The sequence below is a fragment of the Populus trichocarpa genome, chromosome 13 (assembly GCF_000002775.5).
Source record: "Populus trichocarpa isolate Nisqually-1 chromosome 13, P.trichocarpa_v4.1, whole genome shotgun sequence".
Lineage (NCBI taxonomy): Eukaryota > Viridiplantae > Streptophyta > Magnoliopsida > Malpighiales > Salicaceae > Populus > Populus trichocarpa.
Genome location: NC_037297.2, coordinates 15,235,192 through 15,351,987, shown reverse-complemented (window position 1 = coordinate 15,351,987; position 116,796 = coordinate 15,235,192). Strand labels below are relative to the sequence as shown.

The 116,796-nt window shown below is 34.8% G+C and overlaps 12 protein-coding genes, 1 long non-coding RNA gene and 1 pseudogene across 36 annotated transcripts; 9 read left to right on the top strand and 5 right to left on the bottom strand.

The window, feature by feature from the left end:
* The first annotated feature begins 5,307 nt into the window (after positions 1-5,307).
* Positions 5,308-8,284, top strand: LOC7464743 (root phototropism protein 2). The gene is made up of 5 exons (XM_002319944.4): positions 5,308-5,912; positions 6,006-6,075; positions 6,207-6,584; positions 6,692-7,417; positions 7,531-8,284. Exons 1-5 carry the CDS (start codon positions 5,851-5,853, stop codon positions 8,029-8,031), a joined length of 1,737 nt encoding a protein of 578 aa, XP_002319980.2. The 5' UTR covers positions 5,308-5,850; the 3' UTR covers positions 8,032-8,284.
* Positions 8,285-13,284: 5,000 nt separating this feature from the next.
* LOC18104695 (uncharacterized) lies at positions 13,285-14,456 on the bottom strand. The gene is made up of 2 exons (XR_002977205.2): positions 14,139-14,456; positions 13,285-14,023 (listed from the first exon to the last, which is right to left on the bottom strand). It is a non-coding gene; the product is annotated as an uncharacterized LOC18104695 (long non-coding RNA).
* A 3,877-nt stretch (positions 14,457-18,333) lies between these two features.
* On the top strand, positions 18,334-23,402 carry LOC7464742 (probable inactive receptor kinase At5g58300). Of its 6 annotated transcripts, none has more exons than XM_052446569.1 (4): positions 18,334-18,705; positions 19,224-19,387; positions 20,662-22,000; positions 22,482-23,402. In XM_052446569.1, exons 3-4 carry the CDS (start codon positions 20,722-20,724, stop codon positions 23,108-23,110), a joined length of 1,908 nt encoding a protein of 635 aa, XP_052302529.1. In that variant the 5' UTR covers positions 18,334-18,705; positions 19,224-19,387; positions 20,662-20,721; the 3' UTR covers positions 23,111-23,402. The 6 variants fall into 6 exon arrangements, with proteins under 6 accessions (XP_052302529.1, XP_024439649.1, XP_024439648.1 ...); XM_024583881.2 differs by lacking the exon at positions 18,334-18,705 and adding an exon at positions 18,761-18,778; XM_024583880.2 differs by lacking the exon at positions 18,334-18,705 and adding an exon at positions 18,800-19,142.
* A 1,637-nt stretch (positions 23,403-25,039) lies between these two features.
* Positions 25,040-29,505, top strand: LOC18104693 (ubiquitin-conjugating enzyme E2-17 kDa-like; annotated as a pseudogene).
* A 2,175-nt stretch (positions 29,506-31,680) lies between these two features.
* Positions 31,681-33,487, top strand: LOC7464740 (pathogenesis-related genes transcriptional activator PTI6). Its single transcript, XM_002319942.4, has one exon. It carries the CDS (start codon positions 32,166-32,168, stop codon positions 33,159-33,161), a length of 996 nt encoding a protein of 331 aa, XP_002319978.2. The 5' UTR covers positions 31,681-32,165; the 3' UTR covers positions 33,162-33,487.
* Positions 33,488-44,662: 11,175 nt separating this feature from the next.
* Positions 44,663-48,771, top strand: LOC7465185 (eukaryotic translation initiation factor 2 subunit beta). 2 transcript variants are annotated; one of them, XM_002319941.4, is made up of 10 exons: positions 44,663-44,827; positions 44,961-45,007; positions 45,409-45,517; positions 45,646-45,701; positions 45,790-45,847; positions 45,942-46,036; positions 46,344-46,489; positions 46,618-46,760; positions 46,880-46,965; positions 48,498-48,771. In XM_002319941.4, the coding sequence occupies exons 2-10, from the start codon at positions 44,966-44,968 to the stop codon at positions 48,573-48,575; spliced, it is 813 nt and encodes a 270-aa protein (XP_002319977.1). In that variant the 5' UTR covers positions 44,663-44,827; positions 44,961-44,965; the 3' UTR covers positions 48,576-48,771. The 2 variants fall into 2 exon arrangements, with proteins under 2 accessions (XP_002319977.1, XP_024439794.1); XM_024584026.2 differs by having other exon boundaries at positions 44,697-44,883.
* A 3,622-nt stretch (positions 48,772-52,393) lies between these two features.
* On the bottom strand, positions 52,394-53,993 carry LOC18104692 (methylesterase 17). Of its 3 annotated transcripts, none has more exons than XM_024584025.2 (4): positions 53,562-53,993; positions 53,324-53,458; positions 52,835-53,020; positions 52,394-52,739 (listed from the first exon to the last, which is right to left on the bottom strand). In XM_024584025.2, exons 1-4 carry the CDS (start codon positions 53,799-53,801, stop codon positions 52,668-52,670), a joined length of 633 nt encoding a protein of 210 aa, XP_024439793.2. In that variant the 5' UTR covers positions 53,802-53,993; the 3' UTR covers positions 52,394-52,667. The 3 variants fall into 3 exon arrangements, with proteins under 3 accessions (XP_024439793.2, XP_006376559.3, XP_006376560.3); XM_006376497.3 differs by having other exon boundaries at positions 52,394-52,735; positions 53,562-53,986; XM_006376498.3 differs by having other exon boundaries at positions 52,394-52,735; positions 52,835-52,969; positions 53,562-53,981.
* Positions 53,994-56,958: 2,965 nt separating this feature from the next.
* On the top strand, positions 56,959-61,659 carry LOC7465183 (protein NETWORKED 4B). The gene is made up of 4 exons (XM_024583281.2): positions 56,959-57,187; positions 58,349-58,435; positions 58,775-58,883; positions 59,479-61,659. Exons 2-4 carry the CDS (start codon positions 58,421-58,423, stop codon positions 61,224-61,226), a joined length of 1,872 nt encoding a protein of 623 aa, XP_024439049.2. The 5' UTR covers positions 56,959-57,187; positions 58,349-58,420; the 3' UTR covers positions 61,227-61,659.
* A 199-nt stretch (positions 61,660-61,858) lies between these two features.
* Positions 61,859-68,224, bottom strand: LOC7464738 (DEAD-box ATP-dependent RNA helicase 20). The gene is made up of 14 exons (XM_002319394.4): positions 67,889-68,224; positions 67,626-67,718; positions 67,369-67,533; positions 67,169-67,264; positions 66,777-66,851; positions 66,286-66,447; positions 65,724-65,804; positions 64,669-64,767; positions 64,094-64,189; positions 63,852-63,983; positions 63,310-63,384; positions 62,853-62,942; positions 62,690-62,764; positions 61,859-62,463 (listed from the first exon to the last, which is right to left on the bottom strand). The coding sequence occupies exons 1-14, from the start codon at positions 68,153-68,155 to the stop codon at positions 62,290-62,292; spliced, it is 1,680 nt and encodes a 559-aa protein (XP_002319430.1). The 5' UTR covers positions 68,156-68,224; the 3' UTR covers positions 61,859-62,289.
* Positions 68,225-75,915: 7,691 nt separating this feature from the next.
* LOC7464737 (trans-cinnamate 4-monooxygenase) lies at positions 75,916-80,288 on the top strand. Its single transcript, XM_002319938.4, has 3 exons — positions 75,916-76,881; positions 77,884-78,017; positions 79,478-80,288. The coding sequence occupies exons 1-3, from the start codon at positions 76,097-76,099 to the stop codon at positions 80,074-80,076; spliced, it is 1,518 nt and encodes a 505-aa protein (XP_002319974.1). The 5' UTR covers positions 75,916-76,096; the 3' UTR covers positions 80,077-80,288.
* A 2,272-nt stretch (positions 80,289-82,560) lies between these two features.
* LOC18104691 (uncharacterized) lies at positions 82,561-91,091 on the top strand. 8 transcript variants are annotated; one of them, XM_024583028.2, is made up of 19 exons: positions 82,561-82,890; positions 83,065-83,087; positions 83,229-83,413; positions 83,504-83,620; positions 83,712-83,778; positions 84,010-84,104; positions 84,294-84,389; positions 85,173-85,227; positions 85,775-85,874; positions 87,126-87,315; positions 88,001-88,166; positions 88,260-88,297; positions 88,987-89,056; positions 89,135-89,239; positions 89,331-89,356; positions 89,439-90,351; positions 90,447-90,496; positions 90,690-90,846; positions 90,951-91,091. In XM_024583028.2, the coding sequence occupies exons 1-18, from the start codon at positions 82,849-82,851 to the stop codon at positions 90,839-90,841; spliced, it is 2,490 nt and encodes an 829-aa protein (XP_024438796.2). In that variant the 5' UTR covers positions 82,561-82,848; the 3' UTR covers positions 90,842-90,846; positions 90,951-91,091. The 8 variants fall into 8 exon arrangements, with proteins under 8 accessions (XP_024438796.2, XP_024438798.2, XP_024438800.2 ...); XM_024583030.2 differs by having other exon boundaries at positions 87,126-87,312; positions 90,690-91,091; XM_024583032.2 differs by having other exon boundaries at positions 89,445-90,351; positions 90,690-91,091.
* Positions 91,092-91,152: 61 nt separating this feature from the next.
* LOC7464736 (uncharacterized) lies at positions 91,153-95,269 on the bottom strand. 9 transcript variants are annotated; one of them, XM_024583043.2, is made up of 11 exons: positions 95,157-95,269; positions 94,839-94,894; positions 94,265-94,731; positions 93,907-94,195; positions 93,507-93,569; positions 93,049-93,413; positions 92,759-92,906; positions 92,238-92,520; positions 91,699-91,776; positions 91,559-91,630; positions 91,153-91,445 (listed from the first exon to the last, which is right to left on the bottom strand). In XM_024583043.2, exons 2-6 carry the CDS (start codon positions 94,876-94,878, stop codon positions 93,196-93,198), a joined length of 1,077 nt encoding a protein of 358 aa, XP_024438811.2. In that variant the 5' UTR covers positions 94,879-94,894; positions 95,157-95,269; the 3' UTR covers positions 91,153-91,445; positions 91,559-91,630; positions 91,699-91,776; positions 92,238-92,520; positions 92,759-92,906; positions 93,049-93,195. The 9 variants fall into 9 exon arrangements, with proteins under 9 accessions (XP_024438811.2, XP_024438803.2, XP_024438808.2 ...); XM_024583035.2 differs by having other exon boundaries at positions 93,907-94,731; XM_024583040.2 differs by having other exon boundaries at positions 91,724-91,776; positions 93,907-94,731.
* Positions 91,287-92,900, bottom strand: LOC7465181 (two-component response regulator ARR17-like). Its single transcript, XM_052446251.1, has 4 exons — positions 92,754-92,900; positions 92,492-92,584; positions 91,699-91,776; positions 91,287-91,445 (listed from the first exon to the last, which is right to left on the bottom strand). Exons 1-4 carry the CDS (start codon positions 92,898-92,900, stop codon positions 91,287-91,289), a joined length of 477 nt encoding a protein of 158 aa, XP_052302211.1.
* A 3,435-nt stretch (positions 95,270-98,704) lies between the features above and the next one.
* Positions 98,705-106,175, top strand: LOC7465177 (B3 domain-containing transcription repressor VAL1). The gene is made up of 14 exons (XM_024583378.2): positions 98,705-99,140; positions 99,373-99,487; positions 100,499-100,580; positions 100,745-100,846; positions 101,364-102,028; positions 102,143-102,239; positions 102,343-102,517; positions 103,066-103,145; positions 103,259-103,316; positions 103,424-103,683; positions 103,829-103,878; positions 104,392-104,505; positions 104,606-104,673; positions 105,204-106,175. Exons 2-14 carry the CDS (start codon positions 99,375-99,377, stop codon positions 105,905-105,907), a joined length of 2,568 nt encoding a protein of 855 aa, XP_024439146.2. The 5' UTR covers positions 98,705-99,140; positions 99,373-99,374; the 3' UTR covers positions 105,908-106,175.
* Positions 106,176-116,796: the final 10,621 nt, after the last annotated feature.

The following is a 116,796-nucleotide window of genomic DNA, read 5'->3' as shown; positions in this document are numbered from 1 at the left end:
CAAATCCAAAAAGAAAATAGAAAAAATAACATGCCGAGTAAGTACCATACTCCAACTCTTCATATGAGCTAGCACTCCCCGACAAATCTAAGCCACAAACATGGTTATTCCCATCAATCTTCTTCCTAGACATGGTCTTCTCATTCGCATGCTCCTCATCTTAAAAGCCTAGGCACGACGTGCTCGAGATTACATCAACCCTAGCTCCTACATGTTATTCCCACAAAATAGAAGAGTCTCCACTTTGTCATACATTTGTCTAATCAAGGATTATGTCGTTGCTAAAGCCAACATAGATAATTATGATGACCTTATAGATCTTAGGGAGCACGTAAAAAATTTTAGAAGCATCATGTAGCTAGTGACACTATGTGCAAGAATTTTCCTATAACTTTTCATGGATATGCTAGGGTGTGGTATTGTAGCCTTAGACTTGGTTCCATCTTAGGTCTCCAAGATCTCTGCATGAAACTCATCTCTTGTTTCAACACCATCATTCCTACCCAAAAAAAGCACTACAGAGCCTTTTGCTATCACGCAATGAGATAATGAAAACACGAGAGCATATCTCCAGAGATTCAACGAGAAAACGCTAAATGTGGAGGATCTACTTAAACCTATCACCACTAAAGCACTGATCAATTAAGTCTACAACTATTCCTTATAGGAAAAGTTATACACACTCCCTGATAAAAATTTCTTTAGCATCAAACATGTGATGGAAAATCACATCAGGGTGAAAAAAGGCTAGCATGACCAGACAAAGTCACACACAAGAAAAGTCTCCACCATGCCATAAATCTTCAACAAGAGCATCCAAAAGAAGCACAAAGGGGAACATCCATGATTGTTTCACATTCCCTAAGCTCGTGAGTACCACGCCTCTTACAATGAAACGTGTTGATGTGTTGGCTACTGTCATAACCTAATTTTGGATCCTCGAAATTGTTTTATAAAAAATATATTTTTTATTCAAAAATCCAAAAGCATTATAAATTAAAAATCTAAAAATATTTTCAAAACAGAAAGAGATAAGCCTTTGAGCTGCAACGAGTCAAAAGGTTAAAAAAATAGTAAAAATTAGGATATTTTGGCATGACAAGTTGAAGAAAAACTTAACGAAAAGAAAGTTAAGGTTGAAATTCAAACTTGATAAAAATTAGAAGAATTAATTAATTTTAAGGACTTAATTAAACTTCTAATAGGTTTAATTGACTTATTTAAGAATTTAATTGAAGAAAAATTGAGTTTTGAAAGTCAATTGGGCAAAAATTAGAAGAATTATTAGGTTTAAGGACTTAATTAAACTTCTAATAGGTTTTGTAGATTCAATCAAGGACTCAATTGAAGAAAAATCAAGTTTGGAGGCCTAATTCAGATCAATTCGCAAAGATTGGAAGATTAGGGACACAATTGAAACTTTAAAAAGCTAATTTGGTGCAATAAGGGACTTAATTGAAAGAAATTTGAAGTATGAAGTTTAATTAAGGACCATATTGAAGAAATTTGAAATTAATGACCACTTTGTAAAAAACGCTAAAATTTGAGGGTCCAACTGAAAAAGCCCAAGGGTGAAATTGCAAGGAATATGAAAGATTAGGGCTGATTGGGGGTTCCATTGCAAAGTTTCAAAGGTTCAGGGATCAAATTGAAAAAAAACTATAATTTTACTATTCATTATCTTCTTCCCAAAAATAAAAGAAAAAGATGCACAAATACCCACTTTTCAGCCCTAATTACTCCCTAACTCTTCACCGAAGTGCACAAATCTCATGTCAACTAGTACTTGTATTTCACAATTTCAGCTCTTATTAAACTAAAAATACATGTAGATTCTCTTTCAAAAACATTATCCAAAACTGCTTTACTTGCAAAAATAGCCTTGTGTCCTTCCTTTGTTAGTTGAGAGCCGGACAAAACTTTTTGTCCTTAGCATTATGAATGGTTGAGATTTATTCCTCAACATCATGGGTAAAGATTTCATTAACCCATGAGCCCTAAAACCTTCTCATTTCTCCTGTAAAAATCCAACAAAACCCTGACTCAAGTCGCCTAGAGAGGGAGATGAACGCTGCCATATATATTGCCTCCCAACCAAGACTGCAACAGTCTTTTTCCTTGTTTTTTTCCAGCCTGAAACAAAACAGCGCCTGTAAGCAATTGTTCTCCGTAGCAGTTTGAAGAACCACCAGCAGCAGCAAACCTCTCTGCACCAGCACCATGAGCAGCAGCCTTCAAGATCAGTAGCCTGACAGCATTGGACAGCTACACTTCCTCTCCTCTACAGCTTCCCAGTCCAGCAATATCTAGCTTTGGCAGCATCTTCTTTCTGCTCACCAACGAGCACAAACAACAACACCGTTACCAGTGACTGATCTCAAAGCTGCAGCATCCTCTTTCTCTGCTCAACAACAAGACCACTTCTTGCTCCTCACCAGCTGACTGTCCTCCTCCAGCAACGAACAACAACTGTTATTCATCTCCTTAATTTGTATTAGTCGTGAACTCCAGTAGCCAAGAACCACAGAACCAGCAGCATGATCTTCAACAAAGCAGCAGCTTCATCTTCCTTGTTATAACCGAGAGCCACACCAACAGAGGTCTTCAAACCATGAGCAGCAATTGTGCAGTCTCGCCACAACAAAACCACAACCGGTGTAGCAGAGTTCCGAAGACTAGTAGTCTCGACTTGTATTTTTACCTTTGAAGGATTTTGTTAGTGGATTCGGCCTTCAAGGCCTTATGGTCTCTAAAGAGGCTTGGGTTGCTTGTGCTACGCCTATTCCATTTCTTTTGTTCACAAAAAGGGCCCATTTATTTTTCTTAGGATTAGTGTTAGTTTCTGGGCCATGTTAAAAAACCCAGCTTGTGTAGCTGGGCTAAGCCTATAATGGGCCTTAAGACCATGTTTGGCTTGACAAAAATTATGTCAAAGAAAAAATGCATTTTTTGGGTTTTTAAGTTTGTTTGCCAAACAAGTGTTGTTGTTCTTCTTCTTATTATTTTTATTATTATTATGACTTTGAAAAGCTGAAGTCGTTACAATTTGTTGAAGAGCAGCAATAATATTATTCATCTCATATTAGATTTTTTTTAAAAAAAAAAATACCAATCATTTAATGATTAATGTCAATAAAAAACTCATCTACCGGTAATTGAGAAATTGATTAGGTTAAGAGGATTTTTTATTTATTTATTTATATATATACTTTTGGTATATAGATCAATACGAACAGTATCCATTCATGGTACGGTCCCAGTCGTTGGGCATGAACAACGAGGATCTGATGCAATATCATCACTATCATAATCTCATAAAATAATATTTAAAAAAAACTCTAAGCTTTGTAGGGGAAATCATCATGTTGTTCACACTGGATTCATTGTTTAAAGCTTTTTTTTATTTTTTTGATATTCACATTTTTCTTTTTTGGACCATTGCATATTTTAAGATCAAATTAAAGAAAAATTGATTCAATTTTGTTGATCAAAAATAAAATTGAAAGAAAAAATATCAACATGGGGAAAACATAAAAAATGAGTGGTAAGTTCATATTTATCGTAAATAATTCAATTTAATCCTATTACTTTTCAAATTATAACCATTTAATTGAAGCCTTAATTTTTTCAATTCAATTATAGTATAAATTATTATTTTTCAATTCCTGATTTGAGGTGTAAGAGAGAAAGAGCTCATCACATTCCAATGATAGAGAGAAAAAATCAACATTGATACCGATTTCGGTTATCAAAATAGTTGATCTTGGTTTCAACATGTTTTATTTAGTGAAGGGAGTTACATTTAGGTGTTTTTTTCACCTTAACATTGCCTAAACAACCAAATTTAAGCTCGAGAAAATTTTTTGTTTCGAGTTGATTTCAGGTTGTTTGTGTATTTTTTAGGTTGTTTAAGATCATTGATGAGTTTATTAAAGTGTTTAAGGTCTTTTCTAGTTGTTTTGGGTTAAAAATATGTTGAAAACTAATTTATCGATCAAAAAACTATTAACCCTGATTTTCTAGTCATCATAATGGGCAAATTCTAGAGAAAAATAGATGACGTGTTTTTTGGCTTTAAAAAAAAAATTTAGACGAGCAACATGTCACCTACCCCATTAGCATTTTAAAAAGGGCTCACGTGCATGCTCTTTTCAAATGGGCCAAGCACGCTGACCTAGCCTATTTAGGAAGCCCCGACAACGCATGACCTCTTTCTTTCCTTTTGTTTTTCTTTTCTCTAATTTTTCCTTTTTTTAATTTGATGATTTTTTATATGTATTTTTTAATAATAATTTTTTAATTTATATTTAAATGAATAACCATTCTCTATTATTTTTATCTTTTTTTAAATAGCAATAGTTTTTTTAATTATTTTTTATGTATTTAATTTTTGAAGAGATTATTCTAATTTATCTTTATTTTTTAAATTTTTATATGGATGAAATTTATTTTTTAAAATAAAAAAATAAATTTCTAGATTGTATTTCTAACAAGTGCAACCTTATGTGATATCTTTATTCTTTGATTTTTTTCAATCAGTTTTCATGTGTGTATATTTCTATTTATCATTTGATTAAATAAAAAAATTAATTTTAATAAATAAAGTTATTGAACACAATCGAGTAAAAGATTCATGTTCTGAAATCAAATATCTTAATTTTTCCTGTTATGTTTTTAGTTATTATTAATGTTTTTTTTATTGATATAAATAATTTTTGATTTATTTAATCAGATGAGTGCATAAAATTTCTTGATTTAGACTTAAGATTTTTTATATAAAAATTATGTTGAAAAATTTTGCATGTTTAATTTTTTTTATTAAAAAATGCAAGCAAATCAAATAAATGTATCAGGTGCAGTTGCATTGTTTTTTATTTACCAGGGCCTAACCCATTTGATTATAGAAAAAAAAAATTCATGAACACCAGTTTCTTCAATAGGAGTGGACGACGTGGCAGTACATGCCACGTGTAGATGTGATAGTGGATGAGAGTAGATGGAGATATGATTACAGTGGGAGCCCACCTTAAATTATCCAAGCAAGCAAGGAAAACATAAATGTCAGTCAAAAGTTAGAGAGGGTGGATTGGTGTTGGCACTATAGCAGCAGGGGATGGGATGCCTAATACGACGTGGTGGCTCACTGGCCAAAACTTTATGACAACGGTAGCTGAAGAAGTCGTGACCACTTGTTTGAGTGGCAGAGACTTATCTCGAGACCTCCATCCAATAATGGTTTGGTTTGGTCTACCTTTTTCCTTTCTTCACCGTATGGATTTTGGATTTGTATTGTAATGACTTAACAGCTTAGCTATCATAATCTTAAAAATGGACCTCTTCCTGTATGTTTTCTGCATGTTCTTATCATAATATCAAACTGAATTCCCCACTCTATCTCCCTCCTCCCCTTTCCTTTTCTTTAGAATTTCGAATTTCGTTGTTATATCTCATCAATCCAAAGTATATTGCATGGAATCCGAGCCATTTTGTACTGTGATTTTGATAATCAAAACGATTTAATTGTACAAATCTGATTTGGGATAGTTTTTGTATTATTTTCTTAAACAATCATTGAGAATCTTGTTGATATTTTCAAAATTGTCGTCGCGGTATATTAATGCCCATTTGCCAGCTAGGGTAGAATATATAGTCCATAGCAGGTTAGGTTAAAATATTCAAGATAATATCTGCAGAACTATATTTAGAGGAAGGAAAAAAAAATGAAAGTATTACTGTAGATAAGTACGAGATTAAGAAAAAGCAACCCATCCAAACATATATTCCTATATAACGCAACATGGATGCTCCCCTTATCTGAAGATCTCTTTCTTCAGATCAGACTGTGCAGACATGGCTACTCCTGTCAGAAGCAACAGCAGGCTCTCTCTTGCCATGGAGAGAACTGACCAATGGTACTAACAATATATTCTTGTTTGTAATTGATTATATATGGTTACATAAACATTCTTGCTAATTGTCAGCCTTTCTTTCTAATTTTTCTTCAGGGTCTTTTCTCAAGATATTCCTACAGATGTTGTGGTTGTAGTGTGTGAAGCCACCTTTTCTCTTCATAAGGTATGGAAATGCTACTCTCTTTTTCCTGAAACCAATCTTGTATTAATTTGTAGAGGTGTGAGAAAATAATTAATGAATGAAATAAAGTAGTAGCTAGTGCTTAAACATATGCTTTGATTGCTTTGCGGCAGTTCATGCTAGTGGCAAAGAGCAACAACATAAGAAAACTAATACTGGAATCAAAAGAACCGGCCCTAACAAAGATAGATCTGTCTGAGATACCTGGAGGGCCTGAGATCTTCGAAAAAGCAGCTAAATTCTGCTATGGTGTTAACTTTGAGATCACAGTTCACAACGTTGCAGCCCTTCGTTGTGCTGCTGAGTATCTTCAAATGACTGATGTGTATTGTGATTACAATCTTGCTGGTCGGACTGAAGATTTCCTTGCTCAAGTAGCCCTGTCTAGCCTTTCCGGCGCCATCGTTGTCTTAAAATCCTGTGAAGATCTCCTTCCCTTGGCTGAAGACCTCAAGATTGTCCAAAGATGTGTTGATGTCATTAGCCTTAAGGTATTTAGCTAGATTAACGTAAATTAGCAGCTTGTGTAACATAAATTATCGGGTTAAATTGCAGTACAATAATAATTGACTGATGTTTATCTCATGCTTCTAATTAGGCTTGTAATGAGGCAAACTTTCCAAGCAGAACACCACCAAATTGGTGGACCGAGGAGTTGTCGATTTTAGACATTGAATTCATAGGCAGAATCCTGTCTGGAATGAAGAAACGCGGCTCGAAAGCACTAACTTTAGCAAGTGCTTTAATAACTTACACAGAAAGAAATCTTCGAGATCTTGTTCGAGATCAGTCTGGCAAGTGCACCAAGTCCTCCGATTCTGATGATCCCAATCTGTTTGCCCGTGAACGCGAGCTTCTGCAATCAATAGTCTCTCTCTTGCCCTCAGAGAAAGCTTCCTTCCCTATCAATTTCCTCTGCTGCCTTCTCCGTACTGCTATCTTCGTCAACGCCTCAAATTCTTGCAAGAATGAGCTCGAGAAGCGAATCTCGGTGATATTAGAGCATGTCACAGTTGATGATCTACTAGTCATGTCTTTCACTTATGATGGTGAGAGGCTTTTCGATCTGGATAGCGTGAGGAAGATCATATCAGGATTCGTGGAGAAGGAGAAGAACATGGCTGTCTTTGGTGGTGCTGATTTTAAGGGATCAAATTCTGCAGCTATGCATAGAGTTGCCAAAACTGTAGACTCATATCTTGGTGAGATTGCATCCTATCCGGATCTCACCATTTCTAAATTCAATGGGATTGCTATTCTTGTGCCAAAAGGAGCCAGAAAGGTCGATGATGATCTATATCGTGCCATCGACATCTTTCTAAAGGTAAAACCACTGAAATTTTATCAGCTATGCTTGTCAAATTAAGCTCTCTTTTTTTCACTATTTGTTCCTTTGAAAATAGACATAGAAGTAATCGTTTTGAGTGGTGATTGCAGGCTCATCCGAATCTTGATGAGATAGAACGGGAGAAGGTTTGCAGTGTTATGGACCCATTGAAACTGTCCTATGAAGCTCGACTCCATGCTTCTCAAAACAAAAGATTACCAGTACAGATTGTTTTGCATGCACTTTACTATGATCAGCTTAAACTAAGGAGTGGTGTGAATGACCAGCCTGATGCTGTTGCAACAAGGAGTCAATTGCAGTCTGATGTTTCACTTGTCAGAGAGAATGAGGCCTTGCGGTCAGAGCTTATGAAGATGAAGCTTTACATCTCAGACATGCAGAAGAATCAAGGGAGTTCAACTAAGGGTATTGCAGCTACAGCTGCTCCGACGACTACTGGATCTCGAAAACACTCCTTCTTCTCATCCATGTCGAAAACATTAGGGAAGTTGAATCCTTTCAAGCATGGATCTAAAGATACTTTTCATATTAATGATAACATCGGTGTGGATATTACCAAGCCTAGGAGGAGAAGGTTCTCCATATCTTAGGAGTTAAAACTTGCTAGTTAATTACCTTCCATTGAATTAATGTGTGTGATAATTTGTGTCGATTGAGGTGGATGATCCACTTGAATTATGTTGTGATGTTTTGTTTCCCTTTGATTTCTTACTTTATTTGGATTCTAAATTCTAATAGTGAGTGAATGTAATCTATATGTGATGTGAAATATTTTAGAAGGGAAAAATTGTTCGAGAAGTTTTTTAAAATAATTGCAGTTAATTGAGGTTTTCATTTTGGTTTGATTTGAGATAGCATAAATAGGTATTAATGTCGATTTGTTCCAGCATGTTTCGCTTCGATTGGTTCCTGCATAAATGCAATGTGTAATTAGTTTATGCCGCGGGGAAGCGAGATAGAAAATTCACTAAAATAGGGTTAAAACACACAAAAAAAACCTTAAACCTTATGTCGTACCCTCGATCACAAAGGTGTGATGTCGCGGCACATTTCCTGCGACCAAGAATATGACAAGATGACAACTCCACTGGGAACTATTGAACTAGGCTTTGTTTTATTTATTTATATTGTGTAAAGATTGATGTTTGTTTATTTTTCAGTTTATGAATAGTTTAAGAGCTTTATTATACATTACTTTTTTGTTGTAAGGACACACGTTGTGAAACTTCTGAATAAATGAGGGATTAACAGCTTTCCTCATGACTTTTAGTCAAGGTTTAAATTTGTGTAAATCTTAACTCTTCGCTGAGTGCGTAGACTAGTAATGATTGATATGCGTGTCATTTCATTGCCTACTAAGCCTCTATATTGTCTTCACGAGAATGATCACTAGGACAACGAGAGACCTTTTTAGAGACCAAATAGAAAACTCACCCCTTATCTCACATAAAAGAATTAGAACTTGCCTTTAAGGTGTATACTCCTCCTTACACATGTTTTGCATCAAGACAAGCTCTCCATGTAGCATCTTAAGTTTAGGACTTACAGGTGACAGTGACACCATGACTGTCACTTAGAAAATTTTCGGTGAAGAGTTTGGGCAGGAATCAAGATTTTTGTTCATCATACAAGATTTATGATTGTGTGTCACCCCTTAAAGGTCAAGCTCATCATATAGAATATATGCTTATATGTTTAGCAAAACTATATGAGTTTAATATCCAAAATATTATTATGAATACAACTCATTCACTTTTAATATAAGGATAAAATCCACAAGAAATTATATCTGGAATAGTTTTACCCCGAAAGAAGTCTTAACAATAATTGAGGATATTTCATCTTTTCAGATTGAGTTCTTGATTTAAAAAACGAGGATTTGTTCATCATAGCAAACCCACCATAATAGGCCAATAGTGTCACGACCCGAATCCCGGGTCCATGACCGGCAACGCAGGAGCAGTGTCGAAAGGACACCCCACCTACGCTAAGCCTCAAAACGAACATATCAAAAGAACAATTTATTCAAAAATACGCAGCATTTCATAATCTTCAAAAATATTATATTATTCAAAACTGATGAAACCAAAAGATAGTTTAAAACTCTTCATCAGTAATTAAAACAAAAACAATAATTCATAATACTCATTACATTGTCAAATCCAAACTTAATTAAAATAAGGTAATAGTGGAGCGTCTAAGACATCGAATCAAAACTAAAAGGAAAGCCTCGAAAAATAAGCAAGGCATACCGACCCAAAACTGAAGAAGCAGGAACACTCAACAAAGTTCACATGCTATCAGAAACTAAGAACCTGAAATAATATTAAGAATGGGGGGTGAGTTCAACCAACTCAGTGAGGGAATAATATTTAATATACATTTTAGATATTTTTAGATATTAATAGTTTGCAAGATGATTTATCTTGATATACATATGCATATACATACTAAACATATTATCATAACGTAGTGGAATACATGTCAGAGATCAGATGACACCCGAAGGTGACCACTGTGGGATGATCAGTCGCCACAGGCTGATGCCTCTCTCACCAGCTAGGTATACAAAATATTATGTGCACATAGGCTAACTACTCTCCGTTAGCATGGAGTTACTGACAAGTCATATATCAAAGCATAATAGATATTCACAGAATCATCAAAGAACGAATATCATATCAAATAGAATTTAGTTCGACAGATTGCGAGTGCAAATTCAAGAATAAATGAGTACTCGGAAAATAAAGCAAAATATATAAGTATTCAAGAAATTCTAGTTGTACTCATCGTATAATCAATATACATATTTATTTATATTATATGCATATTAAAGATTATCCCACTCACCCGGAAGAATATAGATTAAAATGAATATCAGATGAAAGACCCGAAAAACCTATTAAAGATCGTTAGGGGAACCTACAATAAATATATGAAATATACTCAAAAGCAACTCAAAACAACACAAATAAAATATTCCAATGCATAAAAGAAAACCAGGTTTAGTCTCCTAGGTTTAGGGACTAAAACAACAATTATCCAAAACAGGGACCAAAACGTAATTTTACCAAAACTGGACCAAACTATAAATACATAACCATACTGAAATTTCACCCATAAAACATCCTCAATTCTGTCCAGAACGACATAGGGACCAAACTGTAATTTTTTTAAAGTTTAGGGACTAAAATGTAAATTCCCAAAATTAAGGGACCAAACTAAAAATATTCCAAATCAATTATCAAACTGAGATTCATCATCATTAATCTCATAATAACACTGTCCAGAATCTCAAAATACATTTAGGGGTCAAATTGTAATTTTTTCAAAGTTTAGGGACTAAACTGAAATTTTCATAAATCAAGGACCAAAATATAATTTGGTCATCTTCAACCTCAAGACCATTCTGTCCAGATTTTACAGCAAGGTGAAAATGAATTTCTTAACCCATAAAAATTAATTTAAACAAATCAACTCATAAATCCTTATTTTCAACAACATACTAATTAATCACCTAACATTAAACCCTTAATAATCATAAATCAATCTTAACAATATAAACTTCCAATCCTTATAAACCCTAATCTCCTCTTTAATCATTCCATAAACAAACTATAATTGAAAGTAATATGAAAGAGAATCACTTACTTGCTACTTCCACCTTTCTTGAACCAAAAACTCAAAATCATAAACTGAAATCCTTGGTTTGATGAGGAGAGGGTCACGGCGGCCACAAGAGTTAGAAGAGAGAACAGTAATTCTCTTGCAACTTTTCCTTATATACCTAGGTTAACTTAGGTTGGGTTTGGGCTGACTTGGGCTTGGGTTTGGGCCAAAAGTCTGGGTCTTACAAATAGAAATAGACATCATTAAACCATAGTAAACAATTGAAAAAAATTATAATGTAGCTTACCTTAAGTAAGACATACTAGGAGTGTTTTTATATAATTAGTCACTTGCCTAATATCTCTAAAAAAATCGGTTAAGGTTCCTAATAGCCGTAAAACTAAGTGATACTCTCTAACCAACCAAAAAGACCTTATAGACCCTCGCACGGGAAGGGTCACCATGACATTGCACAACAAAACTGAATCAAACATCTTTAAGACCTAATCTATGAGTCTTTAATTTAGGGCTCGATTAGTTACAGCAAGTCATGTCTTATATAGAACTGAGTCTTAAGAAATTTTTTTATTAAAATTTAAGCTCAATTTAATAGTTAAAATTAAAAATTATAACCTCTTATTAATATTATATTGGTTTAACACGATCATATCTCTTCTACAACCTAACTTTGTCCCCCTTACCTATAAAAACATAGAACCCTCAACTAGCCCGGCTACATGAAAGTGCTTGGAACCATCAACTAGCCCGGCTACACCAGTTTAGTTGGAAATAAGCCACTTATTTTGTTGCAAATTTGACATGTGAAATAAATAATATGATCAACTATTGGATTAATTGAACGTGTGTGGGATCCTTAAGTAGGCCAATTCATTAAATGGTTGGATGGGATGCCTTCCCCGTTTCGTACAGCGCTTGAAAATGCTTTTGAACTGAAAAGAATTAAGCAAATACTGATACATGAAGATGCCAAAAATATAATAAAAAGCACCTGCAGCATATTACCAAGCACACATGCAATTTCCAATGGCAGTGCTTAGTCCAGAATTTAGTTTTGTTTGACATATAAAAGCAAACCCCTCCTTTCTTGCTTTTTTTCTTTTTGGTAACATAACAAAGAGATATGCCTTGAGATTCTGGTGTAAGTAGAAATACAAGTTGCTGAGCCTGATCAAATAACATTTCACAATATTTGATTTTGTCCAAGTTTTTCTTGATGGTTTGGTTCATGATCAGCTGGGCTGCTGATGGTTTTCATTCGTCGGCTTGAGTTTTAAGATGTTAGGCCAGTGTCATTGAACTTTCATGCAAGCAAATTGACTATAAAAGATGATGCTCTAAGAGATCTGCTTATCTCATTTTTCCCATTTCGATTTCCTAGTAGTTAAATTGTTGACTGCACGACAGAAAAAGTCTAATTCGCAGTTTGCACATCTGTATTTGTCAACTTATTGATGTTACAAGTACTGATACAGAATGCGCGCGTTCTGGGCAACAATGCTGCTGAAGACAGAGACCATCTTTTCAATGGATGTCCCTTTGTGCGAGATTTTTGGAATTCTATATCTCAGAGAAGTTGTATTAATTGAAGGGTTAGTTCTTGGAGTGCAGGGTTCCAATGGGCCAAACAGAATTTGCAGAAAAGTTCCTTCTTGTCAGTTATGCTAAGGCTTGCTCCGCGCTCTACTATCTATAATGTTTGGATGGAAATTAACAAGAGAATTCACTCCATGATTGAATGCTTGGACAAGATTTGACTGGGTGGATTACTCAGGCTGTTAAATATAAGCTGCATAATGCTCTTATTCTTGATGATTTTATTTACTTCAACAACATGCTATCACTGATGATCAAACTGGAGCTTTTAGACAATTCAGTTAATCCTGATGGGATTCTTCTCCTCCCAAGATTCTTGAAAGGATAAAGACTTCATGAAACATAAATTTTAGACGCTGCCTGCTGGTTATCAACTGTGGAATGGAATCCCAAGTAGGGCTTATAATTGACCCGTAAAATTAAGATTGAAACTTGACTATTCTTCAACATGATTAGTTTTTCTGGTTTATATTTCTATCCCACAGCTAGATTCTGAAAATGGACAGATTTGACATGAATGTTAAAGGAGGTCACAGTGGCTAGCAACTAGCTGGACAGATACGCTGAACCCCTGTGCCATTATGAACGACTTGACAGAAGACCTGAATTCCCTTCAATTACCTGACCCATCTGATGACAATTCGGTCACCTAAAATGTCTCATGCATTTATTAAGATGCAGTAGTTGGTTTTTTACAAGGAAGAAAAAACAGGATCCAAGACTTCATGTCCTAAATCATTTGTCTTCCTCTTATTAGCTTTCTTTGGGATCCCAGCACTCTCTTTTAACATTCTCCTTCCCTGGACAAGTGGTGATGTTGTGACCAGCATGCTTGCATAACCTCCACGTCCTTGTTTGTTTTCTCAACTCTTTTCCACCTTCCTTTCTCTATTGCAAGGGACGTTCTTTTGTCTTTGACTTTGGAGGACTTCCAACAAAAGCACCAGTGGTTTTTGTCATGAACTTCTTCACCGGACGAAACAATTTCTCCTGAAAGTTATGGTGTAATGGAAAATACATAGAATGAATTTTAAAACAATATTTGCGAAGGACTAAAAAAAATTCACTATTCCAAAAGACAACATGCTCTTGACTCTGTGGCTCCATACAATGTTGCATCAAGAAATTATCAATAGAGCAGCAACAATGTTTGTTCAATGTCTTTGATGAGAACCAAGATAGTATAATAAGAAATGTCTACAATAGAGCAGAAAAGGCACGACAGAAGCAAGCAGAAACTTCCAGCAAAGTCACGGCAGAAGGAATTGCAGCAGCAAAGTCGGTAGAAGAAGTCCTCGCAGGAGGAGGATTTGCAGCAGCATTAAGTCGACAACTAGAGGCGAATGAAGAGGCAGAAGCCTGCAAATTAGTTTTGAATAAGTAAGAATTCTTCATGAGTAACATCAAAATTTATTTAAAAAATGAAAATTGTAAAATGAGAAGAAAAAGTAAAAAAAAGAAAGAAAGAAATTACCTTCATCAACTACTGAAATGCTCTTGTTATTTCATTGCGCAGAAGTGCATAGTCCTTCCATTTTTATCCACTCCTACGAAAATACTAAAAGGCATATCATTAAAATTAAAATTTATCCTATCTGATGTATCGAATACAACAACATCTCCATGTCTTCGATACCAATCAAAGAGGTGGGCAGGAGATCAAGATATATGCTCTAATTTTCCCTCTGTCACTAGTAAAATCATATTGAAATTTTCATCTTTAATCTAGTTCAATTAAAGGTTAGTTTTCATCTTTCAAGTAACTAAATATTTTAACATCTCTACAATTAACAGTAAGGGTAAATTCTCAAAAAACAATTAGTAGTGTTCCATGATAGATACAAAAAAAAAAGAGCAAAAATGTGTTTAATTAAAGGGAGTTTTAGAGTGAGCTTGTGACAAGTTCATTTGTCTTCTTTATCTTTATCTTTTCCATCTCGAAACAACAGTGAAACGCAACACTAAGGACACACGGTTTAAAATCCCTTTATTTTTTGTGCACCTTTTACGCTGGAATCAAAATCTACTTAATTCACTAATATAATGAGCGAGAGATATGGACATGGAAGTAAGCTCACAAGAATAATAATGGAATTCTCTGTTGTTATTTGGTTTTTCCTCTTTAGTTTCAGAATAGATAGATGGCGTTGACTAATTTTCTTTTGCCAATTTACCACAGAATATTGCAACTATTCTGTAAGAAGCTGGAATCCATAATCTGTGACACAACAACTTCGGTAAAGGTTACAGGAATATCAGCCAGTAAATCGACGACGACAACGTGAGCTAGAAGCACAAACGAGCATCAGATTGGTCGTACGTGTTGGCGACATTAAGCCAAATTTGTTTCCTTTGATCACGCATAAATGGAATCTTGGCAAAGTTTGTTGACTAATTAGCCCAGCCCCTGTTAACGACCTTGCCAAGCAAGTTGCCCTGCAGGAATTGCCACACAGATTTTTCAACTATTTGATCCGGATGTCCGATTGAACCTATAAATCCAACTCCCATTGCATGCTACGTTATGATCCAGTCACTCTAATATTTGAATTAACTATCAGATAATGTTTAATCTGTGCAGCTGCTCTGTTTGTCTTTCCATGTCTTTGTTATCCCCCAGAAAGCGTTCATTGATTCCGGCGGTCTAAGGAAATACACAAGAAGAACAGAAAGCGAGTCTAGAAAATTATGAAACATCACCATGTCAGCTTGTGGGGTGCCCGTGATCCTAGGATGTTGCCTTAATAATTCAAGATTCGGTTGTGACAAAAATATATAAGTGGGAGAAATGTTATTATCAAAGATGAATATGGACAATGGGGACTTAATTGGGATCTAGAAAGAAAGATTCTTAGGAGCACTCAGAGACAAATCACATTAAATTAGGCTATGATTGGCATTGTGGTTATTTTGAAAATCTTTGAAGTTTTTTTATAACTTCAAATTAATAATTTTATTGTTTTGAAGTAATAATATCAAAAATAAATTTTAAAATAAAAAAATATATATTATTTTAATATATTTTAAACATAAAAAATATTTTAAAAAATAATATTTACTACAATCTTAAACCAGCTCTAGCCATAAATAAGAGAAGAATCACTTTTGCTAGGACAATGGTTGTAATCTTTGTCACTTGCCTTGTTTTTGTATTTTCTAGTCTTATTTTTCCTCTCTTACACCTTAATTTGTTTTCCCATTTTTAATTGTTTACGGCTAATTAATAACATGTACAGCTTATGCTTAATATGCTACTCTATTTCACCTTCTTATTAATTAAGGCTTCATTACATGGACCTCAAAATGTTATTCACGCTTACATTTTCATCAAGGAAGCCATTTCAGTAGGGGGAGGGGGAACTGTGGAAGAACACACATATATTAGTTGATGGATATATCGATATATCCTTTATGAACCTCTGATGATTTGTTTTTTTTTTTTTTTATCATACTTTACATTAGAACAACGGATAATGAAGAAAGCATCGATCCTCAAAATATAAGGTCCTACCCTACCTAATTTGTGGACACACAATCTCAAACTATAAATTAACAAAATCCTCGCACAAGGACAATGGAGCTTCTATTAATAAAGGGAAGAAAGGATAACAAGACATCTTTTCAAAAGAAACACGGCCCTCTCAAGTTGTTTTTAGCTGCCTTTATGTGCAGTAACCACACCAAAAGATGATGAACAGCAGAGAGCCGGCCAATGCAATCAATTATGAGCTCAGTCAGATTTATGTGATCATGGAATATATATATATATAGTCCTACCTACCTATATATATATACATGCATAATGATCTGGCTATCAACTCTTAATTAGTATTTTCTTTAATAAGATGTTCTAATTGATGTGGTAATTACGTGATCATAAAGTAATCAGGTTTCCCAGTCCCCACTCCTCCTCCAAACTTATGACTTATTTTCAAAGCTTCCAAATTAATCCCATTTTATATGTACGTTGTGAATTAATTTATCGAAAACAAAAATCAGGCAACAAAGCTTCCACTACATCTCTGGCAAGCTGAGAGAATAATTCTTCCCGAGATTTTTTTATCGTATAAGCTTACAACCCACTAGAGCTAGTTAATGTAAATGGTTAATATATAAGAACACCATTGTCTGTAATCCTCTTGCTTTATATATATATATATATATATATATATATATATATATATATATATATATAACATTCTTGTGTGTGTGGACAAGAGAGAATAGCTAGAGATGTGATTTGTGAATCTTGTATTCTCACTCTAGTTAGCCGTGAATTATTGATTTGGGAGAAGCCATTATCTTTTCTCATACCAAATTAACAGAGTCCCACAGTTGCAATCATGAGCTTTTTTATGAGAGTTTAGACATCATAATTAGGGTTGGAAGTTTCCATCCGTGAATTCTTTTAGATGGGAGATCTAGCTAGGGAGTGGTTAGAGAGTAAGCTTCACCGGAACATTTAAGATATACAAGTGATGCAGCAGCAGGTTTACAATTTTCTGAAGGTAGCAAGGGAAAAACATGATTCCAAAAAATCCGTCACTTTCATCAATTATCACCTCCAGACATCTCATTGACCAGATTTCAAAGCAAAGACAATCCTCTTTCGTCATGATTCTGCACACTTTTATATATATTCCTTGCACGTACAGGATCTGCAGCTGCATGTGTACATGGAGAGAAAAAAAGAGCAATAAAATTGATTTGGTGGAGGTGGTTGCGCTTTATAAAAAAGGAAGCGATGGTCTATATTTACTTCACCTTTCCAAACCCTACTGTTGTAGTTTCTCCGAGGACTGTCCATCTATATAACCGATAGTTTCTAACTATGCTCTTCAATTAATGCTTAGTACTGTTCATATTTCAGCTCAATAATGTGAACTTAATAAATTGCCTTGCCTTAATTTGTTGTGAGAATTCTGCATTGAAGCTAGCTGTTAAGTGGTGTGTCCTCAACCCATTGATGGCACGAATGAATTCATCACGCAAGGTCCTGGCTAGAAAAATTGTACCTTTTGACTTGCCCACCCATTCCCACAAAGAAAATGCAGAAACTGAAGGGAGCGCTATACATTGTATGACTACAGTATTTAAGGATCGTTTAGGATTAAGGTCGCCAACGCCAAGAATATTAATTTAATGCCTTCTTAATCTATCCATCATGAGCCCATCAGCGCGTCACCAATAAACACCCTTTCTCATTTACTTGTGTGGGGTTTGGAGTGGATAGCCAACTACTATTTGCCCCCTCCCTTCCATTCAAGCTGAGAGTGAATGAGAAATGCCGGGTAAGGTATGTGTGGTGATAAGATAACCTCAAGTCCAGGGCAGCAGATCACAGTCATTTTTCTTCTGTCTGGCTTCAAATAGTTCGTGGAATAGCACTTGAGAGGAGTCATTATTGTTTCATTGAATTATAGAGAAAAATGGGGGTGGGGGGGAGCAAGGAAGGAACCTGAAAGAATTAGAAATGTGGGACATTGCTGCCGTGAAGTCATTATCTGTACGAAGACTAATAAGTTTGGTCCGTGCAATACTTGTAGTAAAACTTTTTTCATTAGGTTTCAACATGCAACTCATGACATTCACTTTGAATTGAAAGATGCAACCCTTTTAAAACCCGAAACTCTCTGGAAGTTGCAAGGTATATTATAGACAACAGAGGAGTGAGGGAAAGAAACTGATAAATTGATAGTGTAGGTACACGATATATTAAAGCATTCTAATGTATGAATTAGAACAGTGTCAAGTATGAGAGGCAAGGCAAGGCCCATGACTTTCCTGTGTAGCCGATGGTACAGTAAGTAGTCCCCACAGGCCACACCTCACCGACTATTTTTTATTATTTCTTGTGTAAAGGAGAGAAGGGCAGTTAGAGTCCAGGAAAATAGAAAAGAAAGAGGAAGGCTTTGCCTCCAGGCTTGCACTTGTGACTTCTATCCATGTGGGCAGGCATCCTTCCAAAGACTGTATGTACTATGCATGCAGCCTACAGTGGCAGAGTTGTGAGTATCAAGTTAGAGAAGAGTAGACAGTTGGTGAGATGACCATCACATTAGCTATCTGAATCTGTACAGTAAAGTAGCCTTCTTTGGAGTTGATTAGTTTATGGTATGAGGTTGATTCTGTAATTGTCCTTAATAAGTCAAATTCACACTCTCTCACTTCCACTTTCTCTTCTCTCTCTTTTTACTGTTACACAGACCAAAGTTTCTCGCTTTTTGATTCTCTTTGCTTCTTCTAATCTTTCGCTTTTGCCCATTTTATTCAAAAACCAAAAATTTGCCTTGTTTTCCACTCTTCAACAAAACAAATACTGGTTCTATACTCTCACTTTTGTTTATTTTGTCTTGAGTAAACTCGAAGCTTAAAGCTGCTGCTTCTACCCTCTTAAACGCTCTGCTAATCTTGGCCTAAGAATGCTCTACTATTAGTTGGGGGTGGAAGCAAATCCTCGAAGCTTGTGAATTCCTATGTCGGTAGCTCATTGTCCAAAGATTACCCATTTCAGCTAATTACAACATTCAAACTGGATCTAAAGCTTCTCTCTTTGCAGATTCTTGATGTTCTGGAAATGAGTTTTTTCGGCTGGTTGGTTCTTTGGAGATTTCAGTTATAATTCCTCCATGTATAGAGAGGGAGAGAGGGAGCTGTAGCAGTGGCAGCTACTGGGTTCAACTATCAAGGCATTATTTGATGCATGCTTCTTCTTTTTCCCAGGTTCACAAACTTACCCTGTAATTCATTAGTCTTCTATTTCATTAATTAAGCTCTTCAAAGTCTCAAAGTTTACCTGCATTATCTACTGTTGTACATTTTGGGCATCTTTTTAAGCTTCTAGATCTGTTTCAATATGAATATTGTTTGTTGATTCTCATAAGAAAGTTCGATTTCTTGGATTTTCAAGTGAGTTTGTTGTAATGTTTGTGTTACTTCGGTTACTTTTTAGGCTTGGCTAGTTTCGACTTGTTTTCCTTTCTTTTCAGTGCAAAGAATGTACCTTTAGTTGTTCAACAACTCTAGCTGACATTACTTTAAATTGCTTAATTTCCCCTTTTCTGGTAAAGCTTAGCACACTTTCAGGTTTCTCCATGTCTTCTTTATCTCTTCAACTTGAGCAGCTGTTGCACTTTTGTTGTGTCCTTAAAGCAGAATTTGAATAGGTTCATCCTTCCAAATGCTTGTGATGTAGGATCTTGCTGGGTTATATCCGGTATAGAACCATACGTGGTCGTCTTTGGATTCTTTGTTATTTTGTTTTCTTTAATTAATGCGAGTGTAATTTGCTTTATTTGGTGCTCTTTGATGAGCAAATGATCTTTTATTTCTCACCTTTTTGTTTTTTTTATTTTTTCCTTTGGGTGTTGAATCTCTCTATGCCCTTTCGCCATCACTATAAAGAATAAGCATATCATTTGGGGAGCCCTGGAATGTAATGGAAGAGTATTGTTCTTTTGCTTGCTTTATTCGTTTTGTGATATTCTTTTGCCTCTTGCTTTTGGATAATAATTACCTTTTCTAATTGTTTTTAACGTTTCTTAAGATACTGGATAAAAGTAAGGAGGAGTAGAGAAATATTTCTTAACTTTTCTGGGAAGGAAAGTTGAGAGAATGATCAGTCGATAGCTTTTTAATTATAGATCTTTAAATCTCTTAATTGTTGAAGTACCGGACACACTTGCCGCTGTTTTGGGTGCTTCGCAGAGAAGACTGCAGTAATCATTATTGTTTATGCATTGGAAAACTAAAAAACTTTTCACTTTCAAAATTTAAGCTTACCAACAGCTCAAGTAGATCTCATTTGATAGACACATAGCGAGTTGAAATGCTCTTTATATGAGAAATTGCTATGCCGTGACTAGTGCATTTCAGAAATGAGAATGTTCATCTTTTTTGCTATAATTAGCTTGTAACAGAGATCCATATGTTCTTTTCATGAATTGCCTTATGTGCTGGCTGTCTAATGTTGATTTTTCGTTTCTGTGCTGAAACAGAGGAACAGCAATACCTGAAGGGCATACATTTTCATATAGCAAGTCCAAATCAACTCCCCCATGAAGTTCTTCCGGGCTTCAGTTATTCATTTATTCATCATCCTAACCATCATTTTTCCCTTTGCTATTTCTGACCTGAAGTCAGATAAGCAAGCTCTTCTTGACTTTGCTGCTGTTGTACCCCATTCAAGGAAGCTCAACTGGAACCCTGCTTCATTGGTCTGCAAGTCTTGGGTAGGTGTCACTTGCAATTCGAATGACACTCGTGTGGTTGAACTTCGACTCCCTGGAGTAGGACTTTTGGGTCATGTCCCACCAAACACCCTTGGTAAACTAGATGCCCTCAATACTCTCAGCCTCCGATCCAATGTCCTTGAAGGTGACCTTCCTTCTGATGTTACCTCTCTTCCATCACTCCAGAACCTCTTTCTCCAACATAATAACTTTTCTGGTGGTGTTCCAACCTCCTTTTCCTTGAAGCTCAATGTACTGGATCTCTCATTCAATTCTTTCACAGGCAACATTCCCCAAACAATAGCAAATTTAACACAACTTACCGGATTAAGCCTCCAAAATAACGCACTTTCTGGACCCATACCTGATCTCAACCACACTAGGATCAAGCATTTGAATTTAAGCTACAACCATCTTAATGGATCAATTCCAGTGTCTCTTCAAAAGTTCCCTAATTCATCCTTCATTGGAAACTCTCTCTTATGTGGACCACCTCTTAATCCTTGCTCCATAGTCCTTCCTCCTCCTCCATCCCCTGCTTACACCCCCCCACCAGCAACTTCACATAAGCGAAGCTCAAAATTGAAACTGACAATGGGAGCAATCATTGCCATTGCCGTGGGAGGGTCTGCTGTGCTGTTTCTTGTCGTTTTAATCGTCTTTTGCTGCTGTTTGAAGAAAAAAGATAATGAAGGCCCTGGTGTGTTGAAAGGGAAAGCAGTTAGCAGTGGTAGGGGTGAGAAGCCCAAAGAGGATTTTGGAAGTGGGGTGCAAGAATCTGAGAAAAACAAGCTGGTATTCTTTGAAGGCTGCTCTTACAATTTCGATCTCGAGGATTTATTAAGAGCTTCAGCTGAAGTTTTAGGAAAGGGTAGTTATGGTACAGCATATAAGGCTGTCTTGGAGGAATCAACCACAGTGGTGGTGAAAAGGTTGAAAGAAGTGGTGGTGGGAAAGAGAGACTTTGAGCAGCAGATGGAGATTGCGGGGAGAGTTGGGCAGCACCCAAATGTTGTGCCACTTCGTGCTTATTATTACTCAAAGGATGAGAGGCTTCTAGTGTATGACTATATCCCAGGTGGCAGCTTATCCACGCTTTTGCATGGTACGTCTTCAGCTCTATTAATGATGCTTAGAGGTTGCTTTAGAAACTGATGAAGGATGCTTTCAGTTATTTTTATTTTACACTACAAGAACACTAGTATGACCAGAATGCTGATAATACTGTGAAACTTTTTGACATTGCCACTGACGTTTACCAAATTTACTTTCCTCAGTTTTTCTCATCTGCTTTGGGAAAATAAAAACCATTTCCTGATATCCTACATGGAGGATTAGCACGGTAATCTTGTACCATGCCAAAGAATAGCACTATGTATTTCCTTGCATTTATCGATCAATGTGCTTAGACAAGTAGTCCACGTTTCCTAGGAGAGATGATTCTTGCCACGCACACACATACAAGGACTAAACAATTAGTTTTAGGAGATCATCTTCCATGGCATTCATCGTCTTTGACACTTTGGCATGGAATTTAAAACCGCTGCTTTACTAATATCCTAAACTCTATTCAAATTTGACAACAGCAAACAGGGGAGCTGGCAGAACTCCACTAGATTGGGACTCTAGGGTTAAGATTGCCCTTGGTACTGCACGGGGAATTTCCCACCTTCATTCTGCTGGCGGTCCAAAGTTTACTCATGGAAATATCAAGTCGTCAAATGTCCTCCTCAGCCAAGATCATGATGGTTGCATCTCTGATTTTGGCCTGACACCTCTTATGAACGTCCCTGCTTCTTCATCTCGGAGTGCTGGTTATCGTGCTCCTGAGGTGATTGAAACCAGTAAGCACTCTCATAAATCAGATGTCTACAGCTTTGGTGTCATCCTTCTCGAGATGCTGACTGGGAAAGCTCCAATCCAATCACCAAGGCGTGATGACATGGTTGATCTCCCAAGATGGGTCCAATCAGTTGTAAGGGAGGAGTGGACAGCTGAGGTTTTCGATGTTGAACTGATGAGATACCAAAACATTGAAGAAGAAATGGTGCAGATGTTGCAAATTGGGATGACCTGTGTAGCAAAGGTGCCAGACATGCGACCTAACATGGAAGAAGTTGTTCGAATGATTGAAGAAATCCGGCAATCTGACTCAGAGAACCGGCCATCTTCTGAAGGGAACAAGTCCAAGGACTCAAATGTGCATACTCCATGATTGACGAAATTGTTGCTGCTTGATTTTAAGATCAAGATTCAAAAAGTGCTATGAGCACCTGCCTTGTAAGGTTTCTCGAGCATTTATTCAAGCTTATGTGTATGTGCAGTGCAGCATCATAGAGTGTGAATTTGTCTCAATTTTTTTTCTTCTTTTTTCAGATATGTAGCAGTGCTTTGATTTTTAATTTTTAAGTCTGATTAGCTGGAAACCTCTTGATTTGTTGTAAAACTTCATTCAAAATTTGTGAATGAATTGATGAGACTTGAATCAAGAACACTCCATTTTTTTCTGCCTTTGCTGTTGAGGGTACTGCCTGTTTCTTGTCATTACAGCAGCATCTTAGATTCTTATCCATCTTCAGGAAAAATGACATTTACGAGGGTTCTCTTCTGGTCTGCCCTTGGAAATCATGATTCGCTCTGAGCCAAAGCATGATAAGATCAGTTTTTGACTGCCTGAGATTATCAGCACCATATATGTATGACATGCGATTCTAATTTTAGTCAATAATATATCAAAGGCAGCAGATTACAACCTGGATTTGTGCTGTAATGATTTCCAGAAATCTCTGTTCATATCATATCATTGTTCACCATTGCAACAATACGTCCCCGGTCTGTCAATTTGTTTTTGATTCATTTTGGTTATTTAACTTTATTTTCTTTCAATTTCTTCCTAACAAGTTCCTTTTTTGCTGTGCTAGATTTTTTTTATTCTCTTTTGAATATCATTACCACGGTGTTAGAGATTGTTTCATATCAATTTTACATGAGAGAATTTTAAGTTGTTGTCAAAAACAAAATAAAAAGAATAGAAACTGAAATTGATATTGATATTAACAAGGTTTCATAGCTTTTACCATTCCAAAGGCATGTAAAGTTATACTTTAGTCCCTCAATTTTTATTTTATTTTGAATTTGGTCAATTCTAGTTTTAGATTTTTGTTTTGCTCTCAAACTTCATTTGTTTTGTTTTTCAATCCCTAGATCTAGAGAGAGGGGGGAGAAAGAGTTGCCGGAAAAAAATTGCGGAGAGGAAAAGCTCTTAATTAACATTGATTTTCTGGCAACCAGAAACAACTCAAGTCAAAGAAAAGGATAGCATATTGGCGACACATCATTTGCGCATATTGGCGACACATCATCCGTGTAATTTAAAAAAAAAAAAAAAAACATAAAATCCTACCCATGGAACGGGCATTGCTCTTTTAGACGGAGGAGGAGGAGGAGGAGCATCCCTAGGAATGGCTAATTCTGATGTGAGCAGTTATGGATCATCAGTTCCACCTTGCACCCTCCTCCTTCCCAGTTTTCTTCGTATATGAACTGTAAGAACCCACAGAGCTGGTTCACGTGTCGTTTTTCTTTCTCTGATATATATCCCTTATGAGTAGGTATCTGAACAAAAGGAGAGAAGAAAGCACAGTTTAAGATGGTTTGTATGTTGTGCATGGATGATCCTGGGAGTACTTGCGCTTGCTATCATCGTGCTTTCTCTTGGTGTTTCTGATGAATTCGTGAAAAAACTTGACGCAAAAATTTGGTTTTTTATGGTTTGCTGCAAAACTGGGCAGAATTTGTGTTAGAGGGTGCCTCAAAAAATAGACTGTGTATCTAGAGATTCTGTGTAGGCTGAGAGTACGTGCCTTTAAAAAGTTAGTCATTGCCTCTGCTTGTGACATTGGGTGTATTTATTTATATACCTTTAATTTTTTTTAAGTTTAATTGATAATGTGATAATTATTATTTTTTTAAATTATATTTTTATAAAATATATTAAAATAATATTTTTAATAATTGCACAATTTAAAAATAAAAAAAAATTCATTTAAAGTAAAGAAATAATTTTTTATAATATTATTTTATTTTCAAAAAATTATTTTTAAAATTAACCCATTAAAACAATTAAAAAATTAATTTAAAAAAAAAATCAGAAAACGCAGTCTGAACCGAAAAAACAAAAAGCCCAAAGGTAAAATCTTTCCCCTCCGCTGTCCTTAGATTCCAAAAATCTTCTCTTGGGTAATTACTACTTCACTCTTTTTTTGTATTTACTTATAGAGCTGCTCTTTTGCTCATCTGGATTGTCTTTGTTTCCTTATTTTGATGTTAGTCGGTGGTTCAGTCAGTCAAAATTTGATTTTTGGCTTCTGATTCTATGGGCATCTTGAAAGAGCTCAAGGACTTGCAGAAAGATCCACCTACCTCTTGCAGTGCTGGTATGCTTCCTATTCTTTTCTCTTTTCCCTTAAAAAGAATATCATCTTTAAAGCTATTTTCTCTTTATTATTAAATTATTTGCTGACCCTTTTGCACTTGAGAGCTGATTTTGTATATACTTGTAGAATTAGAGGGAAAAGTCTCGATCTTTTTGGCCCGTTCACTTGTTTTTTGACTTTATAAATGGTTGGAATTTTAGGTCCAGTAGATGAGGACATGTTCCATTGGCAAGCAACAATTATGGGACCTGCTGATAGCCCATATGCAGGAGGTATCTTTTTAGTTTCTATTCATTTCCCTCCTGATTATCCTTTTAAACCCCCCAAGGTATATCATTTTTTCTGTGCCTCTTTTTTTTTTTCTTTTTGCTTGTTATGTTTTTATTTTTTGTGTAAGAAGGACCCTTGAGAGTTAAGTATCTATATAACAAGTTTTGGGTTTCCTTGTCACCAAGAGAAGGAAAGAGAAATATTGTTTTCTCGTGCCTTCATTAAAACTCTGGAAAACTATTTCTTGCTGATATTTGTTGAAGGGTTGAAATTTGCTCCTGCATTAGATGTAGGTTTCAAAAAGTAAAATGAAAGGTATTAATGGAAATGATACTGTGAAAGTTCATATCAGTGCTTGTGGTGGGCATTAATGTCTGGTAATGTTATGTGCTTTCTAAATGCAAACAATTGGCTGTAAGTTTTTGTGTTTAGTTGAAATTTAGAAAAAGTTATATAAGAGATGTAGCTACTAATCTGAATAAGATCAGAGGGCAGCACAGAAGTGGGAAGGGCTTTCTAGATAGTTCTTATAATCCTGGATGCTATAGCCAAGCTTTATATATTGTGCTGAACTTCAAGCCCTAAAGAGCTATTATATTGGAGAGCAGCTCAATAACACTCAGAGATTGCATGAAATAGAGTTGCTATCAAATATCAATTACACAAGCCTTAAATATTATAAGGTGGCATTATTGTTGGAATTTGAATCAATGTAGGCATTATTTAGATGAGTAGAAGTGTTGTGCTTTCATGTTCTACATTTATTGGTTGTTAGGTATTAATTGAGATATTTTAGACCAATGATACATTGGATAACAATGTTATATCCACTTAACTAGAATCACAAAAACTAATAAAAAGTTTTGTTCAATCATGATAGAATAGAAGAAATAACATGTAGCTAATCCCATTTAGTTTGGACCAAAGGCTTGCTTAACTTGATTTGTACAGTGAGTTCATGTATTGTATCGTCAATAGCTTGTGTTTTGTAGAAGTTGATTAGACTATCTGGATTATATGCCTCAGGTTGCATTGAGGACATAAGTCTTCCACCCAAACATTAACAGCGATGGAAGCATATGTCTGGATATTCTTAAAGAGCAGTAGAACCCAGCACTAACCATTTCCAAGGTTTGATATGACCATTTCCCTTTTGACTTATCTATTCAGCCATTTGCTGATGTTGAAACTCTTCTTAATCTGTGTACTTGTTTTGTGTTCCATGTGCATAGATCAAATGTTTAGAATGATAGCCGAGACACCAAAATACCTTGTTCATTGTTATCCATTGGTAATGACCATCTGACTCTTCGATTTATGCTGAAAGTACAAACATAATATGCACAATTACACAAATGTGAATTTAAACAGAACTTGTACCTAGTTTAGGATTTAAGGTGTGTAACAGTGAGGTGAGGGTGGATGGAACACTATTGTGAGGTCCTGAAGGTTCCACATTTATGCAAGAGTTTGTGCTATCAATATGAAGGAACTTATGGTGACCATTGGTTATGAACAGAAAAGAATATGGTAGTAACCATTAATGATAAGGTCTTGGAAGGCCTGCTAGCCATTTTCTTATACGTATTAAAGAATGCAATTGATAATGTCTTGGACTGCATCTGAACAATATAACGAGCAGATCTTCCCCTATTTTCAATGTTCATTCTCCCTTTGGTGATTAGAGTGAATATCATGGTGCTGCTAATTTCATGCACTGACAACTTTAGCTTCTGCTTTCTGATATCTATGGAGTATGTTAATTGTGAATTATACTAGCATTTTTATTAGGCCTTCACGAATTTGAGATATAGACTTTGAATATTGTGGTGTACATCGGTTTCTCTAACACTCACCGGTGTGAACTTGTTATTGATTGATGTGGATACGGTGATCTGTTACTTTCCTACTTTTCTGAATAGGTATTTGTTCAGCTCCCATTTCCTTGTCTTGAAACCAAGGTGAAGAATAATTGTAAGACTTTGGTGGCAAATATTGATTCCTTGTAAGAAAATATAATGTAACAAAGAATAGGATTGGAGAGGAAGATTCTTCATGAATTGTTTCTCTGATGCAATTTACTGTTGGTTATGTAGGATAATTTATGCCTGAACCCCAGCAGTTGGGCTTTGTGTGGTGACTTTATTCGGCAGAATTTTATGTTGTTTGTGCTTGCTATATTTATTATGTTGATTCTGTCTGCATGAGTTGGTATCAAAACTCTATATCAATTGATATCAAAGCTCAACTATTCCTGGTGGTCGGTTATAAGTTGAATAACTATTGCTGGAAAAGATCGCAAAACAGGACATGATAGGATGGGATGAGGAGGTTTTCTCTCAGGAAAGAAACGTTCATGAACCTGTGATAGAAGACATGCAAAGAAAAATTATAAAAACAACTTGTTGACTGGCGGTGGTAAAGTTTCAAAGGTAAGTTGAATAATTATCCTGTCAATTAACAAAGATGAAGAAGAAAAAACTAGAAGATCTTGAAGAGAGTGATCACAAATCTATAGTTAATTAACTCATTTTAGAAGCATGAGCAAATAAGATAGTTTTTTTATTGGGATGAGTATCATGGAGATTTTGATGAGCCCATTTATGATGAGATAAATATGGATTGGTATCCTTGATCAATTTATAATGTTTATTTTGATAATGATAGCATAAACAATAACAGTGATGCTATCATCAATAGTGTCCTCGTTGGTATGTTAGAGGTTAAGTGTAAATACAACATGGAAGGTGTTAAACAAAAAAAAAATTGTTGATTTGATTAAAAGTTTATTATTATCACAAATGTAGATTTGTTCAAGGATTGTAAGACTACAACATATGCTGAGAAAACAAGTTTGAGGTTTGTTGTTCATTACTCTAGAAGTTAGTTGAAGAGAAATCATTTATCAGTCGATGTTTCTCATGCAAAATTTAACTTGAAGGGATTGAAGTTAACATCAAAAATTAGTATGCACTTGAAGCGAAGAAAGAAAAGAGGTTGATAGATCTTGATTAGACATCTGCGTGCCTCGAGAACGAGTTCTTTCCAATATGAAGAGACTGATGTAAGGGGTTTTTAGGGGAATATATTTGTCTCCTTAGTTATTTTCATTCTATTTTGATTGGAAATCATATTTTTCTTATTTATTTTAGTCCTAGGACAATTATAAATAAGGTTGTTTAATTTGTATTTAAAAAGACTACTTACATAGAATTGTATAGCAATACAATTTCAAATTAGGGTTTTTATATAATGATTCGTGTTGCTTATATTTGCAATCTTTTTTCTGTTATTGTTTTCGTCGGCATCAATTTTTTATTGGTGGGGGAGTGTTTAATAACAGCTGTCTGGTTTTTTTTTTTTTTTTTCAAATGCAGGTGTTGTTGTCCATATGCTCTCTGTTGACCGACCCAAATCCTGATGATCCACTTGTGCCTGAAATTGCTCACGTGTACAGGACAGACAGAGCTTAGTACGAGGCAACTGCCCGTAGCTGTACTCAGAAGTATGCGATGGGTTGAAGCAGAGGAATCTGTTTAGAAAGAATTTGCTATCCTATGGTTCACTTATTTGTTAGGTGGAAGGATGATGTGTTCCAACTTCAAATGTCTGTTTTTCTTTCTGCTGTTTTTACTGCAGACTCGGAGCTGGGAAGAAACTGGTCTGCTAGGTCTGTGAATATCTACTATTTGAAAGCGTAGAAGGGGGAAGGGAACGTGATGTAATATTGCCCTGTTGTTAGAATTGTCAGCTTGTTTATTTGTTATTTAAATACTCTCATTTGCTGTTGAATGCTAGAAGTGCTGGTCCTGGTATACTTGTGCTTTTAGCAATTTGGACAGATATAGGCATAACCTTCATTAAAGCATTAATGTCCTCATAATTTGCCGTTTTATGGATCTAATTACTGTGCGCACATCTATGACTATCGAAGCCATTGACCCAGTATGTCGTGCTTCAATGTGATATGTTTCACAACCAATATCGTCATGCTCTGCAAAGAATGGTAACCCTAGTTTTGGTTCTGGTTCTGGTTCTGGTTCTGGTTCGTACTAGCCATATTTCTTTTTCCATGCGCCAACAAATTTTGGTAAATTAATTGATTAACTTGAAAGGAGAGAGATGCCCCGGAGAATTACAAGATGGTGAACTCAAAGGGATCCCTTCTCGTGAAAAAACGCAACTAAACTGTGATGTGGACTCGAGGCCACCGTTGAAAATGCCTTGACACGGTTCCTTGATATCTCTGCTTGTTTGGTGTTGATCATAGTCAAGGATAATACATAGCACAATCCAAGTGTGTGTGTGTGTGTGTAGTAGGATTAGACTGGTAGCTTATCTAGATATTGGCTTGTTTAACAAATGGAATACAAATTATTTGTTTGAGAAAAAAAGAAATGGAAACGTGATTGCGATGGGTTAACCACGGTAGGATTAAAGCTTAACGGAATCTTGTCATCTCGTTGTGACAGCACCAGGCTAGGTGGCAAGCATGTTCTTCGAATTTAAGCTATGATACTGTTCTTGACTTCACAATTCAATGACATTAATTTGTGAGGTGCGTGTTCTTATTACATGTAGGAGGTAGGGCATGAGATAATGGAATCCCCCAAATCATTTGACGTTGTTGGAAACCTAAGGTATACTGTTTACGAGGAAAAGGCATCGCCTTAATTATCACCTGTCAACAAGCAATGAGGGCCTCCCTGCTGCAACCTCTAATGCATAATATTACATGATTGCTCCACACATGCATGCTGTCTACTTGGGCTTGTACCCATCATCCCTTGCTTCCTCTCCAAGCGAAAGAAAACCTCCCACAGCTTCACTACCATTAATTCTCAACGTTAATTTGGTTTAATCATAAACTGAAAACGATGGAATCAATCATCAGTTGATTCTATCATTAATCTATTATCTATTGCTTTCGAAGTATCGATCTTTTTATGCCTTTACATACCCTTCTTCGAAACAGAGGTCAATTGATGAAATAATTATATCATAATCAAAACACTAGAGAGATTCAGCATTTTCTATGTAGTGAAGAGAGGTTATACAAATTACTAACAGAAACAAAAATCCATGCTTGAATTAATATGGTGGTCGAGAAATGTCTGATCAAACCCAAATATCACAGGCACAAGGATCTAGTCGTTAACAAATTGTAATTTTATAAGTTTCTCTTCTTAAAAGATGTTGAATTCAAAATCTTATTCTTTTATATATATATATATATAGAGAGAGAGAGAGAGAGAGAGAGCTAAGTTGACGTGGATATATAGCTAGCAAGCTCATGGTCTGTGGAAGAAGATACTCCTCCTAACAAGAAGGGTGGTTGTGACTTTCTTCTTGCTTGAAATGGCAGCGCATGCATTTATTCATCGTACTGGCATATGTTTTCTTTATCTCTATGACTCTATGGATCCCCCTTTGCCACGGAAAAGAGGTCGGTTCGGTTATAATGATGAGCTATCCATCTCTAAAGTTTTCGAATCGCCATTTTCACCGCGCAGACAAAGTAATTTTACGGGTATATACAATGGAGGAGTAATTTTACGGGAAAGATGAGTCAACTACTTTCGTCGATTTGGAGCTACCACCTAGCAAGCTAGCTAGCTAGCTACTAGCTCTAATTCTCCCACTTCGATCTTCTTATACATGCATGGTATGGAAACTTCACTAAGAAAGACTGCCACCGAAAAGTAGAGGCGACCTCATAATAAATTAATTACCATCGCCGCTACCATTGTAAAAGAGAGAAAATGGAGTGGGGTACTGGCCTGAGCTGGGTTGATTCAAAGAAATTGACATGCCAAGAATAGCCCTTTTGACGCGTCAGGAGAGGCAGCTGGAAAACATTTTTTAAAATTTTTCTTTCTTTAAATCAATTTTTTATATAATTTTTAATTATTTTAATGTGAGAATAACATAGATAAATTTTAAAAAAACAAAAAAAAAACAACCATTATAATCGGAAAATATCGCACCTAAGCTAAGCTAGTAGGAATTCAAGGGTCCTTCCGTGCATTACACACACACACCCACATCCGCACATGCCTATATCTTACTCCGTAGATCTCTCTCCAAATCAGTCACCCTTTTCAATGACTATTCTCTCTCTCTCTCTCTCTCTCTCTCTCTCTCTCACACACACACCCCCCCAGAGTGAGTGAAGATCACTGAACTGCAGCAAGACACAAGTCTTTTTCTAGTTTCCCGCCAAAAGCTTACCACCCTTCTTGATCAAACCCGGAGTTGCTGGTGTCACTTTGTCACCTTCTTCCAACTCCTCGAAGTGCAAGCTATAGCTTCTCTTTTTGTCTCTATAGTTGTCACTAGCTACTTATATAATCCCTCCAACGCTGGAGATCCAGTTAAGCTTAGTATAAAGTAGCTTCCTTCAGTTTTTTTCCTCCAAGAAACCAATAAGAATCTTCATCCTTGATCACCCAAATAAATTAAGCTAGCTAGACCCTACCTGAGCTGGTCAGTACATGGTTTTGCCGCTATGTCTTGACCCACTTCTTAATTGAATACAAAAACCAACCCTTGGTACCACCCACCATGCATCTTCTATTCCCCAATGAATTACAACCCATGTTTACCTCCAACGCCACCATGTCCGTTCAACCAAAAGTCAAATTTACTGAACATGTATTCATCACTAGTAAGCTCATCGAGAACCAGCAGCTGCATCCTTCTTCAAGAACCCGCCAAAGACTTGTTAGAATCATCCATACCGACCCTGATGCCACTGATTCCTCCAGCGATGAAGAAGAGGAAGAACAAGAGAGGAAGTATGTCAAGAGAGTGAAGAGACAAGTGAGTGAAATAAGCTTGTTAGAGCAAGAAACAACAGCACCAGCAGCTCCTTCTTCCACAACTTCAAATGATGATCAGGAACCAAGAAGAAAGAGACCTTCTTCAAGATTACCGTTACCTGATGTATCTCGTCAGAAAAAGTTCAGGGGTGTCCGTCAGAGACCCTGGGGAAAGTGGTCCGCCGAGATCCGTGACCCGACTCGACGGAAACGGGTCTGGCTCGGCACTTTTGACACTGCAGAGGAAGCTGCTACAGTATATGATCGAGCTGCACTGAAACTAAAAGGACCCGACGCCGTTACCAACTTTCCTACGAACTCCGTTATAACGGAGAAAGCTCACGTTAACTCCGGTTCAAGTGATGTGAAGTGTGAATCACGGGAGTCGCCGTCTATCAGGGGTACTGCTAACGTTATGGCATCACCCGCATTAGTCCTCCGTTACGTAGATTTGACACCGTCTGACGCTGTTTTAACGGAGAAGGCTAAGGTTGTTGACGGTCAGCGCGAGTCATGTGAGTCGCCGTTAAGTGGTGTTCACGATATGTCATCACCGACGTCTGTTCTCCCATACGAAGAGTTATCGCCGTTTGATAGTTTGGGTTACGGTGACGTTGACGCTTTTGGGTTCGAAATTGACGTGCCGTTAAGTTTGCCAAATTCTATGTTGTCGGGGAATTTCTTTGACAAGGAAGAATTCGTTGACCTCGATGATTTCTTGGTGGATGCCATCTGTTAAAAACATATCCTCAATTTTGTGGAAGTTTGGGGAGTCTTTTGTAATTTGACACAACCCTATCGGGATGTGGCATACCATGATTCGTGATTAAAGGCGCCAAGTGGATAGAAAGGGCGCCTGATATAGAGCTGGAATACCTAAAGTGTCCCTTTATTTTTTATGTCAAGTTTTTGGTTTGATTAGTCAAACTACGGAGTTTAAGTATATAGTGGAGTATTAATTAGTCCATATTTAGTGAATTATATGGCGATTTTGTCACTTCCTGTTGTTATTAAGGATTTTTGTGTACTCAATATTAATAATTTATATTATTATTATTTGATTAATTGTAGCTTATATTATAATTTTTCATTTTGTATTTTAGTCTTTTCAAATGAAAAAAAAAAGGATAAGATTTATTAGAGTTTTTAGTGGAGGTTAGGTAGTATGGGGTGTATGTTTTTATGAAAGTATTTTTTACTTAAAAATATATTAAAATGATTAAAAAAACACTTTTAAAAATAATTTCTATATATTAAAATAATATGTTTTAGTCTTTCATTTTGTATTTTAATATATTTTAAAATACCAGCATAGATACAAAACTCATAACTGTAAAACTTACTCAAAACTCTTTCATTTTGATCAGATGATCAAGCTTTGATGAATGAGGATCAATTTTTAATTAAATTCATAAAAATTCTAGCTTGAAACCTTATAAATATTCCCTGAAAATCAACCAGAAGAAAGAGGAGAAAAAGACGAGGAAGAAAGGAGAAAAGGCTTATTCTTGGAGTTCATTAGTAATCAAGTTTATTGCTTGACATTTAAAAATTAAAAGGATAGGTTAAAGGTTGAGCAAAAAATTGGATTTTCAAAGGAAAAAGGATAGTAATTATTCTGAGTTTTGGAAAGGTATAATCTTTCACTAATCTAGCAGATGATATCCATAAGGCACACCTCTAGCTTGTTTTATATGTAAAGATGTTTTTGAACTTGCTTTAGTGTTAATGATGTTCTTTAGTTTTTATTCCAATTAGTATATAAAATGTTTGTTGTTATTGGTTAAATCTTGCTTGGAGTTGTTGTTGATATTATTGGATGTCAAAATAATATGTTTGTAATTGATTTTGATAAAATAAAATGGTTTTTATATTCTACTAAATATGACAGTAGATGTTTGATGTCTTTTTAGGGCTTGTTGATGCATGTTATAGGTTCCTAGTTTTTGTTTAGATTCTTTTGAGTGTCAAGATGTCAATTTTGAATCCAAATTACATAAATATATAGGATGTTTTAAGTTGACAGTTTTGAAGATTGAAACCTCTTGCATGATTTGGATGTTTTGATGTTATTTGTTATTTTTTTTATTTAAACATATTTGATTATGGTAGTGTAACTTGATAAAAAAAAAACATGTTTTAAAAGTAAAAGAATGTCAGTTTTAGAGGCTTAATAATGGTTGAGTTTATTTTTCTTGGCAGTGACTGGGTTTAAAGCAATGTTCTTTGTATTCTTGACAAAAACATTATCTTAACTTTATAATTTGAACCAATTTTAGTTCAATTCTTTGGATTAAACTATTCAGACAAGAATTATAACTTGATTTGCATTAACATCTTAGATGTTAGAATAGAGCACCTTCTTTGTAAAAAGGAAATAAAGTTGAATTAAGATCAAGAAATATTATTTATATACAAACAAATTAAATTAAAGTAGTAAATAATTAATTAGCGATAACTACTTATCTTCCATTCGCAATAAAATTAAATCATTGATCGAGTATAAGAAAAGAGATCCGGGGAGATTATTATTCACCACAATAAACCTTGATTTAATTAATCATATTTTCTGAACTCGAGTACTTCTTGATAACGTACTACATGAATATTTTTTTGTTTTGTTTCTCTTTGAAGTGACAAAATCATGGATGAACATGACTTTTCTTCGAGAAAGGTACAATAAATGAACTGTTCTACGTCATTAGACTCAAGAGCCATGAGAGGATAATAAAGTGGTTGAATATATATTATTACAACCTTGTCATTTAATTTGTTTCTAGCTATTCTTGTTTATTCGTGCAAGACAATGTTCATGTCATTTTTTTCCTTTTCCATTGTGATCGCATGGCAGGAACCAATCATTAAATCAAACCTTTCGAGTTACAAAAAAAAAAAAAAAAAATAAATTATAAATGTAGCATAGTGGTGGTCACTAATTAGCAATTCAACCTCAACCCATTTGTGTCTAATCTTGTGTAGTCGGTAGAGAATTTCATCTGGAATGGAAAGAATCATGGATGCAAAAGGGATTGCGATAAAAAAAAAAAGAGAAAGAAGAAGAAGAAGAAGAAAGAACAGATATTCCAATCAAAAGTTCAAAACACATATAGAGAAACAATATTCTTGAGCAAAACACTCAGGGATGTCCATTGTTGTTTGATGGTACAACGATCCCCAAAACCGTGCTCCTCGAATGCATGCAGGAATTTGGGGATCGAGAGTCAACATTTTACAGCGATTACACTTGGCCATAATCCACGTAAATAGATGGGTTCATGGCGGGGGCCATAGCCCCACCACAAGGCGGTGGTTAGTGGCAAATAATGATAAAGGGTCCACCTATCTCAGCCACGCTTCACTCTAGACCACATAATGTTATTGTGATTCGAGCTTGAAAATGTGGCATCATTTAGCTGTTCCACCGTCTACCGGCGGCTGCAAATAAATGGCAATTAATTTTCAAAGGTAGAAGAGCCAATATTTAGGTGGAGGGAAAAGTACTTAGGAAGGGAGCCTCAAACAAATTTGGAGTAAAGGAAAACTTGAAGAAATATAAAGGAGGAGGGGGGGGGGGGGGGGGGGGGGTTTGTCGGCCCCGTAGTTGGTGACCAAACGGATTTGAAAGCAAACAAAAGCTAGTCCTTATGGCTATCTGATCCACCCTACAAACCATGGCCGCCTTCCACTATCCCCATTTTATTTATTTATTAATTTTTCATGTTTATAGTACGAAAGCAACAAAGGTTTGCTTTTATTTTTGTTGGGATTCGGAATTTGTACAGAAATCATTCATTTAAATATGTAAAAATATTCTTAAAACTGTTTTATGAATTAACTCAAAAGTATTGTTCTTCATTGTCTAATGAAAAAATTACGCAGACAATGATAGGCAGCTATTTCTTTATTAATAAAACATTGAAGAGGCAATGAGAAGTGGCGACACACCACCACTACTCGCCCAATAATTGTGTCAGTGTTAGTACAAATTAAGCTGCAATATTAATGTATTCTCTGTTCATGACCGGATGGATATTCACTTCTTCCTCATCATCACGCGTGACCAGATTTCCTTATATTGATTCTTGCAACAATCCCATTTCAAATGTATATTAGGGTGATTTTTTTTTTTTGAGGAAATATATTAGGGTGATCTTGAACCTATAAAATGTTTTTTTGTGGAACAAAACCATATACGATTCAGTAAAATAGTTAATAATAGTAAATGTTTTCTTGGTGTGCATCAAAACTATGGTTATTTTTCCATTATGGATTGGTATTCGTATAATAAAAGTAGAGGATTTACAAAGAGTTTCTTGTCACTTGACTGCAAGTTTAATTTACTTTTGGTAGAGATATAGGAGCTAAGAGCTCAAAAAACAGAAACTAAGAACATAAAAAACAGGGAAGAGACTACTCTCTCTCTCTCTCTCTGCAAAATTACTCGAGAATTTTGTGAGAATCTAATTAATGCATGCACCTACCGACACAATTGTAAATAATAAAAATAATAATCAATCTCAAAGCCACACATTTTACCCCTTTTTTAACTTTTATAAATAACTCTCTTTCTCGGGAAAAAAAAAAAAAAAGTCTCTTCCAATGATCACCAAAGGAATGACCTCTAATTCTTCTATTTAACACCTACCTGATGCAATGTGTACTGCCCTGATTAATTTAACATGAGCAACAAACTGTGATTTAAAAAAAAGTAACATAGTTTGTTAAAAATATTTTAAAAATAATACATGTTTAAAATATATTTGAAAGATAACACGGTTTAAATATAACTTCATTTTAAAATATCATTTTTATATATAATTACTATTTGAAATAATAGACATATTTTCGTAATATAATTTTGTATAGTACAACCGCTATTTCAAATAGTTGTTGTTTAGTCGAGTTTCAAAACATATTTATTTTTATAAATTAATTAATTTAAACAAAAATCAACTTAAAATTTTATAAAATGTTAGTAATTAAGAGATATGATTCAAGATTTAATAACTAATAAAAAAATATGGGATAATATGACATGGCAAGAGAGAGAAACGAGAAAGAAAAAAAATGGGTCATAAAAGACATATCAATTCTCTGTTTTTAACACACCTGATATTGCTAGAAAGACTTCGACGAAACGATTTTAACTACACCCTGAAAGAATACCAAATGAAATTATAATTAATTATGAACAAAATCTATAACAAATTATAACCATATTTGATGATCTTTTAAGACGTGATTAGAATTATCTGGTCGAGATCTTTTTAACGATACTGAATATGTTGGAAACAGAGCTCATGTGTGTTTCGGATGACCCATTCTTTCTTTACCTTTGAATTTTAAATCTCATTTCTCCGTCATATATTTATCTTTGTAACTAAGATTTTAAATTAACTTTTTATACGTGTTAATTAAACATTAAACCAAGAGAGAGATAATTTTTAAAACAACTGTATAACAGTTAGATCTAATATTCCTTTAGTATTTTTTTTTTTTTTTTGAACATGTAATATTTTTACAGAACTTTGACGAAAGAAGGCTACGTCAGAATTCCAAAATACCGGCAACAGATTCATGTAAATTCAATCGCATCAACAGGCTCCGCCTTGGCATGTGTGTTGTGAGATATTTCTTTCTGTTTTTGTTTGCTGCCTGGGACCATTCCATCAAATGTCCTCTTCACTTTACACGCAACCCTCCATTATCTAAACTAAAGAGATCGAGTTCAGACATTCGATCCATTTCTCGTACAGTTGCATGCCGATTTTAAATCAAAGCACGTGTTTTGACTCTTGTGCCATACTTGAGCTTAGATTAGCTTGTACGCGATATCAAATTACAGTGCTTAGTTGTTATTAATCAAGCAGAGACTTATTTAGTCTGTCTCGAGTGATGTTAGAGGAGATTAAGAATATTATTTATTTTTGTAATCTGGTTTTGATTTGTCACTCTTATTATCTTTGAACAAAACAATCTTCTCTTATTTTGTTTTTTTAGATGATTTCAAAGTGGCTCGATCATACTTTGATTTGTGTCTCGGATCCGGATAGAAAGGGTCAATAACTTGAATACATCTGAATTTAAAAATAAAAAATATCTGCCTATATTAATATTAATATTACTAGTGACTAATGTCTTGTTTTGTTTTTTTTTTTTTAAAAAAAAGAAGATAACGGGAAGTCACTGACCTGACAACGACCCAATTTCCCCCACTTGCAAACCTAACCCGTCCAAACTCAAATAAATAAATAGCAACAAAAAGGTCATGTCCAGGTCCCCTGTACCTACCCAGTCATCTCCGAAACGTTCACCACTAAATTCTTATTTTGTGGCGGTTCTTGGTGCCACTTTGACCGACGGACACCGCCTCTTCCTCATGGTGATAGATTTTCCTCTCTCTCTCTCCCACAGAATTGTGTATCAGTGGCCGGAGTTTGTTTGAGTTTTCGAAGGAAATGATTTTTCACATGGTTTTGAAAAAAAAAAAAGGTTAATAGGTATTTTTTACATGTGATATACCGGCTTAACATGTTCATGTTAGCGGGTTAATTTATATTTCTAATTAGGTCAAATGAAGACTATTTTATTTTTGTTTTTTTAAGCTCGGATTAGTGCAGATTTCAGGTTAGTTGGGCACCAAGGGAACTCTAAGGACCAATCCAAAATTTAAAACACTGCTTATTATCATCGATCAATACAATATTCTCTTATTTTATTTTTTCACAGTATTTTGAGAATATGTATGTCAATACATAGATGCATGTTATTATATCGTTTCGTGCCATTTCTTTTGTTAAACAAGTTCAAGTGATATTAACAAAAACCAACTGAAAGAAAAATATGACCTTTCCTCTTCTCACAAGATAGTGTTTATTAGAATAATTGTTTTTTGAAAAATGAGATTACTTTGGTTTTTTTTTTTAAAAAAATCATCAACTAACATTAAATTTTATTGAAGATTGAATTTCATAACTTATTTTAGATTTTTTTATAGGATTATTTCAGTTTTATGACCCGATTCACAGCTTCTGCAGGTTAACTCAAGTGACTTGGGGTTTTTTGTCATTTTTTATGATTGATTTTATTTTTAGAACTCAATCCTTCAATATCGGGTTGATTAAAAATTATGCTTCATTATTTTTTTTAATTTACTTTCTATGAAGTTATCTCAATCTCATGACTAGAGTTACAGGGTTTAGCAGGTTAACCCGGATTGATTCAAGTTTTTTTGTCTCTTTTTTTAATTGTTATTTTTTTCAATTTCATCTTTCAACATTGTATTCGTCGGGAATTAAGCTACATAATTTGTTTTGATTTATTTTCTAAGAGGTTATCATAGTTTCATGAATTGAGTCATGAATTTTACATGTTAACTTTGTTGATTCAAGTCTATTTATTATATTACCACCTCAATATTTTATTTTTTTAAAAAAAATATTATCTTGAATTTTTTTTAATCAATTTATGTTTTTTTCTAGTTGTTTAGGTTGTCTTTGGACTTACCAAGCTGATCAAGTTATATCAGGTCAATTTGTATACGGTTTAATTTTTTTTTAAAATTACATTAATTATAACAATACCTAAATATTTTTTAATGTTTAGAAAAAATTGACCCGTACGTAGAGTGGATAAATCATCTAGTTTGTTTAACTATAGAAAGCAATTTTATCCCTCTCCTCAAGTGACAATTATAATATATCTTTATTAATATTAATATTAATATTGGACCCAATAACATCTCTGCCAAATACCATACTACTAAATATATACAACAATATAATATATCTTTATTAATATTAATATTAATATTAATATTGGACCCAATAACATCTCTGCCAAATACCATACTACTAAATATATACAACAATAGAATATGAGATACGCCATTATAAAATATATTTATAATAGCATATTTTCTTGAAAAATCAGAGGAAAAAAACCACTAATTAAAGTCAATTTTATTATACCATACTTGTTTTTGGAGAGATTATATATATATATATATATTTTAAATCATTTAACTCATAATATTTTCTAATTTTTAATTTCAACTCGCAATAACTTTTAGATATATGTGAACATGAAAATCACACCCCATTTTCAAGGGATCCCGAGGAATATCAATCCCTTTTCACTCCTTCAATTCGGATGTGAAAGCCTCGATCGATCGAGGCCTTGCTTCGTTTCTCGACCAGTACTTGCAGCGTCGAATTGATGAATCAAAGTAAGATCTCTTGTGAGATGAACAAGTTCCTAACTTTTCCGCTCGAAGAATATTTAAGATAAGCTCAAAGAACCATACAGCAAAAATGTCATACATAATAATTAACGTAACACATGGTGATAATCGTCACTTCTGAGATATTTTTGGTAGAGGACAAATTAACCCTAGCTACTTGTTCTTTTATAAATTTATGGCCGCATCTGCTACTGTTTGTGATCGATGACATGTTTGAACCGAATACATAAAGATTATACATAGCATTGTTCCCAGCTGAAAGGCTAAATCATACATAATTAATCATATTTAATTATCAAATATCATATTCAAGTCACCTGATTTCTTAAAATAAATACCAAAAATTCATGTATTTGTTTAGAGTTAAGGATATGGTTGTAGCTGTTGTGGGTTCTTTTGTGTCCGGAGATTTTGAATTAATCACATGGTTATTCTTGATATGAGACAACATGTTTTTTTTTTTTTTTAGGATTTTTAATAATGAAAGATTAACCGCACCTGAAGGACTTGAAGCCTAAATTAATTTAGGTCGAAGAAAAAAAAAACAACTTAACCCAGTAAAAACATGGTTGATGATGAGACTATGGACGAAGGAGGGGGGAGGTTCCTTGTTGATTTGTAAGAAGAAATGGAAACCATCGAACGGTTTCTGTCAGAGAGACGTGTTGGATTACACCATGGCCGTCCTTACGACATCTGTGATTTTTCCTCAACGTTTCTGCACATATAACTCCACTCTTCCGGGCCCTGTTTCCTCTACCTATGAGTCTATGACTCCGAAGTCCGAACAGTTAGTTGTGTTTCTCAGCTAAATTTTCAGAGTGTTTTTTGGACTTTAGCATAGTAAAATATAATAATAATAAAAAAAAATAACACTGTAAAAAAATATTTAATGAAATAACACAATGTAGGGAGTTGTTTATCATGTGGAATTCAAATTGCAAATTTAATAAATATATTATTTAATAAAAAAAGTAGAGAAAGAAAAAAAAAAGACTTAAAGTTCTACCGAAACTTCAATAATGATATTATTATTAATTTTAGAAAAATTTTGACGAGTTGAATCCAATAATATATAAAAAAAATAACAAACAATAACCGAAATAAAATATACAAGATTTTTTTAACTATATCAATAATGTTATCATCGAAGTTTTATACTTCAAAATCTTTTTTTTTTCTTTCCTTCTTATTTCTCTCTCTTCTTATTAAATAATGTGTTTATTAAATTTATAAGCATATATAATATTTACAACTCACGAACCACATTACAGATTTACGAACCACATCACAGATTTTATATAAAAAGACTTTTTAAATTGTGTTATTTTTCAGTATATTTTTTATATTTTACTATTTTATTATATATATTTTTTTACCACGCTAGAAAAACAAAAACAAAAAACTCGATTTTCCAAGTCCAGAGCATCGTACCATGTACTGATCAGAAAAGCTCTGACAGAAGCATGTTGCATGGGGCAGAAAACCTTGCGGTTCACCCACCAATCAATTTCTTGCTGCCGGAGGCCACCAGGAAGTGAAGGATCCAGGAACCTTCAACATTTTTACTTTTGCATTGTCAGAATTTGAAGCTAGTTTATAATATACATATTGGATGGGGTCGGTGTGAACGGAGGACTGATCAGATCGGTTTTCAAGTGTAGAAATTAGGGTTTAGGTGTTTGTTTTCTTGAGTTTTAAACAAACTATTTACAGCATTAATTCACAAAAGAATTATTTACGATCGATAGCTTACTTTTATCTTTAAATTCAAATTGATAAATGGGGATTACACCCACTTAACACTAAGTATCTGTTTGTCTGGCATTAGAAATTAGGTTGGTTATCTTGACTTTTGCGCTGAAAGTAAATCCAATCCACACAGATCTTAATTATATCTAAGAATCCAAGACCTAAAGAGAGTTGGGGAAGCTCCATTTTGAAAGCTTTACTGAGTTGTTTTAGTTTTATTCTCTTTATAATAATCTCGAATTCAATATCTCATTAACGAAACATTTTCTTTTAATCACAGCCTACAAATTACAGTGACCTTCCTTGAATCAATGGAGAAACAGGATTAGTGGCATGCAAGCTACTTAGACAATATATAGTATAACACCTGACTGTAACATATATATATACAATTTGCTCAACAAAACCAAGGTTGCCGCATCCTGCTCTTTTGACGAAGCAAGAGACTAACCAGAGTCTACCTTTTTCTCTGTGCACGACAAATAAGAAAGAGATAAATTATAGACTCTGAGATTAAAAAAAAAAAAATGTTCAAAGGGCCTATTATAAAGCCAGATCTGTGGTGGGGAAAGGTGCACGAAACAAGTAAACACATGAATGATGATTTCGTGGAAACTTCTCAGCTTGCAATTTTTGTGTTCATTGAAATGGTAAAGGATCAAGTTCCATCAATGGTACGTTGCTTTCAATAATGTTGCCCATCTCATTGCCACATGAAGACTCCCCGACCTCCTTCTATTTGACATATGAAGATGCCTCTCAATTATACATATGCCAGAGGGCAACCAGCCGACTCTGACGCGTGACTTGCTTGGGTGTCAAGCTTGTAGATTTTTTACCACTAGCCAGGCTGAATTCGCTATATTCATAAATTTAAATATAAGAACTGAATTTAATACTATTGAATTTTATAAATTTTAACATAAAATCTTTGATGAATTATTTCTTAACATATAGGCTTAATTATATAAGTCTAGACTCCATCAATACCGTTAATTAAATATATTGAAATCTCTCATAACCTATTATATCTTCATCTTTTTGCTAAATAAATTAAGTTTAATATAGCTCATAATACAACTCAAAATATTATAAAAGTAAAATTACACTTCAACCTCTTATTTCCACAAAGGGACAAGATTCATGGGTTATGAATACACATTACAATCTTCAAAATAAAGGTTTACGATCTTAATTCTCTACGTACTGCATATATATTCGAGAGCATCTATTTCTAAAATATTATTATATATTTTTTATTTTAAAAAATATTTACTTAAGCATTTAAGAGTTTTCACTTCCACTAAAGATGATCTTTTGCAAGTACTAGTCACAAGTCACATTGATTTACAAAGCATTAAGTACAAACTATCAACCATCTTAACTAAGAAGAATGAATGAGATTGTCATGGTAAGTTGATTAACCGATTATCTAACCTGAGAGCCCTATTAATTATTAAGCTATTTAAATTTTTGGGACATCATCAATATAAATTTATTTCTCCATATTATATTTTGATTTAAGTGCAAGGAAAACAATATCTTTGTGATTCATTAGTATGTGAATAAGTTATTTAAAACTTAAAAAAAATAAAAGAATACTTTACCATAAGGAAAAAAGCGTGAAATAATGGGGGGGGCAACAACAAGAAGAAGATGGTGAAAGTGTACAGGGGGACATTGGTGCTTAAGGCCCAAACAGACTTGGAAAAAGCTTTATTGACTTAAGTCCATAATTACAAAAAACCCATCTATGTAGCGATCATAATTTTAAAACAACTTGACCTGACAGACAGGTTATTTCGAGACTTGGTGATTCAGGGCTGGAGGATGGCTGAGTTTATAAAATAATAAAGGTAATTAAAAATTTAGTTATATGGTATGATTCTGTCAAAAACTTGGTTGTAATTTATTAATTTATTTTTTTATTTATTAAAATAATATCATTTTGATTTATAAAAAAATTAGAGTTAACCCGATCAAAACCCGGTGACTTGATCAAAACCCGTGACCGGGGCTTGGGCCGGGTTAATTACCGAGTCAGGTTTAAAAACACTAGGTATAGGATATAATTTGGTATTTGAAATTTATTAAAACAATATAATTTTTATTTTTTAAAAATTTATTTTTAAGATTAGAATGTTAAAATTATTTAAAAATATAAACAAATAAATAAATTTAAAACTGAAAAAATATTTAAAATTTTTCACAAACGTGGTTAATCAGCAATCTAAACACCCCGAAGTCGGTTTGTAACGGCCCTCAAAATGTAGGGCGTTTCCAAGAAACAACAGTCGTTAGTTTCTCAAAAAGCAGACACCAAAAGCCCAAACCAGCAGATAACTGAAGAGAAAAAACGCAACCCAAAGCAATCGCTAATTCTCTCGTAGCAGACACAGAAAAACACAAAGGTAACCCCTCTCTATCTAGGGTTTTCAATTCCAATCCCATTGCTTTCTGTCTTAGGGTATCAAAATTAGGGTTTTTGTCGAATTTCGTTTTTATTTTTCTTTGCTTTTGATTCGCGCTTGTTTTTGGCTGCAGCAATCATGGCGGACGATAATACTGACCTCAAGGATGAGGTTGCAGAGGTCCTTTTTTTTCCTTACTTTTTTTTTTATTAATTAGCATTTTTTCTTCGCACTGACTTGTTTCATATATATGTTCTCATTTAATGACGAAAACATTGAAAATAAGGCTTCGAAGATGACAAGAGAGTCTTTCTGTTGTTTGATAAAGAGTTAATTTATGCTATTCCTAAAGTTAATGATGCGGCTTTTGTAATTTGTGAGTGTGAACTTGTTTTTTAATTTTTTGAGTATAGTATGAGATGGATTGCTTGCTTGAAACAGATGTAAATTTGTTCAGTTTCCAATTTATTTACTTGGAGTGCTACTAGCCTTTCCGTTCAGTAAGATGTGAGGAGTGGGTTGTTGTTGTTTTTTTGCCTCTGTTACTCTGTTGTGATTGGCTTGGAATTCTCTACTTGCAGCTTGCCCCTTTTGATCCTACCAAAAAGAAGAAGAAGAAGAAGGTGGTGATACAAGAGAATGCCGATGAGTCTGTAGACTCCCTAGCTGAGAAGACTGAATCATTGTCAGGTAATTTTTAGTGTTTCGTATTCTCCTTCCTGTTTTTTCAACTTTACTATCTAGTTGTAAATGAATTGGTTTGCAAAGATGTATAATTACTCATTGTTGGAAAAAATCTCCTTTTCTGTTGGTTGAAGTCTCTGATGGGCTCGAGAGTTCTTTTACTGGTTTGAAAAAGAAGAAGAAGAAACCTGTAAGTTCTCGTGCACTATAGGATTTATTGTTGCCCTCTTTAGTAAAATGTTGTGAATCTTATGTTGATACTTGGTCTTATACAATAGGTTGAAACCAGTTTGCTGGATGAGGAAACCGGGGATGCAGGAGAAGAAGATTTGGATGGTAAGAAGCTTCTCTTTTAAATTTTCATCTTCACTTAATCTATGTTGAATGTTCTATTTGGATTCTGAGAGAGATCCATTTCTTTGTTTTTCAGTTCATGCCGGGGAAGAAGAAAATGGGGAGGGTGCTGACCTGCAGCAGCAACGATTCCCTTGGGATGGGACTGACCGTGATTATGATTATGAGGAGGTATAGTAAAATTTTCATTTATGTGGAGTAGCACCATTGTACAATGAAGTGGAGTAGCACCATTGTACAATGAACTGCATTTTCTGGTTTCTCTGAACTATATTTTGTGCACCTGATTAGCTAAAAGATCTTGATATGATGTAATGAGTAATCATATAATCTCTTTGATTGCAGTTACTATAGTTCCTCTTCCATGTCTGTTATATCTGTGCTCTCCACTTGTTGGCTAGCTGCTTAGCCTTAATTTCTGTCATGTATGTATGTTCTTGTTCAGTAATGAGTTTTCTTTCTGTTGTGTCATTCACAGCTTCTTGGCCGAGTTTTCAACATTCTTCGTGAAAATAATCCTGAGCTTGCTGGTGACAGGCGAAGAACTGTGATGAGGCCTCCACAAGTTCTTCGTGAGGGCACAAAGAAGACTGTTTTTGTGAACTTCATGGATCTGTGCAAGACGTGAGTTGATCTTGCTCTCCTTTTTGTCTTTTCAGTTAGCTTGTTATTGTATGTTTTTTTCAATGCACCGCTACTTGTCTTTGGCATAAACACTGACTGCAAACTTTTACTTGGTGGGGAGATTTCAGAATGCATCGGCAGGCAGACCATGTCATGGCTTTCCTACTTGCTGAGTTGGGTACCAGTGGATCCCTCGATGGACAACAGAGGTTGGTCATTAAGGGTAGATTTGCTCCCAAGAATTTTGAAGGGATCCTTCGTCGATATATCAGTAAGTTCCTAACTCTTTCTCAATTGGTATCTTCTATGTTAAGCTGTCCAGAAGGAAGGAGGTTGATTGGGCAGGTTCTTCTTGCCTAACACATTTGATATTTTCTATTTTATTTTCAGATGAGTATGTCATTTGCCTTGGTTGCAAGAGTCCTGACACCATTTTGTCTAAAGAGAATCGTCTCTTTTTTCTCAGATGCGAGAAGGTAACAGCTTATCATCCTTCCATCTCTTCATGTTATTATGATTGTTGATAAAAAAAACTAAGAGAAAGAACTTTGGGGAACTAGGAAGGGAAGTTTAAGAGCTATTAGGGAAATCATTGCTTAATTGCCAACTGGCACTCATTGGTAGAAATCTGAGTCTCAGAAGCGTAATAGGAGGTTTGGAGTTCACATTGTCACCGAGTCGAAGACCAAAATCAACTAGGATTAGGCTTAGAATCCCTTCCGATAGAACAGAGATTCCTTTATTAACTAGGGAACATAACATGTGAAGCATCAGTAAAAAAAAAATTTATTGCTCTCGCACTAACGGCTTAATGTGTACAGGAGCTTTCATCTTCTTTATGTGTCATTATCTATGATTTTCCTACATCATTAGATTAATTGATGAGAAGATGTATGTAGTAGATTTAAGGCCTGATATTGCTAGTGCTGTTGATTTATTGTCATTATTGTTCTTGTTTTGGGAAATGGCATATGGTGGGTACTTCTGATACAATCATTTTACACAATGGAACAATTTTAATTTGTACTTCTCTTGATGATTTACAATGTGCCTACATTATCAGATTGTCTAGCCTATGACAGATTTTAGATAGTTCGGTTATTAGAGCCCTGCATGAGGATCTCGTATGCCTTATAAAATCTTGTACGGAGTGAAAATATTGGATGATTTGTTGATTCTGATTTGGAAAGAAAATTCTACTACTTTGGCTACTACCTTCAATGTCATCCAATTCTCTACTACTTTGGTTACTACCTTCAATGTTATCCAATTTTATCTCTGACCAAATCGTCTCTAGTGTCGACTTAAGATGATGAGATCTCATATACCTTATAAAATTTAGTATGGAGTAATATTGGATAATTTGTTGATTCTGATTTGCAAAGGAAATTCTACTACTTTGGCTACTACCCTCAATGTTATCCAATTCTCCACTACTTTGGTTACTACCTTCTACTTTGGTTACTACCTTCAATGTTATCCAATTTTATCTCTGACCAAATCCTCTCAAGTGTCGACTTAGATGATGAGATCTCATATGCTTTATAAAATTTAGTATGGAGTGATATTGGATAATTTGTTGATTCTGATTTGCCAAGGAAATTCTACTACTTTGGCTACTACCCTCAATGTTGTCCAATTCTACTACTTTGGTTACTACCTTCAATGTTATCCAATTTTATCTTTGGCCAAATTTCCTCAAGAGGGACTTGAGAGGATGAGATGTCCATTGCCAGATTTTCCAACCTCTTAGGCAGAAGTATGTTGTACATCTTAGGCCCCTCTGGGGAAGGAGTGGCCCTTGTGTTTGATTAAAAATGGAACATGTGGGAAATGTTTGCTCCTTGCTTTTTTGAAGCTTTCTTCTATATACTAGGCAATCTTTTCTCTTTTCAATTAGTATCTGCATTTTTATTGATTGATTGGATGAATCTCTTTTTTGTGGTTTTTATATTTTTATCCCCTTGCTACTCTGTTCTTACTTTCATATCCTGTTATGCTTGTGCAGTGTGGTTCTGGAAGATCAGTTGCTCCAATTAAAGCTGGTTTTGTTGCTCGTGTTGGCCGTAGAAATGCTGGGACATAAGTAGTGTGAATTAGCTAATAGATCCTGCTTTTTGTTTGGTGTCCATCATCTACTGTTTACTTGAATTTTGACCATCTTCCAGAGATGCTGTCAAATTACGAAGGATACAGATGTTTCCTAAGATGGCTATTTTGTTTCTTTCACCATGTACCGGTTTTTACTTTATATTTCAAAAGAAATATTGTGGTTTGGACAATTTCCTGCTTTCTGTGAATGGGTCCCTAAGAAGCCGAGGTCGCTGGGTTTTTAATTTGAACATTCATGGAATGGGATGGTAAGATTGAATTTCTAACAACTTGGTAATGAGAACTTTATACTATATGTTAAAGAATAATCTTAATCCAAAAGTTGAAATTATCACATTATTTTAGAGAAGATGATTCTGGGAAGGATGCTTGTTTTCGGTCTAGAAAAGTGATACCCGCGCGCTTATACTGATATGGCTGCCTTTTATGAGTTTTTAAAAGACAAGCTATTAATGCCCATGCCCTCATAGACAAGTGACCGACATGCATAATCAAGAGGTCCAAGGAGAAGATTGAGGACATCATCAATTACGACGATGATGAAGTCAGGTTTGTCAAGTTGTCGTGGAAGATCAGTACTGAAGATGATTATGATATTGACGTTGTTTTTGATGATGATGATCACTTGATATTCTTACCTGGCAAAGCAAGAATATCACGAGTTTTGGTCTCTTCCAATGAGTCAATATTGCAGCCCCACCAATTTCCCGAGTATGCATCGCCAGGTTTAGGATCACTAGTTTTGTCAAGGAAAGATTAAGCTGTAAAGATTGGGAGGTTTGAGGACAGGATGCTGAAGCGGAGGTCAAACTCGTTAGGGCACACAGTAATTGATCCAGGAACAGACCCAACTCATAGTGGACGCAATCAATTCATAATTTGTCAAGGATAACACCCAATAATCATCGAAGTGACTTTAGTTTTTTTCTAGCAGATACACTATCAGAACGAACTCATTTCTACCAAAAAAGTCCAAGGTTTATCCTCTACCTCGCTCATCTTCATGCATGGTGTGTCTGTGTAAACTACAAACAAATAATATTTCATCTATGGACTTTTTGAAGGGTGGTGCAATCTTTACCTTTTGCCTAGCTTGCCTCTTGTGTGGATTCAGGTTGTGATGATAAAATGATATTATTGTCAATAAGAATCCAGTGAGTTGTACGTATTATCATTATAATGTATATTTTTTTCTTCCATTACATGCATATTTTAGATTTGATGGTAAGGCAAAGACAGGGAGCTTCATTTGATGCGTGGTTCTATAAGTTGGCAGCAACTAGGGGACCCTGTAAAGCTAGGTCCGTCGAGCCACTGGTCTACAGCTTTTGCACAATCATTCATTGCCTCAATTCTGTCAAGACAATCACTGCAGGATACATCAGATGCAGAGCTTCCTAAAGTGGTGAGGAAAAGGAGGCTGAGGGAGAGGAACGGGGCGGTACTTTAGGCTGCTGCTCTTCTTGAAACCATATCTCAAAGAGGCACTCTATAATTGCTTTAAAGGGAGAATCGTGTGCAACAAACTGGTGGTTATAGATGATATTATTCCCATTTAAAGAACATATGTAATGAGACTGTTCAATGGAAGAGGTAGGGCTAGCCTCTAGGTTTAACAGATTTAGATTGTTCAATGTAATTGTCTCTCATAATAACCAGATGTTAGGTTTTTTTTTTCTTTTCAAGTTGGGAGTTAGAGATGCTTCTATATTGATCATAACTTTAAAAGTCGTTTGGTTTTCATTGTTTAAACTTGTTTTTTTTTTTTTTTATCTCAAATTATAGTAAAAGCTTGGATTTGAAAACACTATAATTTATAACTTTTTTAAACCTGATTTCTCAAACCTCAACCATTAGCTTGCTACGGCAATACCATTCCTTTGCTGTATTTCTCTGTTATTTCTTTATGTATTTGTTCGTCAAAATCAAATTGTCTAGGCTGAAAATCTTTCCTTGTAGGATAAACCCTATTATTTGCAGTTTGGCACCATGTGTTCTCGCCAACGCAGTAAAAAAAACACCGCATGAAACCTGGGGAGTAACATAGATATCCCAGTTGCAGTTAAACACAACAATATAATTTCACATGCTCATTCTTGAAATAGTACAACAATGAAGAGCTTATTTAAGTACCAATTACATTCTTCCAAGGATTATACTACCAGGAAAAAAAGGGTATCCCATGTTGAAGATGGCAATGAAAGCTAGTGCTAGTAGAGATGAGAGCAAGGACATGTATACTTTCTGAAGTGTCTTCATTCCACTGCTGGTGAAGATTGTTGTATTAAAACCTGCAGGAATTCCAAAACAAATAAAATTGATATCTCCAGGTCGTCTCTCGGGTGAGAGCCGAGATGAGCAGATGCCTTGTTTTGATGTCTAAAAAGCACAGTGAAAATGTGGAGTTAATAAATTTACCTGACTCGGTGGCACAAGCTTGAGAAATGGTACGATTGAGGTCCAACACAGTAGCCTTGTTTGCAAACCAGAAGTCTCTTTTTACATAATGGATGCATTTAAGCACATAATAGACATGTTCTACACACCCACCTTGCTTGCAGTATTCGACCACCTCACTTTGGCTTACAACCACTGCCCCTGATAGTTTTATTTTGTAATTGGCTGAGCACCTTGCAGATTCCTACCACACACAGTTATAACTTACAAGTACACACACACATAACTTGTGTATATATATATATATAAGAGATACTTACATTTGACATGCATTCATAGGCGCTTCTCCATTGCCAGAATGGACTTAGATTCACATTTTTTAGGGGCTGTGGCCAGTCTGTGTAACATAGAACCAATTAAACTTTGAGTAAAACATAATTAACTTAAGGAGATAGAAGAAGAAGAAGAAGAAGAAGGGGGGGGAGAGAGATTACTGTTAGCTTGAACACAATTGAGAAGAAGAAGAAGGATCCCCAAACAGAACCAAAGGAACCTGACCCTGTAGTTTTCCATTTCCTGATGTCGAGGAGGATTGAGAAACAGCTTCTAGTCACAGAAACCTTGATTGATGACACATTTAAATACCTTACCTTAATGTCAAGATAGTCAAATTAAGATATGATATGATTAACGTTTGATGTAATGCCAAAAGTAGAGACGCTCCTAACAAAGGAATAAATGGTGGTTTCTTAGCATATGCTTCGGACAATAAGAAGCAATCTTTCGACAGTACCAAGAAACAATGAACAACAACAAGCGGAGAAAACTGAAACAATGCTACTACATGTTTTTGGATTATGAGGTGGATGTATAGTGTATTAATTGGACAGGTCGAAGTTAACAAAGGAACAAGTACTTCACAGGCCACTGTTTTTTTGATAAATCAAAAGAGAGTTATGTTAAGGATACCAAGGAGGAAAAAAATCAACTTGGAGAGGAGCTGTAAATGAACTTCTTGATCATCGCAAGTCAGTGTATTGTGCAGCTCAAAAATATTATTAACAAAATAAAATGTTCGAATCAGAACATATACTTTTTTTTCTCTTCTGGAATTTAGTATAAAATATTATTGAGGCAGATTTGGTATATGATCAAGCGGAATGATGCAAATCAGAAGGTTCCATATATTTAACTCCAGCTGATTAGAGAGTGAGGCTTGAATATTGTTGTTTGCTGATGATGATCAACAGTATAAATATTTTTTCCAAGAAAATTTATCTGTGTTAAATCTCTTGTTTGCCTCTATGAGAATAGCTTGATTAAATGTTGCAGCAATTCAATACACTTGCTTTCATTTCTAGCTGATATGAACTGGTTTTTATAGGTAACGGAGGATTGAAGTAAAAGAAAAAGGAAATTAAACAATAACTCCAAGTATAAGAAACATAATTTCCAGTTACAATATTAGAAGGAAGCTGCTGCTCCTTTAGATATTAGATCGAGAAGCAAAGAAGGGGTAGAGAAAAATGGGCTATGATCACTTTCCAATACAAGAACTTGACAAGGTTGCCATCTCTTTATCATTTGCTCTTGTTTCATCGGTTTTAGCATCTGATCGTGCAATGTCTTGATATATATTCGTGGAACAGAATCAGCATCCTTTCCTCCTTCAAATCGAGCTCCTTTGAGTGCCCTGACAGGTCCTGGTCGCAGTAGCATTGATGCTAATATGGTGTCCTGACTTAGGCCAAACAATCAAGGGGCCGGGATTGTTAAGAAATGCAAAAATGCTAGTCCTGTATTGCAAGGTCTTGTCCATGTGCGTTGGAAATTTACCTCTTTGGGGCTCATATGATAGAGAAGTCGTTTCTGGAACTCCTCCTTTATTATGATGCTTGTTGGAGGCTGATCAAGCCCCATCCCATATTCTAAATCAGCTACCTCTCCATATTCAGATACATCAGGATCACCCTGCTCCATATACGGCACAGGTATGGAGGCAGAGATTAGGCCCTTTAGGTGCTAAAATAATCATAGGTAAACTGCATGTTAGCTCAATACTAGCAGTGTTCACTCTCAAAGGAAAAAAGACAAGCTTGATCTACCTCCAATGGATGAACACAAGATTTATGTCATCACAGATGCTAGACAAAGAGGTTTTGAATGCTACAAACAAACACTAATTGCAGTCATCCGAACTGGAAAATGGAGAGGCTGTGAAAATGACTGATTTCACAGATAATTAATTAATTAATTAATTAACAGATTTTGAAAGCCTCAGCTAGTGATCTAATTAAGAAGAGAAGTAATTGATTAAATCCTTACATCTTTGATATCTTGATCCGAGCCATGCTTCAACATGTTGGCTGCAACATATATAGCCATACGAATTTTCCTAGCAAATCTGTGTATAGCATCTGTCAAGCTCAAACCTCCTGCACCATGTCCTACCAATATAACCTGTGCCCAGCAAAGCAAGCATCCCACAAAAACCGATCAAAATGTTGGTTTGCTGATACTTGACAGAAAATATCAAGGCTATTATTACTCATGGTTAGTTTACCTTTTCATTGTCAGGCAAATTCGACAAGAAGCGGGTAAGGGGGGGTGCATTGTATTCATCAAAAGTGAGGATTGTGTTGGGATTGGACTGATCAATACCAGCACTTTTAAGGTCGAGACAAGTAACCTTATGGCCAGATTTTTCCATGAGACACCTGATCTTGTACCAGCACCAGGCTCCGTGGCATACTCCATGAACTAGAACAAAGTGCAGGTTTGGAAGTCCTGCCTGCTCGTCCATTTTAGCCCCACCTCCCACCTCCCCTCACTAGAAATGCACCCACCTAGCTAGCTACTCTCTAGGACCGCTTGGATATTCTTGGACTTCCTTCACCTTCAATCTTTTCAACATCCCTTTTTCTTTGTGATGTCTTGTAAGAACACTATTGATTAATATGTGATAAGGTTAGTGATTTGTCCTGGAGAGAGGTTCTTAGCATGCGTGTGAGATGACACATACAATGTGATTGGTCTGTGATTTTCGCGCATGGTGGTCACCACTCCATATTTTTAAAGGAAAAAAAAAATTAATATTGAGAGATATAGCTCAACTAATTAAGTTCTAGATTTATTCTCTAGAGATCACCGGTTCGAGTTCTATAAACCTCAAGATCACTGGAAGCTTACATGGTCGTTAATTTTAGAGCCCGTAGAATTAGTCGAAGTAAATACAAGTTAGTCCAGACACCTACATTCAAAAAACAAAAACAAAGAAGTAGGAGAAAACCACATATGACAAACTATATAAAAAGCAAGAAAGTTGTTTGGAAATTGGAAGTGATACACTGAAAAAAGCAGATTTGGCATCGAATCCACTTCTTTTAGTCTTTAAAGACTTTTAATTAGTAGGCTTCTTTTGATGTGGTGATTGAGATTAATTTAAGTCAAAGTTTTCCATGCATAAACAAAGGCTATATACAATCATCCGATCCATGGTTTTGAATTAGGTTTTCTTCCTAGCTATTAATGATTTCATGGCAATTCCAACAAAAGTTGATGAGATGAAGGATATTAGCAAAGGATATAGATAACGATGTAATTAGTTAAGGCTCGTTGCGGTTTGAGCCACGGCACAACCGGCAACAAGGCAAGTAAAGATATGGGCCGAAGTCACCGAACGGCTGCTGTAATTTAGCTGTGGCTGACCGCTGACTGGCTGCTGCATTCGAGGGAGGGAATTGCTGATAAGGTGCGGTGGCTCAACTGCAAGTCCATGTTAATGCAATTTTAAATTAATACCTGTGCGTGGGAGGTTCACATCAAGCATGTTCATATAAAGCCTAATCGTTGTACTGATTGCCAAGCATGCCTTCTCACTCCTCTTTTAATAGTCAAAATAAAGTTAATTATGATTAATTATTTTAATTACAAAGTTAATAAGATTTCAAAGATATTTTAATAAAATCAAATATTTGGATGTAAATTGTATATATGCTTTTTATATATAGTTATGGATGTACAGCTTTTATTTTATTCTTGTTTTAATGATTTAGACTAACAAAACCGTTGGAGATTGCTCTCGATTAAAAAATAATAAATAAAAAAGATTTTCTAATTTATTTCTTCTAATTAATGTTTTGCTTGAGCTTGACTATTTTCTAATTAATTAGGGATTTTATTTAGCCTTTGTGTGTTTAGGATACGTACAATAATATTAAATTACTTAAGAATCTACGGTCATTAGTTATCTTAGAATAATAATTTACACACTACTTTGAGACCTCCTCAAAACATTGTATTATTATTATTATTATTATTATTATAAAGATTTTTATTATTAATTGTTTTTTTAAATCCACGGCACAAACCTTGTATGACGCCGCTTGTTAGGTATACTCAACAAGAGAAAGAAACACCATCGATCCAACACCTATCTCTCTCTCTCTCTCTCTCTCTCTCTCTCTATATATATATATATATATATATATATATATATATATATATATATATATATATATATATATATATATTCGTTTTCATTTTAATATCTTGAACATTCTCGTAAAAAACAAAAACAAAAATAAAAATAAAAACAAAATCCTGAAAATTCACAACAAACGGTTTGTGTTGTTGACTTATCAGCTGGCACCCGATCGACAACATTAATTATAATGTCTTCTCAACTCAAGGTATGGAAGAAGGAAGGCAGGCACTCGTGAAGATATATATATATATATAGGCAGCATGTCTTGGTATTATATATATTTATTTATTATTTTAATTATTAGCCAGAAAGGAGGAGTCATGGGAAGGAAGTGGGTGGCCTGCAAGCAAGCTAGCTGTAGCTACGTTCTTCAATAATGGCAGACCATCCCTCAAACACAGGGTTGCTTGCTTCAGAAGGGACAGGTGGCATTGTAAAGGATGGTGAAGAAACCCTGGCCTTTTGACTCCCTTTCGAGAGAGAATTGTTATAAACAACTAAAAGGTAATATATATATATATAATCTAACGTTTCAGATTTTGAAGGATGATATGTTGGTTATTTTTAAATTGTTATTTATTTGAAAAAATATTAAAATTTTATTTTTTTAATATTAATAAATTAAAACAATTTAAAAATATTAAAAAAATAAATCTTAATACAAAAACATATTAAAACTCACCCCCAACCAACCACCCGTTTCATCATCAACTCTATACCTAGACATCTCGATCTCTCTGGAGATCTTTTCTTCTGCAAATTAATGGACAGCCATGCTTCATGACGTTGCAAATATGATTAAGATCCCTTACAAATTAACAAGAATTTAGAACACGAATATCTCTTGTTTTCGTATTAACAAGAATTTAGAACAAAAACAATTATTTATTTTGAAAAATATAAATAAATAATTAAAGTCAAACATAATTAAATAACATGAGAAAAATGACATATCCTCTTAACATCTAACGTTAATGGAAACCAACTAAATTTGAAAAGTGGAATTCTTTATTTATATTTCAAACCAAAAAAAACTATAAAAAACAAAACTGGATTCCACGATACCGATCAAAAGCATTAAATTCACTAAATCAGCATCTCCATTCTTTGAAGAGACAAAAGAAAAACAGTAACAGCTAATCTGGCAATGATTATAGTGTATAGAAATTTGATAAAAAAATTGTAAAAAAGAACAAAAGGGGACGGCTCATTTTTTATTGCAATTAAAATTGATGCGCAGATACTAATAATCGGTCTTGTATCATTTATTTATTTTTTTAATTTAATTTTGGAAAGAATTATTGGAATTTCTCAAAATACATAGGTATGATGAATTCAAATTTAATAGACAATGAAAAATTAATAGCATTAATTAATAATAATATTCCATCCCATGTGTAGCAAAAGTGTATTGACTTTTATGGAAATCCATGTGGGAAACCAGATTTATAAAGGTGGCCATCATTTCCCGTTTTCTTCCACCACTGTAATGGTGTAATAACTCTCTCTCTCTCTCTCTCTCGCTGTGGGGGCCTGTGGTTCTTGTCAGTGACCATACAATTTCATCAGATTTGTCTCTATTATTTCTTTCCTTCTTTCTTTTGAAACTGATCATCCACCACTACTTACCATTCATGCCATTTCCGATAACAACAAACAAGAAAGCATCTTGCTTTCCTCCTTGTTCTCCTCTCTTCTCTTCTGTAAGCTCTCTCTTTCTTGTAGCTGCTTTAATTGATTATTCTTTGTTTTATTTCTGTTTTTCTTTCATTGCATAAGCTGATTTGTGTTATGATGTATTACAGTGGTTGTTGTGCTGCCTGCTTCTAGATTAATTGTTGAATTTGATATTTTATTGAGAATTATTAGTTTCTTTCATTAAAATCCAGTGACCCTCTTGATTCTAATAGCAGCTGATTTTTTTTTTTCCGTAACTGAAATCAAATGCAACTGTAAAAATTCAATCTTTTCATATTTTTAAGAAAAAGGATAAAGGTTTGATCTTGATCCCTTTAAAGGACTGAAAATCAACATGTAATAGTTCTCAAATGATCATAATACAGATATTTTTGGTAAAAAAACATTTCTTTATGTAACTGAAATAAGAATTTTCGATTCTGGTAATTGTGATTTAGTTCATGTAGAAACTTTAGATGAGTAGCGGTCAATTTAAGGGATTAGTTAATTAATTATACAGATTTTAGTGATTTTGTTCAAGACAAAGGAGTCGTGGAGGTAGCTGGACTTCTTGTTTGGACAGTTGTGTTTCCCGCGGCTTTTATTAATTGTTTTTATTATTTCAAGATATTTATTCTTTTTTTGAGCATTTCGAGGAACTGGTTTGTCACCAGCGCTTTCCCTGCGCGTGTGAGTGAGTTAATCCATCAATCAATCACCATCTTCCTTCAATGGGGCCCGCCCTTCTTCACCGATATGCATGTGGACCCATTTTTGGATCTTATCAATATTATATTGGACATGTTTGTCCGGTGGCGGTGGCGGCGACTGTCTCAGAATTCCATCAACACACACACACACACACACACACACACACACAGATGGATGAAGTGATGTTATTTGTTTTGTTTAATTCAAAGCTAGTTAGAGGACGGGCCAGTTTTTAGCAACCACTACTCTCTTGACTCTTGTGGAAGGACTTTGCTTTTGGCTTATTTTAGCTAGTAGATGGGCGTCTCTGTCTCATGCAATGGACACCATTGGAGGAAACTTTTGTCTTTCTTTTAAATGATTTTGTTTTGTTATTATAAAAGATGATGTTTTTCAGGGTTTTTTTCTTTGTTTTGTGTGTGTAGTTGCTAAGGTTAGTTCACCATGTAATAGTTGTCTTTGTAATTGTGTCGCAGGTTAGTTAACAATACAACATCGGCTTTTTACATTCATTGGATTGGACCTGCGTTTTTCCTCCAACGTACTAAATGGCTTCTTCTATGGTAAGAAATGATTTTCTTATTCAATTTGTGCCTTAATTTCTGTTCATGTTGATTAAAATCTGTTCACTCTTTCTCCTATTAGCTTCCATGATTCTCTTCAATGTGTTAATCTGCCATGCTGACATTAATTGTAGTTGCTTTCACAATGTCAAAAGTGGTTTGCAACCTGCAATTCCATGTCATGATCTGAATTCTGTGATTCATACTCTGTATGTATGCTCACGTATGATAGTGTTCAGCTTCAGTGTTGTTATGGAGTCCCTTTGCCATCTGTTCCACTGATTCTTCCTCAAGTTGGTCTTGTAACTCGTGCTCTTGATTATGCGCTTCCTATTTCAGGTTCCGTCTAAGAATTTTAAGAGATCGCAATCAAGAAAATCGCATTCGTGGTGGTGGGATAGTCATATCAGTCCGAAAAATTCCAAGTGGCTTATTGATAATCTTGAGGGTGAGCAACTAATTTCTCACTGTCCCTTTTGTTGGTAGTGCAGAAATGTCACATGCATTACATGTATAAAAGAGACGGAACCAAATGGTGGTGCCTTGCCACCTTTTCTAAATCACACATTTAAGTATAATGCTTCCCAAAGACAATATAAACATTGTTTTAAAAGTTAAAAGGACATGCAATAAATTATGAAACCGAGGTGTTTTCTCTGGATGTTGCTGTCCTGATCCATGAAGATATCAATAAGGAGCTGCTGTTCACTCGTTTATGTTTAATAATATGCATGTCTAATACCGTGTCTTGTCTGGTGCCTATATTTGGGGATCTGCCTCTCTATTTTTTCATCTCTAAGAGAATGGTGGTTAGAATGTTTGCTAGTTATAGCCAATTGCTCCTAATGATTTTTTTCTTGGGATTCCGATATGGGAATACCTTGAGTGATTGGTATGGTTAATTCCAAAAACCCCCAAGCTTTTGAAACAGGAGTATTTTTTTCCGAACTTTGTATTTTAAATTACAGAACAGTAAGTTCCCGTGATCATTTTCATTTCCAAAATGCCAAGAGTAAAAACAAGAAAACAATCGTTTACTGCAGAGATGGACCAGAACGTTAAGCGGATGCTGAAGCTAATTGAAGATGATGGAGATTCATTTGTTAAAAAGGCTGAGATGTATTATCAGAAGAGACCAGAACTAATTTCTCATGTAGAGGAGTTCTACCGCATGTATCGATCTCTGGCTGAACGTTATGATCACGTGACAGGAGAATTAAGGAGGAGTATTCCATCAGATCTTCAATCCCAGGGCTCCGGAATTTCTGATGCTGTCTCCGAACCACCTTCTCCTGCGCGTGAACAAAAACTAAGCCGTCATAAATCTGGCCCTCGAGCTGCTGGGTTTGAAGTCTTTCTGGGTTCCGGTGGTAGCAGCGATCATCACCAGAAAGAAGGAGATGAATCATCCACTTTGACAGATTCAGAATCAGAATCTGATGATTCTTCAGTCAACAATTACTCAAGTCTATCAGGGAATAGTGGTGACCAAGGACTGTCCAGGAAGATAATTGATTTAGAAATTGAGCTTCGCGAAACAAAAGAGAAGCTGCGGGCGCAGCAAGATGAGAGTGTTGATGGCTCATTTAGGGGAGTGAGAAATGAGGATTTTGATGATATTCTTGCTAGAATTGCAGGGTATGAGCGAGATCTGAAAAATGCAAATCAGAGAATACAGGTGTCAGAAGAAGAGGTTGCTAGATTGAACATTGAGCTTAAAAAATATAGGTCATCTGAGGTCACTGAAGGTTTGCAGTCTGAGTTTGCATCGTCCACTGAGAGCAAGGCGATGACAAGGGAGGCTGAGCTGGAACCTGAGATAAATCAAGCTTCACATCTTCAAGAAAGGATTGATGGGTCAGAATCTGATACTTTTGACTCCAATGCTAAGATTCAGTCGCTAATGAAAGAACTTAGGATTGCTAATGAGAGACTTAAGGTTTCAGAGAAAGAAATTACTACTTTGAAAGGGCAACTTGAGGGTGATGGACCCTCTGATAAAATCAATAATTTGCAGGATGAGCTTGCATTGGCTCACAAGGAGATAAATACGTTGAAAAAAAAGCTCAACGCGGAAAAAAGGGAGGTCTCCAAGCTGCAAGAAAGAATTTCCAGGTTGAAAAGTAGTCTCTCAGACCGGGATCATGAGGCGAGAGATCTTAAAATAGCAGTCTCTGATGCTGAGCAGAAGATTTTTCCAGAAAAAGCACAGATTAAGGCTGAAATGTCTAAACTGATAGAGGAGAGGACATGCTTGGAGGAGCAGCTGAAAGAGCAAGAATCACGTGGCCGTTCTTTAGAGGATGACATTAGGATGTTCCAGGCTGAAAAAGCAGAAATGGAGCAAAGACTTGATTGTGAGATTCAGCAGTTAAAGGAAGACATTGCTGAGAGAGACAATCACATAGAAAAAATGGATAAAAGCCTTGATGTTTTAAAATCTGAGAGAGATGAGCTTAATGTTAAAGTTATTGCTCTTAAAGCAGAGGTAACTTCAAGAGATGAACGGATTGATCAAATGGATAGGCATTTGCAACAGTTACACATGGAGCATGTGAAGCTGGTTTCCGGTGCTGAAGAGGCACGAAAACTAATGGATGTGTTAAGATCAAAAGTTAAGGATCTGGAGGAAGAAGTTGAGAGGCAAAGATTTGTAATCCTGGAAGGGGCAGAAGAGAAACGGGAGGCTATAAGGCAACTGTGTCTCGCACTTGAACATTACAGGAATGATTATCATACGCTAAGACAAGCTTTTGTCGGGCATAAGAGAGTTCCAGTCTTGGCAACATAAGTTAGGTTGTGGCTGCAATGCAACTGCACTTCTGATAGTGCGAGCCCGAGCCCCGGTCAGGTACTCAATAGTGTAATGATGCAATATTATTTCTTTCTTCACATATCTCACGCTTGAGTTGAATATTATTTCTTTCTTCACATATCTCACGCTTGAGTTGAGTGATGCCCAGGTTTACTACTACTAATGGTTTGTAGTAGTCCTGTGTTATTTCTTTGGTTTGTGTAGCAAACATAAAAAGAGAACTGTCATGACTCATGTCTTGGGGGGCCATAAAAAGAAATCCTCGAACATCAAAGTAGCTGAGGATTCACGTAGACAGAGTTTTTCCAAACCTACTCCTGCTAGCAATGTTTGTTTTCTTTTGATGGGCTGGTCTTGATTTTTACCTGTACTTTTAATCCCTGAAATGGAGTTTTTATTTTGTGCAAAATTTCTACCCAATTTCGTTGAGTATCTTCTAGTACCAATCACATCAAGAGATTTGAAGTGGGTTATTTCTATTCTCAATAAATAAAAAGCCATCAGAAAGCTCTATGAGGCAGCCACCAAGGAGAATGAAATGTTGGGTGAAAAGAAAGTGAAGGTGCAAACATCAAGAACATATTTTTTTGATAGTTTTAGTTTTAAAAAAAAAAAAATTCAGAAATAGGGTAAAAAATTGAGTCCCAACAAAGTTTTCAATAGAAATTTGTAAAGATGTACAGCTTGCGCAATCTACAAGCAGCACTGCTACGAGCCCTTTTGAGATCATTCAGCCTGTCCTCTTTTTACAACAGCTTACTTACGGTAGGATGATGTAGAAGGCATAATGAGATATGGAGAGGGAACAAGTCATCCGTGACCTTGTGTCGTCATCTTCAGCATGTTGTTATTCACCGCACGCCCAAATTCGGAAGTTACACATTCATTTTCTTTCAGCATCACAAGTTGGGTAATTGTACAGAAAATGCATGCCAATATATGCACCCGCCCGCGCACGCGCACTAACCTTAAAATTCTTGAAATCCTGAGCATGGATCATCAGTGCTCTTTAAAAAGGCACCAAATGGATCATCATCAATCAATCATCCCAAGCACTGTCAGCTGCACCCTCACTTTTAATGATTGAAGGAGCCATCATGAACCTATACTTATCCTCGATGTTTATACACGCGGGCCCCGTCACCTTGGACGGATCATTCCTGGCTTCCTTATGCAAAGCCGCCGCTGCCTCTCTCTCTTTCCTTCTCGCAGTCTAAATATCAACAGCACTAAGCTCGGTTAAAATATAAGAAAGATAACAAAGCGAAACATCATTCAAGATGTAATAACTACATAGCAATTCCATTCCACGCAGCAAGAAAAGGTTTGCATGGAGAGTCGTGTGGAGCAGAGAATGTGAGGCGATAGAAACACAACCAATCCAAGTATAATATTACAGAAAGAAAATATTAAAGTATATTAGAAAATAAAACCAATACCTTCCCTGTTGCAAAAGCCACCGTGTTCCCCGACTCAACATCTGCTATTGCTTTCTTTATTTGTGCCACGAGGAACTAAAGTAAGAAGGCACACCAGTCAAAAATTGAAGGGCTGGCAAATTTACGGGAAAGGAGCATAAGATAAGATAGGTGAAGAAGGTACCAGATCTTGATCAGTGTAAAATGAAGTGGCTTGGCCAGTTGATCCTGCACGGCCAGTCCTTCCAATTCGATGCACATAATCTTCCATTGTCTATATTGAGACAGCCATAACTGAAGCTTCAGGTTTGCTATTTCAGAAGGAAATTAATAGCAACTGAAATGATGAGGCTAATGAAATGCCAAAGATATGTATCACAAAGACTACATGACCGCAAGCTGACCATGATGTACCTCAAGGCATGGTTCTTGTTAGCCTCAACAAAAGATGAGATTTCAGGATACTTCTATAATCAAGATCACTACCAATGCTATTGTGAACAACAAGAATGGCTGGCAATCCATAAACCAAAGCAGGATTCCCGAGTTTTTCCAACAAAATAATCAATGAAATACTGCCAGGCTGTGTTCGTGGATTTAATCTAGCAATAGGTGATCAAAAAAGTTTCCACTAAAAATACCTTTGGGAGATCCAGATTAATCACATGAGCAACTCCAGTTACATCCAATCCGCGAGATGCAACATCAGTGGCAACCTGCACATGGATCGCTATAAGAAACATAGACAATATTGAATTTGTAAAAAAGGAAATTTAAAGAAGAAATGGGAAGAGGGAGGAAAAGAGGAAGTATAGAATAAATCTACAGCACATCAGAAACGATACTTTTTCTTTCTTTTTTTCAGGAAAAAAATAGTAAATTGTATTAAAAGGCACCAGAGGATGGTACATCAAAGAGTACACTAAGATAAACAGGCATGTGTGACAGAGCGAGTACAAGTGTATAGAGGACGGGGAGAGGGAACACGACAAAAAAGAGGGACGGTGATTAAGAGCATTAAATTTGATTCATTGGATAACTTCAACAAAGAAAGTAAGACAGCTTGAATACGACACAACTTAGGAATCTCACAAACTGAGTTATCTAAAACATGTGACGATATTGATACGAACATTTCCAAAAGCAAGCACTCAAGGTCCTTAAGTAATATAAATCATAATACCAAAATACTAGTAGAGCCACTCCTAAAATCACGCAGAGCAGCCTCTCTATCACTCTGACTACGACCACCATGAAGAGCAACTGCCTGTAAAGCTTGTGCTACCAAAGCTTCAGCAACTTCGTTGCACCTTGTCTGCATGCAGACCATATTCAAGTATCAAAACTTTACCTAAGATTGTAGTGTAAATAACAATAGAGAAACATAACTTAAAGTGCATTAAAAATATATAGCGTGAGGTGTACCTTCCTCTCCACAAACACAATAGTCAAGGGGAAAGGTTGATTTGATCTTTCAGCCTGAGAAGCATCCTCCACGAGCAGAGCTAGAAGGCAATCAATCTGCACCACATTAAATGCTTTCACAACAGTTTACCAATTTGATTAATCGATGGGTCACACAAACTTGAAAGAACAGATGTTACCTTAAAAATAAGTTATAAGAATATAACCATCCAAGTTAAATAATTTATGGTAAAAATATACGATGACATAGAATGGATATGCTCCAAAAAAACAGAATGGGACATTGTAATGTTTCCTCACTCACAAATCAGAGAGCAACAGTATCTTGTATCTTGATGATTAGACTCGATATTGTTCTCTCTATTACAAATAATGAAATTGCTTCAGTTACCAAAGTGGCAATGACTAAACCAGCAGTGAAGTTGATGGCATGAAGACACTAATTGTGATGCGCAAGCCTGCTTAGAAATGAGGAACTATATACTAGGTCCACATAAACCAATAAATAGAAAGCCAACCTTCAACACTGTATGTGAAACAACATATCTTCTACTGATGCACCAAAAGAAACATACCTTCTCGCTTTCAGAAACCTTTGTCAGAATTTGAGACACATTTGCAGTTGGGCTACTCACTTTTCCTACCCTAACTTGCACAGGGCTAGTTAAGTACTCCTGAAATTGAATAAAAACAAGGTAATTTTCACATTAACTTCTTTGTGGCAGGGTAAACTAGCCAATATAATCTTACAACACAACTTAATATTAATAAGTAGGAAATATCTCAAGATTTTCAACTCAAAATTGATAATAATTGCCAGCAAAACCAGCCAGATAGGCAAAGGGGAGGAAAAAATATAGTTGGCTTCTTTTAAAAAATTTAGTAAAAGCAAATACATGATTTGCAGCAGGATCTTTGAATGCCGTCATAAAACTCATCCTGGTGCTAGAATTTTGAAAGCTAAACATATAGACCACTGAAACAGAGAAACCATGAGACACCATACCAAATATGACAGAGAATATTAGCAAGATAGGATAAGAAGAACCATTAGACCAAATTGACCGTGTCTAGTATCACAAGAATGAAATTCAACAGTGTACTTTAAAGTGTGATTTTCATGCAACAATTCAAATTTTGGGATAGTATTTGTTTTCCAGCAACATTTGACCATAAGGAAACAATAAACCATTATCTGAAGATGCTCATGTTTGAAGTTTTGAAAAGATTATTTCCAGGGACTTGCAGACACACAAAACAGGAAGGAGGATCGATGTACATCTTAACGCCAAAACAAATACACCAAATGAGAAGGCTTCATAAATTAATCAAGTTCAGATGGAAGAAACCTGAAATAAAATCACCTTGGGTAATCAAAATATGAATTTGAAAGAAAAAGGTTACTGTCAAAAGGATATCAATTTCCAGGCATTGAGTTATTTTAAAAGAAAAAGTTTAACATTAGATATTCTACTCCATGGGCCAGGATTCGTTTCAAATGATAGCTGTTAAAGAAAATGAAGCACGGATCCATCAATATCTTCTAAACTATTCCCACTCTCCTCTTCTTGCAAGAATCATATCATGCTTTTAAGGGTAAATACAAACGGAAATAAGCAGGAGCTCTAACCTGTGTTAATGTTTCAATTTCCACAGGCATAGTTGCACTGAACAGCAAAGTTTGATGCTTTTCTGGAAGGTTGCGCATAACCTGAAACAATATGGAAGTGATTAATACATCTTCTTGTTGAAGATAACTGCAATGCTTGCAAGTGTAATAACACTAGTCATATGAAGCACTGTTCTATCTGCAGTTGAAGAATCCACTCAAATGACAATGATGCAGTGAAAGCATTAGAATCAAGCACATGTGCTAACTTTATCTAAAAAAAATAAAAATTCAACCACTCGCATGCATTTGCATCATCTGCTCACGGAAAGGTCAACTCAGATATCTCCCTTTAGTGTTGGGCAGATCAATGAGTTAGTTATAATGCTGTGAAGCTGGGGTTGCTTACCTGTTTAAATTTTTGTTAAACAAGGATAAAGTTGCAGTTCTTGTGAAAATGTTTGTGTCAACCGAAACCTATCTTGATTGCTTTAAACTTTAAAGTGTACGTATGTTATTCAGTAATAGATCATAACTAGCATGGTGTATACACTGTTGAGCATCAAATTGCAGAATCATGTACCTCTCTAATCTGTGGTTCAAACCCCATGTCAAGCATTCTATCAGCTTCATCCAGAACGATAAATGAAATTCTTGAAAGGGAAGTGTTTCCTTGTTGTAAATGATCGATTAATCTTCCAGGAGTAGCAACAATTACATCCACTCCTGCTCGTAGCTCCAACCTCTGTCACGGGATGCAGCGTAAAAAAAAAGGTATTAGGAAACTATATGAAAATCACATGTTACCATAATAATACTAGAAAACAGAGCATCAAGAGACATTCTTAGTTGCTGGCAAAGAACATGAAACTCTGTTATAGGAGTCCAATTCTCACAAAGATATGGAATTTCAGTAAAACTCCAACATGCAAAAAGTTTCTTTTATTCTACCTAACCACATGCAGACAATTCCAAGGCAACAGGCATGGATAATAACCCATCATTTCTAGTCTTTTAATGCACCTAGAAACTACAATCAACCATTAGAAGCCAAATGATCACAGCATTTTTTACCTGGTCAGCAATATTTGTTCCTCCCACCACGATTGCCGTTCTAAAGGACTCAAGAGATCTACTAAAACCTTTAACCTGAAAGATATGACAAAGTAGCTCAATATCGGTGCTTGTCAAGTATGTCTAACAAACCCATGTAAAGTTGCTATACAGAACAAACTCAAGTATAGACAGAAACCTCATGAAAATATGTTCCATCATTACAAATAAAGTCGATAATAGTCGTGACTCTAAAAAATAACCAAATTCAAGATGAATTTCATAGAGTTGCATTCATTGACGATAGTCCATAATTTCTATAAATGAAAAATATAAATAAAAGGTGACCGGAGTGACAGATGTGATCCATGAGTATATTATTGCTCTCTACTGCTGGAAAGCAGCTACCACACCTCTTTTTCAATCTGCTGAGCGAGTTCTCTTGTAGGAGCCAGCACCAATGCCAATGGTCCATCACCACGCCGAACAGTAGGTTGAGCCAAGCAATGCTGCAGATCAAAATATGAAAAATCCCAATCAAACTACACAAACAAATGCAATACCCCTAGAACACATCTACCAAAAGCATGGCTTTTAGCATTAATCTAATCACCTGTATCATAGGAATGGTAAATGCGGCAGTTTTGCCACTACCAGTTTCAGCACAACCCAGCAAATCCCTTCCACTAAGTGCAACAGTCATTGCCTGAGCCTGGATTGAAGTCGGCCTCGTATACTCATGATGTGCAATATCCTTCATGATACTTTGATGTAAACACTAACAAATATTTACAAAACCTCTTCAGTTTCACAAATTACTCCGTAATAAATAAAAAAATATTAATAAATTAAAAAAGAAAAAGAATTTACCATATCTTCAAATGATTCAATAGCTGCAGGTGCAAGAGGTGAACCCGAAGCAACACTAACATCTATATTAAGCCGAGACCGAATTTCTGCAATCTGCATTTATCATTACAGCCTCAATCATGTATTTATTTAATTAACGAATTGAATTTTTTTATTTTTTTCGAAATAAAGAGAAAAGATCACTACTAAATAAAGCATATTTTTAGTTCAATAACAACTTAAATTAGCAAAAATAAAAACTTGAAGAAGAAGAAGAAGTGAACCTGATCGGGATTGAAGCGAAGGACGCGGTCGGAGGGCGTCCAGTTAGGAAAAACAGGTTGAGGAACGGAGATAGTTCGGGAGAAGGCGCCGGAGCTCCGACGCGAGGGAGAGGCGAATGTGGTGGAGGAGGAGGTGTTGAAATTCGAAGAGGAATGGGAGAGGTTAGGGTGATCGTTAGTGTCAGTTGGAGGAACTGAGTGAGCTCTAGAAGCAGTAATGGTGGCGTTTGAGCTTGAGTTTCTCAGGTGAGGAGGAATATACGACATCGTTTTTCGAGCAGTAAAGACAGAGTGAATCAGTGAAGTGGAACTGGAAGGAGGAGATAAAAGAGATAGAGAGAGAGGGGGGGGGGGTTTTGGTTTTGAAGGGGGGTATTTTGTAAGCCCAAACTGTTTTCAGGCCCACATTTTCAGTGGGCCGTGTTGGATCATTTTCGATTTAGGTCATATTTATCTTTTTTTTAAAAGAAGTGAAATCAGAGTTTAATGATGGCTTTTAATTCATTGCTGCAGTATTAATTAAATAAAGTGATTATCATAATTATATGCAAATTTTTACATGATAAATTAAGTAATATACTAAAACGCGTAGGAAATTCATTGTAGCTAAAGCTTTTTTTTTTTCAGTTTTTTTTCGTTTTTTTTCTTGCTTTTTTTTTCGTTTTTGATTTTGTTTTTCTATAGCAGTTTTTTTCTTTTTGTTTTTTTTATATTTTTTTTTAACGCATAGGTTTTTCACTGTAGCAGTTTTGTTTTTTTTTCCTCGCTTTTGTTTCTTTGGTTTTTTTACATATAATGTATCGCTGTGCACACAGTGAAACACTTGATTTTTTTGTTGTTTTTTTTCTTTTTTCTTTTTTTTCGTTTTCCCTATGAGTTTTTTTTTTTGCCTTTTTCTTTGTGTTTTTTTTTCTTTCAATGAATTTTTTTTTGTTTAATTTAGTTTGTTAATGTAGAAAAAAAATTTAATTTAGTTATCATATTTTCATTACACGAATCTCAGTTTTTTTTCTATATTAAGCTGGTTGAAAACTTAACTTTGTAGCTTTTTTCAAAAAGAAAAAAAAAATATTATGGATTACTACAGTCTTTCCCTTGCATGATTTTTGTTTGGTTGCAATGTTTCCCCCACATGTTTATTTTTTATTTTATTTTTTATTTTATTTTTGCAATTTTTTTTTTCGTTTTTTTTTTCTGTTGCATTTTTTTTTCGTTTTTGGTTTTGTTTTTCTGTAGCAGTTTTTCCTTTTTTTTTCTTTTTTTTGTTTTTGTTTTTTTTACATGTTTTTTTTTAACGCGTGGGTTTTTCACTATAGCAGTTTTAGTTTTTTTTTTCCTCGCTTTTGTTTCTTCTATTTTTTACATATAATGTGTCGCTGTGCACACAGTGAAACACTTGATTTTTTTATTTTTTTTTCTTTTATTTTTTTTTTCGTTTTGCCTATGGGGTTTTTTTTTTTTTTGCTTTTTTCTTTGTGTTGTTTTTTTCTTTTAATGAATTTTTTTTTGTTTAATTTAGCTTGTTAATGTGAATTTTTTATTTTAATTTAGTTATCATACTTTTATTACACAAATCTCGGTTTTTTTTCTATATTAAGTTGGTTGAGAACTTAACTTTGTAGCTTTTTTCAAAAAGAAAAAAAAAATACTATGGATTACTACAGTGTTTCCCTTGCATGATTTTTGTTTGACTGCAATGTTTCCCCCAAATGTTTATTTTTTAAATTATCTTTGTTAAATTTATTTTTTTTAATATTGAGTTGGTTGAAAATTTAGCATTAGCTTTAGCTTTCCCCACGTTTTTTCATTATAATTATTATTATATTGTATTATATTATATGACTGTTTTTTTCTTTTGTTTTTCTTTTTAATTTTTTTTAATGAATTTTTTTTGTTTGATTTGTTTTGTTAATGTTAAATGTTTTTTTTTATTTAATTATCATATTTTCATGATACGAATCTCGGGTTTGATAGGTTAACCTGATTTAACGAGTTATTTTTTTTCATTTAGTTTAGTTTGTTAAAGTTAATTTTCTTTCTGTTTAATTATCAGATTTTCATGACATGTATCCTGGGCTTGACGGGTTAACTTGGTTTGATGGGTTAACCCGGTTAATTCTGGGTAAACCCGTCATTTTTTTTTTCTATTTAGTTATCAAACTTTCATGACGCAAATCTCAGGTTTTACGGGGTAACCTGGTTTAAAGGGTTAACTCAATTAATTCAATTTTTTTTTTCTTTTTCTTCATTAGTTTTTTTCTTTCTGTTGATTTTTTTTCTTTGTTTTTTTTAATTACTCTATTTAATTATCACACTTTTATTACACGACCTTATAGCCAGACCCACATCCAATATTCTTGGGTCTGGTGTTACTGGGTCATGTATGTTTAATTTTATTATTAATATTATAAATATTACTCTTAGGTCAGACGTTGCAGCCACCCAAGATTCTTGGGTATAACTTTGCTAGAAAAATCCAAGATTTTTCAATTTTTATTTTTTAAAATATTTTTTCTAAAAAAAATAACCCGCGGCATCGCGCGGTATCAAAGCTAGTATTTATTATTCCATGTTGCATACATAGGATTTTTTTTCAGTGTCAAGGACATAAAGTTTAAATAGTAATTGATTTTCAGTTTGTTAAAATAATTAAGATCAAATATAAAAAAAATGCTAGAATTCTCAATGATTTATTTATTATGAGTGCTTAGTGTTAATCTAAGTATAAAGAAAATATATATAAATTAAACTAAAAATATTATTATACCTTTAATAAGTAAATCTACATAAATATTATTTAACACAGTTCTTCGACATGAAATAATTACAATTTAAAAAACACACCACTTATCGACATGGTGCATTTAAATGAATTTATTTATATTAATTTAAAATTTTCAATCTAAAAATCATAAAAAGAAATAAGTATAATTAACCATTAAACTAATCTCCTGGGATTTTAAATAGGATGATATGAAAAGCTGTTTTAGGATACAATTCCCTGTGAATTCAGGCTTGTTTGATAAAGATTTTCTTCTCCGATATCTCTTCTCTTGCGTAGCAATTGAATATGATTTGTGTAACTTCTATAAACAGAAGTTAAATTGAAGAGTTAATTATGTGCTTTCATTCCAATTGATCTGTTTTTTATATTATTTTTTATGTAAAAATACATTAAATTAATATTTTTTTATAATTTCAATATGATTCTATAAAAAATAAAATAAATTATTTTAATTAAAAAATATTTTTTAAAAATAATCTACACCACTTAACCAAACCTCCATTAGCGCAAATGACAGCATAAGCAAGGAGGCTACGTATTGAAATTATAATATTTTTTTATAATTTCAATATGCTTGAGTGGCTACGTGATTTTTCTATATACTTCAATTAACTTGTTCATATTACTTTTTATATAGATTAAAATTAAGTTTTTATTATAATAATTTCAAAAACATATTTGTACCAATACGGTGTGTTTAAATAAATGGTTTTACATGCTAGTTTCAAAATCCAAATTTCAAGGAAGTTTAATTTCAAGTGATACTAAGCACTCGGCGTCTTTCAAAGGGCAGATAGGAAAGCGCGCGCACAACCGTACAGGAGGACACGAGGTGATGGAATGGACATGAGGTTTTTTGTTTTTTTATGTGTATAAGTTTCATTGTATTAAGCTACCCCACCTCGAATTGAAAAGTCATTTCAAGAATGTAAAGAGAGGGGAGGAGATTCTGTAACAAATGGCAAGCTCCAGTGGCCGACGCTACATGGTCAAGAGACAGCCAACCAAACCCTCCGACACTCAGCAGGTCCAAGTTACGGGGACAAGGGCTACACAAATTAATACAAGATTCTACTCATGTATTTTTTTCATAATTTAAAATGCTCTTAAACTTTGAGTGTCTTTGATATTGCGTAACTGTTTTGGGTGTAGTTTAAAAAAAGTTATTTTATAAAAAGTACTTTTAATTAAGATTGGTTTGAAAAAATAGGTGTTTGGTTAAAACTGTAGTTGAAATTAAGATTGAAGAAAAAAGTAATTTAGTGTGTTTGGTTAAAAATGCTTTTGAAATTGAGGTTATAAAATAATTTTAAAAAATATATATTAATATTGATGGTTTTAAATTAAAATATTATAGAATTAACTACTCCTATTACATCATGAAATAAATAATACTTGATATAAAATATTTTTTATTATTCCATTAAACTATTTATAATTCCATTACGTATAAAATTCAGCCGATAAGAACTACAATTTTTATAATTTTGTGAGTATGTAATAAAATTAGATAAAATATTATCAGGTATAAAATTGATGTTACAGTACGAGTGAATTTAATTCACTCTATACTAGTTTTTCGAGAAAAAAAATATTGTTCACATCACAATGCGAGTGAATTTAATTCACTCTAAACTAGTTTTTTTTTAAAAAAAAAACTATTAAAAAAATTAATACATTGAAGAAAAAAAACTGTTCATGTGAACAGAGTGTGTTTCACAGGTTGAAACTTGTAAAAAAGTAGTATTTTACTGCTTCCAAAAAATCATAATACTGCCGCATATAAATGGTAGGACCCATGTGTTTTGATTGTTTAACAATATGTAACTAAACAACTATTTCGTGTGTTTTTAAAGAAACACAAACGCTTACACGTAGCCAAACGGGCTCTAATTGAAGATGTATGTTTTTTAATATTTCAAGAATATATAATTTACATCAATTAGATGCATTTATGAAAAAAGATTCTCCAGTTAAATAAAGATTCTCCAACGTCTATCCAGTAGACATGTAATAAATTCTTGGCATTTGACATGGTTGGATGGATGTGTAGAGATCGAGATGGTGATGTTCATTGATGGAGAGTTATGACATAAGAAATAGGGTGGGCAAATGAGATCACATTAGCCCCATCATTCCAGGTGTTCTTAAACCTAAATTTTTATTAGCAATTTAAAATGAAAAACTAACTTAAACAATAAAAATCAAACAAATCTTGAAATTATGCTCGGTACAGAAACATCTCCCCAGCACCATACAAGAATGCTAAATGGAGAGCTACCACAGGGGGAGGAGGGCGGTGGTAGCTCAAGCAAGGGTGACAGTGCCGTTGGTGGGGAGTAGGTGTGCAATTTGTCCAAGTCTTTGTCCATGGTAGTAGGTGAGCTCTGTAACCGGTACTCGGTCTCCATCATCCATTACCATTTCACAGGAAAAAAAATAAAAATTCAATTTATTTCCTATTATTATAATGTTTCACGTTCAACGATGAATGCACTTGTCTACGTTCTTCGATTATTTTTTTCCAGGAAATATGACTGCCCGGAATCGGTCAAATGCCTTTACCTTTTCCTTTAACGTGTTTGTAGAAGTTAGGACGTTTGTTAATGCGATGCGGCATCATGAATCCATTGATAACACTGAATTAAAAGAATATATTAAAACAATTATTATCTTCAAATAAAAATCAAAACCGTCATTCATGGAATAAAAAATATATATTTTAATAGATGAGTAAGAGTTTGGAATCAAGGGGTTTGCTGTCCTTTGATCTTAGATTCGAGTCCTATGAAAGCTTATCTAATCGTTAACTTCAGGATTTTTAGGGATTAGTCGAGGTACGTGCAAGCTGATCCGGACATTTCATATTAATAAATAAATAAAAACTATATAAAAAAATTATAATTTATAACTCAACCATTGCGGTGACTTGTAAATCTCAAATCAGAGAAAAAGTTTACTTGCAACTTGGCAGCCAAGTTTGACAGATTCTACATGTTTGTGTATGTATGTGATAGGAGCGGTGTTTTAAGTCAATCAAAGGTTAATTTCATGTAATTTAATTTATAATTTTCTTAAATTATAATCACAAAACTATTTTAATATCAAAAACTCCTTCACATTAAAATAATCGGAGGTAACGTGGAGGTGAAAGGAAAGGGGCTTTGTACGGTTTAGGTGGGTAGATAGCATGCGGGAGGTGAACCTGACACGGCAGCAGCAGTTACGCCGTTAAGGGTGACGGGAGATTTTAGGCGGCAACTTAACTAACACCTGCGTTTGAAGGCTGACTTTTTGAGGGTGAGCGTGAAAGTTATATATATATATATATATATATATATATATATATATTTTATAAAGATAAATCATGTACTATATAGGTAATGGATAATAAATATAGTTTCACATGCTTTTTGTCAGTATACTTTACTTTACCTTTTCGAGATTAATTAGATCTTAACGTTTTTCATAATATTTTTTAAATTCAAACGGTTTAAATTTAAATTGAATGAACTAATTATTATTTTTTTAACTAAATTATTACTAAATTCAAAATTGATGTGTATATATATATATATATATATATATATATATATATTACTTTTCATTATCAAGTGATGTACAAAATTAAGATTCTATCCTAAATTCCCTAGAGGTATCTTAATTATGAGATGCACGTCCAATCAATTAAAACCACCAACCCACTTATATGGTAGGTTTGCCAACAAAGGAAGAGAATACAGCCTAGCTTATACAGCTAGCTATTAATGCAGATTAATCAATAAATTAAAAATTATGCAAAGCTATAAGGCATGATCGTGCTCCTTGACTTTTTTTTTTTTTTGTATTTGGTGTAAAGCTCAAATCACCCGTTTATATTAGGTATTTATACACCGCAGTCCATTCACAGAAGAAGAAAAAAATTACATTCCAAGCTCCGTTTTTTATACAATAAATAAATATTATTTTTCATTTTTTTAGCCATGTTGATGATAAACTAATTGAAAATAATTATACGGTGTTTGGTATATGTAAAGAATAATGTTAACAAAAGACAGATCAATCAATGATAATGTCCATGATTTACAATATCTATTCAGGAGTGTGGTTGCCGTTACTTTTTAAAATGTTTTTTATGTCGAAATATATTAAAATGATGTTTTTTTATTTTTTAAAAATTATTTTTGAAATCAACGCATCAAAACGAACCAAAAAATTAAATTTTTTTGAATTTTTTAAAAACACGAGTTGGCTCGGGTTTCCAAACGCTCTCTTCATTACAAAAATAGTCTCATAATACTCTCATCTCTTCACGGCTTATAAGCTGCTTTCCTTTCTCTAAGCTCATCTTTCCTTTGATCATAATAATTTTTCCATCAACCAAGTTTTTCAAGTTAGCCAAACATGAAAAGGTGAGAAGAACATTTTGTGACATGAGAAACTAACGTTGCTTGAATTCAAGATAGAAATTGACCTTGCAAGAAGACAAACTTATTCTTGGAAACACGTATTAATAAATACAAAGTAGTTTGTCACACTATGGGAGAAAATATCTAATAAAAGTAAGACCTTATAGTTTCAGGAGGTTAGGTTGATATTTAAAGAGAGATTTCTTTTATTAACTTTTTATAGGTTGAAATCTTGAAATTAATATTAAAAAGATTTGTTAATCCTTTTCTCTTGAATACTTTGGATTGATGTGAGGGATTCATATTTAAAACTATTATTAAATGAATCTTGATTCTGTATGTTTGATATTGTGTTTTTAAAATGTGTTTATCTTTAAAAAATATCAAATTAATGATTTTTTAATGTTTTTTAAAGATTTGAAAGTATTAATTTAAAAAATAAAATAAAATTATTTTAATATATTTTTAAATAAAAAATATTTTTGAAGAGCAGACTGCACCCTATACTTGATCTCAATTTTAAAGAGATTTTGAGAACACAAGAATTAAAAAAGAAAAGGATAGGAAAAAAAAAACTTTCTTGTTTGATAGCCTTATTACTTGAAGCTGAAATCATCATAGATTAGTGGCGCCCACATTACATCTTGTATAGAAATATAGAAAGGCCTGGCAAATTAATTAATATGATGACCATATGACATTTTCGGCCACCAACCCGCCTTACCTACTACTATCCATGATCATCAATGTCACTCTCCTACCACCTCAAATGTAACGCCGTTAACTCCCCCCCCCCCCCCCCCCCCCCCCACACACACACACACACACACAACCCTAGCTAGTAGCCACACGCTCCACCACCTAACGTGTGAAATTCAACTTCATTTCCTCTCTAATTTTTGTAGCTTATAAAACCCAAGCTCTCCTCGTCCTGTTGCTCCCATCCAACAACCATCACTCTTCTTACCTCAAAAATCCCCACCTCTTTCTGACAAAGAAACCAGTTCCAATATCATGGATCTCCTCCTCCTGGAGAAGACCCTCTTGGGTTCTTTCGTTGCCATTCTCGTTGCCATTCTCGTTTCTAAACTACGTGGCAAACGTTTTAAACTCCCTCCAGGTCCTATACCTGTCCCCGTGTTTGGAAACTGGCTTCAAGTTGGTGATGATTTGAACCACCGTAACCTCACCGACTTAGCCAAGAAATTCGGTGACATCTTCCTCCTTCGTATGGGCCAACGTAACCTTGTTGTCGTCTCTTCTCCTGACCTATCCAAAGAGGTTCTGCACACACAAGGTGTTGAGTTCGGGTCGAGAACAAGAAATGTTGTTTTTGATATCTTTACTGGAAAGGGACAAGACATGGTGTTCACTGTCTACGGTGAACATTGGAGGAAGATGAGGAGAATCATGACTGTCCCTTTCTTTACAAACAAGGTTGTCCAACAATATAGGTATGGCTGGGAGGAGGAAGCCGCTCAAGTTGTCGAGGATGTTAAGAAAAACCCTGAGGCTGCAACCAATGGGATTGTTTTGAGGAGGAGATTGCAACTCATGATGTATAATAATATGTACAGGATTATGTTTGATAGGAGATTTGAGAGCGAAGACGATCCTTTGTTTAACAAGCTCAAGGCTTTGAATGGTGAGAGGAGCAGATTGGCTCAGAGTTTTGATTATAATTATGGTGATTTCATCCCCATTTTGAGACCTTTCTTGAGAGGTTACTTGAAGATCTGCCAGGAGGTTAAGGAGAGAAGGTTGCAACTCTTCAAGGACTACTTTGTCGATGAGAGGAAGTAAGTTTCTCTCTTCCTTTCCTTTCTTTTTTTTTAAAATTTTTTTTTAACACATCGAATCTTGGCCATTAATTAGATTCTTAATTAATTAATCGAAAATAATCCTGAACAATTTAGTAATCTATTAATATTAAGTTTTATTATTATTATTAGTTCCCTGCAAATTCGTGCATTACTATTTTTAATTTTTTTTATGGGACTTAATATTCAGGCAACTAATCAAATCAATTCAAGTATATACTATCTGGCCTTAAAAGCATATTCTAGATAGATCATGATGTTAAGCATTAAAAAATATAATGTAAATACTTATATCAATAAAATCCCTCCTTAATATTATAATTCAACTCTTCTTTTTCTTCCTACTTATTCATCACTTACAGCGTCATGCTTAGGGAGTTTGATTTTGATGGATAACTAGCCGGCAGTTCTAGTGTCTGTTCTCTGGACTGGCAGCTTCCATGTCTTCATGGTTGTTGCCGTTTGGAATTTATAGTTTTGGCATTTTGTGCGCCTAGTTTTTTGGCATCTTGTGTGATTCTGCACATCGAGGTCTGTGTATATATACCTGTTTACTTTTGAAGAGTTAATCTAGATTTCTTATTAAAAAAATTAATTTAAAGTTAATCGGGTTAATCTATCGGGATAGTTTATAGCTTACGTTTGTTTTTATGTTTTAAATATATTTTTGAAAAATTTTTAATTTTTTTTGTTCACATTAATATTTTTTGATATTTTTAGATCATTTTGATGCACTATATCAAAAATAATTTTTTAAAAATAAAAAAATATTATTTTAATATATTTTCGAGTGAAAAACACTAACCACACTCTCAAACACACCTTGATTACAACCCGATTAAAAATTTAATTGATTTGGTTCAACCTATTTACCAGCGACTCGTCCTTTTCTTTTGTAATTGAAACCGTGATGATTCTGTTTGAAGGCCGAGTTAGGCAGAGATGGTAATGAATATTAATGATGTTGTTATTGTACAATAGGAAACTTGCAAGCACAAAGAACATGAACAATGAAGGGTTGAAGTGCGCCATAGACCATATCCTCGATGCTCAAAAGAAAGGAGAGATCAACGAGGACAACGTTCTTTACATTGTTGAGAACATCAACGTCGCTGGTATGCACTTTTACTACTTTACAGCCTGTTCTGAATTTAGTTGTTTTTTAAAATATTTTTTATTTAAAAATATATTAAAATAATATTTGTTTTATTCTTTAAATTTAATTAATATAACGCATCAAAATATCTGAAAACACTAAAAAAATATTAATTTAAAGAAAAAAAAAATTTAAATTTTTTCAAAAACATTTTTAAAACGAAAAAACAAACATAGCCTAAATATAATTTATTATTTTCTATACCTGACCAGTAGGTGCCGTATTATTTTCTATCCCTGACTAGTAGGTGCCGTTTCATGCTCAACTAGTGGAAGGGCATTTTTGCAAGTAAATTAACATCCAGTACCCAAATGTCAACCCTATGATAAATTACAAGTAAAATTTATTAATATTAAGAGGTCCCCCCAAGTAAGGTTAATATCTCAAATGCCAAGTGATAGGATTGAGTTAGAAGGCGTGTGGGTGTCGGTATCGTTTTCCATCACTTAACCACCCTAACTTCACAATCAGTGTTAATTTCCTATCTTTAAGGATATTACACAGACTGAACGGCCCTTTTCAAAACTTTTTAACTTTTCCTTGGCATAGGATGTTTTTTTATGTTTTTTTTTTTTCAGATCGAATGTATTGATATTTAAAATTAAAAATTATTATTTTAATATATTTTAAAATAAAATATATTTAAAAAATAACCATATGGCGGCGGACTGGGCTGGATTCAGATCTCATCCCCGTCCGTTGAAATCTCTCACTTTCTGTATATATAAAAAATATATACAAGGGGTTGAGTCAGAATTGGTGGTGTTAGGTTGCAAGTAAGAGCTGGACCACCACCCACCAGCTATGAGCTGTGGGGATGCCGACCGGTTTGTTTAAAATTATAATAGTGGTAGTGATTAAAAATATTTTTTTCTTTAGAAATATATTAAAATAAAATTATTTTTATTTTTTAAATATTATTTTTAATATCAGCACATCAAAACAATTTAAAATAATAATAAAATTTCATTTTAAGTAAAAAATTAATTTTTTTTTTAAATATAATTTATTTAATGCAGTTGAGGCACATGAGATCTGGTCCAACCACCTCCACTTTGAGTTGTTACTTTAGGCTTTTCAGAAAGTTTCAAATGTCATATGGCCATTATCCTTCTATTCCACGTCATAGTGTATTGTAGAATATATATATATATATATATATATATATATATATATATATATATATATATATATATATATATATATAGAGGGAATGATTTTCTCACCTTCCCCATGTTAAATAACATTTTTTCTTCTTCTCAAGAGGTAGGTGTGATAGTTAAAAAGATTTACGCCTTTCTCTATTTTTTTGAATTTAAAATTTAGAAGAAGACTTTGTTCATCTAAATATATTCTTGTACGGGTTGAATTCAATAGTAGATTAATTGGCTAAATTAAATTGATTGTCTTATGGAACAGCAATTGAGACAACACTATGGTCGATCGAGTGGGGAATTGCTGAGCTTGTGAACCATCCTGAAATCCAGAAGAAGTTGCGCCATGAGCTCGATACCTTGCTTGGACCTGGTCACCAAATCACCGAGCCTGACACCTACAAGCTCCCTTACCTTAATGCTGTAATCAAAGAGACCCTCCGACTTAGGATGGCAATTCCTCTACTTGTCCCACACATGAACCTTCATGATGCCAAGCTTGGAGGCTTCGACATTCCAGCTGAGAGCAAGATCCTGGTCAATGCCTGGTGGCTCGCCAACAACCCTGCCCACTGGAAAAACCCTGAAGAATTCAGGCCAGAGAGGTTCTTGGAAGAGGAGGCCAAGGTTGAGGCCAATGGCAATGATTTCAGGTACCTTCCATTTGGAGTTGGGAGAAGGAGCTGTCCTGGAATTATTCTTGCATTGCCAATTCTTGGCATTACTCTGGGACGTCTGGTACAGAATTTCGAGCTCTTGCCTCCTCCCGGACAGTCAAAGATCGACACCGCAGAGAAAGGTGGACAGTTCAGTTTGCACATATTGAAGCACTCCACTATTGTTGCAAAGCCAAGGTCCTTTTAATTTCATTTCACACTTTTTTTTTTTTTTTTTCTGGGTGTTTTGTTACTGTAAGACTGTTGAAGAAGAAAAGCGGGATGGTTTTGGATGCGGGATCCAGATGGAATTGTCTAATTATGATATAATGGGGGTGTCACTGTAAATCTATGAAGCTATGAACTCAGAAGGGATCTTTTTTTAAGACTCTGCAATAAGTTTATATTTAATTTCCTGTACCTTGGGCCTTACGCTGTGAATTCCCCCTTTTACATGGAGTCCACGAACAGTTTGGAAAGGAGCTCATATCGGTGTGCATAAGGATTTTGATTGAGCACCTTTCCATGCTCGTCATGAAATGTGTAACTCTTTGAAAACTCCATTAAAATCTCTATTTCTTCATCACTTGAGCATTACGTTCTTTTGTATACATTTCTGGTAAAACCTGTGCACATGACCTCTGATGTACTATGATCATGAGCTACTGGTTTGGGTAGGAAGGTGTCCCTTAAGACATCACGTGGTCTGCTAGTGGGTGCACAGGAGGCAACTATTGGAAGCACATGTCTGTTATGATTGGTTGTTTGTTATTTCTCTTCTAGTTTGCTGTTTGTTTCCTAGTCGTGTTAGTTTTTTGTTTCCTAGATTGTAGTTCTTTGCCTGGACAGTTTATCAGTGCACTTTAAAAACTTAAAATTAACATATAAAAATCACCTCACAAAAAAATATCATGAATAAATAAATGAAATGCATAGAATGAGAAAGAGATCTCAGAAAGGAAGAATTGTATTTAAAAAAACTGCCTGCAATTTCATATAATTTAATATATAGCCGGAGATCTTGTGCGGGCGAGGAGGAGAGCTAGAAACACCTTCCCTTTGCAGGTGGCCCATGCTGTGATCCTTGGACGCTCTACATCGATGCTAAAATCCTCAAAAGCACAGAACCAGCAACGTGATTGAAACAAGTGCTCACCACCAAATTAAAGCTTCTCTCCGAGCTCTTCTTCCGGTCTCCTCAACCCTTCAATTAATTCCCTTAGTCCTTGCTCTTCCTCCTCTCCTTTCAACTTCCATAGCCTTTTCCCATATATCTTCCCGCCTTTAACTAAGGTAACAAGACATAATTGTAGGAGGCAAGTGATCTACTTAAATTTAACGGGTTTAAAAAACTTCTCGGACACTAAAAAACTCATGAACCATGTAATATATCTAGGCCTAATAATTTATGGGTTCAACCCGGAGGAAGAGCATAATCATATATATATATATATATATATATATTATATATTTTTAAATATGTTTATATTATTTCTTCCTGCTGCATGTATTCTTTATTTTTCAATAATTGTAAATACCATTATTCTTTGCAGACCTCATGAAGTAACACAGCATGCCACCATCTTTGACCAGGACAAGAGATTGAATGAATGGATTTTTTTTTCCCTTGAAAAAAACAGGAAATAGGCCCGAAGCCAAGTCAACGCATGGCCCAACAGTACCATATTTGCTATAAACATACGACAAACCCCCACAAGTGGGAACTGGGAAGCATCGAACACCAGAGGTGCTAGCCATATATATTCATGATTCATTCACCTAACTCGAGCCCGCAAAATTAAAGAAAATTGCTTTCATAATTTTTTTCCCTATTGTAATTTCGTAATCTTTAAAGAGATGCAAGGATCGCTCGTAAATATTCAGAGTATAAAAAATTATTTAGTATTATTATTAAACTTAACAGAACGTTTTAATTTTTTTAATTTAATTTTTTTTATAATTCAAATTTAAAATTAAATTATTTTGAAATTAACTTAACATAACCTAGCTGATTTACTCGATTCTTTAAATACTTTCAAAAAAATAATTTATAGATTTTCTTACTATGATTTTTATAAATTAGTTTAAGTTGTTTTATATAGTTGAACATGGATAAAAATTATAAATATGAATGGTTAAAAACAATTTATTATTTGTATAGAATATTTGTTATAAAATTAGCTTAGAATTAAAATTTTTAACTTTTGACTTATTAATGCTAACTACTTATACAAACTTCTTTTGTCAAAAAAATTGCTTTCAATCATTTTTATAAAACATACTTTTAACGTACGTAACTTATTTTTATCATATATTATTAATGAAAAGTAACTTTTAAATTATAATTATAATTAAAAATTATATTTCATAATTCATGACAAACATACCTTTTTTTTTTTTTTTAGTTTAACGTGGGTGTCCGGGCCAGCTTGTACGCACCTCGACTAATCCCACGAGTCCTGAAGTTAACGACCATATAAATCTCCAGTGATCATCACAGAACTCAAACCTAAAACTACAAAAAAAAAAAAAAAAAACAAACCTTTTATTTTCATTTTCAAGCTCTTACCTTTTAGTTTCATGTAACAGACAAACTGGCTTGAATATACTAAAAACTAATCATTTGTCGTCCTCAACGACTAGTCATCTACGAACGGATGCTCAAATAGTCCTATTTAATTTAATTATAAGTTGGCGCCTTTTAGAAAAACAGAACCAAACAGTTTCTTTCCGCTCTCTCAGCATTTAGCACTCAAAAATAATCAAGCAGCACTCACTCCATCAATGAATGAGCGTCCTCTCTTCTTCTTCTTCTTCTTCTTCTTCGTATTCTTCTTCGTCTAGGTTTCGTCAATTCGCTTTAGATTCATCTGATTGGATCATTTTGCTCCGTATGAAATTTGAGTTTATTATCTGATTTTAGTTAGAGAGCCTTTTGCTTGCAATCTTACTATTTCTGATAATAATATTAAGCGTGCAAATGTTGCAATGGATGGGAGGATCAAGAAGGAAAGTCACTACTGTACGCCCCCCCCCCCCCCCCCCTAGCTTCACTGAATTTCTCTTCGGGACTCTTAATTGCAAGTTTTGTATGGATTCATCGGTATTGAATTTGCACTCTATATTCTAACCCAAGTGAATAAATCTTCTGTCTTTTTTGCATCATTTCATGTCATCTCTCGCGAAAATTTTTAAGTCAAGGAGATCTACTCAGAAGAGGTATGGATTGGAAACCTTTTTATTTTAAAATTTCTATTTTTTTGTGATTTTAGGGTTAATATCAATGCCTAATATTTTGGAGAATTGCATTACTTAGGCATTAGTGTATAATGTGTATGTACCTTTATGTGATTTGCTTAGGCAAAAGCAGTATTTTGAACAAAGGAGAAGGAAACAGCATCAGCAGGCAGCTGGGTTAGACAGCTTTGAAGAAGGGGTTAACATTCGAGGGGAGAATTGCAGAGAACATCATCGATCATTGGATGTTCTTAGTTTGCAGAACTGGTCAACAATTGCTAAAGACTGCACGTCTACTTGCCACCCTGGTAGCCCTTCTGAAATCCGTGACATTTTCCCGTCTTTTTCTAATTTTGTTAACTTTCTCTTTCTGCTATTTTCTTCATGTCCCACTTAAGGAAGGGAAGATGCAAAGGTCAATGCTTCAACAGTCAACTCCCATATCTTCAAGGATCCACCAATAATTCGAGCCAACCCTATCGGTCCTCTGCAGTCTCCTGAAATCATGGAAACAAGTATTTTTCCTAATTTGTGTGCACTGCTACGTGATCTCATGCCTTGTTTTCTAATTTTTCTGGACTTTGTAAAGTGCTAAATGATGTTTAGTGATTGCTGTTATTATTGTGAAAGGAACTCTATCAGGCTACCAACCGGAGACTGTATCACCGAAGAAGTGAGTAAGGGTGTGATGAGAGTGCATGCACATGGTTTTGATTTTATGAAACACTCTTCTACTTGCTCAGTTATACTCAACAAAGCCATACAACTTTACACTGACACAAATTAGTTAACTTCTATCATCATGTTGCACTTCATCCAGTAAGGTTCCAAAGTGGACATAGACACATCTAGCATCATCTGTTGGTCCAGTCCTAGTGTTGAATTGGTTTTCATTTTATTACAGGGTTCTGTTTAGCTCTTCAAATAATCGCAGCAAAGCTTTCAGTGGAACCAGCAGCAAAAACAAAATGGATCCTTGCAAGATGACAACTCAGCAATGTAAATAGCAAATATTCATCGGGCAATAGTTTTTCTTTGTATACAGCTCTCATTGTAGTTGCTTCTGGAAATTTATTCGTGGATTGTTTCTAGGGATCGTCAGTTAAGGTCTTCTGCTGTTAAGCAGCTTTTTGTATGCTTTGGAAATTTTCGTAACTCTTTTTCTTTCATCCCTGATTTGTTTTCCAGCATCATCTGTTTTTGATTTGCTTGCTGATGATGAACCAAATGGAAAGTCAGATGGAAGTCCAGCACGTGAAGCTCATGTTGCATTTTCAGTTGAAGGTATGGTCTTGTTGATTTGGAATTTGAAGGCAAGATTAGTACTTCACTTGTTGCACTTTCAATTGAATTCACTTAAATTTTTGGTCAACTGGATCTTGGGGCATATAATGTACGATACAAAACAAAGCATCTTCTCCAATAGTGTCTCCAGAAGTTTATGGTTTTTGCTTTAATTTCTCTTCTAAAGCTGAAGGCATCACCACTTCAGCGATAAGCAGGAAACTGGAAAATCTTTCAAGATAAAAGATAACCAAGAAATATGCGAGGAATAACAGAAAGTCATTCAAAAGACCTATTAGTCCTTCACATATCACCCTTATAAATGCAATCTCCGTCATTTTCTTACCTTTATTTATCACGAAGAGTGTGCAGGGTTCACGTGCTACACCTCTGCATACACTCTCTTACAGCTATCTCTACATATATCTCCAAATTTTCTGTCCCTTTTAGTTCCATTTTCCCTGAAACTTGACTGGGTGCTAAAAAAATAGTTCTGGATGTTCTTAGGGGAGAATCTTTTTCTGAAAATAATTTCAAAGGTTGTTATCAATTTCTGTTTAGGTACAATGTTTCCCTATTGTATATAGTTTAGGTATTAGGCATGCATATCTAAATACCTAAGTTCTTAGTATTACTTCCTGTTTAACAATTTCTACAATTTGCTATGGAAGCTGGCTTAACAGAGTTCTGTAACCTATGAGTAAATATATATCATTCTTCCACACTTGTCATTGTTGTTCTGTCATCCACAAAACTATTTTGATGCCTGCATTTGCATGTCAGGTTTGGGCAAAGTGGGAGCAGAAACACCCCCCTACTCACCGCGACAACCTGACAGGTACTTGAACCCATTTAGGCTTGTGCCTGTATTTTTCACTCCCAGTGGAATTTGCGTCTATTTTTCTGAAGAAAGCTATGAGAAATTAATTTTAAAAACTGCAGCCATCTTGATCTTGCAGGACCCTTCTGTATTTATAATTGTAATTGAAACCAGTAGGAAATCTTTTCAGGGGATATTATTAACATGCGAGTATTATGCCACTTTATTGGATGATGCTATAAAGGAAGTTGAAATAATACATATATCATAAAATATTCCCATATAATTTGTGTTGACTGCTGACATATTAAAATTGTGCCCAATATAGTTGATCTGATTTTTTTTTTGTTCAAGGTGGAAAGTTCAGTAGAGTGTATCATGTCCGTGCATGACAAATGTATAGAAATTTTTGTGTTTCTCTTTTGCGTGTTATTTCTTTCACTTAGTTTTAATCTCTATGGTATAGAGCTGCAATTATATCTTGCTTATCAAGTTGAAGAAACTCTACATGGAGAATAAGCTATGAATTTGAACACCATTTAAGTTAATTTTCATGTGACTATAGATATGTTTCCTATGGCTGCCCCTCACCATTGAAGGCTGCAAGGCAAATAAGCTCATCAAAGAACCTTGATTATGTTCTGAATGACCTTGAAGTTGAAGTGGTAAGTGCTTTACTGAGTACACCTCCATAAAGTATGACATCAAATTTCTTCCTTGGTTATATCTCATATGATTTCTCCCCTTTAATTTTCTGTTTCATTTTAGTAAATAACTCCTGTCTTTCCTTCAGAAACTTATGCATGCCCTTTAAACTGTATGAAAGATTCTACTTCATTTGCTGTTTACCTTCTGCATGTTTTATGTCAACTAGTTTTTTTAAACACGCTTTGTATGTGGCCATGCATGGTGATTTTATTCTCTCCATCTCTTTTTGAATATTAGAATGTAGTTTTGGATATACCATATATCATATAAATTTTTAAAAACCTAAGTTGTTTTTGGATGATAAAGCCAATATCATGCATGTAACAAATTGAACTAACTAAATCATTTTTCATGCATGATAAATTCTAACAGGATTTATCTCCTATGAATTTTAATTTATATATCTTTCTAAATCATACTTTTCGTATTTCTAAAGACTAATATAGCTAATTTTTTCCTTCTTGATTTTTTTTTGTTGAGCAGTTTTTTTATTGATAAATCATCATTGTCTTCTATCTCTATTGCTCCACTTATGTTGCTCGTGAAATTAAATCAATTCAAGTGAAAATTTAATGCAATGTTATAATCTAAATAATTAATGGAAATTTGCTCACTTATCTTTCTATCACTTATTAGCTAATATTGAATGGATTCATTTCAAAGATAGTTCAAGTCAGGAATTAATAAGATTTTCCTTACTATATATTATGAAAAATAGTTTTGTAAAATGAAATTGTGGCAATTTATACTTGCTAAACAACTAAAATCAACTTAATGTTTTTACATCAATTTTATTTTATTTTTTTATGTTCTTCTATCATTTTTAATGTGAATGAACTATTCTCTAACTTCACACTTCTCAAATTTGCATTATGAAAAAACCTTTTCAACATTTTCATTTTCATAATGATATCCTTATATTTCTAATTTTCATTTATAAAAAGTTTATTACAAAAAATAAAAAGATTTTTGGAACTTTATGTTAGAGAAACCAAAAATCTATAAGAAAAATAGTTCAAGTATACTTTCTCATTATATAAACTAAATATGTAAAGTATCTTTTTATACCCATTATAATTTATATTTGCAACATTAGTATAACAGTCATTGCATGAAACCTAAAAAAACTCTGTAAGAATAATTGATTCTACAATATCAATATCATTGAGAGAGATTTGCAATTGATTAGTGTGATTTGCCATATGCAGGATGCAATAATGCAACATGTTGACATGCCACTAAGAGGCCATCCTTCGGAATTTTCAATGGAGATTGAGGATTCGTTTTGCAAGCTAAATAATAATTTATCTACCATCGCAGAAAGTGTACAACTTGATGGCCATGGTAGAATGAGGAACTCATTTGGTGAAACTGAGAATAACGATGATACATGGGGTGGTAATTTTTGGTTTGCTTTTTCATTCATGCAATTAATATTTTTATCTCATTCATGGATTATGCCTTTTATGCTTGTTTTTCATGAACCAATTTGCAATATCCTGCAGTTCAGAAATTTGTAATATCCAAGTTCAAAAACCCTTCCTGTAGTCTTATTAAATTTTTAAACGGTGGTTTCTTAGTGTTTTACATGCATCTAGGTTTTGTTATTGCCACTGGATGAAAATATTGCACTTGCTGAAGGACAATCAAAACCGACTGTATGTGATTAAACAAACCTTACCTAGTTCTGGAGAGACATTTAAGGCATTTCACTTGGCTCTAGGTTTGTGTCTCAATGATTACACTTTTAAGAAAGGAAAAGGAAAAAAAAAAGAGAAGAAAAAAATTACTTTTGAGATATAAAATTCTCAATTAACTTCTGAATCATGGACATCATTATTATTTTTTCCTTCAATATCATGTTGGATATGGACTTCTGGGGTGTTTTGAGTTCTGTTCTTATGGCTTTCATGTTTAATGCTGATTTCTGGGGTGAAACTGAGGTTGGGGATATGGTCAGCTTTTGTTTATTTACATCTCCAGAGTGATTTTAATCAGCTGTTCTTATAGTTGATTTTTAGTCCTTCCTGTGGTTCTCCAAGGATCCCAGTGTGGAATAATTATTTACCTTTTTACTTTCCAGCAAGGTGTAGGTCATGGGATGCCAATTTTCTTGATAAGAGGGGATTTGATATTTCTTGGAATAGCTGGCCATATTCTATGGATGGTAATTCTGCTGAATTTCTGAAATACGGAAATGATAGATTGCCAGATGATGCTTTCGAAGGTTGTCATCTGCTGAAGAAAAGGTGTTTAATCAACACCTGACCTTTCTCCACCTGTTTTGACAAACTATAATGCATGCTTCTTGATCATATGGTATTATATTTATATTTTTGCAGGGATTCTATAATTGCCAAGGAAGCATTCAATGTCTTAGGTGCTTTCTCTTTCAGCTACTTGGATTTCGTATCATGCCTCTGTTCATACTGCTATTTTTTAAAAAAATACATGAAAATGAAACAATTTTTTTCATTTTTTTCTAGAATCATAATCATGAAATATATAATAATTGTGTGGTTTATTTTTCTGCCATGGTATGTACCTTTTAAAAATTCTAATTTGTTTTTTTGGCTGAATCCCTCTCATTTCTTGCTTATGGTCTTGGGAATGAGTGTGAACTTAAATATTTAGTAGCTGATGAAATTTCTTACAGAGGAGCAGTTTCTCATTTGGATAGTGTCCTCCATTCTTTTTGTTTGTCTTTTTTTCTTAATAATAGATTATTTATCATTTTATATAATAGATTATTAACTGGCTGTTTAGTAGATCTTTTCTTGGTCCCATGGTTTTGGTTGCTTGTTGTGTTAAAGGTCTTATGAGTTAGATTCCAATTGGACTGGGATTCTTCCTATAAGATCTACCATTGTGGCATCATATGCTCAAATGACTTTTACCTCCTGTTTGATTGTTGTTGTCATGATCACCAATTTAATGATGATGATGAAAGGATGTTGTTTTTGTCCTTCCGCTAGTATTAGATTGCATATCTGGTATAGAAGATTGAGAGATTCATGAGAAAAGGGCCCCCTTTCCTCTCCACTGACTGTTCTCTGTTCTTTTAATCAGATTCACCCTCTCTGAAGCATCGAACACCTGAAACTGGTTTTGATTTCATGATTTCTGAAAGGGCGGCAAGGTAAGTCAAGTTTTATGTGAAATTATCTCAGTAACTTGAGCATATATACACCACAGTTTTTCCTTCGCATGATGACAGGAAGCCTTCACTGCGAACGAATTTTGGTTTTGGAGATACAACCATCCAACCTGATTGGTCTTGCTTTATCACAGAAGATGCTAGAGACAACCAGAGCTTGTTGAGGTAATTGTTAGTAGTTCTCCACACCTGCCCCCTTACTTAATTCATTTTCTAATTCAACTGATGTTTCATTACCTTCGTAAATATTTGGCAGTGAAGAGTCGAGCTCGTCCACTGCAGGTTGTGTATTTTTATTGGGTATGAGGGTTTTATGATTCAGCTTGTTCTAAAGCTCATATTTAAATAAAGTGACTTTTTCCAGAGGCAGTGAGGGACAAGGTGACAGATATTTCGCCATCAAACTCTAGAGCAAGACGCAGCCAAAGGCATCAAAATGCTTCTGGTTTCCCTGAAAACAATTGCAGAACTAAAAGCATTTTTCTCAAGGGAAGACAATTCAAAAATAGGGAAGAAATTCAGAAAGGAAATAATGTATTTGGATCAGGAAAATCCACACAGACCCCAATGCTATCAGAGTCAAGCAACTTAGATTGTCCTTTCCAGGAGAAAATAGGGTCACGTAGGAGTTGGATGTTTAAAGAAGGATATGGGTCAGCAGATATGAATATGGGTTTCAGTTCACCATGCCAAACCTCAGAAACAAAGCATCCTTTGTCAGGCTCCAAGCCTTGGACTGAAGATACTTTTGATGCCTTTGTCCTTGAACCACAAATTGATGCCAAATTCTCTTTTGACACCTCCAAACATGGTGGCTCTGTTAAACATTCACCATCTGACAGTTTTATCTCTGAAAAGTCCGCCTTCTGCCAAAAATCTAGTAGTATGCACGCTCATGATTCCCCTATGTTCTCGAAGGTTGAGTTTGGGGCAACCAGGGCAGATTTTACTCGGGATCCTCCAGATTTTGAGTTCAAAGGCAACCCTCCAGATTTTTCATCAGAAGATGCTGCTTCTCATGGAGAGAAGTTGGTTTTGGAGTTATCAGCAAAGGAAAGTGTAAGCAAAGAAAAGAAAAATAGATCAAAATTTCAGCAAACCAATTATGAAAAAGTCGAGACATGGAACGGCCATGTTGGAAACAACATGAAGCCAATGGATGCATTAGAATCTGTGGATAATGGTCCTGACCGCAAGGATGCAAAAGATGAACCTTTGGAGACATCATCATCTGTGAAGATCCCTAACAAATCTGAAAGCAGTGTTGATAAAAAAGAGTACGTTTGTTGAACTATGTGCCATACCCTCTTTCTCGTGCTTTATATTTAAACTTGTAAAGTGTGGTTTCTAAAGCGGTCCATTATGTTGTCAGATATCACCATGATGCTGAAGTTTCTCCTCCATGCCCAAAGGGGAATAAAGGTATCAAGATTTTGCCTTCAGTCTTGAATAGCCAAGTCTCAAGTCTTTTGAATTGATTAATGGCCCTTCCTTGCCATTTCTTTCTTTCTTTCTTTCTTTCTTACACTTATTTTTTGTACTAATATGCTTGTTTTGGATTGAGGCTTGGATTTTATTGTTGTTGAACCAATAAGCTTGACTCATCTTAATACAAAAGCAGAAAATGAAGGGCCTGAAGACAGAAAAATAAGCAGAGATGGTAATCGTCTTGATTCATCTCCCCCAGTGATGATGCTAAAAAGCTACGTTCTCCAGCTTCTTTGTGTGCAGAAGGCACCAAGGGAGGCTTCTGTACAGTCACCTTAAGGAAGGTATATTCTTCCTTGCAATTGGTATAGAGATTCTTTTGAGACTGAGGGAAAGAAAAACACAATGCAATCCCTCCTATTCACTTGTGTGCATTTAATGGCCTCAGGTCCCTTCATTCGCGCCTGTAACTGAGTACAGAATCAAACATGTCTGGTGATGCACAGTTTAGTTTTTCTTTTTCTGTAGACTTTCATCTGTTCACTTGCTTCTGGGTTAATATTAAGCACTCATAAACTTGGAACTTCAATTTTAACAAATTCCATGTTCAAAATAAGAAATTATCTACAAATGCAGATTAAGCAGAAACAAAAGGCAAACAACTCCTTATATATAGATAACTACTTTAGATGTTAACAAAAGGGATGAAACAGTCTAGTGTATAACACACTTCTATTGATTGCAGTAGTCCTAGAATTACTCCCCAAAATCAAATTTTTTTCTTTCATGTCTCTCCTTTTGACATCTTTTCTGCATGTTCATCTTCCCCTGCAAAGCCTCCTTGTGATGGATTGTTCTGCTTTTTTATATGGCACTCAGTTTTGTCACGCCTGATAGCTGAAGAGGCTTTAGCAAGAACTCTTGAGCTCCTTCCTCCATGCACCTGTTTAGGTGGAAAATATTTGATAAATCAATGATTTCTTTCTTTCATTTTTTTTTAAAAGACAAAATTAAACCAGAGAAGAAACAAATTGAAACTGCAAGGCAGGCAATTACTGTTTAATTCGAGTAGGGATGTTCTCAGATGACACTACAACTACTGGTATCTCCTTTCATGGTAGGTGATTCCTGTTAGCGAGAATAGATTAGAAATTACAGTGGAGGCTACATCATTGAAGACGAGTACTAATATTTACCTTAATTCTTTTCAATAACTCATACCCTGTCATTCCTCGCATGCAATAGTCTGTGATGATCAGGTTCACCTTCAAGTCCTGCACCAAAAAAAAACGAGTTAGAAATGATAGAGTTAAATTCATGAAAGCTAGAATCAGTCCTTCATTGCATGACTACTTTGCTTACACCGTGATTGGTGTGATGTCCATCAGCTAACCCCAAATATTCAATTGCTTTCTTTTTATTTTCTGCTGTGGTCACTGTATAAATTTAGTGATATTTTTATTTGAAAATATATTAAAATAATATATTTTTTTATTTTTTTAAATTCACATTTGTATGTCAAAACAATTCAAAAACATAAAAAAAATAATTAAAAAAAAAACTCAAATTTTGAAACCAGCTACGGAACAAACACAGCCCTAGTCCCTTGCTGCCTACCTCTCTAGCGTCCAAACAAATCGAGAAGAAACGACAACAAATCAAATTGTTGTTTTCCTTTTCAATTTCCTCAAAATGAAAAAAATCAAAACAGAAGATGTGGGGTCTAGTCTTTTACCATCGTCCACTTTGGAAATGAGTCCTGCATTTGTGACCCTGTTAAGTACTTCCATGGTGACATGACCACCTTCTGAAGTGGAAATCATGTTCTCCATTAGACTAGCTAGTCCTTGCAGCAGTCCATTAGACTAGCTAGTCCTTGCAGCAGTGAAAGCCTAGCCAGCGTGATCAATTTTTCGAGTCTTTTCTGTTCCCTTTTGCAAATGATGCCATTTACTCTGCTTAGACATCAGATTATGAAAGAGAAAGTACCGTTTTATCAGAATCAGCTGTCTTTGCTCCTACAAAACCATGGGTAGAAACTAGGAAACTTATAACAAGGTTCACCAAAACCCCATGGACAAACTAAAATATAAAAGAGACAAAATATGTTATAGAATGTTCTTTGGTAACAAATTATACCAACAGATAAAGAACAAAGTTACTAAAAAAAGAAATGCTAATAAGTGAAAAGATAGAGAAAAGAGATTATATAGACACATCCACAAGGAATTACATCATTTTCATACCATACCATACCTTTATATTCAGAGTTGATGAGTAACCTTTCAATAGCTTTCCGATCTATCAAGCCATCATCAACAGCTTCAACAGCTAAAACATGTAGTTTCTCATCAAAATCAAACCCCATTGATGGTGATGATGAAGAAGAGCCGGCCATATCTACCTTCAAAGCACAAACACGGTAATGAGTAACCACCTCAACAAAACAGAAAAAGAAGAGTAAAGTTTGATGTCCTGATGTTGACGTCTTGTATACTGATTAAGACATGAAAAGCTTCATAGTTCCGCGACTGCATTTCCATTACCTGGTTCAACCATAGTTCCTAGAATTGATGTTGAGCATTCAGTAGTGTAAGTGTCATTTTAGATGATAATCTTCATCTAAGTGCATGCTCATAAAATTCTGCAGAGTGGATGGCCATTAGTGTCTTGAAGGAACTCCAGTGACATGCTTAATTACCGACCAGTCGATCCGCCTCTTCATTGGGTGTCTTATCCATCCGGTCAAACTGATTTATCCACTTTGCTTTATGGACATCCATGCTTAAAGAAACAAACCTTTTGGCAGCCAAGAAATCAGTTTCTTGGTCAACTGAAAATTCTTTGAGCATAAGGGCAGGCAATTCTCTCTGGATTGCATTTTGAATCCTCGTTCTACCATGCGTCGATGCTGGCAGCAAAAAGGAAACAAAGGATGCTTTATGGTATACAAGCAAATATATACTCTAACAAACAACCAGACAAGTTTAAATGAGCAATGCACCTTCAAGACGCCATGTGATGTCGTGGCGAAGACATTGCAACCATTGAGAAGCTGCAGTAGCATCTGGGAACCAAAAAAACTAAATCAATAAAAAATGTATGCTTTACACGTCACAGTTAGCGGAGATGGGAATTCTACTCAAAGCAACCTGAGACATTAAAAGTACATGCCCTCATTCTCAACAATTAGATGCTAATGTTTAACTTCAGTAAGGTAAATCTGAGACATTAAAAGGATGTCTTCTCCAGTTTTTCCGAGTAAGAAAATTTTGCTGCGCGTGGAATTTTGAGAAAAAGAAAATCTTTTGTACTTTATATACAGATATCACTGATGTTCATTATATACAAGCAGCTTTGAAAACTTAACTAGGCTAGGCTTTAACTTCAAAATTGAAACTAACCTTCTAGAGAAAGAGAAGAACCCCTTGCTGTGCTTGCTGACACCTCATCAAGAACAGAACTGCTTGCATTTTCAGATGCTGTAACTGAAGATAGGGATGACTTCAATTCATCTTTGTCATCTTCATTGTCTGCCCTTCTCACAGCTATCCCCAAATCACCAACCTCTTCATCATATTCTGTTTTCACACACAAATGGTCACTTCGGCCCTTTGAACATAGTCCCAGTTGGTCACTTCCTGATGAACTATTTGGGCATCCAATCACATCATTTTCCCCGGATCTCTTTTCCTGCTTACTTGGGATGTCAATATTTCCTATTGTATCTCTTCTAACAAAATCCCGAATCACTGAAAATACCTGTTTACGGCTTCGTATCCGATTTATGATCCCTGGATTGAACTCATTAAGCAACCCACATGGTGGAGAGATCCGAGAGCACATGCTAGTCGGTTCTACCTTTAAAACCTTCAATAATCCCTTTGGTCCACCAATCCTACGCATCTCACTGTGCTTTTTTGGCGTTGGCAGCATGCCAACGGAAGGTGTGGTCCCTGGATTAATTTTCTTGAGCAATCCAGAAGCAGACGCAGCAACCTTAGTCAACTCATCAACTCGCCGCACCTTTGCAATCTCCGGTTTTTCACTAAACCCAGCATTTCTATGTCTCTCTCGCTTCTTATTTGGCATCGGAGCAGGCTTTGGCTTTGGCATTGGCTTTGAGGCAGACAGAGACAATGGCGAAGGCGAGAGAAATCCATTTTGTTTCAATTCCAGCCAAACTCTCATAGCATCCTTTTCCTCAATCGAACCAGCAGCACAATGATCTGGGTTTCAACATTAAAACAAACAATTCAACCCTACAATCCATGAACATAATAACCCAAATCAGCATAAGTAAGTAAAACAAGTAAGAACCCTCCTTGAATTTTACCTGAACAACTGCGTGCCGGGCTCATTGCAGTCTTTAGCATCTTTCTTCTTCACCAACTGTAAAATCCAAAAGGGTCTGATTTCTCAGGATATAAAATTTGAATCCCATCAATAAAGCAGAATTCCATTATTTTCTCACGATTTCAACAACAAAAGACTAAGACATACATAAGAAGACAATCTTGAAGGGAAAAAACATGCATAAACACAAAATTCAAGAAATGAAACATCTTGGAAGAGAAAAAAAACATGGCTTATCTTCAAGACTAATTAGCAACAGATAATTTAACCAAGCCAAAGATTATCCAGATAGACTTACCTTTAAGAAAAATAAAAAAGCAACCCAAGATCTTGGAAGGGGTGAATTTTGAAGGGCTTTAGGGTTTAGCAGCAGAGACTGAGATTATATTTTTCAAATTCCAAACAAGGAATAAATAGAACCTTTTTGACATCCCCGCGAAATCTCTGTGTGTTTCCCGGCAAATATTTTAAACGCAAAATCTTAAAGGGCTTTTTATAGGCCCATAGTTGAAATTTGGGTCCATCTTTCTAAACCGTTAGGCCCATATAAGATCAGGTAGTTGGTGGGTCCTGCGTGTAATCTATTAAGATTACATGGTGATTTTCAGGTGTCTGATTTGTAAAAGTAAAACACAGTAGTTATTCAACCATTGTTGCCATACCTGGCGACGGGTTGGGGTTTCATCTACCAGGGAAGGATAATCTAATTTTAAACGATATTATTTTGAATGGGTTTTGATTAGGTTAGTTATTTTTATTTATTTATTCGGTTTTTAATTAAGTCACTTGATAAGCTAGTCCAAGTTTTAAAGTTTTGAATTAAACCATGTTTTTATTGTGAATAATTTCTTGCATGTGATTTTAGTGGTTTAATTGATAATTAATATATTTATCTCAACTAGAATTTTGCGAGGAGGGATGAATTTGATAGAAATATAGAACAAGAAAGGACTTAGAGTTTAGACCAACTACAAGTTTGGGGGCAAATATTGCAAGGATATATTGAAATAGCCCTAAAATGTAAGGGTCAAATTGAGCAATATCAAAACTTGGGGTGCCATGGCCCCCAGGCTAATAAGTTGTTTCTTTAAATTCATCATGTTAATTTCTCATGTGAATAACATTTAAGACTGGAGGCAATGCTGTGATAATTAAAGCACTGAAGAATATTAAATAAACAGCAAGATCAGATTTCTTCTTTCTCCACGTCTTTTAGTTTTGATGCAATCACATGTTAATGATTGGATCATAAATTTACTGATTGGATCATAAAAATATTAATGCAAGATCTATTGTTGGTAACCTAGCCGCTTATGAGTTTTCTTACTTCTGAAATAGAAGAAAATAGAACTGTGAATCCAATAAATTGCCATGAAATTAGAATGTGTGAAACATCATTTATATTAGGTGATGTTTTAATATATAATTTATATTATTTTTTAATATATTATTTAAGTGAGAATTTTTTGGACTTGAAATTTGTATATACTCATATTATTTTGTACTTAATTTTTATCAAATAAATAAGAATGATGAGATTCGAACTCATGATTACTTTGTCATCAAAGCTCTGATACCATGTTAAAGAGTCAATTCATCCCAAAAACTTAAACTATTAGGTGAGGTCCCATGATAAGATTTATATTATTTTTTAACATAACGATATAATGAAAATTAACATGGCAAATGATCCAAATATGTTTTTAATAAAAAACAACAATCCAATTAAGGTATTTTACAATTAATCTCCTTGTATTTTTTGTAGGGGTGATCATTTTCGGTTCGGTTCGGTTTTTACCTATAAAAAACAACCAAACCAGTTTTTTTTGAAAAAAAAACCGAAACCGAACCGAAACCGAGTCAAACCGACCGGTTTCGGTCCGGTCCGATTCTTGATTTAAAAAAACCGAGAAAACCTAACCTCATTTCCTGAGCCTTGTCACCATCAAACAAAACAAACTTAGGAAGATCTTGTTTGAGATTGAACTGGTCATGTTTGAGAAACGAAACAAACTTATGCCTCATTTCCTGAGCCTTGTCATTATCGAGATCAAGCAAATGAAAGTAGTGGTCTTCCTTTTCATTCTCGACAAGTTCAACAGTTCCTTTCCATCCACTCATTTTCAACTTCCCATAATAATTCTTAGCTGCAACAATCAAATAGTCTTCCTCAGCTACAAAGATCAACATCCTCTCGCACCCAAGCCTCGCAAGATCTTCTACACCCAGATTCATTCTAGGATCAAGAGGCGAGAGGGGGCTGCTTCTAAGTCTAAGGGAGGGAGAGGGAGAGAAAGAGGGAGAGGGAGAGGGAGAGGGAGAGGTGAGAGGGGGCTGTTGGTGGCTAGGGTTACTGGGGGGATAATTTTTTCTATTTATAGTATCTTTTTTTGAACCGGTTCCTGCATTACAAAACCGAAAACCGAACCGAACCAGGATTTTTTCTAACTATTCTAATCGGTTTAATCGGTTTTTTTCTCGGTTTGGTTTTTTTGGTTTTTTGCACACCTTTAATTTTTAGTGTTATATATCTGCATGCAATGCATGAAGGTATCATCCTCTATCCTCCAATTCTTCTTCGGGTCCTGGCTCAAAATCCTTGTCTTAAAGCATGGATAACAAAAATGTTAATGCATGCTAAATAACCCACGGCGCCGATCCCATCACCTGCACATGCAAACCCCAACCCCAGATGAAATTAATATACGACAAATAATATTATTCACTAGCAAATTAAATAATTAATGGCACGTAGTGTTTTTCATCAAGAAATTATTAAGAGTGCTGGGCTCTGAAACAACATCCTTGCAAGAGTACTTGCTCTAAATAATATTGTTTTAAGCTCATGATCCGTACATTAATCACAGCAAATTATCTCTTCCCTGTAACATGCATTTATTGCCACCGTCATTTGTAGTTGTTGGTGTAAAACTCAAGATTTATTATCAGCATACCGATGTGTTTACTTTTTATATTTTAGTGAAATGTTTTCAAAAGGATAGGGCAAAATTAAATTAAGTCGTTGAAAGAACAGATCAAGAGAAGTCTATTGCCATGGTCATTTATAGTTGCTGTTATTGTAAAATCCAAAACTATATACATCCCATTACTGGGAATTTAATAGAAGAAAGGAAAATTTATATATGATCAGCATATATACAAGGACTATATATGATGTGTTTTTTCACATTTTAGCGAGGTTTTAATATAATCTCAGGAGGATATATAGAGCAGGATTTTCTTGAAACAAAAGGGAAGACAGAAGAGAAGTCACACCAGGCGCGCGCACACACTTGAACGTTTACATGATAAAACTTGTTTACAGTGCTATAATCATGGCTCAGAAAATTATTGTAGTGGGATGACACTGATGTAGATTGAAACTTCATCTTCATGCATGTCCTGCTTAATTAGCCGAATATGGAAAAGAAATGACAGCTGAGAGTAGCTATGGAGATTAATTATGATCCTCATCAATAATTGAAGATTGGTAGATGGAAACACAAATCATTGCAGCATGCAGATAATCACGAAGAGACTAAAACATGTCTTTGTTAAACATTTCCCTCGTTTTCTTAACCTTAATTATTTAAAAGCTTAAAATGAGAGAGAACAACTAATTACCATTCCCATGAAATGTTTTTTTTTTTTTTTTTTTTAATGAAATTGAATGAGTAAGGATTAAAGTACTTGTCAGCCAATCACGTTTTACTCTGAGATTAATTGCAGAAAAAGAAATATACAAAAATAATAATAATATTATTTTTTTTATTAAAAAAACACGCTTTAACGTACAGTAACTAGTTTCAGGCCGTGGTTTTATTGCCGTAAAAAGACAGGACACAAGTAGCCATGAAGATAGCAGAAGGGAACAGTCAATCTCATCTACATGTCATCTGAGTACAGTTCTTCACAAAAACCCACGAAACCGCCGTGTGATGCCATCATTGTCCGAATGAGTGAGTTAAAGAAAAAGAGTCGACTACTGTTCCTTTCTCTTCTCTTCAATGTTTGTTAGGAAAGCGGTGTAAAGTGTCGTGCATGCATCCTTCCTTTTTCCCCTCTTCCCTTCCTTCCGCATATTTGCATGCACTCTCTCTCTCTCTCTCTGTTCTATTTATAAAACAAATAAACACACTTTGTCTCTCTGTCTTTGCCCATCCATAATACTACTACCAAACAAACAAACTTAACTCGTTCGCTGTTACTCTTCCTCCTCCTCCTCTTCTTCCACTCTACTCTACTCACCACGCACTAACTCTTTGGTTTTGTGTTAATGAAGGTAAGTATGCTGAAAATATTATCTCTTGTTTAAAGACTTGGGACTTTTCTTTTTGGAATTATTTATAATGTTGTGCATGGAGAGATTAGATTGTCAAGTTTTAATTTTTGTTTCAATTAAATTGTGGGTTTTGGTTAAGAAGGGGTTTTAGGGATCTTTGTGATTTGTTTTTTTTGTTAATCATTGGTTGTTTATCAATTAAAAGGGTTGATTTTTATTTTTTGAATAAAAGAAATGGGCACCAAGATTTGCATGAATGCGTCGTGTCAAACTGCAACAACTCATGAATGGAAGAGAGGCTGGCCTTTGCGATCTGGTGGTCATGCTCTTCTCTGCTACAATTGCGGGTAATCCCCCCCCTCTTCATTTTAATACTGGATTTAATTTCCAATGCTAGCTAAGTAGCCTCTTCAAGGGCAGTTTGGGGATGTGAGGTTTTGTTTCTAGTTCATCACTTTGTTGTTTTTGCTAATCGATTCCTTGTTTTTGTGAATTGGGTTTTCACTGGACTAGATTTCTGTCATGTGGTGTGTTTTCGTACTTTTGTTGTAAGAATCGGTGACATTGTGATTATGGTTATTAAGACATCTATAATTAGATAATTAGTACTCGAGCAAAACCAGCTATACCTCAGCTACTGCTTGTTATCGTATCATGGAAACTTTTCATCTTTAATTATAGCATATAATTAAGCCGCTAATTATGGCTTATAAGCAACCATACAATTCACCCGCCACAGCCACAGTGTATTGAATTTTGTTCATGGTATTAACCAGCTGAGGAAAATTGCTGGCCATCCTAGGAGAACCTATCGAATTTTATCTTTAAGCAGAATGAGCCTCAAGCAATAAACTTGGACAATTGTTTTTTGTTTTTTTTTTGATAATGCACTTTCTTATGCATTTGGCTGAGAGTGGATGCTCAACTTTAATTTGAGTGAATAATCCATTCTCACATTAACTGCAACTGTAGCAAATTTTAAAATTTGATAGAGATGTTGCCATGTCAGTTGCTTTCAACAGATTTTAGTAGTTCAGTTTTGAACTGGCTCATTTGTTACGCTTGTTTTTTCTTTTTTCCACTGAATTTCTGTAATGCATGGAGCTTTATAACCACCCCTTGCCCGTTTCTGAAAGCGTCGTGAAATTACGAGATATCTTATAACTTTCATAAGTTTGCAACAGTTTAACATTTACTCTAGTTGACCTTGTGGTGCATTACAAGATGCTTTTACCTTCAACTCAGAAATATCCTGGTTCTGATTGACCATTCCATTGGTGTCATTATGTTTGCTTCCATTGCTTTTCACTATATACTTGCTAATTTGATGTGGGTTCTATCTTTATATTCAACTTAAGATCTGCATATGAGGATTCCCTTTTCTGCGATACTTTCCACTCAGAGGAACCTGGATGGAGGGAATGCAATATATGCAGCAAGGTAAGCTAATAATCTAGTAGCTATTACTTTTTCCAAACCCCTCCTTTCTATTGTTGAACCTTTCTCAGATGATATCAATTCATGCCCCCCCACCCCCACCCCACCCCCCCCCCCCCCCCAAAAAAAAAAAAAAAAAAGAGAACTAATTGAAATTTGTGTGGCAGCATCTCCACTGTGGATGCATAGCATCAAAGTTTTTGCTTGAACTCTTGGATTATGGGGGTGTTGGGTGTGCTAGCTGCGCAAGGAGTTCTCGACTTCATTTGGTAAGATGCATTGCATTTCTAGTTTGTTGTATGCATCGTGTTTGAATATTAGTTTGAATGGGTTAAACAACTGCTTTTGGTTTTCAACCGTTACTGGTCATTCTGTCAAAAGCATGAGTCATTCATAGAGGCTTATTAGATCACACGCTACACGTGTGAAAATAGGTTGCAAGCATTATGGCTTTGAAGACTTTGGTTGTCCTGGTGATTCTCCAGAAATGGTTTCAGGATTGTTGCCTGTTCCTTTTATACAATTTGGTGACAGACATGATTAATGTGTTCTTGTGAAAGAGCTGAATATATATGGAAGCTTATCCTTAAGCATTATAGTTAAACAATATTGCATGTGCCTATAGATCCTCATGCTTGATTTTTATTTTGATGACTTAAAATTATGGTTGTTGTACATAGGATGATGTATGCTGTTGGCATTTTAAATGATCTGACTGTAAGACAGTATGCTTTTAATGGCTCTAGTCACATGGTCTTTCATTAGTTTCTTTATTTGCTCATGCAGATGCAAAGTGATGAGATTCCTAATGGATTTAGCTTTTTGGCAAGAAATAATGCTGGTGATTCGGAGTCCATTCCTGCTGAAAACACAGTGGCTGGTAATAGCAATGATGAGGGAGGACTTGCTCAGTTGTGCAGGCTTCTAGAGGCTAATGAACCCAGTCTATTGCATCCCTCCAAGAGAGCCAACACTAATGGAGGTCTTGGGCAATTCAGACAAGAAGAGATCATGCATGCAATTGGGGATATTGGCACAGGCTTCTCAAATGTGACTCAACCATCAATTGGATCATCTAAATTTTCCAAACCAAACAATACGAGTTCTTTGTTAGATTTGAGAGATATGCACAGTTCACTTTCTCAGCCATCTTTGAGTATGGCATTGGGAGCTCCATCTGGGACTACAAATTTTGTAACCTTTCCTGATGGGGCTGTTGAAGGAAAGGAACAAAGAAAAACACCTTCTTCCTTTCAACAGGGACAAAGATCTCGACCAATATTGCCTAAACCCTCAAAACCTGGCCTTTCTGTGAGTTCAGAGAATAATATAGGTGCAGCTTCTGAGCTGCGGATTGCAAGGCCACCTGCTGAGGGGCGTGGGAAGAATCAGTTACTTCCTCGGTATTGGCCAAGGATAACTGACCAAGAGCTGCAGCAATTATCGGGAGAGTATCCTTTATTTTAAAGTCTAATTTGTTGGGTAAATTTGCTTCTGTGATTTGTATTTTTTTCATCATCAATGGATTCAGAATTAGTGGTTTCCTTAAGCATGTTGTCTAAAAGTTTGAACTCCAATATTGTGCCATTGTTTGAGAAGATTCTCAGTGCCAGTGATGCAGGTCGAATTGGTCGATTGGTTCTTCCAAAAGCATGTGCAGAAGTAAGTTTAAAATTGTATAGCCTGTGCCCTTTTTCTGTTCTTCTTTTTTTGGTTGTGCTTCTCTCTTTGCTTTTGTATTTGTGTAAGATTTAAGCCATTGCAGGCATATTTTCCTGCTATCTCTCAATCTGAAGGGATTCCTTTAAGGATTCAAGATATAAAAGGGAGAGAATGGACGTTTCAGTTCAGATTTTGGCCCAACAACAACAGTAGGATGTATGTGTTGGAGGGTGTAACCCCTTGCATACACTCTATGCAATTAAAAGCGGGTGATACAAGTATGATCAATTATATTCTTGCTTAAAGTTGATATTAATGCCTGAGTGCTCAACATATTTTGCACATTGAATTGTAAACTGTGATGCTTTAACATAAAGCTTATGCTATTCCTTTCTGGGGATGACTCTGTGCTTGATTTCTAGTCTTGATAAAAGGATGATGTTAATACATAGTTATATAAGATATATATTGCTTCATTCAAATTAAGGCCATAACAATCAGCTGGTTTATATAAAAATCATGTATGGACCAGGAAGGTGGTACAGTTATTTAAATTAATGGAGCACCATATAACTTGTTTTGGCACGAAGGGAGATGTTCTCAGCTGCATTAGCCTGCTTAAATCTTGTCTATCTGTATGAAATTCGAATCCTTTCCAACAGAATTAAAGTGCATTAACGGTACCTCATTTGATCACTGTGTGATCTATTATACTAGTCATATTTTTGCGTTCTTTACTCTAGTGGAAGTAAATATCTTTTGCGTGTCATGTGTTTCTCTTTCTCTCTAATGTTATCTTAGGAATGCTATCTTTTTCCTATCTCAGTAACATTTAGCCGGATAGATCCTGGAGGCAAACTTGTCATGGGATTTCGCAAGTCAACAAACAACGATGAAGATACACAGGTTGAGCCTCATTGGCATTTTCACTTCATTCTGAATCCTTTAACTTTCATATGCCTTTTCTCTTTTTTGGTGTGTGGAAAAATTTACGTTTACTTTGCTTGTTGAATAAACAGGACGTCCAGGCATCTGGTCTTCTCGATGGCACTGCTTCAGGGGAAACTTCCTTTTCTGGTACTGTTGAGACTCTCCTTACAGTAAGTGGTTAATCTGTCCTTTTCAAATCATTAAAGGCAGCAAGGATCCTTACCAAAATGCTCTGTCCAAACGTTTGAAATTAGCTGATGGGGATATTGGCTGGAACAATAGTGAGAACCACAGGGGCAGGATAAATGGGGATCTACTGCAGCAAACAACAGCGCCCACAGAGAAGAAAAGGACTCAAAATATTGGACCTAAAAGTAAGAGGTTGTTCATGCATAGTGAAGACGCTATGGAGCTAAGACTAACATGGGAGGAAGCACAGGACTTGCTTCGTCCACCCCCAAGCGTGAAGCCAACCATTGTCACTATTGAAGACCATGAATTTGAAGAATATGATGTACGTTTCTCTTGTTCCATGATTTTTCTTGCCCATGCATTGCAAATTATGTGCAATGATGCATCAAAGGATTCATAGTATTGAATTTCCAAATTCGACCATTTTTTCTGGATTAATTATTTGATCAAATTTCTTTGTCTTTTAGGAGCCTCCGGTTTTTGGGAAGAGGACCATATTTACTTCTAGATCATCTGGGTAAGGATTTATACATATGCCTAGCATTACTTTCTGTATTAAGAAAAAGAACTACAGTAATGTGTTGGTAAAAGGATATCTTGGAGTTCTTTCAGCATTTGTCCAATGTACGGGTTGTCTGTTGTCAACATTTTCCTGTAGTCCATTGTACTCAAATTTTGAAAGAGGCTCTGTTAGTTTCTATTAGAAAAGGCATGTGTTGATTCCATAGACCTTGATATGGATGGCGGCAAAGTTCTTTTTGCCTGCTTGCTCCCTGCTTCTTACTATCTTTAATCAAGGGAAGCAACAGAGATCTAGCAGCTCTATTCCCAACCTTCATCTGTTTTGAGCTTGTAATATACCTCTCTTCCTCTCCCATCTTCACCATCACAACAACTAGTGCAATGAAACATCTATGGTTATGCAGCAAGCTGGAAGGTTGATCACTTGGTGGAATTTTTAATCTGCATGAACGGGCTTGTCTAAGTTCCCAATATTAGTTATTTTAATTTTCTATAGCTGAACCTTCAGGGGACAAGAACAGTGGGCTCAATGTGATGATTGTTCCAAATGGCGAAATCTTCCTGTGGATGCTCTTCTCCCTCCAAAATGGACGTGCTCAGAGAATGCTTGGGATTCAAGCAGGTTGCTCATTTTTTTTATTGTTTTTAGGATATTTCATTTAAAATCATTCATGATTGTTATTTGGTTTCACATTTCATATTTTAATGGTCTACATTCCTAGGTGTACATGTTCTGCACCTGAAGAGATGACTTCAAAGGATTTGGATAATGTTCTGGGAGTGAGCAAAGGTATGACCAGAACTCTGTGCTTTCTGCATAAGCTTTTATACATTGAGGAGTTCTATGTCGTTTGATTTAGACAGACTTTAGCTTGCTGTAGACTGTGTGTTTTTATGTGTGGTAGTAAGTTTTTGCACATAGTACAATAACTGGGCAGACTAATAGGCATTTTCCTCCTATGTCATGTTCTGATGAGGAATTTTAATGCAAGTGGGTGAATCATCATGACTAGATAGCTGAAATTCCATACTAATGCAGGTTGCTTAAAAAACCAATATATATAATAAAATCTTTCATTGTCAAGGAAAACACATGATTTGAAGAGTCGTTGATAGTACTTTTTATAAAGATTTTCATTTGAAATGTAAGCTTAATAACCTTGTATGTAAATCCGTGATTCAGTTACTGTCAAGTAAAAGACAGTTGAATAGCAGTGGTGATTTTTTTTCATTTTTCTGAAGTGCGTGATTTTTATCCTTGATGAATCTCTGAACATCTCCTTGATTTGAAATTCCACCCCTACATCTTTGCAAAAGCAGATTTCAAGAAGCGAAGGAATTTAAGAAGTCAGAAGCGGTTCCAAGAGCGGGAGTCTTCTGGCTTAGATGCTCTGGCTACTGTTGCAGTTTTAGGAGACAATCTAGATGATTCAGGTGATCCATCAGTTGGAGCCACCACAAAGCATCCCCGGCACCGCCTTGGTTGCACTTGCATCGTTTGCATTCAACCACCAAGTGGGAAAGGCAAGCACAAGCCCACATGCACGTGTAATGTGTGCATGACTGTAAAGCGCCGTTTTAAAACCCTCATGCTGCGCAAGAAGAAACGCCAATCAGAACGCGAAGCAGAAATCTCACAGAAGGACAACATGGATCATAAGGAGGAATCAGAAATGAACGGCACAATGAGTCATGAAGTGTTGCATATAAATAATCCAGACACTGAAGGAAATCAAAGCCAAAGGCAAATAGAGAAGCCAGAAACTAGTGCTGGGCAAATAGACCTAAATTGTCACCCCAATAGTGAGGACACGTCACTGGAAATACCAGGATTGAGCACGATGAACCTTGTTGACACCGCCAACTCACCGTTGGATAATTATATTAAGCAAAATGGGCTTTCAAGCTTCGTGTGGGACCACCAGGGAGGGCCAGCTCAAAAAAGTGGAGAGAGTCTGAGGCGCCTATCTGATGAAGCATTTCTGGCATCAATAGGCTGGACTCACGAGAGCATACGCGATTGAGGCTACTGTTTACTCATTTTATATCGGCTTGGTAGTTCATGAAGAGTTCAATCATCTTCTCTCTTATACTGTAATCCATTTTCGTTTTTAATGCCCTCTCCAAAGGGGTGGTGTCGCACATCTCTCTACAGTCATAGAAAATGCAATTTTGCAGAATGTTTAATTTTCAACTCCCCCCCGTCTCTGTGTTCATGCAGGGTGTTATGAAATTGTTGACAGAGGATCTCAAATTGCATTCTAATTAGAATTTTAGAAGCTTTTAGTTTTATTTGATTCAATTTAAAGCAGAGGGTTTGACATGATCAAATGCCCAAATTAGAGAGATCACTCAAGATGTTAAGCCCTTTAACAATTCAAAGAACCCAAAAGAGAGCACTTGGGCTAATCAACCTTCGGTTAATGTCAAGTAAAATCGTGCCATTTCAACACAATTCTTTGCACCCCATTCATAATCTCAGACTGTCTACTCGCAGTTGTAATTTACCATATATTTTTACTTGTCAATTAATTTTTGCTTGAAATCCAACACTCAATTCGGAATAATTTCAATTTTGTCTGCCATTTTAAATCCAAAAGGTTTGTTTTGTACATATTGCAAGGGGGTGAGCTTGGATGCATCCATGCAAGCCCACAACATCATTTCTCACAAATTCACAAATGAAGAACATGATTTGAATTCTCATTATTTGATTAAAAAAGGCTGCCAGATGCTATTACAATGCTATTGTTACGCTAATCTCCATTGATGATATTTTGCAGCACACGTATTACTTGTACTCGGTTCAGTATCCGGGATACAAATGCGGAGGCAAGCGTGGTTTTGCAAGAGCCATGCTGTCTTCTGCAATGGCAAGTTTGTAGTTTGATACAACATTAATCTCTGATTTAGCATCTTTATTTTCTTTTTGAAATTTGACATAGGATACTGGAGACATCTTGATTTGAATCGCCGCCTTTTCTTTATCTTGACTCTTACTTTTTTTTTTATCCAGGAATACTCTAAATAAATAGATATAGAAGCTATAATTGTAAACCACGATTGAATCTATGGAAGCATTAGTTTATACATTCGTAGTTATTTTGGTTTCATGATTTAAAATATAAGTTTAACATGTTAAGTTGGTTTGATTTTTAAATGTTTTTATAATTGATCTGTTTTAAAATTTTATTATTTAATATTGGATTGATTGAGAATTTGACTTCATAATTTATTTTGATTTGCTTTCTATAGGGTTATTATAATTTTATAATCTGGGTCACAAATTTGACATGTTAATCTAGATTGTCTCAAGTCAATCAAATATATTGTTATTTAAATATTAAAAAAATATATCATCTTGAAATTTTATTTAGTCAAATATTATTTTTACATGTTGTATGAATTGTTTTTAGACCAGTTATGTCAACCGGATTATATAGAGTAAATACTCACACAATTTAATTTTTTTCTGTTAAAAAAAATATTTTCAATATTTAAATATTTTTTAATATTAAAAAAAAATTAACAGGTCACATGACATTCATCATGCTAACTCCCTTTAGGCTACACAACAACAGTGGCAGATGACCGGCCCATATTCCTAAAAATTGATGGTCGGTTTTGGTGGATTGACTGATATTTAAATAAATTAACTAAAAATTTTGAAAATTTAGAAAGAGGGGTATTTATTTAAATTTAAATAAAAAATTATTATAAAAAGTTGTTAATATTTTTTTAAAAGCTAAAATATATAGGAAATCTTTCTCCTAAAAGCCAAATATATGAGCATGAAAATATTTAAATATTATTTTATTTTTAATCTGTGTTTTTATTTATTTATTTTAGATGACTGATTTTTATTTTTATAAATACATCACTTAAATATAATCTATTTATATCTAATATAAATAAAAAAAAACATAAGATAATATGAAAATTAAGCACAACATAGCGAATAATAATTTTATATTCAAATAGTTTTTACTTGAAAGAATTTTATTAAAAAGTGATATAAAATTATTTTTGAAATTTTATCTAATAATTTAAGTTTTTAAGTTAAGACTAGTTCTTTAACATGTTAATTTATATAATTGTTTTTTAAATAATTCAATAATAACTATCAAAAGTTATTCCACGAGTTTATTTTGGGAAGATAGATAATTACAAAGATAGAAAAGAAAATTATATTTGATCCTATTGATAAAATATACTTTCATCTAAACTTAAAAATTATTTTTTAATTTTCTCTCGTGTTGGTCTCTTCTCTTTAATTATATCTATCCCTATCATATAAAGCAATTATTGATAATTATTTCTAAAATACTCTAAAACTTCTCTTTTTTACATTATTCTTTTTATAATATGATTTATTATTAAGTGTCTTGGTTGTCATTATTTTTCTAGCCAGCTAAATTTCAAGAAATTTAACCTAAAATAAAACGTAAATGAAAGTTTAATTTGTTCATAGTACTATATATGCGCACACACACACGACGTGTTTCTTTAAATGATGTAAGCATTTCTTTTAAATTTTGTTATCTTATTTATAAACGATAGCAATATATATAATCAAAATCGAAGCCTTTTTTTTTTTTTTGGATAAAATAAAATCTATTTCTATGATTTTTTTTTCTTTTTTGTGTTTCCGTGTTTAACGATCATTTGTTTGATCAAATTTTCACCAACTTTGACGTTTAAAATGCACACATTCGGATGCACAGTCATGTGATTAATGGATGGTGTCGCACCCTCACTGCGGAGCGCGGTGACCCATGATTGATTTTGGTTTTTTTTGTTTATTGTGTAAAGGAGTCGCCACCTAGTATTTTGGTCACTAGGAACCCTAACTGGTCTTTCAGAGATTCTAAGGCAAGAGACTAGTTGCGTAAAGGGAATGTATTAACACCCCTGGTACGCCTTACCTAAGGTAAACTGCTTGGTGTTTGGTTTGCTTTATAATTGCTATGGTGTTGGTGTTTTCTAATCCCATCAATTTTCCTACGTTTGATTCAAACTAAATTTATTAAGATAGAAATCCAAGGAGATTTCATGTGCTTTAAAAGCTCATTTTTCCCTTAGTATTTCAAGAGTTTGCAACTTGTAAATCGCAAGGAGGAGGGACAAAAATTTAGAAATCTATGGCGCTTTAAAAGCCTATTTTTGCCTTAGTGTTTTATACTCTCACGGCTCGTAAACTGTAGAGTAAAAAATTGAAATGTCATTATAATTAAAGCTTATTTCAAGGATGTGTGATGACTTATTATCCCTAGAAAATTATTTTGGATATTTACGAGTTAGAGTTTCTTTATCCAAATATTAACAGTGAATAATAAGTTATTCCCATTAATATTTTGGATATTCATCCCTTTGAGATTTCTTCATCCAAACATTAACGGTGAATAATAGATGAATTCCCTCCAAAATAAGATTTTTTTTTTTTTGGAATATTAGCCAATCCCTTTGGAGTTTTACAAACATGTTGTAAAATCCAGTAATGCAAGAAAATAATTTTTGTTGTGTTTAAGAAATCCATGCAAAAACACATTTTCGAAACTTCCAATATTGGACAGTACACACACAAAGTAAAATGCATGCAAAGAGACCACGTTACTGTTCAAGTGAATTAAAATTCACTTGAACAGTTCAAACACAAAGAAAACAAATGCATGCAAGAGGTGAAGAGAACAGACCTGGAGACAAAGAAGCTGCAACAACGTTGAGAGCGTGATGGTTGCTTGGTCTGTGTTCGTCTGTTTCAAACCTTTTCCTTCTGTTCTGTATTTGCGTCTGTTTCTTGCTTTTTCTTTCCTCTGCGTCTTTGTCACTCTCTCTACTGGTTCCTGCACTTTCTTTTCCCCTGTTCTGTAGATTTTATGTGCAGAAAAAATGGAGCAAAGACTGAAAGTCAGTCCCTACTTCTTCCTTGTTTCTCCTCTCTTTTTTTCATCTTTTCTTTTCTCTTCTTTCTCTTCTACTGCCTGCCTTCCTGATCTCACAGCCATGCAAGGATGAAGGAAGAAACCCCCTCTGTTCTCTGTGTTTTTTTCTCTCCTAACTGCCTACCTCTCTTGCATTTTTTGTCTTTCTTTTCCTGTTTTTCTGCCCCCCCTTTTTTTTTCCTTCTGCTTCCCTTCTTTCCCCCCCTCTTCTTCCTAGGTCATTAGAGGGGCTTATAACCTAAAACACAGCTCTATTTAGGAAACAAATATTACATTAACTCTAGGGTGTAATCTCGGGTGAGCAGAAATAGGAAACCAAAATATTTTGATTCTGATTTTGTGATCATATCTGATTTCTTTCCAGTATTTTAGAGGATGGTGCAGCTCCTTTCTTTCCTTCCATAGCTGGGACCATGAAGCTAACTGCTCCCTTTGAAATGAGGCAATAAAAACATGGTCTGCAGCTCTCCATTCAAGCGAGAGAAACATGGAAACCAAACAGGAAATTGCAGATAAAAGGAAAGAAAAACCGGGCTAGCTGTGCAGATGAAAACGTGGTTTCTTCAATTTCTTCTTTCGGCAAAATTCCTTATAATTTTATCTTCAATCAACTTCCTTATTTTAGCACCTTTTCCATTTGGTCCTTGGTCCAAAAAAGAGCTTCAAATTGGCCTGCAATTGGTCTTCAAACTTTAAGCATCTTGCAATTGTGTCCCTGCAAACTCAGGCAAAAAAAAATCCTTCTCGCGGCAGGAATCCTTGCTTTCACACTAGATATTCAAATGGAAATATCTTGAGCTTCTGATATTGAAATCAAGCGGTTCAAAAGCCTAAATTTATCTACACGTCTAGGACTACAACTTTGATGAAGGAGTAGAAGTGAGATAAAATCATTTTAGAGAACAAAATCTGGCAGTAATCTGGTTAATCAAAAAGGGTCTCCTGATCTAATTCAGAAACTGACAATGCCGAGAATCCTGATAGGACTGAGAGTATGACCTAAGAACAAATCAATAAAATTTGTGACGGAAATAGAGTTTTTAGTGCAAAACTCGGGTCAGGATCCTTCTCGCGGCAGAATTCTCTACTTTCACGTTAGATATTCAAACGGGAATATCTTGAGCTTCTAATATCGAAATCAAGCGATTTAAAGCCCAAATTTATCTACATGTCCCGAACTACAACTTTGATGAAGGATTCAAAGTGAGATAAAATCTTTTTAGATAACAGAATCTGGCAGGAATCTAGTTGGTAAAAAAGGTTCTTGATCTGACAATGCCGAGCATCCAAATCTGACTGAGAGTCTGCTTTAAGAACAATGATCCCTAGGACCCAATAAAGGTGTAGGTCAATTTTTCAACATGTCATGAGTGACAGAATATAGCTAGGATGGGCAGATATCGTACGAAACGAAGTCAGAATCAAAGCTTAAATTGGAACAAAAAAAAATTGCGACAACAGCAGAACCAATTTTTTTTAGTGCAAATTCTGAGGGATTTATCCAACCTTAAAGACCAGATAAAGAAGGAACGAATTTAGCATTATGAAGACTGCTGATCAATCTAAGAAAACCTGATGATTTTGGCAGCAATGGGGAAGGATAAAGAGAGCAGAAAACAGCTCAAACAGGGTTTCGAAAAAAAATATTTCTTTCTCTGTTTTTGTCAATCTTCCAGCAAACATGAGTTAAACTCCTACACTCAGTTCAAAAGAGGTATACACCGTCTCCAACACGTGGGGTCCAAAAATAAGTAACAACAGATGATTTATGTCGATGTGAATGAGATCGATGATATCTAGGTTTTGTGCACAACAGAACTCATGAAAAACATTGTTCATACGAGCTGGAGTTCCACAGCCACAAATTAATCAGATAATAGTGGCAGACGGTGATAATGATATTTGTCCTGGTAAACATTGTTCCTCGTGGATCTTGCTGGTCCTCACGTATCTCCATTTCTTGACCAGATGTTGAGGGTCCATCTTTTCAAGCTGATCATGTATCATGTGCTGGTTCATCGTTCCTACAAAGTTTTCATTAAAAATATATAAGCTCCTGAGTAATGGGAGGCCACGTAAATGTTGTTTTGTTGCTATAGTAAAGAAAGCAAGGATATCAACCACGACCTATTATACGATATATTTATAACACAAATAAGGCAAGCAGATAGAAATGATGCTGAGTATGAACTAGAAATCTTTGCCGTGAATTCAAGCTCAAAACCCCCCAACGGTCCAAAAAGAATGGGTCTAGGCGATCCCTGGACTCAATGACCATGGATCCTGGGTAGCACGCCCGAACCCATTTTTTTGCTCTTAACGGGCTTAAACAACTCGCTTGAGCCCAACACTCTCTCGGTAATTTTTTAAAACCTCCACACGGGTCCCTCAATATTTTATACTGATTCAATACATATTATTTTGAGTGAAAAACAACTCAAAAAATATCACTGTGATAAAATGACTCTCCATCCCCTCATCTCCATAAAAGAACAAAACTTATGAGCTATAAATACCTCATGAATCCTTTAAGCTCTAGGTTCACAATCTCTTTATTCTTAATATTTCTAGCACACATATTTTCAAAGTTTATCTCTCTAAAATATCATTGCACTTTCTCTCTTCACAAAGATACTTACTTAAGCATCTAAGAGTCTCCAAATCTACAAAAGAGGCCCTTTGGAGGTACCAGCCAACTAGCCTTGGCCTACCAAACACCAGGTACAAGCTACCAGCCACCTTGACAAGGAAGAATGGATTAAATTGGTAGAACTAAGAGATTAACTGATTATCCAATACATGAGCCTTGGTCCTAAGCTACTTAGATTTTTTGAGGCCTCATCATTGATGTCGTTTGAGGGAAACCAAATAAAAAGCCAGTTTATTCATGTTTCTCAAAAGCTCTTTTCATGGTTGATGGAGCCCCATCGCAGTGGTAGTTGTGCCTATGACTACACCCACGATGACACACCATGACTATGCCCCAAGGCAACACCCATAATATTCATGGCGACTTGTACATGTCAAAAGGTGTCACTGGGACTTAGGGAGCTTTGATGATACATAAAAGATGAGTTCCACCTACTAGACAAGCTCCATCTACTGGACAAGCTCCATCTACTGGACTTAGGGAGCTTTGATGATACATAAAAGATGAGTTCCACCTACTAGACAAGCTCCATCTACTGGACAAGCTCCATCTACTGGACTTAGGGATTGATATGAGATCTCCTTAGTGCAATAGCACCACTCTCCAAGGGATTGATATGAGATCTCCTTAGTGCAATAGCACCACTCTCCAAGGGATTCATATGAGATCTTCCTATTATAATAACACCACTCTCCAAGGGATTGGTAATGTGTCTATCTAGTGCAATAACACCACTCTTCAAGGGATTGACTTGGTCTTCCTAGTGCAATAACACTACTTTCTAAGGGATTGACTTAATTTTCATAGTGCAATAGCACCACCCTCATTGGGTTCCTTTCGATCACTTAGAAATTTTCTAAGTATATGTTTATTCTCCTATGGGTTCCCTCTAGCCATTTAGAAAATTTCTAAGTACGAGTTTCACCCTTAATGCGTTTCTCCATTGAGTTTCTTTAATGAGAGTTCCTCCAAAAGGAGTTTCTTTTAAGGGAGTTTCTTAAGTGAGAGTTGCTCCAATGAGAGTTGAATTCTTCTAATGAGTTCAAAGATATGATTTTCTCTAATGGGAGTTGAGTTCCTCCAATGAGTTTGGGTATGGGAGTTTCTCTAATGGGAGTTAAGTCTCTCCAATGAGTTTAGAAATGAGAGTTCCTCTAATGGGAGCTGTTTTAATAGGAGTTAAGTTCTTATAAAGGGAGTTCCTCCAATTAGAGTCCCTCTAATAAATTCAAAAATGAAAGTTCCTTCCATGGGAGTTGAGTTTCTCCAATGAGTTCAGAGATGAGAGTTCCTCCAATGAGTTTAGAGATGATAGTTCCTCTAATGAGAGTTGAGTTCCTATAAAGAGAGTTCATCCAATGAGTTTGGAGATGAGAGTTCCTCCAAAGAAAGTTCCTCTAGTGAGAGTTCCTCTAATGGGAGTTAAGTTCCTCTAATGAGTTTGGAGATGTAAGTTTCTCTAATGAGTTTGAAGATGAGAGTTCATTCAATGAGAGTTTAGTTCCTTCAATGAGTTCAAATATGAGAGTTCCTCTAGTGGGAGTTGAATTCTTCGAATGAGTTTGGAGATAAGAGTTTTTCTAATGGGAGCTCTTTTAATGGGAGTTGAGTTCTTACAATTAATGAGAGTTGCCACGTAGTATTTTAGTCATTATAAACCATGACTGGTCTTAGATTTTTGGTAAGGGGACTGATGTATAAATGGAAGGTATTATCTCCCCTAATACACCTTAACTAAGGTAAGCTGCATTGTTTATTTGTCTAATATAAACTAAGAAAAAGTTGTGTTTTCTAACTAATGATCTGTTTAAGGTTTAAGAAAAATCATTCTCTGTAAGGAGATCCTTATTTTATCAAGTTAAAAATCTAACCGTTCTAATCCCAACATCAAAAAATAAAATAAATTATCTTTTTATTTAATATTAGGAATATGTCTTCCATATAAGTTTATAATCCCATATATTAAAAAAAACAAAAAATCTTTTTTTTTTGATATTTTTGAAATGTAGAACAAAATCCTTTGAAATTTTACAAACTTGTTGTAAAATCTATGCAATATTAAAAAAAAAACATGTCAAAGTATTTTTTTTTTAAAAATGCTTAAATAACTTTAGGATTTTAGCCATATGTAAGAAAAAAAAATATTATATTATATTTTTATTGTTTTAGGTTTTGTTTGGCAAAAATCCATTTTTTTTTGTAATAAAATTTCTAAAAATAAGCTTAAGAGGTGTTTTCCAAACACACCTTTAAGCCCAAAAACCCTTTAATAAAAATTATGGCAAACCAAACAGGGTATTAAACCCTTTGACTTGATTCGACCAAGTTGACCTGACTAGGTTGACCTGATCATAAACTGAATGAAAAAAATCTGGTTTAACTCGAAAACAACCCAAAAAACAATTAAAGCCAAAAAATAGATTGAACACCAAAAAAACACAAAAAACTAAAAAATTCTTGAACAAAAAGGATGAAACACACAAAAAAGATGAAGAACACCAGGAACTTCAATAACACCGAACATGAACCTAGCAACATGGGTTCCAAAATAGACCAAATTTGGTTTAAACAAAGGTATGTACATGTTATAAATTATGCAAGGATCAATAATCTAGTATCTATTCACATCGATTATCACTAAAACATCTCGATTTTTATCAAAATAGGCTTCGGTTCAAAACCAAAATTTTAGGATTAAAACCTATAAAAACATGTTATTGATGCAAATGAACACTACATTATGTACTAATCATGCATGAAGAAGGTGTATGTGTAAAGAAATGGACCAAACATGGTCCATATCTAGAGGCTAAGGCAGTGTTCTTTCTAAGAACACGAAAAACATGCTCAAAAAACCCAAAAAATCTCTAGCTAAGACAACTTTTGCCAAACCCAGTAATGGGCATTTTTGGCTTTTAAAACATCTCCTTTTGTCCCAACAAGTCACAATATCATACAAAAACATGTTTGATAAAAAAACTAATAAAAAAGCATCAAAGCATCAAAATCAAACATGAGGTACCAAATCAAAAAAATTGTCAACTTAAAAACAACCTATATATTCATGCAACATGGATTCAAAATTGATTTTCTGAACCTATTTTGTGCATGAACATGGCTAACAAATCCAGGGTAAACATCCTTGCTTTAACATGCATAAATTTAAACAAAAACTAAAACAACATTGTATATCAAAAACAAACTTATACAACAACTTTAATGCATCAAAAACACAAAAAAAAAAATATTCAACATAACTTAATTAAATAAAAATCATAACAACAAAGAGGTGAATGCAACATTATTTGTTAAACATTCAAAACCTCTTTTGGATTAAAGCAAAAAACAAATAAAAAACACCTTAAGCAAGCCACAAGTGCGTGCTTTTGGATTAAAATATACCTAAAACAATTACTTTCTCTCTTTTCTTTCATTTGGAAAGTTTTGCCTTTCACAAACTTACTAAGCTTAAGAAACTTGAGAAAACTTTGTGTTAGCCTCTCAAACCTTCACATTTAGCTTCTTCATCAATATTTTTTTTCCTTCTTCCTTTTTTTTTTCCAGCCCTATTTTCTTGATCTTTAGGGAGGTATTTATAGGGTTTTGGGAGGTCTTAAATTCATTTCTAATCTCTTGATCTTGAGGAATGTATTGTAAACCCTTGATAAGAACCTATTGAGGAGCATGATGGTTGCATGATGGTTGCACTATCAAGACTGACTGAGTTGCCCACTTTTGAGACCTTGTCGGAGCAATTATGAAGTTATCATCGCTTGAGACCACCTGAATTTAGTAAAGGGGGTGTACACCTTTCATTTGGATCCAACCTTACTTAATTTAGAGGTTTGTAACTCTACATTCATGTGTTTGAAGTTGCCAACTCGATTAGCTGAAACTGTTAAAACAAAGATGCAAGCTGATGAATGACATGCATTTGCCTTCTTTTCATTAAGTCTGAACGACATGTCATTTAGGGTTTTTTATTCAGGATTTGAAAAATTCGATTGAGTCCCTGCTCTTTTAATTGCTTTTAATTATACTAGTAATTGCTTCCAGATTTTTAATTTCATGCAATTTCACTCTTACCAAACTCAATTATCAGCTCCAAAGTTGATCGTTATTTTCATTTTAGTCCTTGGTTCTAAATTTATGCATTTCTACCCTCAATTGACCAACAAACTTTTAATTTTTTTTAATTTGACCCGTGACTTGGTCAATTCCAGCCTTTTCATTCACACGCCTTTTTTAGTTTGGTGCTTAGTTTTGGATTTCTTCAATCAAGTCTTTAATTGGCCATTAAACTTCAATATTTATGCAATTA

What these genes read in the sequence shown, in the direction of transcription:
- LOC7464738 (XM_002319394.4), bottom strand. Translation starts at nt 68,155, where the DNA reads ATGTCGTATATTCCTCCTCACCTGAGAAACTCAAGCTCAAACGCCACC. An exon ending in TTCGCTTCAATCCCGATCAG is followed by an intron (nt 67,719 to 67,888) that starts GTTCACTTCTTC and finishes TGATAAATGCAG; the next exon opens with ATTGCAGAAATTCGGTCTCG. An exon ending in TTGTGTTTGTGGAGAGGAAG is followed by an intron (nt 63,984 to 64,093) that starts GTACACCTCACG and finishes GTCTGCATGCAG; the next exon opens with ACAAGGTGCAACGAAGTTGC.
- LOC7464743 (XM_002319944.4), top strand. Translation starts at nt 5,851, where the DNA reads ATGGCTACTCCTGTCAGAAGCAACAGCAGGCTCTCTCTTGCCATGGAG. An exon ending in TTGATGTCATTAGCCTTAAG is followed by an intron (nt 6,585 to 6,691) that starts GTATTTAGCTAG and finishes GCTTCTAATTAG; the next exon opens with GCTTGTAATGAGGCAAACTT. An exon ending in CCATCGACATCTTTCTAAAG is followed by an intron (nt 7,418 to 7,530) that starts GTAAAACCACTG and finishes TGGTGATTGCAG; the next exon opens with GCTCATCCGAATCTTGATGA.
- LOC7464737 (XM_002319938.4), top strand. Translation starts at nt 76,097, where the DNA reads ATGGATCTCCTCCTCCTGGAGAAGACCCTCTTGGGTTCTTTCGTTGCC. An exon ending in TACTTTGTCGATGAGAGGAA is followed by an intron (nt 76,882 to 77,883) that starts GTAAGTTTCTCT and finishes ATTGTACAATAG; the next exon opens with GAAACTTGCAAGCACAAAGA. An exon ending in TGAGAACATCAACGTCGCTG is followed by an intron (nt 78,018 to 79,477) that starts GTATGCACTTTT and finishes CTTATGGAACAG; the next exon opens with CAATTGAGACAACACTATGG.
- LOC7464742 (XM_052446569.1), top strand. Translation starts at nt 20,722, where the DNA reads ATGAAGTTCTTCCGGGCTTCAGTTATTCATTTATTCATCATCCTAACC. An exon ending in CTTATCCACGCTTTTGCATG is followed by an intron (nt 22,001 to 22,481) that starts GTACGTCTTCAG and finishes ATTTGACAACAG; the next exon opens with CAAACAGGGGAGCTGGCAGA.
- LOC7465183 (XM_024583281.2), top strand. An exon ending in GCTTATTGATAATCTTGAGG is followed by an intron (nt 58,884 to 59,478) that starts GTGAGCAACTAA and finishes CGTTTACTGCAG; the next exon opens with AGATGGACCAGAACGTTAAG.
- LOC7464736 (XM_024583035.2), bottom strand. Translation starts at nt 94,878, where the DNA reads ATGCTAAAGACTGCAATGAGCCCGGCACGCAGTTGTTCAG. An exon ending in TTCTTCTCTTTCTCTAGAAG is followed by an intron (nt 93,570 to 93,906) that starts GTTAGTTTCAAT and finishes TTTGGTTCCCAG; the next exon opens with ATGCTACTGCAGCTTCTCAA. An exon ending in CATCACATGGCGTCTTGAAG is followed by an intron (nt 93,414 to 93,506) that starts GTGCATTGCTCA and finishes TTTTGCTGCCAG; the next exon opens with CATCGACGCATGGTAGAACG.
- LOC7465185 (XM_002319941.4), top strand. Translation starts at nt 44,966, where the DNA reads ATGGCGGACGATAATACTGACCTCAAGGATGAGGTTGCAGAG. An exon ending in GAAGACTGAATCATTGTCAG is followed by an intron (nt 45,518 to 45,645) that starts GTAATTTTTAGT and finishes TGTTGGTTGAAG; the next exon opens with TCTCTGATGGGCTCGAGAGT. An exon ending in AGGAGAAGAAGATTTGGATG is followed by an intron (nt 45,848 to 45,941) that starts GTAAGAAGCTTC and finishes TTTGTTTTTCAG; the next exon opens with TTCATGCCGGGGAAGAAGAA.
- LOC7464740 (XM_002319942.4), top strand. Translation starts at nt 32,166, where the DNA reads ATGCATCTTCTATTCCCCAATGAATTACAACCCATGTTTACCTCCAAC.
- LOC7465181 (XM_052446251.1), bottom strand. Translation starts at nt 92,900, where the DNA reads ATGGCCGGCTCTTCTTCATCATCACCATCAATGGGGTTTGATTTTGAT. An exon ending in ACTCTGAATATAAAGGTATG is followed by an intron (nt 92,585 to 92,753) that starts GTATGGTATGAA and finishes TTTATATTTTAG; the next exon opens with TTTGTCCATGGGGTTTTGGT. An exon ending in CAGCTGATTCTGATAAAACG is followed by an intron (nt 91,777 to 92,491) that starts GTACTTTCTCTT and finishes TTTTTGGTGCAG; the next exon opens with GACTTGAAGGTGAACCTGAT.
- LOC18104691 (XM_024583028.2), top strand. Translation starts at nt 82,849, where the DNA reads ATGTTGCAATGGATGGGAGGATCAAGAAGGAAAGTCACTACT. An exon ending in TAACGATGATACATGGGGTG is followed by an intron (nt 87,316 to 88,000) that starts GTAATTTTTGGT and finishes TTTACTTTCCAG; the next exon opens with CAAGGTGTAGGTCATGGGAT. An exon ending in GTCGAGCTCGTCCACTGCAG is followed by an intron (nt 89,357 to 89,438) that starts GTTGTGTATTTT and finishes GACTTTTTCCAG; the next exon opens with AGGCAGTGAGGGACAAGGTG.
- LOC7465177 (XM_024583378.2), top strand. Translation starts at nt 99,375, where the DNA reads ATGGGCACCAAGATTTGCATGAATGCGTCGTGTCAAACTGCAACAACT. An exon ending in AGGGGAAACTTCCTTTTCTG is followed by an intron (nt 103,317 to 103,423) that starts GTACTGTTGAGA and finishes GTTTGAAATTAG; the next exon opens with CTGATGGGGATATTGGCTGG. An exon ending in TTTACTTCTAGATCATCTGG is followed by an intron (nt 103,879 to 104,391) that starts GTAAGGATTTAT and finishes CTGAACCTTCAG; the next exon opens with GGGACAAGAACAGTGGGCTC.
- LOC18104692 (XM_006376497.3), bottom strand. Translation starts at nt 53,801, where the DNA reads ATGGACGAGCAGGCAGGACTTCCAAACCTGCACTTTGTTCTAGTTCAT. An exon ending in ATTTGCCTGACAATGAAAAG is followed by an intron (nt 53,459 to 53,561) that starts GTAAACTAACCA and finishes TGCTGGGCACAG; the next exon opens with GTTATATTGGTAGGACATGG. An exon ending in CGGATCAAGATATCAAAGAT is followed by an intron (nt 53,021 to 53,323) that starts GTAAGGATTTAA and finishes TGATTATTTTAG; the next exon opens with CACCTAAAGGGCCTAATCTC.